The following is a 125,685-nucleotide window of genomic DNA, read 5'->3' on the forward strand; positions in this document are numbered from 1 at the left end:
GGCGGGGGGTGTTTGTGTAGGTTTGGGGAATAGTCTGTGTAAACTGAAGAAATATAAACTGCCTTTCAAAAAAAAAAATTGAATGTTATATAACATGATGGAAGAGTTGCAAAAAGCCTTTGTTACTGTTGTCAAATTTGGCATGGGCTGAAACAGCTAAAAGATTAGGGGAAGAATAATCTGTGTTCTCTGTTCAAATCTTGGAAGTTCTTGCTCTGCTTTAAAGAACAAGAAATGGGGAATCATAGACAACCCCTTATAGATGTGGTCAACACAGGCAGGCTAGCAAGAAATAGCCATGTTTGAGAACAGTGTTAGCCAGTGCCAAAGCTGGTAGACTAATACACATTAGTATCTTAAAATTAAGTAATTTCTGTATGTAGTCTTTCAGTTTATGCATTATTATAATTATATACTAATGGTAGATATTAACATAGTATTATATATGTAGCTTTTTCAGATGAATTCCCTGCTAGGTGAACTATTCCATCAGCTAACCAACTGCTGGTTTGTGTCAGTGAGTGGGTTTCTATTGCACTGGCAAACTGAGTGGCCCGTCGTATGTTTGTTGATTCCTACAAGACTGGTCTGTCAGCTTATTTCATAAGATTGGTACTATGACATACAACTATGTTAATAACACTGTTTCCAAAATGACTTGTATCTTTGGATTCTGTTTCCTAAATAATGTCTTCTTAGAGTCAAACTGATTTTTAATTGCATAACTTTCACTCTGTTTTCCTTTTTATTGTGGCAGAGGGAATGAAGTAAATGTCTCCGGTTTTGGAATCATTTTTTATTTTGGAAAGAGAGAGGGAGAAAGAAACAACAGAGAGACAGTGTAGACTGCTCTGTCACCCATGGAACTAACCTCGTTCCATGGGTGACATCATGGCTGTCCATGATGTTCCCATATGGGGTTGGGCTTGAACCCACCGCCTCATACTTAGGAAGGCACTCTCCTGGGTGAGTCATCCTCTGACCCCATCTCTCCCCTTCTCTCTCTCTTTTCTTTTTTTGTATATATTCTTTATTTTAGTGAGAGAGAGCAGAGCACTGCTTCGCTTTCTCTCTCTTACGTTGTTGGGGATTGAATCTGAGACCTCAGAGCCTCCAGCATGAAAGTCTTTTTGCAAAACCATTTGCTGTCTCCCCAGCCCTCCTGACTCTGCTTTCTGAATGTGATGTAGCATATCTGGTTGCTCTGGTTCAACAGGAATTCAAAGACAACCAGAATTGGTGTGAGCGAGAATCCTAACATGAGTTAGTGGCGAGCAGGAGACAGGGAAGTTAGCAGACCCGTTTGAACCCTGTGCCTTCTATTTGGTTGAAACTTTTAGAGTTCTAGGTATGAAGAACCCAAGTCTATGCAGATCCTTCTAAAACATGGTGACTTTTGAGATTTCCAGTTTATCATCACTTTCTTCTCAACTCCATACTGAGAATGTGTATTGCAGTAATGCAGTCTTGACCCACAATCTACAATGCCTGGCTCTCTTGTTTTCACAGGTGCTCGGGCGATGTTTCCTGACAGTGGTACAGGTCCATTTCCAGTTTTTGACCCAGGCATTACAGAAGGTCCAGCCAGTGGCTCACTCCTGCTTTGCTGAAGTGGTTGTGCCAGAGAAAAAGAGTAACAGCAGCGGTGGCTTATCTGGCATGAGCCACACGCCTGAACTGGAAGAAGCCATCCGATCATGGCGCGGGGCTGCAGAGGTAACACTGACTTTCAGGAGCTTGGTGGCCTGTGCTCATATAGAAGAGCCTCTAGGGGGCCCTTGCCTGTTGGTTCTCAAATGGATGCTTTTAATTAGGAATGTGTTTCCAAGTGTTACCATTAGCTCATTCATTCAATTAACAGAGACAGGACAATCTACTCATTCTCCTGGGAGGAAGGGTTTACAAAAGCTGTGTTAAGGGGCTATGATGGAGGAGTGTGGGAACCCAAAGGAAGAGACCGGTCTACTACTGGGGGGTGCAGCAAGGCCTCTAGGAAGAGGAACCAGGGAGAAAAGACTGGAGATACAGAGAGAGAGATACAGACAGAGATGGAGAGGTCAGGAGAGAGACTAGAGCTGGCTGCTCAGGCTAACTGTTCAGCCAAGTGGCCAGGTGGGAGGTGGTGGGTGACAGCCCACTTCTGGTAAGTGCTTTCTTACTGCCTCGTTTCCAGTAAGCCGGGGGGGGGGGTCCAGAACAAATCTTTAACTGGGGTTTGTTTCTTCCTTTTACTGGGTCAGAGATAGAATTTTAGTGAAGGAGAAGTATATTGATTTATTATGCTATGTCTGGTTTCAGTCATTCTATTAATTAAATTGTCAAAGCAGTTTTTTTTGTTTTGTTTTTTTAGCTTTTAAAAGTCCCCTTTGCCCCACCCCAAACAATTTTTTTGTCTGCAGGTGTCTATCTTTCTCTCCCCCTCTCTGTCTTCCCTTCCTCTCTCCATTTCTCTCTGTCCTATCCAACAATGACTACAACAATAAAATAAGGGCAACAAAAGGGAATAAATAAATATAAAATAAATAAATAAATAGAATAATAAATATCCGGGGCCAGGCGGTGGCACACCTGTCTAAGTGCACACATTACAGTGCACAAGAACTCAGGTTCAAGCCTCTGGTCCCCACCTGAAGGATGAAAGCGTCACAAGTGGTGAAGCAGGGCTGCAGCTGTCTCTCTGTCTCTCTCCCTCTCTACCTCCCCACCACCCCTCAATTTCTCTGTCTCTATCCAATAATAAATTTTAAAAAATATTTTAAAATAAATAAATATCAATAACAGAGACTGGGGGAGATAACTTAATGGTTATGTAAAAAATCTTACATGCTTGAGGCTTCAAAGTTCCAGGTTCAGTCCCAAGCACTGTCATAAACCAGAGCTGAGCAGTGGCTGTGGTAAAAAAAAAAAAAAAAAAAGAATAACAGAAGGGCTGGGGAGATAGCATAAAGGGTATGCAAAAGATCCTCTTGCCTGAGGCTCCAAAGTCCCAGTTTTAATCCCAAACACCATCATCAACCAGAGCTGACCAGTACTCTAGTCTCTCTCTGTGCCTTCCTCTCTATATCTTACCCCACCCTCATTAAAAATAAAATAAATATTTAAAAAGTAAGTAAATAACAGGCAAGCAAATCTTTTTTATTTTTATCCCAGAATTTTTTTCTTTAATTTTTTTTATATTTATTTTACTTATTTATTCTCTTTTGTTGCCCTTGTTGTTTTATTGTTGTAGTTATTATTGTTGTTGTCGTTGTTGGATAGGACAGAGAGAAATGGAGAGAGGGAGGGGAAGACAGAGAGGAGGAGAGAAAGATAGACACCTGCAGACCTGCTTCACCGACTGTGACGCGACTCCCCTGCAGGTGGGGAGCCGGGGTTCGAACCGGTATCCTTATGCCGGTCCTTGTGCTTTGCGCCACCTGCGCTTAGCCCGCTGCACTACAGCCCAACTCCCTATCCCAGAATTTCTAAAATAAAGTTGGTGCTATGTCAAGTTGGCTTTTTTTTTTTGCCTCCAGGGTTATTGCCGGGGCTCTGGGGCTTCGTACCTGCACCACAAATACTACTCCTGGAGACCGTTTTTTTCCCTTTTGTTGTCCTTATTTTATCATTGTTGTAGTTATTATTATTTTTGTTGTTATTGCTGTCATTGGGTAGGACAGAGAAAAATGGAGAGAGAGGAGGGAAAGACAGAGGGGGAGAGAAAGATAGACACCTGTAGACCTGCTTCACCACCTGTGAAGCAACTCCCCTGCAGGTGAGGAGCCGGGGCCTCGAACCGGAATCCTTATGCGGGTCCTTGTGCTTAATCCGCTGCGCTACCGCCAACTCCCGTTTGTTTTCTTTTCAAGGTGATTGATTTAAGCTTGCAAAACCTGGCAGCTCACTTTAGAATATTAGCGACCCAGAATTTCTGGTTGATATTTAATGTTTAGGTGACTTCTTGCTTTAGTTTTCTTTTTTGTCTTGATTCTTTTAGTACCTTGCATCCTTTTACTTATCAATCACTATGTTTATTATATTTACAGGCAACATCTAGACTAAGAGAAAGAGGCTGTGATGGCCGCCTGGCAGGAATTGAAGTTCAACAGCTCTTCTGTTCCCAGAGTGCAGTAATTCCGGAGCACCAACTAAAAGAACTAAACATAAAGATCGACAGTGCTTTACAAGTAAGTTTTTCAAAACTGGCACATTGATACCTGAGGACTAGAAACAAAGGAGTTGAAGGTGTACTGTTGAACTAATTAATCAGAAAGGTTCTGTGGTAACTACAGATATTTTCTAATTTTTTTTTCCATTGGACATTGTCATCTTATAATCCATTGTAGTATCTTGATCTTAGGCTTTGCAAGTGCCAGGTCCTGGGTTTAATCCCAGGGCACTGTATGTGCAAGAGCAGGTCTCAGACCTCTTTCTCTCACCAAATAAATATCTGAAAACATTTTTTTGCAGGCATATAAAATAGCTCTGGAAAGCTTAGGCCACTGTGAATATGCAATGAAAGCTGGTTTCCACCTGAATCCAAAGGCAATTGAAGCAAGTTTGCAGGTACACTTTTCTTCCTGGGAGTCTTTGGGAGCTGTGCTATGGCAGTGTCATCACAAGTGAACCAAATGTCTTGGCAGCTGCGCCATGGGTCACCTCTCTTCTCTTTCGTCCAAACCCTTTCCAGGGCTGCTGCAGTGAGGCTGAGGCGCAGCAGACAGGGCGGAGGCAGACACCCCCACAGCCCATGCAGTGTGAGCTTCCCACCGTCCCTGTGCAAATAGGATCCCACTTCCTGAAGGGCGTCTCTTTCAACGAGTCGGCCGCTGACAATCTGAAACTTAAGACGGTAGCTTGCTATGGGGTTCCAGTATCCCGGGTGTGAACCTAAAAATAGAGTTTTTGGGGCCGGGTGGTGGTGCACCTGGTTGAGCACACATGTTACAATGCACAAGGACCCAGGTTCGAGCCCCCAGTCTCTACCTGCAGGGGGAAAGCTTCACAGGTGGTGAAGCAGAGCTGCAGGTGTTTCTCTGCCTCTCATCCTCTCTACCCCTCCCTTCCCTCTAGATTTCTGACTGTCTCTATCCAATAAATAAAGATAATAAATTTTATTTAAAAAATAGAGTTTTTAAGAGAAACTTCAGGATGTAAATTAAAAACTGAAGTCAAGGCAAAGGCGTTGACTTACCTCAGCAAGTTGATATGAACAATGGGGCTTTTTTTTCTTCATTCAAATGTTTAGAATAAAGGGTTCTGAAAGTACACTATGAAGTATTGTTTATGATTAATGTCTCAGTTGACTTTTGTGATCTAAGAGGAAGAATCTTGTTATAATGCAGTAACTATGATCATGCCATGCATTGTTTCAAATGCTTCACTTGTATTTTTTTTTAATTTTTTTAAATATTTTATTTTATTTATTTATTCCCTTTTGTTGCCCTTGTTGTTTTATTGTTGTAGTTATTATTGTTGTTGTCGTCGTTGTTGGATAGGACAGAGAGAAACGGAGAGAGGAGGGGAAGACAGAGGGGGAGAGAAAGATAGACACCTGCAGACCTGCTTCACTACCTGTGAAGCGACTCCCCTGCAGGTGGGGAGCTGGGGTTCGAACCGGGATCCTTATGCCGGTCCTTGTGCTTTGTGCCACCTGCGCTTAACCCTCTGTGCTACAGCCCGACTCTCCGCTTCACTTGTATTTTATCTTTTTTTCTGTAAATCCACCAAGGTTTCGTGTTATTTAATACATGAAAATAATAAAGGGGGGAAGTCTGACAAGATCATCACAACTTGATACAGGGAAAAAAAAAACAACTTAAATAACACCAAAACTTTTCAGAATAAAAATAACAAACTAGTAATGGAAACCACCTCAGTATAATGGTCATATGTTAGAAACTCACAGATAACATCATACTCTGGTGAACCACTGGAAAAATTTACTCTAAAATCAGGAACAAGAAAGAGGATCTACATGCATCACATCTATTCAACATGCCTCGCATGTATTTAACCCTCACTGTGAAGGTGATACTGCTCTTTCCCCATATAGTGACATGTAGGAGACCTGAGATCCAGGAGTCATACTGCTAGAAAGTTGTCATTTGAGCTTATATAGTTGGTTTCCAGATTTACATGCCTAACTACTTGGTCATCCAAAGTAAAAGTTGAGGATTGATTGATATTTGCTCCCACCAGATGATTTTGCTTCCTTAGTTACAGGGATTCAGAACTTTAAAATTTCTCAACCAAATTGCTCCTATAGCTAGATAAATATTGCTGTATTTTGTGTTAGTATGGAAATCTGATATGTATATTAATTCGTATGAGTCCATAGCTAGCCACTTGCTCTCAGGATTGAGAAAAATCTCTGAGATTATCTGATGATAATTACATTACAATTTTTAAATAATATGATTTGAGAGTAGTTAAGCAGAATACTTTTGTATACCTGTATTAAACACATTTCTACAAATTTCAGAATCTTGCATGGCGTTACCTTTTTCATTTTTTTCCCCTCAGTTTGCAAAATACAATGTTGTATTTATCTGTAATCAAGCCAGGCAGTCAGTTAAACAAAAACAACCATGTGGTGAACCATATGCAGGTAGAAACATATTGTTTTGCCTACTTAAGATGAATACCAATATTCTATTATTAATTTTAACAGAGAAGTTATACAAAGCCAGGGGATGGGTGGTGTTACACCTGGTTGAATGCACATGTTAGATTGTGCAAGGGCCCAGGTTTAAGCCCCTGGTCCCCACCTACAGGGGGAAAGCTTCACAAGTGGTTAAGCAGGGCTGCAGGTGTCTGTCTCTATCTCCCCCTTCTCTCTAAATTTCTATATGTTTCTATCCAATAAATAAATAATAATTTTTTTAAGTTAGAGAAAACCATTAAAATAAATTTATAGTGTTAAATTAGTATTATATTCAAGTGTGGTCCGGGAGGTGGCGCAGTGGATAAAGCATTGGACTCTCAAGCATGAGGTCCTGAGTTCAATCCCTGGCAGCACATGTACCAGAGTGGTGTCTGGCTCTTGCTCTCTTCTATGTTTCTCATTAATAAATAAATAAAATCTTTAAAAAAGAAGAAGAATTATATTCAAGTTGATTTTTTAAAATATTTTGCCAAGTTGGGACCCTAGTAGGTGGCACACTTAGTAAAACATAAACATACCATGCACAAGAACCCAAGTTCAAGCCCCTATCCCCCACCTGCAGAGGGGAAGCTTCCCAAGCAGTGAAGGAGAGAGGAAAAGGAGGGACAAGAAGGAAAGAAAAAGAGAGAGAGAGGAAGGAAAGAAAGGGAGAGAGGAAGGGGGAGGAAGGGAGAGAGAAAGGGGAGGAAAAGAAAAAGGGGGGGAAAAAAGACCATTGGGGAGGGGTAGTCTCTGTGTAGACACCTAGCCCCCTGCCCTGGTAGCATAGCTTTATCTTGATGTGTGAACGCTCTTCTCTGTCTGTAGCATACGATGTTACAGCTGATCAAGGAGGCAGGCTGCTATAATGGAATCACGCCCAGGGACGATCTTCCTGTGACTGAAGTACTGAACCAGGTGTGCCCATCCACATGGCGGGGTGCCTGCAAGACAGCTGTGCAGCTGCTGTTTGGCCAAGCTGGGCTGGTGAGTGAATGTGTGGGGTTAATTGGTTGGAAAGAGAGTGAAGAGATATGTGATGATATAGTGCAGGTATATATGTGTGTGTGTGTGATTCTTTTTTTTTTTAACCAGAACATTGCACAGGTCTGGTTTATGGTGGTTCTGGGGATTAAACTTGGGACTTAGAGGCTTGAGAGTATGTTTGTATAACCACTATGCTATCTCCTCAACCCCCTGAATAATTTTTTTAACTTTTGTAGTGCTAGAGTGCTAGACCAGATAGAAGCTAATGGGAGGGGGCTGGGCAGTGGCACAGCAGGTTATGTGCACAAGGCGCGAAGCACAAGGACCAGCATGGCATAAGGATCCTAGTTTGAGCCCCCAGCTCCTCACCTACAGGGGGGCCACTTCACAAGTGGTAAAGCAGATCTGTGTCTTTCTTCCCCATCTCTCTCTATTTCTCTCTCCTAACAACAACAACAATAAACAACAAGGACAACAAAAGGGAAAAAGCAGCCTCTAGAAGCAGTGGATTCATAGTGCAGGTACTGAGTCCCAGCAATAACCCTGGAGGCAAATAAAATAAAATAAAATAAAATAAAAGTAATGGGAGAGCAACTTTTAAAAGTCTTTTGGGTGGTCTGGGAGGTGGCACAGTGGATAAGGCATTGGACTCTCAAGCATGAGGTCCTGAGTTCCATCCCTGGCAGTACATGTACCAGAGTGCTGTCTGGTTCTTTCTCTCTCCTATCATTTCTCATGAATAAATAAATAAAAGTCTTTTTGGATCAAACAAGATAGCTCACTAGGTAGAGTGCCTATGTTGTCATGGTTTGAGCTCCAGAACCATAATGGAGGAACTATGGCAGTGGAGGACGCAGAAGAAACTCTGGTGCTGTGATCTCTCTCCCTGTCCCTTTCTCTCTGAATGAAAAAGTTGGTTAGGAGTGGTAAAAATCACACACTTGCAAGATCCTAATTCCAGATAAATAAGGCATCTTTTTTCTTTTACTGATTGATCATATATGATTTCCAGGAGCCTAGTTGCAAATGCTTGGGATTTTCCTCATTTTAAGAGACTTTTTTTTTTTTTTTGTCACTGGGGCTCAGTGCCGGCACTATGGTGGCCATGTTTTCCTTTGTTTATTTATTTATTTATATAGAACAGAGAAATTCAGAGAGGATGGAGAAATAGGAAGAGGGAAAGATAACTGCAGACCCTCTTTTCCATTTGTGAAGTATTCCCTCTGCGGGAAGGGGGGGGGCCCAAACCCAGGTCCATGGGCATATCCTTTTGCATAGTACTATGTGCACTTAACCAGTTGTGCCACCACCTGGCCCCCTTAAAAGAAACTTTAACAAATGGGCCCCTTGACCTGACTTGACTACTCTCAAGCTGCAATGCCTGGCTTCCAGTGCTCCAGCCTGGTAAGCATCGTCCTATCCCAGTCCTTTGCACGTGATGCTCCGTTTAACTGAGACTATTCCTTTCTGATTTTCATGCTTACTGCTCATTTTTCTGACATCAGCTCATTGATCACCCCCTCAGAGACACCTCCCATGATGTTAAGTAGCACTGCATCTAGCCAGACTATATCCCAGCTTTCTACCTTCTTTCGCAATCAAACAGCAACATCAATTCAGAAATTAGTTTGGTCTTTTTACCTTTACAGAGAAGAAGAAACCTGCCAAAATTGAATGAGATTGATTAGAGATCAGCAACTCAAATCATCACTTAGTTTCTTATTTGGTACTACTAAGTCAAATAACTTCACTTGGTGACAGCTGAAAATAACTTTATGACTTTGCTGCCATTTTCTACAATTAAGTGATGACTTATTGAAAGATAAGAGCATTTTAGGTAGAGGTTAGAGAAAGCTAATTATAGATTAAGAGAATCAAAGAAGCATTTCTTAATCTCCTCCTGTATTTGTGAAAGGAGCTGTTAAAGGGATGTGTCTTTTTGCTTCATGGGAGTGAGGGCTCAGGTGACCCCATGCAGAGCTGCTTTCAAAGAGGACTAGATAGGGCAGGGGAGATAGCACAGTGGAGATATATATCTCATGTCTAAGGCTCCAAAGTCCTACGTACTACAAAGTCCCCGGTACCATCTCAAGCCAGAATTGAGCAGTACTCTAGTTTAAAAGAAAACCAAAAATGAGGACTTGTCCACGGGAAGTTAGACTTCCTTTAGCATCTGTTCATTAGCGAAGGAACCCTAAAAGAAGAAATAAGGACTCACAGGCTGTTTTCAAAACACAGTGCCCCATGTTGTTCAGAGAACAGAAATTTCTTAATTCCCTTCCTCTTGACCCAAGGGGCACCTTTGTGTGTAACTGACAAAGAACCTTTAGATTATGGTCTGGGGATGGGAGGAAAGAGGAAACACCTGCTTCATCCAACAATGGTTTGTCCTTGAACAGGAAGTCTGTTCCAGTGGACAAAGCAGAGCCGTTGTTGGGAACTCAGTTCATAGCAATAGAAATTGGCTCGATTAGAGACTAAATTTGTAATCATAATAAGCAACTATATGGCTTTACTTCTGAAATGTTAGAGATTTCATTTTAAAATATTTTTATAGATCCGTGTATAGTTCTGTGGTAGAACATACATTTCACATGTATAAGGCCATGAGTTTGATATCTCGCACTAAAAGAAGATGCTTTATGGTTTTGATTTATTTTCAGTCCCTTTAGTTTTATGAAAATATTTAAATCACTTTGTCAATTTTTTTTTCAATTATCCATGTGATAGTGAAAAATCTCTACAAAATAATTCTTTCCTGAAGTTGTACTGATACTTGAATTAGTTGAATATAAAATGCCTTCTTGGACCAGGCAGTTACATGCCTGGTTAAGTGCACAAGTTAACATGCACAGGGACCTGGGTTCAAGCCTTTGTTCCCCACCTGCAGGAAGAAAAACTTCACCAGCAGTGTAGCAGTGCTGGTACCTCTCTGTCTCTGTCTCTCTCTCTCTCTCTCCCTCTCCCTTCCCCTTCCCTCTTCCCTCTCAATTTATTTGTCCTATCAAATTAATAAATTAAGTTAAAAATTATTTTTAAAAATAAATAGAGGGCTGGGTGGTGGCACAGAGGGATAAGCACACATGGCACAAAGTGCACTGACAGCCCATGTCCCCGGCTCCCCACCTGCGGGAGGGGGGGTTGCTTCACAAGCAGTGAAGCAGGTCTGCAGGTGTCTATCTTTCTCTCCCCCACTCTTTCTTCCCCATCTCTCTCGATTTTTCTCTGTCCTATCCAACATCAACAGCAGTAATAACAATAATAATAACAACAAGAGCAACAAAAGGGAAAAAATAGCCTCCAGGAGCAGTGGATTCGTAGTATAGGCACTGAGCCCCAGTGATAACCCTGGAGGAAAAAAATTAAGTTAAATTTAAAATAAATAAATAGGGTGGGATATAACATAATGGTTATGCAAAGAGACTTTCATGCCAGAGGCTCTCAAGTCCCAGGTTGAACCCCCCACACCACCATAAGCCAGAGCTGAGCAGTACTCTGGTAAAAAATATAAATAAGGGAGTCGGGCGGTAGCGCAGCGGGCTAAGTGCAGGTGGCGCAAAGCACAAGGACCTGCATAAGGATCCCGGTTCGAACCCCGGCTCCCCACCTGCAGGGGAGTCCCTTCACAGGCGGTGAAGCAGGTCTGCAGGTGTCTGTCTTTCTCTCCTCCTCTGTCTTCCCCTCCCTCTCTCCATTTATCTCTGTCCTATCCAACAACGACAACAACAATAATAACTACAACAATAAAACAACAAGGGCAACAAAAGGGAATAAATAAATAAATAAATAAAATATTAAAATTTAAAAAATAAATAAATAAAATTAAGTAAATAAATAAATAAAATGCATTCTTAAGGGAGTCGGGCAGTAGTGTAGCGGGTTAAGCGCAGTTGGCGCAAGGACCGGCTTAAGGATCCCGGTTAGAGCCCCTGGCTCCCCCCCTAAGGGGAGTCACTTCACAGGTGGTGAAGCAGGTCTGCAGGTGTCTCTCTTTCTCTCCCCTCTCTGACTTCCCCTCCTCTCTCCATTTCTCTCTGTCCTATCCAACAACCACGACACTGATAACTATAACAATAAAACAAGAACAACAAAAGGGAATAAATAAATATTTTTTAAAAAAACTTTAAAAAAATGCATTCTTAAAGGCATCATTTGGGAGCATAAGAATTCACCTGATAATGGGAGTCGGGCGGTAGCACAGCGGATTAAGCGCACATGGCACGAAGCACAAGGACTGGTGTAAGGATCCCGGTTTGAGCCCCCAGCCCCCTACCTACAGGGGAGTCATTTCACAGGCGGTGAAGCAGGTCTGCAGGTGTCTATCTTTCTCTCCCCCTCTCTGTCTTCCCCTCCTCTCTCCTATCCAACAACAATGACAGCAGCAACAACAATAGTAACTACAACAATAAAAAAACAAGGGCAACAAAAGGGAAAATAAATAAATAAATAAATAAATAAATAAATATAAAAATTAAAAAAAAAGAAATACAGATGTATTTACACACACACACACACACACACACACCCCACCCAAGTATGAATATCCCTCCACAGACCCCTTTTACCTCTTGCTCCTGCTCTTTCTTCTCTGGTTACCTCAGTCTGCCATCAGAACCCAGAGGTTTGTTTGGTTTGGTTTTGTATGTTCCCTAGTTTTGTTTGTTTGTATCTCACATATCAGTGAAATCAACCATAGGTTTGGCTTTTAATGGACTTTTTACTTATTCAAATGATACATACAGTAGAAAATAGATAAAAAAAACAAAAGTAGGGGCCAGGAGGTGGCGGACCTGGTTGAGCATACATGTTACAGTATGCAAGGACCCAGGTTTGAGCCCTCAGTCCCCACCTGCAGGGGGAAAGCTTTACAGGTGGTGAAGCAGTGCTGCAGGTATCTCTCTCTGTCTCTCCCTCTCTCTTCCCTTGATTTCTGGCTGTCTGTATCCAATCAATCAATCAATAAATAAAAATAGATAATTTTAAAAAGTTTTTAAAAAGAAACAAAGTAATCCTAGTTAAAATATTTATAAAGTAGAGATACCAGAGTGGTTATACAAAAAGACTTTGATGCCTGAGGCTCCAATAGCTCACATTCAGTCCCTGGCACCACCATGGGCCAGAGCTGAGTAGTACTCTGGAAAGGAAAAAAAAATTTGGAGTTGGCATTTGGAGTCTGGGAGATGGCTTAGGGAGTGAAACATTGCGACTCTCAAGCATGAGGTTTCAAGTTTGATTCCTAGTGTCACATTCACCAGAATGATACTTTGGCTCTTTCTCTCTCTCTCGTATCTTTAACAACAAATAAATAATTTAGGGAAAGCACTAACAGTGTTTGCAAAGCTTAGTACATTCCACACCCAGATTCTGGTTTGTGTTTATTACAGTGTTTCTGTATTCCATCATCTTTATTGCTTGTTGTCTCCATGGGCATAGGAATTGATCTGTTTTAGGGACTTGGAGGTTCTTGCCAGAGCACACAACTACAATAGTGTATTGGCCTTGTTTGTGATCTATTTTTCTCACTGAAAGCTGATATTTGTTTTTCTTTCTCTCATAGGTGGTAGTTGACACAGCTCAGATTGAAAATAAAGAGGCCTACGCCCCACAAATCAGTCTAGAAGGCTCCAGAATCATAGTTCAAGTCCCATCCACATGGTAAAAAGACTCTTATATTAACACAAACGTAAGCTCTGACTAAAGTTTGTACATCCTTAAAAAAAAGATTGCTTCAGGATTGGGGAGATAGCATAATGCCTATGCAAAAAGATACTCATGCCTGAGGGCCCAAAGTCTCAGGTTCAATCCCCTGCACCGCAATAAGCCAGAGCAGAGCAGTGCTCTGATTAAAATATATATATATATATATATATATGTATATATATATATACATATATATATATATATATATATATATATATATATATATATATATATATATATTTGCACAAACCTCTTGCTTATTGTACAACAGGTTCTGCTGTTTGTGCGGGTTTCTGGGCAGTTGGTGGAGTTAGTGCCATGTATCTTGAATACTGGTCCGTGACAAGGAAACTACAACAACTGACAATTAATTTCACTGACTAACAGTGTAACCAAAATATTTATCTATTCTTATATTATAATAGGCAGTATTATATTTGTAACTGAGACCAAAGTTTGTAAACAATATACCATCTTTTTAAAGTTACCTACTTGTCTGCCTGAAGCTGAGAAGATACAGTTCCTTGTCCCCTTTTTCTGCTCCAGCAACCCTGATGATCATGAACTAACACCCACTGTCATCTGAAGTCTGGAACTAACTGAGCCATTTTTATTTTTGATTAGTTATATTTATAAGTATATAGTAGGAAATTTTTTCTTCATTTATTATTAGTGCTAGGAATGAACCCAGGGCCTTCCTTGTACAGTGTTGCTGAGATGCCTGCCTCCCTACCTAATTTTCACTCCTTATTTTTAGAGACAGAAAAGGGCAAGATACCAAAGCACTGTTCCACCATCACTCTTTTTTTGTCCTTGGTACATGATTCTTTTCTTTCTTTTTAATTCTTTTAATTTCTTCATTTATTTATTGGATAGAAACAGCCAGAAATTGAGAGGGAAGGGGGTGATAGAGAGGGAAAGAGACAGAGATACCTGCAGCCCTGCCTCACCACTCATGAAGCTTTCCCCCTGCAGGTGAGGACTGGGGGTTCAAACCTGGGTGCTTGCGCACTGTAACATGTGCATTCAACCAGGTGCGCCACCACCCAGCCCCTATCCATGATGCTTTCATGTGTTGCCAGGGATCAAACCTAGAGCGTCACAGTGGACGGCATGTGCCTCACTGCTGAGACACCTTGTGGGTCCTTTTTTTTTTTTAAATTCTCATTGGGAATTAATGTTTTACAGTCAATAGTAAATACAGTCGTTTGTACATGCATAAGATTTCCCAGTTTTCCACATAGCAATACAACCCCCACTAGGTCCTCTGTCGTCATGTCTGGGTCCATATTCTTTTTTTTTTTTTTTTTTTTTTTTCCTCCAGGGTTATTGCTGGGGCTCAGTGCCTGCACCATCAATCCACTGCTCCTAGAGGCCATTTTTTTCCCCTCCTTTGTTGCCCTTATTGTAACCTTGTTGTGGTTATTGTTGTCGTTTGTTGTTGGATAGGACAGAGAGAAATCGAGAGGAGGGGAAGACAGAGGGGGAGAGAAAGACAGACAACTGCAGATCTGCTTCACCGCTTATGAAGCGACTCCCCTGCAGATGGGGAGCAGGGGGCTCGAATCGGGGTCCTTACACCAGTCCTTAAGCTTTGCGCCACATGCGCTTAACCTGCTGCACTGCTCCTGACCCCCTGGGTCCATAGTCTTAATTTATTAAAACAAAAGTTCTTACAAGTCAGCAAGAAAATGGACAAGGTACATGAACAGATAAATCAGAGAAGGCATATATTTATCACTGGGTGAAGAAAGAAAGAGAGAAAGAGGAGAAAAGAAGGAAGGAAGTGAGCGAGCTCACGAGCATAGGAAAAGAAAGTGAAAGAGACCCAAGAACTGAAGCTTCCTCCAATAGCTTGAGGTCTGGGCCCAAACAGGTCACTGTATATGGCAGAGTAGCATACTATCAAATAAACTATTTTGCTGACCCATTAGTCATTTTTGGCAAAGAGAAAGAAAAATACTGGCAACATGACTCCAGTGTTAGTGGAGATTCCCCCCTTCAGGTAGGGGCCACAGATGTGAACATGAGTGGTTACACGTGTACAAGGTGAGCCATCACCTGGCCCCTAACTACTGTGCTTAATTCCAAAACTTCCTGTCTGGTTAATTTCCTTTGTAATTCATTGCATCTCCATTATAATACCTCTTATATTATAATTCCTTAGAGAGACTCCCTCTGCTGGCTGATTTTGGTAAAGAGGCAAAGTTGTTCTGTTTTGTCTTGTTTTTGTTTTTTTCTCAATTGCATGATATGTACTAGCTGAGAATTCAACACAAATTATTTCTTTAGCCATTCTGGATAAATGAAGTTATTCACAAAATCATTCAGGAATTCTTTCTGCTTGCTTAGTCTTAGACATGACTCAGATTTTGAGCCTGGCCCCTACCACACTGAGAGAAGCTTCAGTGCTAAAGTCTTTCTATCTATCTTTCTATCTGAAAAAGTCAGTCTACAGTGGGGAGCCCCCAGTGATGACCAAGAGAGACAGAGACAGAAAGAGAGAATTCTGTGAAATGAGCAAGATAACTCACCTGGATAGTGTTGTCTCCTTTGTCATATGTGCAACCCAGGTTCAAGCCTGGCCCCCACCATGCAAGAGAAAGTTCTGGTGCTGTGGTGTCTATTCCTCTCTCTCCTTCTATCTCAAAAAAAAAAAAAAAAAATCAACCCAGAGTGATGAAGCCCCACCAACAACAGAATAGTTCAGAATGAAACTCTCAATTCATTGAACAAATAATTTATTATGTATTTAGTAAAATAAATGTCCAACTGTCAGATATTTTATTTTCCAAGCAAAGTAGTGCTTAGATTTCTAAATGATCATTTTTAAGTCATTCATTCTTCCAGTAGATATGTACTGAATACATACATATAATGTGTTAAATACTGTCCACACTTTAGGGATTTGATCATAAGTGAGGCAGACAGAGGGATCCCTGGCCCTGCTTGAGTGGACTTTGTAATAGGGTAGGGAGGCATTCACTGTTAGAATTGCCAGTTAAATTCAAACACTGGCAAGTGTATGAGGGAGTAAGAGTAGAATGATGTCATGTGATCGAGAATAACGGGGGGTAGGCATGGGGAGGGGAGGCTATTTTGGACAAGGAGGTCAGTCATGAAAGGCTCCTTTGAGGATGTGACATTTGATTTGAGAGGAGCTGGCATGCAGAGAGCAGATGGGGAAAGTGTTGTGTGCAGAAGGAACAGTAAATGCAAGGCCTGAGAAGTGATCCTGCATGGTTGGGGATATGGTAGGAGAAGAAAAAAGGAAAGTGGTAGAAGCCAGGACTTACAATGAGAGACTTAGATTTTTTTTTTTATTGATTTAATAATGATCAACAAAACCATAGGATAAGAGGGGTACAATTCCACACAATTCCCACCACCAGAGCTCCGTATCCCATCCCCTCCACTCTTTCCTTTTGTCTATATCTCTAGGAGCATGGACCCAGGACCATTATGGGGTGCAGAAGGTGGAAGTCTGTCTTTTTTTTTTTTTTTTTTTTTTTTTTTTGCTGCACTTGACTGCATGTCCTTTATCTTCCTGTCCAGGAATGTATCAGCCAAGACTGGTGTTGAGTATGGTGTGAATGTATGAACTATAATGTTACAGTCTTGTAAACTATTAGTCACAGATTTTTTAAAACTGTATAAAAAATAAGATAAAGGGGCTAGTTATGCATGTACAAACTATTGTATTTACTGTTGAATGTAAAACAAGAAAAAAACAAAAAGAAATTTAAAACAAATGTAAAAAAAAAGAAATTTTAAAAAGATAAAGATAAAAAAAGATAAAACAAATGTAAAACAAAAAGAAATTAAAAAAAATAAAGGGGCTAGAAGATGAAATAATGGATTTGCAAAAATAATTTAATTCCTGGGACTCAGAGGCTCAAAGTTCAATCTCAACATCACCATTAGACAGAACTGAGCAGAGCTCTCAGCTCTCTCTATTTTTTTTTTAATTTCTTTATTGGGGGATTAATGTTTTTACATTCAACAGTAAATACAATAGATTGTACATGCATAACATTTCTCAGTTTTTCACATAATAATAAAACCCCTACTAGGCCCTCTGTCTTCCTTTTTGGACCTGTACTCTTCCCCCCACACACACACCTATCCCTGAGTCTTTCACTTTGGTGTAATACACCAACTCCAGTTCAGGTTCTACTTGTGTTTTTCTCTTCTGATCTTGTTTTTTAACTTCTGCTTGAGAGTGAGATCATCCCATATTCATCCTTCTATTTCTGGCTTATTTCACTTAACATGATTTCTTCAAGCTCCATCCAAGATGGACTGAAAATGGTGAAGTCACCATTTTTAATAGCTGAGTAGTATTCCATTGTGTATATAGACCACAACTTGTTCAGCCACTCATCTGTTGTTGGACACCTGGGTTGCTCCCAGGTTTTGGCTATTACAAATTGTGCTGCTATGAACATAGGTATACACAAATCTTTTTGGATGGGTGTGTTGTGTCCCTTAGGATATATCCCCAGGAGAGGAATTGCAGGATCATAGGGTAGGTCCATTTCTACCTTCTGAGAGTTCTCCAGACTGTTCTCCACAGAGGTTGGACCAATTTACATTCCCATCAGCAGTGCAGGAGGGTTCCTTTGACCCCCACAATCTCTCCAGCATTTGTTGCTGCTACCTTTTCTGATGTATGACATTCTCATAGTGAAGTGGTATCTCATTGTCTTTATTTGCATTTCTCTGACAATCAAAGACTTGGAGCATTTTTTCATATGTTTCTTAGCCCTTTAGATCTCTTCTGTGGTGAATATTCTGTCCATGTCCTCTCCCCATTTTTTGGATGGGTCATTTGTTTTCTTGTTGTTGAGTTTGGCAAGCTCTTTGTATATTTTGACTATTAAACTCTTTTCTGATGTATGGCATGATGTATGGCCATTCTGTGAGGGGTCTCTTGGTAGTGATTTCTTTGGCTGTGCAGAAGCTTTTTAATTTGATGTAGTCCCATAGGTTTATACTTGCCTTAGTCTTCTTTGTAATTGGATTCATTTCATTGAAGATGTCTTTAAAATTTATGCTGAGAAGAGTTCTGCCAATATTTTCCTCTAAGTATCTGATAGTTTGTGGTCTAATATCCAAGTCCTTGATCCACTTGGAATTTACTTTTTTATTTGGTGAAATATAGTGGTTCAGTGTCATTCTTCTGCATGTTTCAACCCATTTTTTTCCAACACCATTTGTTGAAGAAACTCATGTTTCCTCGTTTAATAGTCTGAGCACCTTTATCAAAGATTAGATGTCCATAGGTGTGGGGGCTTACTTCTGGGCTCTCAGTTCTATCCCACTGGTCAGTATGTCTATTCATGTTCCAGTACCAAGCAGTTTTGATTACAGTGGCCCTATAATATAATTTGAGATCTGGCAGTGTGATGCCTCCAGTTCTGTTCTTTCTTCTCAAGATTATTTTGGCAATTCTAGGTCTTTTGTGGTTCCAGATAAACATTTGTAGCATTTTTTCTGTTCTCCTAAAAAATGTGCTTGGGGTCTTGATGGGGATAGCATTAAATTTGTAGATGGCTCTGGGTAGTATATTCATTTTAATGATGTTAATTCTTCCAACCCATGAATATGGAATACCTTTCCACTTCTTTGTGTCTTTTCCTATTTCCTTGAGTAGTGACTCATAATTTTCAGTATATAAGTCTTCCACTTCGTTGGTTAGGTTTATTCCTAGATATTTTATTGTTTTTGTTGCTATAGTAAAAAGAATTGATTTCTGAATTTCATCTTTTTCTAAGTTAGTGTTTGCATAGAGGAATGCCACTGACTTTTGAATATAAATTTTGTAGCCTGACACCTTACTGTATTGCCTGATGATTTCCAAAAGCTTCTTGCTGGATTCTTTAGGTTTTTCTATGTATACTATCATGTTGTCTGCAAGTAGGGAGAGTTTGACTTCTTCTCTTCCAATCTGTAACCCTTTAATTCCTTGCTCCTGCCTGATTGCTATGTCAAGAACTTCCAACACTATGTTGAATAATAATGGTGATAGTGGGCAGCCCTGTCTAGTACCTGATCTGAGGGGAAATGCTTCCAGTTTTTCACCATTGAGTATGATGTTGGATGTAGGTTTTCTGTATATAGACTCCACTATCTTTTTTTAAAGAATTTATTTATTTATTTATGAAAAAGACAGGTGGAGAGAGAGAAAGAACCAGACTTCACTCTGGTACATGTGCTGCCGGACATTGAACTCAGGACCTCATGGTTGAGAATCCAATGCTTTATCCACTGAGCCAACTCTGGACTACTAGACTCCACTATCTTGAGAAAATTTCCATCTACTCCCATTTTTATAGCATCTTGATCATAAAGGGATGTTGGATTTTGTTAAAGGCTTTCTCTGCATCTATTGATATAACCATGTGGTTTTTAGTCTTGCTTTTATTGATGTATTGGATCACGTTGATTGATTTATGTATATTAAACCAACCTTGCATCCCTGGGATAAACCCCACTTGGTCATGATGAACAATCTTTTTGATATACTGCTGTATCCGGTTGGCTAGAATCTTGTTCAATATTTTAGCATCTATGTTCATCATAGATATTGGTCTGTAGTTTTCTTTTTTGGTTGTGTCCCTGTCTGCTTTTGGTATCAGAGTGATGTTGGCTTCATAGAAGCTGGAAGGGAGTATTACTGTGTCTTCAATCTTCTGGAAGACTTTTAAAAGTAGAAGTATTAACTCTTCCTTGAAGGTTTTGTAGAATTCATTTGTAATACCATCTGGTCCAGGACTTTTATTCTTGGAAAGATTTTTGATAACTGTTTCAATCTTCATAGCTGTGATGGGCCTGTTCATATCTAGTTCCTCTTTCTTTAATTTTGGAAGTTCATAGGTATCTAGGAAATCATCCATTTCTTCCAGGTTCTCTAGCTTGGTGGCATATAGTAGTTCATAGGAGCCTCACATGATATGTTAAATTTCCTTCTTTTTTTTTTTTTTTTTTTTTGATAAATTTCTGTGGTCTCTGTTGTGCTGTCTCCTCTTTCATTTACAATCCAATTTATTTGGGTCTTCTCCCTTTTTTGTTCTGAGAGTCTTGACTAAAGGTTTGTTCACTCTTTTGAAGAACCAACATTTACTTTCATCTTTTGTATGGTTTTCTTATTTTCAGTGTTATTTATTTCTGCTCTAACTTAAGTTATTTCTGTCCTTCTGGTTGCTTTAGGGTTCCTTTGTTCTTCTTCTGGATCTTTTTTTTTTTTTTTTAAGAATTTATTTATTTATGAGAAAGACAGGAGGAGAGACAGAAAGAACCAGACATCACTCTGGTACATGTGCTTCTGGGGATTGAACTCAGAACCTCATGCTTGAGAATCCAATGCTCTATCCACTGTGCCATCTCCTGGACCACTTCTTGGTCTTTAATATGTGCAATCAGGTTGTTTATTTGTGCTTTTTCTTGTTTCCTAATGTGTGCTTGTATGGCTATGAACTTCCCTCTCAGTACTGCCTTAGCTGTGTCCAAATATTTTGATAGCTTGTGTCTTAATTTTCATTGAACTCTAGAAACATTTTGATTTCTTCCTTTATTTCCTCTTTGACCCAGTAGTTGTTAAGTAGTATACTGTTGAGCTTCCACATTTTGGGACTATTACTAATCTTTTGTTTATTGTTAAGTGTTAGTTTAATTTCACTGTGATCTGAGAAGATTGGGGTGATTTCAATGCTCTTGAATTTGCTGATGCTGTGTTTGTGGCCTAACATATGGTCTGTACTTGAGAATGACCCATGTGGACTTGAGTAGAATGTGTATTCCAGTTTCTTGGGATGAATGACTCTGAAAATGTCCTAGTTCTAGTTTATCTATCTCCTCATTTAGCTCCTTCATGTCTTTATTGATTTTCTGCCTGAATGATCTGTCAAGTTGAAAGAGTGGGGTGTTGAAGTCCCCTACTATGACTGTGTTGCTGTTAATATATTGCTGTAGCTCTTTCAGTAGAAATTTGATATATTTACATGGCTTCTCATTGGGTGCATAGATGTTAATAATTGTTAAGTCCTCTTTGTTGACTGATCCTCTGAGCATTAAGTAATGTCCATCCCTATCTTTTTAAATTTTATTTATTTTAAAGTCTGTCGTGTCAGATAATGAGAATAGCTGTTCCTGCCCCTTTTTGTGGGCCATTGACTTGTATGATAGTTTTCCATCCTTTCACTTTGAGTCTACGTTTGTCTTGTTGAATTAGGTGGGTTTCGTGTTTCAGAAAAAACAACCCAACAATATGCTATCTACAGGAAACCCACCTAAGTCTGGCTTTTGTAATTGCTTCTCCACTGTACATAGACGTTGGCAGGTCAATCCATACTCCCAGCCTGTTTCTACCTTTCCATAGTAGGGCAGGGCTCTGGGGAAGTGGGCTAACAGGACATTGGTGAGGTTGACTGCCCAGGGAAGTCAGGTTGGCGTTATGGTAGCATCTGCAACGTGGTGGCTGAGAAGCTTTAAGATATAAAGAAGAATAAATTCTTTAATAATCAGGAACCTATAGGTAAGAATATAGCAGATGAGATTTGGAAGACTTAGATTTTTATCTTAAGAAATGGCAGAGGGGTGGGAGTCGGGCGGTAGCACAGCAGGTTAAGCACACGTGGCGCAAAGCGCAAGGACCGGTGTAAGGATCCCGGTTTGAGCCCCCGGCTCACCACCTGCAGGGGATTCGCTTCACAGGTGGTGAAGCATGTCTCCAAATGTCTGTCTTTCTCTCCCCCTCTCTGTCTTCCCCTCCTCTCTCCATTTCTCTCTGTCCTATCCAACAACAACAACATCAACAACAATTATAACTACAACAACAATAAAAACAAGGGCAACAAAAAGGAAATAAATAAATTAAAAAAAAAAGAAAGAAAGAAATGGCAGAGGGTTTAAGCAAATCTGGGTGATTTGTCAAAAGAAGAGATTTAATGGTTTTTGTTTTGTTTTAAATTAAAGGAATGCTCAGCTCTAGTTTATGGTGTTAATGTCAGGGATTGAACCTGGGACCTTGAAGCCTCAGTCATGAAAGACTTTTTTTTTTTTTAAGATTTTATTTATTTATTCATGAGAAGATAGTTGGAGAGAGAAAGCACCAGACGTCACTCTGGCACATGTGCTGCCGGGGATTGAACTCAGGACCTCATGCTTGAGAGTCCAAAGCCTTATCACTGCACCACCTCCCAGACCACATGAAAGACTTCTATAAGCACTATGCTGTCTCCCAGGCCCTGGATTTAATCTCCTAAGGGTACTTTATTGATAAGTTTTCAAGATTGATGAATTAGGCCAAAGTGGTGCTCTGACTCCTCTCTGTTTTCTCTCATGAAACTTTCTCTTATGTGGATTAAAATACTAAGATAAGTTTCTTTAAGACTGATGGATTAAAAAAAAAAATGCATTTGTTGATTTTCAAAAAGCTCCACCAGTGTAGAGTTCCACCAGGAGGTATAGTAGTCTTTAATGCATGACCAACAAATGTTCTCCTCATGGACAAACATAGTGGCCAGCCAAATCACAGCCAGACTTTGGCTTGGGGACACTAAGCAAGTGTGTTCTGGTAGTCAGAAATTCTAGTCTGAGAAAACCAGGTGCATGAACCTTGACTGGTTCCATGGAGCAGATTCCCTCCCACAAGTCCAGGTCTGGTTGGGCCCTGGTGCAGTTTGCATTCTTACTTCTCTTTCCTCCATGTTTCTGAAGCTAACCAATGCTCCTCCTCACATATATGTTTCTTCTCAAGGCAAAGCCATTTCAGGAAGTGCTGCTGCCTCCTTAAGATAGTCTTACAGGGGATTGGCAGTAACGCAGTAGGTTAAGCACACATGGCGCAAAGCGCAAGGACCGGCATAAGGATCCTGGTTTGAGCCCTGGCTCCCCACCTGCAGGGGAGTCGCTTCACAAGCGGTGAAGCAAGTCTGCAGGTGTCTGTCTTTCTCTCCCCCTCTCTGTCTTCCCCTCCTCTCTCCATTTCTCTCTGTCCTAGTCAACAGCGACATCAGCAACAACAACAACAATAACCACAACAACAATAAAACAACAAGGGCAACAAAAGGGGAAATAAATAATAAAAAAAAAATTTTAAAGATAGTTTTAGAAGTGTTGAATTCACTCCCTAACTCTCAGAAAGCCTAGGAGCCAGACAGCTTCTTGGTTCTCCCTCTCAGAAAAGGACTCTTGGCAAAGTCAGTGGGCAGTGAGGGGTCTGATGGTGGTGAGAAGTGGCTATAAGGAGATAACAGGCAGCCACAGAGACAAAGGTATTGAGATTTGGACAAGCAGAACACATTCAGGAACAAGAAAAGGCCATGTGGTTGGGAGAAGATGGATAGAGATGACAGTAAAGAGAGGTGTGGCCAGAGAGGAAGGAAGGGTCCAGTCACAAAGGGCTTTGAGGGCTATAAATGAGCAGGGCGTCACTACAGCTGCAGCTGCAAAAGACAATGAAGGAAAACATTGCACAGTGTTGAGATTAAGTAAAGAGAGATGATTGGTTCTTGACTTGGGCAGGATCCTAGTTGTGTGGACAAAGCTATTTTATTTTATCTTTTAAGTTTTATTCAATGGACTGGGGAGATAGCACACCAAGATTTTATGCTTGAGGCTCCTGAGAGCCCATATTCAGTTCCTGGCATCATTCATGCCAGAATTGAGCAGTGGTCTGGTGTGTGTGTGTGTGTGTGTGTTTAATTCAGTCCTCATTTTTTAAAACAAAATGAGAAAAATGGGGGGTCGGGCGGTGGCGCAGTGGGTTAAGCGCACGTGGCGCAATGCGCAGGGACCGGCGTAAGGATCCCGGTTCGAGCCCCCGGCTCCCCACCTGCAGGGGAGTCGCTTCACAGGCGGTGAAGCAGGTCTGCAGGTGTCTATCTTTCTCTTCCCCTCTCTGTCTTCCCCTCTTCTCTCCATTTCTCTCTGTCCTATCCAACAACAAAGCAACATCAACAATGGCAATAATAACCACAACGAGGCTGCAACAACTAGGGCAACAAAAAGGGGGAAAAATGGCCTCCAGGAGCAGTGGATTCATGGTGCAGGCACCGAGCCCAGCAATAACCCTGGAGGGGAAAAAAAAAATGAGAAAAATGTTTGAGAGAAAGATTTATTAATTTATGTTGTAAAAGAGAGAAGGACCAGAGCACAGCTTTGTCATATGCAGAGCCGGGGATTAAACCTGACTCACATGTGAGAAATGCACCCTACCTACTGAACCACATCCCTGACTGCTGGACCAATCTACTTGTGTGGAGTTAGAATACTGAAATCTCCATCAGAGTAGGGTGAGAGGTAAGGAAGAAGAGAAGCTGTTTCACTTTAAAAATAAAGAAAAAAAAAAGGGAGAAGAGACGAAAGGAAAAGGTGGGGAGCAGACCCATAGGACCTTATCTGCAGGGAAGTGTTGAGGTGGTTGGTGAGAGTGATTGTTTTCCAAAGAGGATATCAGGGGAGTGGGGAGGCTAGGTGTATCTTCTGCTATGACAGAAGAAGAAAGAGGTTATGTAGACACAGATACAGGTGAATGGTGAGACTGGTGAGAAGCATTGAGGGCAGTTATCTACATAGGTGTTTTCTACGTTGTGTGAAAGTTTTGATATAGTAAGAGGTGAGAGAATAATGGAGCTCTGTGGAAATAGCCATCTCAGTAGGAAGGGAAGTAATGTTTAGCCAGTGTTGGTTGCTTGCCTGAAATGTGTGGTCAGTCCAGGTGGTGGGCTTGAGTCTTTTCCTGCACTGCCTCTCCATGTCCCAGATGCAGGTGGAAAGTGTGGTTGAGGAAGGGAGGGGTAGAAGCATCATAGAAAGATTTTGGCAAGGAGTAGATATTGGGACAGACCACTGAACCTCAGTAGGGGAGAGAGGAGATCCAGGGATAGAGCTGGTGTTAGATGCTGAGAAGGCATTAGGGCCTCTAAAAGATAATCCCTTTACCAAATCCTTGTCTCCCTATCAACCAGGACTTTGTTTGTTTGTTTGTTTGTTTTTACCAGAGCACTTCCCAGCTCTGGTTGTTGGTACTGCTGGGGATTGAACCTGGGACCTCAGAGCCTCAGGCATGTACCTCTCTTTGCAGAACCATTATGCTGTCTCCCCAGCCACCTGCCCCCCAACAGGACATTTCTACATGAAGACTTGGACCCTACTGCTTCCTCTTCCGTTTACAGACCAAGAAGTTCCAATGTTATATCTCTCCTTTTCTAAATATTCTTATTATGATTTTTTTTTTACTCCGGTATCACTTTAATGAGGAAATATTGATTTACAGGGTTTTTATTATCACAAGGGTACATTTGTCTTTTTTAATTTTTTAATATATTTATTATCTTTATTTATTTATTGGATAGAGACAGCCAGAAATCAAGAGAGAAGGGGGAGAGGTAGAATGGGAAAGAGACAGAGAGACTCCTGCAGCTCTGCTTCATCACTTGCTGAACTTTCCCCCGCAGGTGGGGACCAGGGGCTCAAACCCTTGGTACCTACAGCCCCTCTTCCTTTCTTCTTTTTTTCTTTTCTTTTCTTTTCTTTTCTTCCTTTCTCTCTTTTGAATAGAGACAGAAAATAAGAAAGAAGGAGATAGAGAGGGAGAGAGAAGGGGTCAGATCATGGCTCAGCTGGTTGAGCACACATGTTACAGTGCAAAAGGACTCAGGTTCAAGCCCCTGGTGCCTACCTGCCGGGGAAAGCTTTGCACGTGTGAAGCAGTGTTACAGGTGTGTGTGTCTCTCTCTTTCCCTATCACTCCCTCCCCTTTCAATTTCTGGCTGTCTCTATCCAATAAATAAATAGGGGGTGGGGGAGAAACAACTGCCGTACTGCATCACTACTTGTAAAGCTTGCCCCCTGCAGGTGGAGATAGCGGCAGAGGCAGACTTGAGTCAGGGTCTTTACTGGATATGCCACTGCCCAGCCCGTGGGTATATTTCTAATTACTGAATTTTCATTTGGTGCCAGATGAATGTTAAGAATGGTAGCATTTTTGTATAGCACCTGCTTAAAAGTCCTTTCCAGAGAAGTGCATCCCAGACTAACAAAGCCCGGCTCTTGCCTAGGTGCCTGAAAGAAGATCCTGCTACCATGTCCCTGCTACAGAGAAGCCTGGATCCTGAGAAGACTCTGGGTCTGGTGGACGTGCTCTACACAGCTGTGCTGGACCTCAACCGCTGGAGAGCTGGGAGGTTGGTTATCCCTACTGGCTACTACAGTTGACTCTGCCAAAAGTTTGCATTCAGGTCCATGCTTAGGGACAGTGTGGCCATGTGGTTACCACACATGGTTTCACATGTTCTCCTCCCACTGAGCATATGGGAATAAACAAGGCAAGGTGGCTGGGGAGACAGCATAGTGGTTCTGCTAAAGATTTCCATACACGAGCCTCTGAAGTCCCAGGCTTAATCCTTAGCACCACCATAAGCCAGAACTGAGCAATGTTCTGGTCTTTCTCTCTGTCTCTCTCATTAAAAGGGTAAGTACAGGGTCGCTGGTAGCACAGCAGGTTAAGCGCACGTGGCACCAAGCACAAGGACCAGCGTAAGGATCCCAGTTCAAGCCCCCAGCCCCCCACCTGCAGGGGAGTTGCTTCAAAAGTGGTGAAACATGTCTGCAGGTGTCTTTCTCTCCCCTTCTCTGTCTTCCCCTCCTCTCTCCATTTCTCTCTGTCCTAACATTGATGACATCAATAACAACAATAGTAACTACAACAATAAAAAACAATGACAACAAAAGGGAAATAAATATTTAAAAAAATTTTAAAGGGCAAGAACAAAGAAAGTGGGTGACTTTCTATTTTAAATTAATTTTTAATTTATAGAGAAGTTATAGGAATATTACAGAGAATTAATTGCACCATAGCCATTTCTCATTTTTCCCAGTCTGCTGATATTTTTGCCTTCATTATGTTTGTCACTTGATGATAAGTCTGTCAGAAGGACTTTCACCTGGAGGGCAGGAAATAGTTCACTTGGTAGAGCACATACCTAATTATGCATGAGGACCTGGGTTCAAACTCCCAACCCCACTGCATGGGAGTATGCAAGCGATAATCTTCACAAATGGTGGAAGAGTGTTATGATGTCTCTTCTATCTCTTTCACCCTCTAAAAAAAAAAAAAGCCTATTTAAGGATAGAATAGAAAGAATTGGACAGACATGAAACCTTAGTATAAACCCTGATGATATAAAAACACACACACAAATATACTAAATTAAAATAATGATCAGTGAGCCTGATGTTAACCAGAAAGGTCTTTTGTTTGTTTTCCTTAAATATAGAGATCTGTTTCACAGTCCAATTTTTTTATCTTAAAAAGAAATCATTTCTGTTGAAATAGGGAACAAGCTTTACCCTGCATACAGATCCTGCTTCAAAAGGAGATTTGTGATTTTGGGAATCAGACTGACCTACCTTCTGGCAATGGAAACAAATCTTCAGGTGGCTTGCAGAAGACATTCTCCAAGCTGACTTCCCGGTTCACCAAGAAAACATCATGTACCAGCTCTAGCAGCAGCACAAATTATTCCATCCCAAATACCCCTTCCAAAAACATTTTCATAGCTGGGTGTTCAGAAGAAAAGGCCAAAATACCCAGTAATATTGATACAAGGTTACAAAGCATTTTGAACATTGGGAATTTCCCTAGGACTGCAGATCTATCACAGTCAGCTCAGAATTCCAGTAATAAAATGGCCAATGGTTTTCTCATGGAGAGGCGTGAGAACTTCCTGCAGGGCGATGATGGCAAGGATGAGAAAGGCATGAACTTACCCACTGATCAGGAAATGCAGGAGGTGATAGATTTTCTCTCCGGCTTTAATATGGGCCAGTCACATCAGGGCTCCCCATCGGTGACAAGGCGTAATTCTGCTGCCACAGCCATGGTGACAGAACAGAAGGCCGGAGCCATGCAGCCACAGCAGCCACCACTGCCAGTGCCCCCTCCACCGCGGCCACCTCAGGCTGGGGCACACACACCTCTGACATCCCAGCCAAAACTGGCACCTCAGCAGCACTCCCCAAAGCAGCAGCAACCCCAGGTCCAGTACTATCAACACCTGCTTCAGCCCATTGGACCACAGCAGCCCCCACCCCAGCCTCGGGCCCCTGGGAAGTGGGTACATGGCTCATCTCAACAGCCAGCGCAGCCTGTCGGAGCAGGTCTGTCTCCTCTTGGTCAGTGGCCTGGCATATCTGATCTCAGTTCTGACTTGTACAGTTTGGGTCTGGTGAGCAGCTATATGGATAATGTGATGTCTGAGGTTTTGGGGCAGAAGCCTCAGGGACCTAGAAATAACACCTGGCCAAACCGCGACCAAAGTGATGGAGTCTTTGGGATGCTGGGAGAGATCCTGCCATTTGATCCTGCAGGTATGTAAAACACACACACACACACACACACACACACACACACACACACACACATGCTTCTCTACCTCAGGGTGTTGATATAAAGGTAATCATCGAGGATATCATAGGGCCTGAATTCCACAACCCAACTGTGGAGGGGAGTTTCCTCTCTATTAAAGAACTTTTTCACTACCTGGCAGCAAGTGGGGTCCTTGGACAGATCAGGCAAAGGTAGGAAACAGGTGAGAATAAGGCTGAGAAGGTAAATGATACCGTTTTTCTTTTTCTCCTCCATCCCCACCTTGCTGCACACATCCTCCCACCCCACTTTTATTGACACCAGGGCTATCCTTGGAGCTTAGTACCTGCTCAAGAAATCTACCACTCCTTGTAGCCATTTCCACTATTTTGTTTTGATTTGATGTTTGATAGTGCAGGTAGAAATTGAGAGGGAACAGTACTATAGAGAGGGAGAGAGAAAGACCTGCAGACTTACTTCACCCCTGTAGGTGGGGGACAGAGGCTTGAACCTGGGTCCACATGCATGGTAATGTGTGCACTTAACCGGACCCCAGTGCTATTTTTTCTTGACTTGTAGTGGACATGACTGAGCCTAAGCCAAGTTACTTGGGTGATTCAAAGTCCTGTAGTTTGTGGTCCTACAAAGTAGGCCTTCTCATTCTAGTAGCTGGTCTTTATGGTTCAGTTTTCTGGATTACGTGACCAGCTTTTCTGTGATTCTATTTTGCCTAAAAACTAGAACCTATGGAAATGGATAGGCCACCCTCCTTCCTTCATAGAATACCTAATTCACTTGAGTGAAAATATTACCAGACTACCTTAAGAAACTGGGAGATAACACAATAGTTATGCAAAAAGACTTTCATGCCTGCAGTTTTGAGGTCTCAGGTTCAACACCATGGACCACCATAAGCCAGGACTGAGCAGTGCTCTGATGAAGGGAATGGAAGGGGAGGGGGGGGGGAGGGGAAGGGAAGGGCAGAAAGGAAGGAAAAAAACTTAGAAAAAATATATAGTAAAAATTGTAAATAAGAAATGTAGTGTCTTTAGAAGGCCAATAAAACAGATGAACCAATTCACTTGTAAAGCCGATTAAGAGATCAAAGAGGAACGATATTAAGTTAAAGATTATAACATAGGGGCTGAACAGCAGGTTAAACGTACATGGAGCAAAGTGCAAGGGCCAGCGTAAGGATTCCAGTTTGAGCCCCCAGCTCCCCACCTGCAGGAGGGTCTCTTCATAGGCAGTGAAGCAAGTCTGCATGCCTATCTTTTTTTTTTTTAAATTTCTTTATTGGGGAATTAATGTTTTACATTCGACAGTAAATACAATAGTTTGTACATGCATAACATAACAATACAACCCCCACTAGGCCCTCTGTCATTCTTCTTTTTTTTTTTTTTAGAAAAAAATAATGGTTTTTTTAATTATTATTAATTTTTTTTATTTAAGAAAGGATTAATTAACAAAACCATAGGGTAGGAGGGGTACAACTCCACACAATTCCCACCACCCAATCTCCATATCCCACTCCCTCCCCTGATAGCTTTCCCATTCTCCATCCCTCTGGAAGCATGGACCCAGGGTCATTGTGGGTTGCAGAAGGTGGAAGGTCTGGCTTCTGTAATTGCTTCCCCGCTGAACATGGGCGTTGACTGGTCGGTCCATACTCCTAGTCTGTCTCTCTCTTTCCCTAGTAGGGTGTGTCTCTGGGGAAACGGAGCTCCAGGACACATTGGTGGGGTCTTCAGTCCAGGGAAGCCTGGCCAGCATCCTGATGGCATCTGGAACCTGGTGACTGAAAAGAGAGTTAACATACGAAGCCAAACAATTTGTTGAGCAATCTGTCATTCTTCTTGGACCTGTATCCCCCACCCCCTCCACCCACCTACCCCAGAGTCTTACTTTGGTGCAATGCATGCCTATCTTTCTCTCTCCCTCTTTGTCTTCCCCTCTTCTCTCCATTTCTCTATTTCCTACCCAACAACAAAAGCTATAATGGCTACAACAAGAGCAACAAAATGGGAAAAATGGGCTCCAGGAGCAGTAGATTCATAGTGCAGGCACTGAGTCCCAGCAGTAACCCTGGAGGCAAAAAAAAAAAAAAGTTATAAAAGGGTCAAGCAGTGGCTAACCAGGCTGAGCGCACGTTACCATGCACAAAGACCCAGGTTTAAGTCTCCTGTCCCCACCTGTAAGGAGCAAGCTTCACAAGCAGTGATGGTCTGCAGATTTCTTTTCCCCTCTCAATTTCTCTGTCCTGTCAAATAAAAGAAAAAAAATGTAATGTGTGGGTTGGGGGTTGAGGCCACCAGCAGCAATGGATTTATAGTGCAGGCACCAAGATCCAGTGATATCCCTGGTGGCAATAAAAAACTAAAAAATAATCAAAAATTTATAACTATAGAAGTGAGAGTGTGGTGGTCCAGGAGGTGGTGCAGTGGCTAACACACTGGATCTCAAGCATGAGGTCCTGAGTTCAATCCCCGGCAGCACATGTACCAGAGTGATGTCTGGTTCTTCCTCTCTCTCTCTCTCTTTCTCCTGTCTTTCTCATTAACAAATAAATGAAATCTTTAAAAAAAAAAAAGTGAGAGTGTGGTCTGGGAGGTGGTGCAGTGGATAAGGCATTGGACTCTGAAGCATGAGGTCCTGAGTTCGATCCCTGGCAGCACATGTACCAGAGTGATGTCTGGTTCTTTCTCTCTCTCCTCTTATCTTTCTCATTAATAAATAAATAAAATCTTTAAAAATAATAAAAAGAGAGATTGAAAGAACTTTAAGAGGACCTGGCAGTGGGGCCAGGATGTGGTTCGCCTGATAAAGCGTACATATTACAGTGCACAAGAACACAGGTTCAAGCCCCTAGTCTCCACCTGCAGGGGGAAAGCTTCAAGAGTGGTAAAGCAGGACTCCCAAGAGTCTCTCTGTCTCTTTCCTGCTTTATCTCCCCCGTCCTCTCAATATCTCCCTGTCCCTATCCAATAATAAATAAATAAAATATTTAATTAAAAGAGAAGAGGACCTGGCAGCTGGGAAATAGTTCAACTGGTGGGACACCTCTCTGTCTGTCTCTCATATGAAACTGCCTACCTTATATGAAATTTTTTAAAAGTAGATCTAAAAAAAAAAAAAAAAAGCAGCAATAGCTCACCAGATAAATTGAGACCCCAGGTTCAGGTTCAAACCCCAGCCCCACATGGAAGTGCCATGGATGACACCAAAGGACCTCCACTGACAGTGTGGCAGTGCTATAATAGCTCTTCTCTCTCCCCTCCAGCTCTCCCCCTCCCTTCTTCCCTCCCTTCCCCTCGTGAAGCTTTCCCCCTGCAGGTGGGGACCAAGGGCTTGAACCTAGGTCCTTGCACCCTATAATGTGTGCACTTAACCAGGTGTGCCACTGCCTGGCCCCAGTCGTTTTTTAAAATACCTTTTAATTTACATTTTATTATCTTTATTTATTGGATAGAAACGGCCAGAAATTGAGAGGGAAAGGGGAAGTAGACAGCTGCAGCACTGCTTCGCCACTCATGAAGCTTTCCTCCTGCAGGTGGGGGCTGGAGACTTGAACCTGGGTCTTGTACATTGTAGCATGTGTGCTCAACCAGGTGTGCCACCACCCAGCCCCGTAATCATAATCATTTTCTACATTACCAGATTCCAGCATAAATTAGAACACTGGACCTGGGAGGTAGCTCACCAGAGGAGCTTTTCACATATAGACTCTGGATTTGATGCCTAAGCACCACATGAGAGTACCAAGAACATGAATGGTGGAGTGGTATCTCTTTCTCCACTCCCTTCTCCCTCCCCCATTCCTTCCTCATATTTGTCTTTCTCTCCCACTCCTCTTTATCTCTCTATTATCTAAAACTATAGAATAAAAATTGGATCAAGGTGACTTATTACATATGACTGAAGCTCTGGGTTCATTTCCCAGCATAGCATTATAAAAAAAAAGAAAGAAAAGGGAGTAGGGCGGTAGCGCAGCGGGTTAAGCGCACGTGGCGCAAAGCGCAAGGACCTGGCCCCCCACCTGCAGGGGGGTCGCTTCACAGGCGGTGAAGCAGGTCTGCAGGTGTCTCTCTTTCTCTCCCCCTCTCTGTCTTCCCCTCCTCTTTCCATTTCTCTCTGTCCTATCCATCAATAACAACAACAACAATAATAGCTACAACAATAGCAAGGGCAACAAAAGAGAATAAATAAATAATTTTTTTTTAATCTTTAAAAAAAAAAAAGGAAACAAAGAAAAGTAGGTGAAGCCAGGGGAGCTCACTCAGTGTAGCACAAGGCCTTAGAGTCAAGTCCCATGGAACCAGGGAAAACTCCAGGGAAAGAAAAAGAATCAGCTTGGGACTGGTGCAAACTCATATGCACAAGACAGTAGAGTGGCAAAGGAAAGAAAGAAAAAGAAAGAAATGGAGAAAGAAAGGAAGAGAAAGAAAAAGGTAGACAGAAGAAACATCTCAGTACCATTCTGCCATACATGGAGCTTCCCCTGGTGTTGTCCTTGTGGTGCAGGGGCTCAGGACCTACCCCCAGATTGTTTTCTCCCACTCCCTCTTCCCTTCCCCCTCGCCCTCCCTTCCCTCTCTGTGCAAACCTGGGGTCTGATACATGCATGGTTTCTTTTAAGATTTACTTTATATAAATATAGAGAGTTTTAGATGAAAGAGAGAGGGCAGAGGAGATAGCATAATGGTTGTGCAAAGAGACCCTCATGCCTGAGGTTTCAAAGTCCCGGGTTCAATCCTTTGCACCACCATAAGCCAGAGCTGAGCAGTGCTCTGGGGGAAAAAAAAAAAAAAAGCATGTCTATAATACATGCAGTACCTGGAATGGAACAAGGAGACTCAAGCAAGTCAGGTCACTGCTAGCTAGCTGAGCTATTTTCTCAGCCACATGCATGTGCAATCTCACCATTCCTAGGCCACCTTTCCACCCCACCCCACTTTTTTTTTTCTTTTAGATAAAGGGAAAGATGCCACAGCACAGCAGCCCAATGCCATGGCACTACCATGTAGTGCTGAGACTCAAACCTTTCCTTGCTAATGGCAAGACCCAGCAACACATATCTTTAGCCTACAAATCTTACTGGATTTTCTCTCTGAGTATCCTTTCTGACTTTCAGGGCCCTAGTGCAGCATTTTGCAGACCCCAGAAGTGCACTTCTTCCTCTGGACAAGTGAATCAGAAGAGGCACCTCCCTCAGGCAGAGCATGTGGTCCTATGGCAGTGGCCGGGAGAGTGTGACCTTGTTTGTTTGTTTGTTTGTTTGTTTACCAGAGCACTGCTCAGTTCTGGCTTATAAGTGCTGGGGACCTTTGGTGTCTTGGGCCTGAAAGTCTTTTTGCATAACCATTATAGTGTCTGCCCAACCCAATGCCATAGTAAATCAAAGCCAAAAAGTATACACTTGCGAGTTAGGTGGTAGCGCAGTGGGTTAAGTGCACATGGCACGAAGTGCAAGGACCAGCGTAAGGGTCCCTGTTCAAGCCCCCAGCTCCCCACCTGCAGGGGAGTCACTTCACAGGCAGTGAAGCAGGTCTCCAGATGTCTCTCCCCCTCTCTGTCTTCCCCTCCTCTCTCCATTACTCTTGGTCCTATCTAACAATGACGACATCAATAATAACTACAACAACAATAAAATGCAACAAGGGCAACAAAAGGGAAAATAAATAAATATTTTTTAAAAGTATTACACTGCTAAGTACCATGCATCCTGTGATCCAAAATATTTTTCTGCTATGTCATTTTGTTTGACTCTTTATCAAATGTCATCTCTTCTATTTTTTTTCCCTACTTATGCTGCCATGCACATCCTTACTGGGCTTTACTCTGTGTGCCGCCTTTCAATACATAACTGACACTTCATTCTACTTTTTGAAGATGTTATAATTTTTATTTAGTTTTTTAATTTCTCTATTGGGGGATTAATGTTTTACATTCCACAGTAAATACAATAGTTTGTGCATGCATAACATTTCTCAGTTTTCCACATAACAATACAACCCCCACTAGGTCCTCTGTCATTCTTGTCCAGATGTTATCACTTTTAGAGTAAACACACAAGTTTATCATCTAATATCCAGCAAAATACTGGATCAGAGATGGGTCCAAGTGGGAATAACATGTATTCTCTATGTGACTAACCCTGAGTGATCGATAACTTCCAAGTTATCAGTTAGCTGATGTTATGATCTTTCTTTTTCTCTTTAAATTGATTTAACATTTGTCAGCAATACCATGAATCTAGTAGTAACGTATCACACCCATGTGTATACAACTCACCACACCTACCATTGAACTTTCAGTGTCGTTGTACCTCTCTACCTTGATTTTCTTTATTTTCTTCCTTAATTTTTTCATGTGAAAAACTATCTGGATTTCCTCAGATAGCCACAGAATAGCCATATTATTTAAGAGGGGAAAAAATGGTTATTAGAAAGAAAGGGGAGAGAGAAAGCCAGAGCATTACCCCCCAAGAATCCAGTGCCTTAACCTATGGCGCCACCTCCTGGCCTGCTCTACTTTGACTTTCTAAGTTACTAAGTCCCTAGCACCACAACAGACATGGGAATTTTTTTTTTTTTATTATTCCCTTTTGTTGCCCTTGTTGTTTTATTGTTGTAATAGTTGTTGGATAGGACAGAGAGAATTGAAGAGAGGTGGGAAGACAGAGAGGGGGAGAGAAAGATAGACACTTGCAGACCTGCTTCACCGCCTGTGAAGTGACTCCCCTGCAGGTGGGGAGCCAGGGCTCGAACCGGGATCCTTATGCCGGTCCTTGTGCTTTGTGCCACCTGCGCTTAACCTTCTGTGCTACAGCCCGACTCCCCCTAGACATGGGAATTTTTAAGTAACTAGTGTTGTATTTGTCTTAACAAAGAAGTCATCCACTAATCATCTCCAAGGTCCCACATTCAATCCCCAGCAATGTAAAACTAAGCAGTGTTTTAATATTAAATAATAACTAAATTAAAGCATGCAAAAAGCAAACCTCTCTTTCCATCTTAGGTTTCTATCAGTCTACCTCTGTGCTAGACCTAATCTTTCCTAGCTGTCACTGCACACACCACCACCCCGACCTCATGCCTGTGTGCTGAAAGCCTCATCTTCCAGTAGCAGGATGCTAGGCCATAGGGTGGATTTCCATATGCAATCATGGTGGCTTCTTCCATACTTTTCATTGTGTGAGATCAATCCCTCATCTTCACAAGGGGAGAGGAAATAGGCCAGTGGAATCCCAGATCTTCATTGCCCATTTGTCTTTACACAGTGGGCTCCGACCCAGAGTTTGCACGCTACGTTGCAGGGGTGAGCCAAGCCATGCAGCAGAAGCGGCAAGTCCAACATGGTCGCCGACCAGGCAACCCCAGGGGCAACTGGCCACCCATGGATGATACCCACCGGACCTGGCCTTTCCCAGAGTTCTTCACAGAAGGGTGAGTGCTCATAGGTGTGGTGAGGAAGCTGGATTTGTGATCTGGGTGTTTTTTTCTACAGTCTCTCTGTATGTGTGCATCTCAGTTGACTCAGTTCCAAGTCCCACACTAGAGAGTGCACAGTTAGAAGTTCAGGGAGGGGGCCAGACGGTAATACAGTGTTAAGAGCACCTGGCATGAAGCAAAAGGACCATCATAAGGATCCTGTTTCAAGCCCCCAACTCCCCACCTGCAGGGGGTCACTTCATAAGCAGTGAAGCAGGTCTGCAGGTGTCTTATCTTTCTCTCCCCCTCCTTCTCTCTTCCTTTCCTCTCTTGATTTCTCTCTGTCCTATCCAACAACAATGACAGCAATAACAATAATAATAATAATGAAAAGGGCAACAAAAGGGAAAAAATAGCCTCCAGGAGCAGTGGATTTATAGTGAGGCACCAAGCCCCAGCGGTAACCCTAGAGGTGAAAGGAAAAAAAAGAAAGAAAGAAGTTCAAGGATCAGTTATGTGACTGTAGAAAGCCACCTGATGTGATTCATTTCTCTGAATACACCAATCAGTGTAAGTAGATGACTTTTAGGGCACTTTGTGATCTTAATTTGGTCAAGGTGATGAAGTAACCGCATGCTCAATAGTCTTTAGGCTAAAATGAGTACCACAGTGAACTCCATATAGTTAATGGAATGCCATCCTTGTTGCCTACAAAAGCCCAAGGTGGGTGGTTCAGATTTCACTGTTTTCTAAGCATTGTGGATTTTCATCAGTACTACTAGGATTGATATTTTACATCTCTTATTGCTACCTGGTTAATAAACCTGAACAGCTAAAGGCCACCTCAACTTTTTGTTTGTACTAAAATTTAACATATATGCCACAGGTTTCTGAGAGGAATAATGTATATTCCTTCTGAGAATGTACAAGTTCTCTCTCTCTCTCTCTCTCTGAAATAAAGAAAAAGACAAAAGCTCAAGGTTTAGAAGAGATGAACTGTCACTGTAAACTAAGATAAGTGCAGGGTGAAGACTTGCTCTTTCAGGACTTGGGTGAAGGGATACATCTGGCCTCAGCACTACCTAGTCATTGTCTGGGGAGACTGAAACCAGCTTTTCTCTCTTGACTTTCAGGGATGGCCTGCACAGTGGCTGGTCGGGGGCTCAGGCAGACTCAGCCAGCTCAAGTGACGAGACCTCCTCTGCCAATGGGGACAGCTTGTTCTCCATGTTTTCAGGGCCAGATCTCGTGGCTGCTGTCAAGCAGAGAAGGTATGAAGAGTTCTGAACCAAAAAAGACAAGAGCACATGACTGTGCTCCACAGTTTATTCCTCTGGGAAGCTCAGGAACCCCTTCACTCCCAGTTGGCCTATGTGGGGGAGGCAGAGGGCCCCTTCCAGCATGTCTTGCTGGCTTCTGAGGAAAATCCACTCAGCCTTGTGTCCAGTTGACTTAACATTGGGTGATGCTGCTGCTGGCAGGGGTTGTAAACCAGGGTAGAATTTAATATTTTTATTGTAGACATTTAAAAACCACCTGAGGAGCTGGGTGGTGGTGGACCCCAGAGAGCATACTTATTACCACTGCAGTGGAACAGTGTAAGGAAGCTGTCTCTTTTCTGTTTCTCATCCTGTGCTGGGGACGGGGGAGCATGGTCACCAGAAAAGGTGGATTTGTGCAGGCACCAAGCCCCCTGGGGGGGAGTCACCAGAGGTGGCCCAGGAAGTGGCACAATGGTAGAGCCTCTCATGCATGAGGTTCCAAGTTCAATACCCACCCAACATCATATATGCCAGAGTGACATTCTGTTTCTCCCTATCTCCCTCATGTTGATAAATGAATACATCCTTTAAAAAGAAGAAAAGGGGGAGTCAGTCAGAAGTGCAGCGGGTTAAGGACCATCTTAAGGATCCCGGTTCGAGCCCCCCGGCTCCCCACCTGCAGGGGAGTCGCTTCACAAGCGGTGAAGCAGGTCTGCAGGTGTCTGTCTTTCTCTCCCCCTCTCATTCTTCCCCATCTCTCTCTATTTCTCACTGTCCTATCCAACGGCAACGACATCAGTAACCACAACAATGTTAAACAACAAGGGCAACAAAAGGGAAAATAAATATTTTTTAAAAAAATTTTTAAAAGAAGATAAAAAGCCCAAACTTGTGGACTTAGGGAGCAGCTGAAGCAGCCAGTCCCTGTCCTCATGTCTGCACCCCCAGCCCAGTCCTGTTATGGCTTGAGGGATGCGCCTTCAGGACTGGACCCCCCCCACCTTAATGCTATTTCCACATGGACCCCATGCCTCTCCACTTAGAACCAGTGCAGAGAGACCCTAGAGTCAAGCAGCTAGAGTGTTCCCAGAGGGAGGCAGGAAGTCGGGCTTCCTAGCACTGAGCTCTGAATTCCTCCAGGAAACACAGCAGCGGCGAACAGGAGACCAGCACACTGCCCTCTCCGCCTCTCCTCACCACAGTGGAGGACATGAACCAGGTACTATGATCCCTGCTCCAGCTAAGGAAGGTTAGCTTTGTGGAGTATAGGCCAGGAATAGGACACCTAAGCTTAAGCTTGAAAAAGGCCTCAAAGCAATGAGTTCATTTGGTGAGCTACTGTGCCCATGATTCTAAGTAATTAACGGACTCAGAGCTGCATGGAGAGAAAGCACTGGGGCCAAATTATCCAATGGGATAGCCACCAGTCACTTGTTCTCTGTTGGACTGAAATTAATTCAGTGTAAATAAAAATTCTGTTCCTCAGTTACTCGTGTGGCAAATGGCTGCTGTATTGGACAGTGCAGCTGATGAGTATAAACCGTTCTGCATAGTGCTGTTCCTGGGCTGTGAGGAGGAATAGGGTGCTTGCCCTCAATGCTAGGTGGAGATAGGAACCAGAGGTCTGGGCAGGTGGGGAAAAGTGTATACCAGAAACAAAAGTTTTGCCAGAAATGCCATTATAAACCCTCTTCTGTCTCCTAGGATAACAAAACCAAAACGTGGCCACCCAAAGCACCCTGGCAGCACCCCTCCCCACTGCCCAGCATGCTGCCCGGCCCCAGCGCACCACTCTACACCGTCACCAACCCTGGCAACCAGTGGAACGACACCATGCAGATGCTGCAGTCCCCAGTGTGGGCTGCGACCAGCGACTGCAGCACCGCCTCCTTCTCCTACGTGCAGACCCCACCGCAGCCCCTACCGCCACCAGCACACAAGGCAGCGCCCAAGGGCTTCAAGGCCTTCCCTGGGAAGGCTGAGCGCAGGCCGGCCTACTTGCCCCAATACTGAACCAGCACTGGCTCTCCTGCTTAGAGTTGTTGGGGCCACCAGCCCCCCAGAGGACCAGTGCACCCCTGTCCAGGCAGGGATCCTTGGGTATGGGAGTGACTGGCAGCTCCCAGTCTTTAAAGGCCTGGCTTCTCAAACTTTGGAGGCATCAGACCTCTGGAGAGCCCACTGCAGACAGAGGTTTCTGACCTGCTTGAGGGAGGTGCTAGGCATCATTAAGCTTCATAAGCACCTCCAGTGATTTTCGTGCAGGTAGGCCAGAGGTCACACTCAGACACACAGCTCTCAAGTTTGTAGTCCCTTTGTGTGTGTGTGTGTGTGTGTGTGTGTGTGTGTGTGTGTGTGTGTGTGTGTGTGTTAGGAAGCCATCAGGCCTAAAGGCTGAGAGCAGAAGTGACCATTCTTCTAAAACCTCCTACCCTTCCTTAACACACTGAGTGGTGGACCATACCAATCACTGTACTTTCATAGCTATTTTATCATAGAGATCTTGAGTTAAAACATCTCCTACCTAAAATGCAGTGAATATTTGAAGATAACAGATGTGGTGGCTGGAGACCTGTTCAACACTATCTTTATTTAAGCTTATACAAATGGGCAAAGATGGAGAATATGTGGTCAGAAGCGGTCACTTGGGATTCCTGTGAGTGGGCAACTGCTCGCCAGCCCAGCATTACCCAGGGATACAACCCTTACCAGCTTTACAGAAGCAGAATTGAAAAACTGGTGTCAAGACATTTTCCTGGTGGTGCGTGGAGATGACCCAGCTGGCTCCTGTCAGTGTTTGGAACAGAGCTACTACACCTGCTGCCCTAAGCCCCTTCTGCACGTGGCCAGGGGCAGCCACAAAATCTGTTCAAGGGGTTTCACAGAGGCACCTGAATTTGAAATTGTAGTGACATCTGTGAGCTGGCTCTAGACAAACCAATTAAGATATAGATAAGAATTCATTTAAGGTTTCTACAGAAACAAATAAAACCACCTCGTTTTCAGTTAACTTGTGCCATTAAATAGATAACATCCTGTGGATTTAGGAATATTCCCAGCCAGAATGGATCCAGAAGAATTGAATGGTGCTTAAATTGAGAAATAATAAAATATAACTATATAGAATAGACATACCCCACTGTATATTAATTGAGGTTTCGGAAATTCTTTATATGAGACTTATTTAAATTTTTCATACTTCATCTTTGAAAAAGTCTAATTAAGAAAAAAATCCATAATATTTTCTAGTATGAAAGTTTGACAGTATTAATATTTTTTTTATATTTTCTTAAATCATTAAACCATTTTAATATATGTTACCTACTAATAAATGGTTTATTCTTTCTAATTCCACATAAGCTTTTCCAGCAGATTGTAATAACACATTTACGTTCTCATTTTTCTACAGATAGATTTATATTTAAAAATACCAAAAAGAAAAAGATCTATACATCTGTATGTATAGACAATAATTATAGAGGACACTTAGGGTGTCTGAGCCCAGCCATCTTGATTGCTGTGTTGCCAGGCCATTTCTAAGTCGTTGGGTGTTGTCTTTTGTGCTGTGTGGGGATGTCATTGCTGCCTGTACTTATGATCCTTTCACCGTGGGTTCTGAACATTCACCTCACCATGTTTACAGAGAACTGTTTTGTACATAGATTTTTTTTTCAGGCACGTGCTTTGCACCAGCCCTTTGTGGCTTTTGTCTGTGTTGGCTGTCACAGTTGTGTGCACTAATCTCTCTGTTGACGTTGTTTGTGGCTGTTTGACTTATAAGATACTTTTCTATATCCCTCAGTAATGTGTCCACTGTACCCTGTATCTCTCTCAAGTTCTATTATACTGAAGTACTTTTGTTTTTAATAGTGCTGCCCCCTACCCCCCTAAGACCTCACCCTGGACAGAGGTCGGCCCTTAATCCCCCAAACACAGGTGACATCAACATTATCATTGGTCACTTTCCAGCCTGTCTTTCTCAATTAAGAAGATATTTTGTAATTACATATCTATGAACTGTGAGACCGTGTGAAGCTGTTTGTGTGGTCTCCTTGTAAGTGCTGTGCTCTCATCACCACCTCCCTCTGAACACTGGTGATTCCAGGTGCTGCGCTCGGCAAAGGGGTCTTGCCAAAGCGCATGCTCATGCGTGGTGTGTGTGTGTGTGTGTGTGTGTGTGTGTGTGTGTGAGAGAAAGAGAGAGAGAGTGTGTGTGTGTGTGTGTGTGTGTGTGTGTGTGTCCTTTTCATGGTCGGGCATGGCTGCCTTGCTCGGGCATTAGTAGGACATCATGTGAATAGTTATAATGCTTCCAAACTGGAACTCTACATTTTGTATCTTACTTTTAAAGCTCCTATAAGTAAAATAACTATTGGCTTTATTAAAAATATACGTTTAATAGTAGTTTTGTATCTCTGTTTAAAATGAACTATATAGCAGACACTATATCAGAAGCCCTGCCTGATACATTACTTAGAAAAACTGCACCCAAGTTATTTTTTTAATCCATTTATTATTTTTGTTGATAGACACAAATTAAGAGAGAAGGGGTAAGGTAGGGAGAGAAACTGCAGCACTGTTTCACTGCTTGTGAAGCTTCCTCTGCAGATGGGGCCCAGGAGTTTGAACGCCAGTCCTTGAGCACTGTAACAAACACTCTACAGGGTGTGCCCCTGCCCAGCTGCCAAGCTTGTTTTTATGTCGCCTTGTCCTCTGATCCTCAGAACCCTGTAAGAAGATAGCCCACTTTGGGCTATTCAAATGAGCTGAGGGTGGTGTGGAGCAGGAATCAGGTAACACACCTCCCTCCTCTCTCATAGTGGCTGCCCTAAAGCCAAAGCTGGGAGGAGCTTCTGCAAGCAAAGCAGATCCATTTGGAAGGGCAAAAGCTCTTGTCTTGGGTGGTGAACTGCTAGCACCCCCTCCCCCAAATTTAGACACTGAGCAGCACTCCCAGCCTCTCTGAGAATCAGAACCAGGGTGGCATCTCCCCTACCACACAGGGTCTCACTGGACAGTGCCATCCAGCTAAACAGGAGAGATAGTACAATGGATACACAAAGGCAACAGCACTTCATTGAAACTTTTTTTCATAAACTTAGTATATGACCAATAATATATAACCTCCCAGTGTTTGTTTCTGCCAAGATGCCCATAAGTTAGGGATGGGAACCAAGTTCCAGAATCTTGCAGATACACCTCTGGGCAAAGCTATTTAGGAAAAGCCACATTACATGAGTGTGTTAAGGATACATTGACAGCTCATACAAAATACTAACTAGAAAAGCACATTCAAGTATGCAGTGGCTTCCACTTTCCAGCAGTGGTAGAAAAGGAGTCCTGGGAACTGGGGGGTGGCACAGAGGGTTAAGCGCACATGGCGTGAAGGTAAAGATCCCGGTTGGAGCCCAACTCCGCTCCCCACCTGCAGGGGTGTCGCTTCACAGGCGGTGAAGCAAGTCTGCAGGTATCTTTCTCTCCCCTCTCTTCCCCTCCTCTCTTGATTTCTCTCAGTCCTATCCAACAACAACCACAGCAATAACAACAACGATAAACAACAAAGATAACAAAAGGGGGAAATTGTTTCTTAAAAAAGTGAGAAAAAGGAGTCCTTTACCCCCAGATATATGCCAACCTGGAGCGATGAAAGTAGAACAGAAATCTGAGCCCTGGGAGCTCTTCCAACTGAGAAACACAGGGACATGCCAGTTGGTGACTCTTCTCTTCCTGAGGGATCCTGGGAGAATGGGTTGTGTAGCTGTGTGTACCCAGAGCTAAAAGATCACAGGTAAAACATGGTGTGACAATATGACCTGTGTGCATGTATGTGGCCCCTGTGACATGCTTCCTGATCTAGAAAAAAAAAATGGGGGCGAGGGAGATATGCCCAGTGTTCAGCTCAACTTCCAAAAGGCCCTGTGTGTGGGTACAAGGCTGTCTGCCTCCAAGCTTGGGATGTGAAAAACCCTCAAGGTAGGCTCCTGCTAGTAACACAGCTCACACAGCTCACTTTTCCATTCCATAAACATAAGCTGTTTGGGCCCTGACCTCTGTGTCTGAGATGACTGACCCATGTGACTTTACACGGAGACTCCGTTGAGATGTGGGCCCAGCTGAAGAGGATGTTTTCTTTTTATTAAATATTTATTTTCCCTTTTGTTGCCCTTGTTTTTTATTGTTGTAGTTATTATTGTTGTTATTGTTGTCATTGTTAGATAGGACAGAGAGAAATGGAGAGAGGAGGAGAAAACAGAGAGCGCAAGAGAAAGACATCTCAGACCTGCTTCACCGCCTGTGAAGCGACTCCCCTACAGGTGGGGAGCCGGGGGCTCGAACCGGGGTACTTGTGCTTTGCGCCACCTGCGTTTAACCCATTGCGCTACCGCCCCACTCCCAGAAAGGATGTTTTCAAAAGCATCATGTTCATCTTGCTAAGAGAAATGGCAAAGAAGATACAGCTACACACTGAAAATACGGATGATTTTTTTTTTTTTCCCCTCCTCCAGGGTTATTGCTGGGCTCGGTGCCTGCACCATGAATCCACCGCTCCTGGAGGCCATTTTTTCCCCCTTTTGTTGCCCTTGTTGTAGCTTCGTTGTGGTTATTATTATTATTATTGCCCTTGTTGACGCAATTCGTTGTTGGATAGGACAGAGAGAAATGGAGAGAGATGGGGAAGACAGAGAAGGGGAGAGAAAGATAGACACCTGCAGACCTGCTTCACCGCCTGTGGAGCGACTCCCCTGCAGGTGGGGAGCCGGGGCTCGAACCGGGATCCGTACGCCGGTCCCTGCGCTTTGCGCCACATGCGCTTAACCCACTGCGCCACCGCCCGACCCCCCAAAAATACGGATGATTTTACCGAAGTACTGCTTAGTTCTGGTTTATGGTGGCGCTGGGGACTGAACCTGGGACTTAACAGTCTTGGGCATGGGGGGGGAATACATACACACACGTGTATGTGTGTATGTGTTAACTAAACTCATTTCCAAGGCCTCTGGCATGAAAGTCTACTGTGCAAGGTGTAGAATCTCATTCTGGTGAAACCCACGCCTAGATGCGATGAGTAAGGATATTGGTAACCGATTCACGGGAAATCTGACCAGAGACACCCAACGGAGACCCCGTCCGTGCGACTTCACGCGTGCGCAGGCGCATGTCCGCGCCACACCGAGCATGCGTGCAGGCACGCACGCCTCCATCCCAGACGTGCCGACTGAGCCATTCCCAGGGTCTCAGCATCTGCGCACGCGCGCACGCCCCGCCCCGGGAACGCGCACCCAGTGTCGGGCGCGCGCATCCCCGTCCTCCACCGCCCAGGCATTGCCTCAGCAGCCACGTGCGCGCCGCTCCTTCCCGAGAAGGGACCACGGATGCGGGCGCCAGGAGGCGCGTTCCCCCGGCCGGCGCCGCATCACTGTGACTCAGCATCCCCGGTGGGCGCGCCTTCCCGGAACAGATCTCGAAAATCTGTCGACAAACAGGCCACCCCACGCCTAACTCCCCGCGGGCTCTTTCCACCTGGCGGGGGAAGCCACCTGCCCGCTCCTGTGCCCTACTCCCTGCAGCCTGATGGCTGGACCCTGCCTGACCCCCCACCCGCAGGAATGCAGGCTTGACTTAAAATGCCTCTGCCTCAGTTTCCCCCTCTGTAGGAACTGTGCCAACCTCAAGCTCAGTGAATGACAATGTCACAAATGTTCACTCGGAACCATTTGGTTGTCTTTTTTCTTTCTTTCTTTCTTTTTTTTTAATAATGAGTACAAATATCTATTACCAACAAAAAAATTTCTATACATGCAAAATTTTTTTAATATTTAATTTATTAATAAAAAAGGGAAAGAGAAAGAACCATGTTCTTCTGGGTACTGCTTGAGAGTCCAATGCTTTATTCACTGCATCATCTCCAGGACCACAAACAAACAAAAAATTTGTGTTATCTCAGCTGTATCTTTTACTTATAGTTTTTATGTTTCAGAAATCACTACAAAAATACAATTAATACTGTAGTGGAGTGGAGAGAGGATTGGACTCTCAACCTTGAGGTCCTGAGTTCAATGCCCCGTTGCACCTGTACCAGGGTGATGGCCTAGTTCTCTGCCTATCTTCTTCACGAATAAATAATTTTTAAAGCTTTTTTGTTTTTATTTGATAGAGATAGCCAGATATCAAGAGGGGAGGGAGAAAGAGAGAGAGGCCCCTGCAGACTTGTTTCACTATTCCTGAAGCTTTCTCCCTGCAGGTAGGGACTGGGGACTTGAACCTTGGTCCCTACACATCGCAACATGTGCGCTGAACCAGGTGCGCCACCACCCAGCCCCCTGAATAAATAAATTAATAAAAATACGATTAATACTGGAGAATATTGTGCATAATCTTTCTCTTCCTCCTTCTACTTCTGACACTCCCATCACCTAAGGAGCCTTTTGGCTTTACCAAGACGGTGGCTGACTCCAAAATCCATCCCTGATCCATTCAGGACAGAGCCTGGTCTCTGGACTGCCTGCCTGCACTATCTAGTCTGCCTCCTCAATGTAAACACTACTTTCTCCAGAGCCAAACCACCTGGCTCAGGGCACTTGAAGCTGTCCTGGCTCTGGGGCAGAGTTTCTCCAACTTGCTGAGCCAGTTTGGTTTTAGTCAGTTCTGGTTCTCCCTGGTCTCTACACACCTTCAAGCTTCTCTGAAGCCCCCACCCCACCCCCAGGCCCTGCCTGGATAGGGATTCTTGGTCCTGTGTTCAGATTTGCAGACAGCGTGGCACGATGATTGTGATTGTGGTGAGGGTAGTAGAAAACAGGCTTTAAGTTATTTCAGAAAATAAGGTTAACTTACATTGATTAAAAAAAAAAAAAAAAAAGGCTGACACTGGCCTCTCTCTTTCCCTAGTAGGGTGGGGCTCTGGGGAAGCGGAGCTCCAGGATGCACTGGTGGGGTTGTCTGTCCACGGAAGTCTGGTCGGCATCCTGCTGGCATCTGGAACCTGGCTTTTGAGAGAGTCAACATATCAAAGACTCAGCCTATGTATTAAAAAGACTCAAGGATTTGACTTCCGGAGGCAGAGCTACGAGCAGCAGATCGCTTTCTCTCCTCTCCTCTCCTCTCCCGGATCAACTAGGAATACCAAAGGAGATCACCTGGGACCGAAACAAGACAGGACTAGAATGACCACAAGAACCCAGTAAATCATTGGTGAGTACAAACACGTGTGGCTGGTGAAAGAGAGGAGAGAGGGGCCTAAGGAGAGATTAAGTGACTGCTAATAGTTCAGCAGTTTATCAGTAGAGACACCACCTCCAGTCTGCTCCACCAACAAGGGGACAGCTGAAGGGAGGAGAGGACTCCCCAGAGACTCACCAACTGCAACTCTGAGTCTCCATTGCTACTACCCTCAGAATCTGGAACAGCAACAGGAAGGGACACCAGGGGACAGAGATCTAACCAGGAAACTCAGGAGAAGACCTATACCTAGGTGGCATAGCTGAGGGGCTGTGAAAGTCTCTTTGCATAACCACTGGATTATCTCTGCCACACCCTGCTTTATCTCTTGGTCAGGAGTCAGTGATTAAGCTAAGAAGCCTATTGATAGTTTAAAAGCCCTCAGGCTCCCATAGCCTACAGGGAAGAAAAAAAAAGAGGCTTTTACACCACTGAGCTCCAACTCAGGGATTGAAAAAACTGTTAACTTCCACCACGGTAAACCCTTTAATTAAATTACTTAGACACAAGTCAATCCAGGCAATAGTAATCAATAATTTGAAAAGTACTGATAAAGGGAACTCATAACATAATATATAAAATGGTTAAAACAATAAGAAAAAATATTGGAGAATCCAACCAGGACAAGAGTCCAGCTAAAAGTCCTCCAGAGGGTGAAGCACAAAACAACGAGTTCAACATCCAAACATTAGCTAAGGAAATAATAACAGGAGTGAGTAAAGAATTTGAAAAAATTGTAATCAGAAATGCAGGAACAACAAATGAGAATATGGAAGAAAATTCTAATTATCTCATGGTTATTAGAGAGCTGAAAGCTGAAATCGCTGAGCTAAGAAGGCAACTAGCTGAACAAGCTAAAACAGTATCAGAGCAGGGCAACAAAATAGATGAACTCCAGAAAGCAGTAGAGGGCAGAGAGAATAGAATCAATGAGGCTGAAGACAGAATTAGCAAGATTGAGGATGAATTAGAGACAACTAAAAAAGAAGTAAGAGATCTCAAAAAGAGATTAAGAGATACTGAAAACAACAACAGAGTCCTATGGGGTGACTTAAAAAGAAACAATATACGCATTATTGGCTTACCAGAGGAAGAAAGAGAAGGGGAGGAAGAAAGTGTTCTCCAGGCCATAATAGCTGAAAATTTCTCTATGCAAACACTTGTTGGATAGTATGCCAGCTCCCCCTGGCTTCTGCTTAACCATATGCCTATATAGGGATAGATTTAATCCCATTCAAAGCTTTGGTCTATTTACATAAATCACTTTTACATTTACATAAAGCACTCCCTCCAGGGCATTGGTGGTTCAGTGATAGGATTCTCATCTGCTCCATCCCCTCCTTGTCACACTCTGATTTTCACCAGTCACTTTTCTCTCCACCCTCTCTATGTCACATCCTGTTTCCACCCTACTTGGCAAGTATATATAAAGACAGCATTGTGAGTTTTACAGTACTTGAGTTTAGCTTAGCTCGGCTACATCCTGCATGAATAAAGAGATACTGCCTACAGCTCAACCATGAGTCCCTGGTCGTCTGTTACCTGCCCGTGAAGCCAGCCCAGCAAAAACAACATAACCCGTCAAAAACAACAAACACTAAGTTAGAAGAAATTGAAATCCAGAAAACAATTCCTTTTACTATAGCAACAAAAACAATAAAATATCTAGGAGTAAACTTAACCAAAGAAGTGAAAGACTTGTATACTGAAAATTATGAGTCACTACTCAAAGAAATTGAAAAAGACACAAAGAAGTGAAAAGATATTCCATGTTCATGGATTGGAAGAATTAACATCATCAAAATGAATATATTTACCCAGAGCCATCTACAAATTTAATGCTATCCCCATCAAGACCCCAAGCACATTTTTTAGGAGAATAGAAAAAATGCTACAAATGTTTATCTGGAACTACAAAAGACCTAGAATTGCCAAAACAATCTTCAGAAAAAAGAACAGAACCAGAGGCATCACACTCCCAGATCTCAAGCTGTATTATAGGGCCATTGTCATCAAAACTGCTTGGTACTGGAACATCAATAGACACACTGACCAGTGGAATAGAATTGAGAGCCCAGAAATGAGGCCCCACACCTATGGACATCTAATCTTTGACAAAGGGGCCCAGACTATTACATGGGGAAAGCAGAGTCTCTTCAACAAGTGGTGTTGGAAACAATGGGTTGAAACATGCAGAAGAATGAAACTGAACCACTGTATTTCACCAAATACAAAAGTAAATTCCAAGTGGATCAAGGACTTGGATGTTAGACCACAAACTATCAAATACTTAGAGGAAAATATTGGCAGAACTCTTTTCCGCATAAATTTTAAAGACATTTTCAATGAAACGAATCCAATTACAAAGAAGACTAAGGCAAGTATAAACCTATGGGACTACATCAAATTAAAAAGCTTCTTCACAGCAAAAGAAACCACTACCCAAACGAAGAGACCCCTCACAGAATGGGAGAAGATCTTTACATGTCATACATCAGATAAGAGTTTAATAACCAACATATATAAAGAGCTTGCCAGACTCAATAACAAGACAACAAATAATCCCATCCAAAAATGGGGGGAGGACTTGGACAGAATATTCACCACAGAAGAGATCCAAAAGGCTGAGAAACACATGAAAAAATGCTCCAAGTCTCTGATTGTCAGAGAAGTGCAAATAAAGACAACAATGAGATATCACTTCACTTCTGTGAGAATGTCATACATCAGAAAAGGTAACAGCAGCAAATGCTGGAGAGGGTGTGGGGTCAAAGGAACCCTCCTGCACTGCTGGTGGGAATGTCAATTGGTCCAACCTCTGTGGAGAACAGTCTGGAGAACTCTCAGAAGGCTAGAAATGGACCTACCCTATGACCCTGCAATTCCTCTCCTGGGGATATATCCTAAGGAACTCAACACATCCATCCAAAAAAATCTGTGTACACATATGTTCTTGGCAGCACAATTTGTAATAGCCAAAACCTGGAAGCAACCCAGGTGTCCAACAACAGATGAGTGGCTGAGCAAGCTGTGGTATATATACACAATGGAATACTACTCAGCTGTAAAAAATCGTGACTTCACCGTTTTCAGCCGATCTTGGATGGACCTTGAAAAAATCATGTTGAGTGAAATAAGTCAGAAACAGAAGGATGAATATGGGATGATCTCACTCTCAGGCAGAAGTTGAAAAAGAAGATCAGAAAAGAAAGCACAAGTCGAACCTGAAATGGAATTGGCATATTGCACCCAAGTAAAAGACTCTGGGGTGGGTGGGTGGGGAGAATACAGGTCCATGAAGGATGATAAATGACATAGTGGGTGTTGTATTGTTAAATGGGAAACTGAGGAATGTTGCCGGGATAGCCTGAGGGTACTTCTTCCCGAGCTAGTGCTCTCTGGGTTGGAGAGAACTCAACTGGAGCTGATCTAGGCTGCTGTGTGGGAGAGGGATCAGGAACTCGTGCTGCACCAACTTCCGCAGGAGATACACTCTGGAACTCTCAGAGCTGGAAAGCAATTTCCAAGTGTCTTTAATCAGAAGAGCAGCTGTTTTTATACTCTCCAAGTAGGGTGGAAACAGGATGTGATATAGAGAGGGTGGAGAGAAAAGTGACTGGTGAAAATCAGAGTGTGACAAGGAGGGGGCGGAACAGGCGAGAATCCTATCACTGAACCACCAATGCCCTGGAGTGCTTTATGTAAAAGTGATTTATGGGAGTCGGGCTGTAGTACAGCGGGCTAAGCGCAGGTGGCGCAAAGCACAAAGACCGGCATAAGGATCCCGGTTCGAACCCCGGCTCCCCACCTGCAGGGGAGTCGCTTCACAGGCGGTGAAGCAGGTCTGCAGGTGTCTATCTTTCTCTCCTCCTCTCTGTCTTCCCCTCCCTCTCTCCATTTCTCTCTGTCCTATCCAACAACGACAACAACAATAACTACAACAATAAAACAACAAGGGCAACAAAAGGGAATAAATAAATAAAAAATAAAAAAAATAAGTGATTTATGTAAATAGACCAAAGCTTTGGATCAGTAAATCCCTATATAGGCATGTGGTTAAGCAGAAGCCAGGGGGAGGTGGCATACTACCCAACAGAATGTTATGCATGTACAAACTATTGTATTTACTGTTGAATGTAAAACATTAATTCCCCAATAAAGAAATAATTAAAAAAAAAAGAAAAGAAAACACAAGTAGAACCTGAAATGGAATTGGCATATTGCACCCAAGTAAAAGACTCTGGGGTGGGTGTGTGGGGAGAATACACGTCCATGAAAGATGATGAATGACATAGTGGGTGTTGTATTGTTAAACGGGAAACTGGGGAATGTTATGCATGTACTAACTATTGCATTTACTGTTGAATGTAAAACATTAATTCCCCAATAAAGAAATAAATTTTTTAAAAAAAGGCTGACATTCACTGAGAAGAGAGAGCCAGAGCATCATTCTGGCACATAGATGCCAGGGGTTGAATTTAGAGCCTTGTGTCTTAGAATCCCAACACTTTAGCCACCACACCACTTCCCAGGCCCCTTTCTTTCTTTTCTCTTTCCTTCCATCTTTCTTTCTATTTTCCTTTTTGCTGGAGACAGAAATTAAGGGGGATGGAGGCAATAGGAAGACAGACCTTCAGCACTGTTTCACCACTGGTGAAGCCCAGCCACTCCCCCAACCATTACCACCCAAAGGTGGGGTTCCCAGAAACCTGATTCCTTGTGCATAGTGGTAAGTGTGCAACATTGATATTTTTCTTTTCTTTTTTTTTAAATGTTTATTTATTTATTCCTATTTGTTGCCCTTATTGTTATTATTATTGTAGTTGTTGATGTCGTCACTGTTGGATAGGACAGAGAAAAATGAAGAGAGATGGGGAAGAGGGGGGGAGAGAAAGACAGACACCTGCAGACCTGCTTCACTGCTTGTGAAGTGACTCCCCTGCAGATGGGGAGCCAGGGGCTCAAACCGGGATCCTTATGCTGTATGCCGGTCCTTGCGCTTGGCACCACGTGCGCTTAACCCGCTGTGCTGCCACCCGACTCCTGACATTGGTATTTTTCAAGCCACAGATCCCACTCCATGCTCCAAAGACTTGACCAGAAATGCTTCTTCTTCTTCTAGCGTTTGCCATTCTTCCGTAGCCAGTCAGCAGCGTCAGGTTGAAAGCTGTCAGGAGCTGCTTGTTGCTGGCTTTGAAAGTGACTGGGATCCATGTGGAGTCAGTCGGCTAGGAAGGATCATCAGTTTCCCCAATGAATGGGTACTCACGGGATGCACCACGAGAAGGTCAATCCAATGCAACCCACCAGAAATGCTACCCCTCCCTTCCATTGACAGATCACATCCTGACACTCTCCTGCACTGCACCTACTTTTCCCAGTGAGTTTCTGCCTGCTGCCCCACATAGATCCTTAGATTTAGGGCAAGAGGCTCACTCTAAATGCAGTGGTTGGATTTGCCTACCTTCTGGATTCATGTTCCTTTGTGGTGCTGAGGTCCGTTAGGTCTTAGATCCCATACTGGGTCATTTCCACTTGTAAACTTCTACCCTGTCAATAAAAATTAATGCCATAGGGGACTATTTGGTGTTAAAAACAAACAAACAAGAACAACATGGGATGGGCCAGGAGCTAACTGACCCACCAGAGCAGGTGCCTTGTTGGGTATGAGGCTTTGGATTCAAACCCAGGCACCACATGGGAGCACTATGGATGCAATCAGGAGAGCTCCATGGATGGTGTCACTGCTCTCTGTCTCCCTCCCCTACTCTCACTTAGACCCTGAGTCCATCCCCTGGTACTGCATGGAAGAAATAAAGTGGTGGTGCCACGAGGCGGCACACCTGGTTAAGTGCTCACATTACAGTGCATATTACCTGGTTCTACCTGGTCCACACCTGCAGAGGAAAAGCTTCATGAGTGGTGAAGCAGAGCTGAAGGTGTCTGTCTCTTTTCCTATCTCCTCCAGCCCTCTCAATTTCTCTATCTCTATCCAATAATAAATGAATAAATAAATGATTTAATTTTTTAAAATATTTATTTATTCCCTTTTGTTGCCCTTGTTGTTTTTGTATTGTTGTAGTCGTTGTTGGATAGGACAGAGAGAAATGGAGAGAGGAAGGTAAGACAGAGGGTGAGAGAAAGACACCTGCAGACCTGCTTCACCGCCTGTGAAGTGACTCCCCTGCAGGTGGGGAGCCGAGGGCTCTAACCAGGATCCTTACTCCGGTACTTGCGCTTTGTGCCACGTGCGCTTAACGCACTGCGCTACCGCCCAACTCCCATAAAGGATTTAATTTTTTTTTAAAAAAGTGGTTAGGGGAGATGATGTAATGGTGTCCCAGTGTGACCCTTGATACTGCATATGCCAGGATGATGCTCTGGTTCTCTTTTTCTTTCATTAATAAATAAAATCCTTCAGAAGTGGCCTGCATGGTGGTGCAAAGGATAAATCAAGTTCTCAAAAATGAGGTTTGGAGTTTGATCCCCACCAGCACAATGTACCAGAGTGATGATCTGGGTCTCTTCTCTCTCTCTCCTTATATGTCTTTTATTTTTTATATATTTATTTTTTAATTTTATTTTCCTTTTTGTTGCACTTGTTGTTGTAGTTATTGTTGTCATTGTTAGGACAGAGAGAAATGGAGAGAGGAGGGGTAGACAGAAGGGGGAGAGAAAGATAGACACCTGCAGACCTGCTTCACCGCTTGTGAAGCGACTCCCCTGCAGGTGGGGAGCTGGGGACTTGAACCGGGATCCTTTTGCCAGTCCTTGTGCTTTGCGATAAGTGCGCTTAACCCACTGTGCTACCACCTGACTCCCTATATGTCTTTTATTAATAAATTATATATATGTATTAAATCCTTCAAAAATAATATTTCGAGGTTGACAGAACAGTAGTTATGCAAACAATTTTCCTACCTGAGGCTCCAAGATCCCAGGTTCAATCTCTGGTACCACCATAAGTCAGAGATGAGCAATGCTCTGTTAAATATAAAAAAATAACAGAAAAATCAGGGTTGTTGGTGTTTCTGTCTCTATCCATCTCTTCTTCCCCCTTTCCTCTTGATTTCTCGCTGCCTCTATCCAATAAGTAAATAAAGATTTTATTTTTTTGCCTCCAAGTTTATCACTGGGGCTCCCTGCCAGCACTACGAATCCACTGCCCCCTGGAGGCTATTTTTCCCATTTTGTTGCCCTTGTTGTCACCCTTGTTGTGGTGGTTGTTATTGTGTTATAGCTGTTGTTGGATTGGACAGAGAGAAATCCAGAGAGGAGGGGAAGACAGAGAGGGGGAGAGAAAGATAGACACCTACAGACCTGCCTCACCATTTGTGAAGCGACCCTCCTGCAGGTGTGGAGCTGGGGGTGCAAACCAGGATCCTTAAGCTGGTCCTTGTGCTTTGCACCATGTGCGTTTAACCTGCTGTGCTACTGCCCAGCCCCTAAATATAATTAAAAAAAATTTTTTTTTGAATCAGAAATGGGATGATAAGAGGAGTACTGTGTCTGCCTGTTCCCCCACCTCAGGAATCAAGCAACTTTGAGTTGATTCTCTCCTTAGTATTAGGATGGCTAATATTTTCAGATAACCTGTGAAAAGGGGAGGACAACAGGCTGTCCCTGTTAGTGCTGCCTGAAGGTTATAGAGAAAACACAAGCACAGAGCTCTGTCCAGACTAAACCACAGGAGTAGTAACCTCCCTAACAGTTGACTGATGAGTGGCTTTCAGTTAATAATAATCTTTTGTCCTACTACTTTTTGTGTTTTCTCGCTGAGCTACCAGTGACAGAGACCTTCAGATAGGGACATGACTTTCTACTAGTGTAGAAAATCCTCCTCACATTGACATGTCACAGTGACAATATCAACATTTAAAAAAAAAATTTTAATATTTTTTATTTATTCCCTTTTGTTGTACTTGTTTTATGGTTGTCGTTATTATTGATGTTGTTGTTGTTGGACAGGACAGAGAGAAATAGAGAGAGGAGGGGAAGACAGAGAGGGGGAGAGAAGGTAGACACCTGCAGACCTGCTTCACTGCCTGTGAAGCAACTTCCTTGCAGGTGGGGAGCCAGGGGCTTGAACAGGGATCCTTATGCCAGTCCTTGCACTTTGCGCCACCTGTGCTCAACCCTCTGCGCTACCGGCCGACTCCCAATATCAATAATTTTTATGGGGAAATGTAGAATACTTGAAGCTGATCAGAATCACAGAGGCCAAACTACAGGACATGTTGCTTGCAGAATGTCAGAAAGAAGAGGAAACCTTCAAAAAGGCAATCATCAGAGGAGAGTCTGTACTGTCTGATTCTCCAGTATCCAAAACTGTTCTCATTGGTTTGGGGTGGACAGGAGAGGACAGTTCTTCTTCTAGCGTTTGCCCTTCTTCCGTAGCCAGTCAACAGCGTCAGGTTGAGCCTGATGTAAAGTTTCGAGACCTCCTTTGAATCTGGAGAGGTGGCAGTCATTGACTATGTGAAGTACATCAGTAGACAGGTAAATACCAGAAGTATCTCTGAAGTGCTGGAAATTGAGAATGATAGTACAGTTCAAAACAACACCAGTATTATGGGAAATCATATTGATGTTTCAGCTGCAGACAGAGATGACCTAGTTCTAGGAATGTGGGTCCCATGGGATTCACTTTGGCATCTCTGTTGGGTCATTCTCTCTGGCTTCTTCCATAAAACCAAGGACTGAGCCTCAGGGCTGTTAATCCAGGCAGATTACCAAAAGCAGCATAAATACATAACCCACAAAGTCAGTGAAAGGAGAGACAGTGGTCTGGGAGGTAACACAGTGGATAAGGCATTGGACTCTCCAGCATGAGGTCCTGAATTTAATACCTGGCAAAGTGATATTTGGTTCTTCCTCTCTCCTATCATTCTTTTTGTAAAGTTTATTATCTTTATTTACTTATTTAATATTTACTTATTCCCTTTTGTAGCCCTGGTTGTTTTATTGTTGTAGTTATTATTGTAGTTGTTATTGATGTCATTGTTGTTGGATAGGACAGAGAGAAATGGAGAGAGGAGGGGAAGACAGAGAGGGGAGAGAAAGACAGACACCTGCAGACCTGCTTCACCGCCTGTGATGCGACGCCCCTGCAGGTGGGGAGCCGGGGCTCGAACTGGGATCCTTACGCTGCTCTTGCGCTTTGTGCCACCTGCGTTTAACCCACTGTGCTACCACTCAACTCCCTATTTTCTTTATTTAGTGGATAAAGATAGCCAGAAATTGAGAGGGAAGAGGGTGATAGAGAGGGAGAGAGACAGAGACACTCTTGCAACACTGCCTCACCCCTGCAGGTGGGGACCGGGAGCTTGAACCTGGATCCTTGCATAGTGTAACTTGTGCTCAACCAGGTGTGCCATCACCAGGCCCCCCTTTTTATTTATTTATTTATTACTGGATAGAGATAGAGAGAAGTTGAGAGGGGTGGGGGAACTAGAGAGGGAGAGAGAAACAGAGACATCTGCAGCCCTGATTCACCACTCATGAAGCTTTCCCCCTGCAGGTGGGATCAGGGGCTTGAACCTGAGTCTTTGTGCACTATAGTGTGAGCACTTAATCAGGTGCACCACTGCCTGCACCCTAAAATATTTTTAAAAAGCAAAATAAATAAATAAATCCAATAGAACGATACTGTAAGGGTGGCACTGGAATGTATGAGAAGCTTAGTTAAATTTCTGTGCTGACTGCTGCCCAGTTAATTCCCTGGATAAACAGAGCCTGGTGGGGGCCAGGCGGTAGCACAGCAGGTTAAGCGCACATGGCGCAAAGCGCAAGGACAGGCCCAAGGATCTTGGTTCAAGCCCCCCAGCTCCCCACCTACAGGGGGGGTCACTTCACAAGCGGTGAAACAGGTCTGCAGGTGCCTATCTTTCTCTCCTCCTGTCTTCCCCTCCTCTCTCCATTTCTCCCTGCCCTATCTAACAATAGTGACAGCAATAAGAATAATAACAACAATGATAAACAACAAGGGCAACAAAAAGGAAAAAATAATCTCCAGGAGCAGTAGATTCATGGTACAGGCACTGAACCTCAGCAGTAACCCCTGAAGGCAAAAAAACAAAAACAAAAACAAAAAAGCCAAGAACCTGGTGGATAGTACAATTTCCTACAATGTCCTGTGACTCTTACTTAATGTCTTCAGTCTTTAGAAGGTTCCTAGTTTCCTTTATCTTCAGCACCTCAAATCATTCTAGACCAAGAGGGGAAAAAAATTATTCGCAGGGAGCAGAGGTGGCAGTGATTGCCTGGAGCTGGGAGGTGTGCAGGAGAAAGACCTAGATCTGGGACAGCAGTGAGACACACACACATACACACCCCTGTGGGAGACCAGCAGCAAAGAAGTCCAGTTTGATTATCTACCTCATTTCTGACTATTTCACTCCCTCATTCCTCTACCAGATGGATTTTCACTTAGTTTCACCCAAATATTGACCTCTAGATTTTTCCTTCAACTCTTTCTTCCCCCACACTCCAGACATGAATACTCAACTAAGCACTCCCACTTAGCTATCTAATAAGATCTGAAAATGCACCATGCCCCCAGAATGATAATGATCTCCATTCCCCGCCCCCAAATCATACATCTCTCCAAGATACAGCGAGTTCCATTTCTCCAGTAACTCATGTAGAAAATGGAATGTTGGGGGGTTGGGCGGTAGTGCAGCGTGAAGAGCAAGGACCGGCGTAATCCCCATCTGCAGGGGAGTCGCTTCACAGGCGGTGAAGTAGGTCTCAGGTGTCTATCTTTCTCTACCACTCTCTGTCTTCCCCTCCTCTCTTCATTTCTCTTTGTCCTATCCAACAACGAAGACAGACAACAATAATAAGTACAACAATAAAAAAATTTTTAAAAAAAGGATTGGAGTCAGGCGATCGTGCAGCGGGGTTAAGCGCACAAGGTGCAAAGCTCAAGGACCAGCATAAGAATCCCAGCTCCAGCCTCTGGCTCCCCACCTTCAGGGGATTCTGTCTTTCTCTCCCCGTCTTCTCCTCCTCTCTCCATTTCTCTCTGTACTATCCAACAATGGCAGCAATAAAAACAACAATAATAACTACAACAATGATAAAACAACCAGGGCAACAAAAAGGGAATAAATAAGTAAATATTAAAAAAAAGAACCTACTTGCCAGGCTCACTTCATACTACCTTGACCCAAGCCACCTTAATCCCTGCTTTGCATGATTGCATTAGTGTATCTATTATCCTTGTGTCCACTCCTGCTGTATCATCAGTGTGGTCCTTTCTAAAACACATCAGATGGTGGCTTTCCATAGCTCTTAAAACCCAAATTCCCTCGCAACTAATGCATTATTTATTTATTATTAGTGATTTAATAATGACTTACAAAATTATAAACAAACAGGGTTATAATTCCACACAGTTCCCACCACCAGAGTTCTGTGTCCACAATCCCCACATTGGAAATTGCAGTTCTCCCAAGGTCACAGATGTGGGTTGTCTCTTATTTCTATAACTATCTGTCTATATTTTTATTTGTCCATTTTTTTCTATGGTCCCGCCTTCTCTTCAATTCTAAGTCACACCTACACCTATTACTGCTTCCAAATGTCCTTCTTTATTCCTCTTCTCTCTGTAGGTCCTGATGGAATTGGAGTTCAGAGTCCTCTGGTCATCTTCCCCTAACATTTCTCCCCCTCTGGGAGTATGGACCATAGTTCTTTATGAATTGCAGAAGGTGGGAGTTCTGACTTTTGTACCCCCAGCCTGTTTCTGTCTTTCCATAGTGGGGTAGGGCTCTGGAGAGTGGGGTTCCAGGACACATTGGTGAGGTTGTCTTCCCAGAAAAGTCAGGATGGAATCATAGTAGCATTTGCAACGAAATGGCTAAAAGGTGATGATATAAAGCAGGACAAAATGTTTAGTAAACAAGAACAACAACAACAACAAAAAGTAGGAATAGAGCAGATGAGATTAGGGATCCTGAGTGGAAAGAAGCTAGGAAGACTATTTTAGGTATGTTTCTAGGGACATATGACTTTAGTAATTTTTACGTATGCTTGATAGCTAATATGTAGGTATCTGGGAAGATGGTGTCAGAACTAGAAAGCTGGATTAGGGCAGAGATTAGCTCCCAATCTTGAAGAAAAAATATAAATACAAAATATAAATACCCCATTCATCTGACCCAGGCTTCATCTATACTCATATTTAGCACAGGAACCTGTGTAACTTCTGAGTCCTTGTGAGTCTGGGTTCACAGTCCATGGTCAAACCTGGGAATATTCTGGGCTGCTCTCATTTTAGGACCAGTGGCACAGTAGGCTGCAATTAATACACTGTTTTCCTCTTTCATCTCATTTGTCACTCTCCTCCATCCTTCAGTGCACTCCAGTCACGTTTGTCTTGTTCTGCTTTTGAAACACCTAAGCAGGCTTATCTCAGGAATTTTTCAGCTGATCATCTCATTGCAGGGACAATTATTTTACCCTTAGTCAACTGGCTCACTTCCTCACCTTTATTTATTTATTGCCTCCTAGGTTATTGCTGGGGCTCAGTGCAGGCACTACAAATCCACTGCTCCTAGCAGCCATTTTTTCCATTTTATTGGATAAGACAGATATTGAGAGAGGATAAGGAGGTAGACAGAAAAAAAGACAACTGCAGACTTGTTTTGGCACTTGTGAAGAGTCCCCCCTGCAGGTGGGGCCCAAACCCTGATCCTGGCCTGGGTCCTTGTGCACCACTGCCTGGCCCCTTCATGTCCTCACCTCCACTCTGCTCAAAATTGCATCCCCTATTCCCAGTATCTTTTCCAGCTTTCCTTCTCTCAAAAACAAGAGCATCTGGTACACCATACATTTTACTTTTTTTGCCATTTACGCTGTTTTCGCACTACCTGGCATATTCCTTGCAACATGGCAGATGCTGGAAGAAGAAATTATGTTAAATAAATGAATGCTTGAACCAATGGATGAAGCAGAGAACAGACATGAGGACCTCTGGGCCCCAATCGCCTCCATGCAGAGGCCTGCAGAACAGTCACACAAGTGGTCGTTCGGCTTCAGAGAGAAATGAGCCAGAGCAGCGGGCACTCACAAGGTCGCTTCTGGGCGCTGCCTGTGGGCCGGGGGGCGTGGTCAGAGGTGGGCGTGGCATAGGTGGGGCGGAGTCTGGCGGGCTCCTGCGCCATAAAAGCCGCTGCGCGCCCCCGACCTGGCTTGCTCGCAGCGCGCCGCCTGCCCCTTCCTCCTTTCACGATCCAGTCCGTGCGCCCAACCAGTCTCGCCATGGCCGCGCTCACCCGGAGCCCGCAGTTCCAGAACCTGCAGGAATGGCACCGTGGGCACGTCTCTGAGCTCAACCTGCGCAGCCTTTTCGACGGGGACAAGGAACGTTTCAACCGCTTCAGGTGCGGAGGCGACTCCCGGACGTGCCCGGCTGGGGCGGGGGCGCGCGGGGTGCTGGGGTGCGGGGCCGCGCGGGGCCGCGCGGGGTGCGGGGGTGCGGGGCCGGGCCCAGGAGGAAGTCCCGGATGCGGGTCAGGGCCCGCGCCCGGGCCGCACTTTGCCCTTGACGCCTCCTTGAGGTGGTTTTCGGGGTTCGCGGGTGGAGGTTGCTTAGTCACAGGTGTGGGGGGACGCCCCTGGCTTCTCCCGCTTAGAGACCTCGCTTCCCACTCCTCCTCCCCCCTCCCCCCATCTCCTACCCCCTGATCTGGGGGTCCCCTCGGGCTTGGGCCATGGTAGGGGGCCGGGAGGTGCGGTGGAAGCTCAGTCCGGAGACCTGTGAATGAGCAGAAAACAGAAAGGAGTCTATCTTGTCTGTCTAAGGAAATCCTAAGGGGCGGAAACAGGGTGAACCTGCCCTGGGCACTGGTTCAGGTCAGGGGTGTTGGGAAGGGGAGGTCTGGGGCTCCCCACCGGAAGTGCCCTGTGGAGGCACCCCTGCCCTCTGGGGCCTTCCTCGAAGAATCGAATCAAGTGAATGGCCAAATGGAAGCCCTGGGGGTTGAGGGCACGCCCTGGGGGTAGTGTGCCCATCCTTCTGTCTCCCCGACTTCCCCATCTCCTCCAGTTCAGGTTTTGCAGAGAAAAAAAAAAGCCTCCCCATCAGGGTCTGCAAAGATGGCCCCTTTTTTCTCTGCTGCTGTGGTCGCTGTTGCTGTCGGCCTGGTGGGCGGGCAGGTGACAGGCGCCACCACTGCTGGGCAGCAGAGGCCCACTAGGGGTGTGGCTCAGGGAGGATGGTTTTTCTGGAAGCATCCTTCCCCCCTTCTCCCCTTTCCTCCCCCCTTCCCCGCCCTCCCAAAGCCCTGCTTAGTTCTGGCTAATGGTGTTATTAGGGGTTGAGCCTAGGACCTCAAAGCCTCAGGCACAAGTCTTTTGCATGGTGGTTATGCTACTTCCCCAACCCATGGAAGGAACTTTTTAAATTTTATTTTACAGTATTTATTTATTGGATAGAGACAGAAGTCGAGAAGGGAGTGGGGGGTAGGAAGAGAAACAGACACCTGCAGCACTACCTCATCGCTGGGGAAGCCATCGCTGGGGAAGCTTCCCCACTGCAAGTGGGACTGAAGATGTGAAGCTGGGTCCTTGCACATTGTAGCATGTTCATTCAGTTAGACTGCTGTGCTCAGGGAGCAGGTGTAGGAGACTATGGGTGTGGTCAACAGCCTCTGCCCTCTCTCTGCAGCTTGAATCTCAACACCAACCATGGGCACATTCTGGTGGATTACTCCAAGAACCTTGTGACAGACAATGTGATGCAGATGCTGGTGGAGCTGGTAAAGTCCTGCTTTGGGAAGCTTGGGTGACTCACAATGCAAGTGAGCTGGGCTCCAGAGAAGCCCCCTAGGCAGCCTTACTAGCTTTTCTCAGTTTTCAGTAACTGCCCCTGCGCTGATACAAGGCTCTGGGCAGCACCTCAGGGGTGGGGTGGTGGTGGTGGTAGTGCCTGATCTCCCAGTGGGGAAGGGTAACAGGCAACAGCTCTCTGCCAACCCCACTGGGAGCCTCACCAAGCTTTCAGCTTGAGGATCTGAACTCTTTCTTGGTGGCCAGTGTGATTTGGGTTTTCTCTTCCCAGGCCAAGGCCAGGGGAGTGGAGGCTGCCCGGGATCGCATGTTCAGTGGCCAGAAGATCAACTTCACTGAGGTAAGTGGGACTAGAGCATGACATTAGACTCCACAGACCCTCGGGGGCCTCTTCCTTCTCTTTGGGGTTCATCAGACAGTTAGCAGCACCGGGTGGTGTCTTCACCCTTTCTGTGAGGCAATGCTTTTGCTTAATGAGGGGTGTGTCTTCCCCTGAACTGGTAGTCTACATCTGGCTTGCCTGGAACAGTTTCCATGTACATCCAGAGAGCTCATGTCAAGCATACAGGGAGAGAGGGCTTCTTGTGGCATGTTCAGAAAAGCCTGGTAGATCCCAGTTGTAAGCCTTATTGGTGCAAAGGAGACTTTTTTTTTTATTAGGACAGAGAAATTGAGAGATGGGGAGCTAGAGAGAAAGATAGAAACCTGCAGATCTGCTTCACTGCTTATGAGGTAGACCCCCATGTAGGTAGAGAGCAGGGCCTCAAACCCAGGTCCTTGTGCTTGGTAATTTATTATTTTTTTATTTCATTATTTTTTATTTATTTATTTTCCCTTTTGTTGCCATTGTTTTTGTTGTAGTTATTATTGATGTTGTTGTTGGGTAGGACAGAGAGAAATTGAGAGAGAAGGGGAAGACAGAGAAGGGGAGAGAAAGACACCTGCAAACCTACTTCACCCATACAGGTGGGGAGCCGGGGCTTTGAACTGGGATCCTTACCCGGGTCCCTGTGCTTCGCGCCACGTGTGCTTAACCTGCTGCGCTACTGCCCAACTTCTGGTACTTGGTAATAATTATATGTGCCATTGCCCGCCCTCTCCTTTTCTTCTATTTTCTTTCTTCTTATTATTATTTTAAAGATTTTATTTATATGAGAAAGATAGGAGGAGAAAGAACCAGACATCACTCTGGCACATGTGCTGCCAGGGATCAAACTCGAGACCTCATGATTGAGAGTCCAAAGCTTTACCACTGTGCCACCTCCCAGACCACTTATTTATTTTTTTTAAGTTTTTAAAATATTATTTATTTATTGGATAGAAGCAGCCAGAAATCGAGAGGGAAGAGGGAAGTAGAGAGACAGACACACACCTGCAACACTGCTTCACCACTTGCAAAGCTTTCATCTCTGTAGGTAGGGACCAGGGGCTCAAACCCAGGTCCTTGCACATTGTAATATGTGTGCTCAACCAAGTGCACCACCACCCGCCACCCACCCTCTCTCTCAATTTTTTTTTCCCTTCAGGGTTATTGCTGGGGCTCAGTGCTAACACTATGAAGCCACAATTCTGAGTAGCCTTCCACTCACCCTCATTTTATTGGATAGGACAGAGAGAAGTTGAGGGAAGAGGAGGAGATAAAGAAAGAGAAAGATAAGATAACCTGCAGACTAGCTTCACCGCCTGTAAAGCGTCCCCCGCTGCAGGAGGGAGGACTTGAACCTGGTACCTTTTGCGCATAGTACGATGTGTGCAAAACCGGGTGCACAACCACCTGGCCGTCAACTTTTTCTTTCAGTGAGTGAAAGATAGAACCAGAGCATCATACTGACACATTCAATCCTAGGGATTGAATTTAGGACCTCACGTCTGAGAGATTAATACTTTAGTCACTGTACCATTTCCTAGGCTACTAAAAAATTTCTCTTAAGTCAGAAGATACCTCCTTGGTAGTCTGAGTCAGTAAGAACCAGAGCTTGGGGCCCCCATTCCTGCATTACTGTGGAAACCTGGAGTCATAGTTAAGCACTGAGTGCTAAAGCTTGTCCTCACAGATGTTCTCATTCTCCTTTTACACAATAGGAACATGAGGCACAGTGGTCAAGCCACTTACCCAAGGTATCATATGTGAGAGACAGAGTTGAGATTCAAACTTACACCTGTTTTGCTCTGCTGGCTGGAGAAGCTGATGGAGGTTGCAGTCGAGGAGGGCTTCCTGGAGGGTGCATTTGCTAGGGAAGATGTGGGTAGGGCTGGGCCCCGTAGAGCAAGAGCAGGATGACATGAAGTCTTCCATTTACTAAGCTTCTTCCTGGATTGGAGCAAGAGGGTCTTCAGGAAGATGTTTTTTGTTTGTTTTTGCCTACAGGGTTATTGCTGGGGCTGCTCCTGGTGGCCATTTTTCCCATTTTTATTGGATAGAACAGCAATTGAGAAGGGAGGAGGAGAGATAGAGAAAGAGGGAGAGGGGGCCAGACAGACGGTAGCGCACCTGGTTAAGCTCACACATTACAGTGTTCAAGGACCCAGGTTCAACCTCTGTGCCCCATCTGCAGGGGGCAGTCTTCATGAGTAGTAAAAAGCAGGGCTGTAGGTGTCTGTCTTTTTCCCTCTCTCCCTCTCAATTTTTCTGTCTCTATCCAATAAAAAATAAAATAAAAAATTAAGAACATTAAAAAAAAAAGTGGTCCAGGAGGTGGTGCAGTGATAAAGCTTTGGACTCTTCAAGCATGAGGTCCTGAGTTCGATCCCCAGCAGCACATGTGCCAGAGTGATGTCTGGTTCTTTCTGTTTCCTCCTATCTTCCTCATTAATAAATAAATAAAATCTTTAAGAGAGAGAGAGAGAGACATCTTCAGGCCTGCATTGCAGCTTGTGAAGTGTTCCCCCCTCCCCAGGTGGGGAGCTGGGAGCGCAAACCTGGAACCTCGCTGGGTCCTTGCAGTTAGTACTATATGTGCTTAACCAGGTGCACCACTGCAGGCCTTGCAGGATGATTCTCCTCTAGGCTTAGTGAGCCCTGGTCCTATGAAGCCATTGATGGCACATCTGACCTGAACTTGGCTCTCACACTCGGGTCTTCAGGCCTGTCCCAGGCTTGTTCCAGCCCACTGTACTGTACTGTGGAAGGGAACAGCAGGTGCCTTTCTCCCCAATCCTAGAGTCACACCCGGTTTCCGTAGCACACAGTAGGGTCACAGTATGACTTCCAACAGCAATCACTGGGCCTGTGTGTCCTGTGGCTAGAGGTTCTCCCCTCTGGGTGTGTGGTTGCCCTGGGGTAGGGGTCCTCACACTTTTGCTTCATCCTTAGGACCGGGCAGTGCTGCACGTGGCCCTTCGGAACCGGTCAAACAGCCCCATTCTAGTGGACGGCAAGGATGTGATGCCGGAAGTTAACCGGGTCCTGGAGAAAATGAAGACTTTCTGCCAGGTGAGCAACTGGACTTTCCCTTGGCTGTGGGTTTGTATTTGAGTATCTGGGGAACCTTATCCTCATCAGCTCCCAAGTAGAACTCAAGCCTGCTGCAGCCTGAGGTGAGTAGAGGTCTGTGTAATCACTGGCCCTGGGGTCTTTTGCTAAGACAGGACTGTCCCTTGCCCCTGCCCCAAGGGACCTAAGGGACCACTTTCTTCCTGAGCATGGGCTCAAGTTGAAAGTCTAAAAAGAGAAGTGAGGGAGAGAAATTTCACCTTTTTCTCTCTCTCTAAGATACATACAAAATGGGAGAATAACTCACTTGGATAGTGTACTACGTTGCCATATTCAGGACGCAGGTTCAAGCCTGACCCCCACCACATTGAAGGAAGCTTTGGTGTTGTGGTCTCTCTTTCGCTTTCTCTGCCGCTCTGTCTCTAGCTTTAATAAAAGAAAGGAAGGGAGTCTGGCTATAGTGCAGCGGGCTAAGCGCAGGTGGCGCAAAGCACAAAGACTGGCATAAGGATCCCGGTTCGAACCCCGGCTCCCCACCTGCAGGTGAGTCGCTTCACAGGCCGTGAAGCAGGTCTGCAGGTGTCTATCATTCTCTCCTCCTCTCTGTCTTCCCCTCCCTCTCTCCATTTCTCTCTGTCCTATCCAACAACGACAACAACAATAATAACTACAACAAGGACAATAAAAGGAAATAAATAAATAAAATAAATATTAAAAAAAATTTAAAAAAAAAAAGAAAGGAAAAGAAAAGAAAAAAAGATTTATTGATGCATTTACGAAAAAGAGAACCAGAGCATCAGCCTAGCACATGGTGGGGATAGGGCTCAGACCTGCATGTTTGAGTTCAGTACTGTATCCAGTACACCACCTCCTGACCCCTGACTTCATTTTATCTAACTCCTTTAATCACAAGTCCTTATTGCCTAATCTCGAACCAGATAAATATTTAAAAATCTACTTAACTACATTCCCTAAACAACTCTCTAGAGACAAAGTTTTCTACAAAATAGCAAAGTAGAGCCAACAGAATTGCTCACTTGAGTAGCGCCCAGCCCAGGTTTGCCAGCCACCCAACCCCCCCTGCACTGAAGGGAGCTTTAGTGCTGTGGTGTCTTTCTCCTTCTTTCTCTGTTATGTGAAAAAGTCAGCCTGGGGTTGGGGAGACAGCATAGTGGTTATGCAAAATGACTTCCATGCCTAAGGCTCTGAGCTCCCTCAGGTTCAGTCCCCAGTATCACAATTAACTAAAGCTGAGCAGTACTATGGTTAACAATAAATACATAAGGTTTTTTATTATTATTATTATATTTATTTATTTTCCCTTTTGTTGCCCTTGTTAATACATAAAGTTTTAAAAGTCAGGATGGACCAGTAAAGTCCTAGTGATGATCAAAAAAAGAAAAAGAAAAAAATTCTCAAAGTTTCATTTTTTTGACAAAAAATTTTTTTTTTGTTTTTGTTTTTATTCTTTTTTACCAGAGCACTACTCAGCTCTGGTTTATGGTGGGTGGGGGACTGAACGTGGGACCTTGAAGCCCCAGGCATGAGCATCTCTTTGCATAACCATTATGCTATCTACCCCCCACTGTTTTTTTTTTTTTTTAATTTACTCTTCTGTACTTGTACTTCAGAATATGTAAGAGTTGTGGCCCTGTGGTATGCAAACAGCCCCTCCTTTTCCTGTTTGAGGAAAGTAGTGGTTCCTTCATAGTCCAGTTGAAGGTTACACCACATCTGTCTCAGGGTAGTCTGTAAAGCCTGGCAGACATCCTTGAGCCTGGAGTCCAAAGGTGATGTCTGAGCATGCGCGTGTCTGTAGGCGTGTGCACATCTGTAAAGTCATCCTGCGTGTTCCAAGAGATAATCTGGGTCCTGATCAGCTTGTCCCAGGAAAGCAAGGAGACTTCCTCTGCAGTTGGTCAAAGTCTGGCTGCTCTAGCTCAGAGCCAATTTTAGATCTGAAAGAGAAAAGGGTGATCTGGATAGCCATGTGAGAGGGACTGCTGGCACGAGAAAGGCTTCGGATTCCAGAATGTTCCTTTTTTATTTTTAATTTTAATTTACTTACCTGTTTTAGTTTTGCCAGAGCAGTATTTGGCTCTGGCTTATGGTGGTCCTGGGATTAAACTTGGGACTTTTGGTGCTACAGGCATGAAGTGCTGTTGATCCGGGCCAAGCCAGGCCATCTTCACCCACCATCCTCTTTTTTTTTTTTTAAAAAACCAGAGCACTGTTTAGCTATAGCTTATGGTGGTGTATGGTGGTGTTGGAGTTTGAACTGGGAGCAGAGCGGTCCAGGAGGTGGCACAGTAGATAAAGCACTGCACTCTTTTTTTAAAAAAAAAAAATTTATATTTATTTATTTACTTATTCCCTTTTGTTGCCCTGGTTGTTTTATTGTAGTTATTATTGTCATTGTTATTGATGTTGTTGGATAGGACAGAGAGAAATGGAGAGATGAGGGGAAGACAGAGGGGGAGAGAAAGACAGACACCTGCAGATCTGCTTCACCGCTTGTGAAGTAACTTCCCTGCCAGTGGGGAGCCAGGGGCTTGAACCGGGATCCTTGTGCTTTGCGCCACCTGTGCTCTACCCACTGCGCTACCGCCCAAATCCCAAGCACTGCACTCTTAAGAATGAGGTCCCAAGTTCAGTCCAATCCCCTGCAGCACATGTACCAGAATGATGTCTGGTTCTTTCTGTCTCCTCCTGTCTTTCTCATAAATAAATTAAATCTTTAAAAAAAAAAGATTTTATTTATTAATGAGGAAGGAGAGAGAAAGAACCAGACATCACTCTGGCACATGTGCTGCTGGGGATTGAACTTGGGACCTCATGCTTGAGAGTCCAAAGCTTTATCACTGCCTCCTGGACCACAATAAATAAATCTTTAAAGAAGAAAGTGACTGGGAGGTGGTGTAGTAGACAAAGCACTGGACTTTCAGGCATGAGGTCCTGAGTTTAATCCCTGGCAGCACATGTACCAGAGTGATCTGTGGTTCTTTCTCTCCTATCTTTCTCATTAATATATAAATAAAACCTTTTTTAAAAAAAAAGGAAAAAAGAAACTGGGAGCTCAGAATCTTGAGACTAAAAGTCATTTGTATAACCATTATTATTAATTGTTATTTATTTTTATATTATATTTAGTTACTGGATAGAGAAAGAAATTAAGAGCAAAGGGGAGATAGAGAGAGGGAGATACCTGCAGCACTGCTTTCCCATTTGTGAAGTTTCCCCCTTTCATGTGGGGACCAGGGGCTTAAACCTGGGTCCTTGTGCACTGTAATGTGTGCACTTAACTAGCTAGGTATGTCACTACCTCATTCTCATTTTGATTTAATTTATTTTATTTATTTTAATTTGTTTGGTACAGAGAAATAGAGAGGGGAAGGAGATACAGAGACACCTGCAGCCCTGCTTCACTACTCGTGCTTCCCCCCTGCAGGTGGGGACCAGAGACTTGAACCCGGGACCTTGTGCATTGTACTGTGTGTGCTTAACCAGGAGCACCACCACCTGGCCCCCTTTATTTATTTATTTATTTATTTATTTATTTATTTATTCTCCAGGGTTATTGCTGGGCTCGATGCCTGCACCATGAATCCACCGCTCCTGGAGGCCTTTTTTCCCCCTTTTTGTTGCCCTAGTTGTTGCAGCCTCATTGCGGTTATTATTGCCATTGTTGACGTTGCTTTGTTGTTGGATAGAACAGAGAGAAATGGAGAGAGGAGGGGAAGACAGAGAGAGAGGGGAGAGAAGGATAGACACCTGTAGACCTGCTTCACTGCGACTCCCCTGCAGGTGGGGAGCCGGGGGCTCGAACCGGGATCCTTATGCCAGTCCTTGCGCTTTGAGCCACGTGCGCTTAACCCACTGCGCCACCGCCCGACTCCCTTATTTATTCATTTATTTTTTATTGTCACTGGCATTTCACTGCTCCAGGATGACATTTTTTCCCTCCCGAGATTGAAAGAAAGACAAATACAGACTGAGAAAAACTCCTCAGCAAAGCTTTCCTCAGTGCAGTGGGCGCTGACTCAAACCTGGGTCACGCCCATAAAAACCAAGCACACTATCCAGCTGAGCTATCTTGCTGCTTCTTGGGAACAACCCTAATAGTGGTTTGCATGTATGGGGAAGGACCCTTCCAGCCACATGTTGTGATGTATTGCTGAGTGCCCCAGGAGTGTAGTGATTTGTCAGATGAATCCTTGGGTGAACTCCCCCCCCCCACACACACACACCTATTCTTGGGAGCTGCTTGCAGCAAAGCTCTCTCTACCATTTGGCTGTTGGAGTATACCTGACCCAGACTCAAGGCTTATTTATAGCTCAAGAAAACCTAGCAAATGGCACCAGATTGATGGTGAGCATCGCTTCCGTTGGTGATGCTCTTTGCCAAGACTGAATGAGGATGTGCGTCAGGACCTGGGTTGCAGTGGCAAAAGCCTAAAACAGCTTGAGCTTGATTAACCAGTGCATGCTGATGTACTGTCAGTAGTCCCTGCTACCTGATGTCGGGGAACCCGGGAGCTAAGGTTGTAGTGACCTGCTGTATGATTCAGTGTATACTGTGCATTTGAAAGGGGAGGTGACGAAATTGGCATGCATCCTGAAGCCCTATCAGATCAAATAAAGGCGTGCAGGCAGCTTTGTTTCTGGAATGCTTTGTCATGCTGATATATATATATATATGTATTACTTATTTAATTCCCTTTTGTTGCCCTTGTTGGCTGATATATATTTTTTTAATTGGGATTGCTGGTTTACAGTAAACAGTAAATACAATAGTTGGTACATATGGAAAATTTCTGTTTTCTGCAAATTACTCAAACACCCCCCCCCAATTTAGGTCCTCGTTTATAATCATGCACCAAGACTTGAAAGCCCACCTTCACCCCCTGATTTTTATGTATTTATTTTTTTAAAGATATATTTTTAAAATATTTATTTATTTGTTCCCTTTTGTGGCCCTTGTTGTTTTTTATTGTTGTAGTTATTATTACTGTTGTCATCGTTGTTAGATAGGACAGAGAGAAATGGAGAGAGATGGGGGAAGACAGAGAGGGGGAGAGAAAGACACCTGCAGATCTGCTTTACCACCTGTGAAGCGACTCCCCTGCAGGTGGGGAGCCAGGGCTCGAACTGGGATCCTTACGCTGGTTCTTACACTTTGCGCCATCTGCGCTTAACCCACTGTGTTACAGCCCGACTCCCCCAATTTTTATTTTTATTGTTTGTTTATTTGTTTTTTTAATACCAAGGCACTGCTCAGCTCTGGTTTATGATGGTATTGGGGATTGAACCTGAGACCTTGGAACATTAGGTTTGAGAGACTTTTTGCATAACCACTACACTATCTCCCCAGCCCTAGGCATAACATAGCCTGAAAACCTAGCAGCTCATCCAGACCCTAAGAGGTGCATCTTTTCCTTTCTCCCATTAGTGAAAGCAGCAGTGTTAAGTGTTCTGTTACTACCTAACATAACAAGGATTCTCTTTTCCTCTCCTTTTTTTTTTTTTTTTTTTTTTTTGCCTCCAGGGTTATTGCTGGGGCTTGGTACCTGTACTACAGATCCACTACTCCTGGAGGCTATTTTTCCCATTTTGTTACCCTTGTTGTAGTTGTTGTTATAGTTGTTGTAGTTAATGTTATTGTTGCCATTGCTGTTGTTGGATAGGACAGAGCGAAATGGAGAGGGAAAGATGGAGAGAAAGATAGACACGTGCAGACCAGCTTTACCGCCTCTGAAGCGACCCTCCTGCAGTTGGGGAGCCAAACTGGGATCCTTATGCCAGTCCTTGAGCTTTGCGCCATGTGCACTTAACCTGCTGTGCTACCACCCAGCCCCCGTTTTCAATGCTTTTAATCCTTCTTTGAAGCTACCCCAGCAGCCCCTTCTAGGACTAACAAAGTTCTGCTCACCATGTGCTTCCTCAAAGTCAGTGACATGAAAGAACAAGGCAGAGGCTGAATGCCTCTTTCTGATCTAGCTTCTTCTTTTTTAAAGACATAAATATTTTAAAACAATTATTTAAGTAAAAAAAATTTTTTTTTTCCTCCACCGTTATTGCTGGGCTTGGTGCCTGCACCATGAATCCACCGCTCCTGGAGGCCATTTTTCCCCCCTTTTGTTGCCCTTGTTGTTGTAGCCTCGTTGTGGTTATTATTATTGCCATTGTTGATGTCGTTCGTTGCTGGATAGGACAGAGAGAAATGGAGAGAGGAGGGGAAGACAGGGGGGAGAGAAAGATAGACACCTGCAGACCTGCTCCACCGCCTGTGAAGTGACTCCCCTGCAGGTGGGGGGCCGGGGGCTTGAACCGGGATCCCCATGCCAGTCCCTGCGCTTTGCGCCACATGCGCTCAACCCACCGCCACCGCCCGACCCCCAAATAAAATGTTTTTTATAACATTTCATTTTTTTCCAAATGTTTGTATTATCTTTATTTATTTATTGGATATAGACAGCCAGAAATTGAGAGGGAAGGGGGTGATAGAGAGGGAGAGAGAAAAATAGACACCTGCAACCTTGCTTCACCACTCATGAAGCTTTCCCCCTACAAGTGGTGTCCAGGGGCTTGAACCCAGGTCCTTGAGCACTGTAATGTGTGCACTTAACCAGGTGTACCACTGCCTGGCCTAAAAGACATTAATGAAAGAGAGAGGAGAAAAGAGATAGAGAACCAGGGGGCCAGGTGGTGGTGTACCTGGTTAAGTGCATACACTACAGTGCACAAGAACACATGTTCAAGCCCCTGGTCTCCACCTGCAGGGGAAAAGCTTCACGAGTGGTGAAGCAGGGCTGCAGGTGTCTCTGTCTCCCTCACTATCTCCCCTCCTCTCTCAATTTCTCTCTGTCTCTATCCAATAATAAATAAAAATATTTAAAAAAAGAACCAATGAATCACTCTGGCACGTGTTTTAGCCATTGTGCTATCTCCTGGATCACAGAAGATAAATAAATACATACATACATATGTATGTATATATTTAATTTTTTTTCCCTCTAGAGCTATTGCTGGGGCTCTGTGCCTGCACTGTGAATCCACTGCTCCTGGCTGTCATTAAAAAAAAATTTTTTTTTGGATAGGAGAGAGAGAAATTGAGATGAGGGGAAGATAGAGTGGGAGAGAGGAAAATTAAGATACCTGCAGGCCTGCCTCACTGTTTGTGAAGCAGCCTCCCTGCAAGTGGGGAGCTGGGGACTTGAGCCAGGATCCTTAGTCAGTTTCTAGCGCTTCTCAAGAGTATGTGCTTAATCTGGTACGCCACTTCCTGGCCCCCCAGAAGACATATATATATATATATATATATATATATATATATATATATATATATATATATATATGTATGTATTCATATTAGATAGGACTTCTCTTTTTTGTTTGTTTATTTTCCCTTTTGTTGCCCTTTTTTATTGTTGTAGTTATTGTTATTATTGATGTAGTTGTTGATAGATAGGACAGAGAAATGGAGAGAGGAGGGAGAGACAGAGGGAGAGAGAAAGACACCTGCAGACCTGCTTCACCGTTTGTGAAGCGACTCCCCTGCAGGTGAGGAGCTGGGGGCTCGAACCGGGATCCTTATGCCGGTCTTTGAGCCTCACGCCATGTACGCTTAACCGCTGTGCTACCACCCGACTCCCTAGATAGGATTTCATACTTAGAGAGAGGGAAGGTAAATCACCACTCTGGTATATGTGTTGCTGGGGATCAGGCATGGGAGTCTTCTGCTCTAAAGGTTGAGCTATTTCCATAGCCACAGCAACAATATGCCTCAGGAAAGCACCTACTTACCTGTCTCCCCTCTCTGCCAGCATGTCCGAAGTGGCAACTGGAAGGGATATTCGGGCAAGGCCATCACGGACGTCATCAACATTGGCATTGGCGGCTCCGACCTGGTGAGGAGAACACTGTCCAGGCTGGGCAAGGGGTCCCTCCACAGCTTTGGCTTCTGTCTTGGGGACCCTGGAGTTTTGTTTCCTGATGTCATGCCTTCCCACAGGGACCCCTCATGGTAACAGAAGCCCTTAAGCCATACTCCTCAGGAGGCCCCCGGGTCTGGTTTGTCTCCAACATCGACGGGACCCACATTTCCAAAACACTGAGTGCACTGAACCCTGAGACTTCCCTGTTCATTATCGCCTCCAAGGTATCAGCCCTGGGACTTATCATGTGGGAATGGGAGCAGGGTGGTGCTAGGACATCCTGGCTCTCTCAGGCCCTCCCAGCTGCTCTGAAGGAACTGTGCTTTGTCCTGGGCTGACCCTGAGTGGGAGTCTCACTGCTTTACTCTTCTGGCTGCAGACCTTCACGACCCAGGAGACCATCACAAATGCAGAGACGGCCAAGGAATGGTTTCTCCAGTCAGCCAAGGATGTGAGTCCCATGCTGGGCAGTGGGTGATGTGTGTGGGCTGGGAAGCAGAGGTGAGTCTGCCCAGGGGTCTGAGTGGCCATGCCTAGCTAAGTAGTTCTGTTTCTCCCACAGTTGCTAACAGGAGGCAGCATCTCTGCTGCCTGTCTTTTCTGCTTAGAAAGCTTTTTGGCCCTGGGAGCTCAGTGAGTAGAGCCTACACCTTACCAGGTCTCGGGCCCAATGTTCCTTCCCTTAACACTTCATGACAGCACCCACGAGAGCACTATGGGAGGTGGAGTGATACTTTGATTTTTCTTCCCTCCTTTCTTTCGGGGGGGAAGAAAAAAGTAAAAATTGGGCCAGGAGACATTTTAATAGGGCCGACCATGTGCAAGGCCTGGCAGTGCAGTCAACGAAAAAAGATACTTGACTTTCCTAGCCTCAGACATGCCAAATGTGGCACAGCCTGCTGTAGCTTGCTAAGGATAGTTCTCTTCCTCCTCTCCTTTTCTCTTTTTCAGACTAACTTATTTATGAGAGAGAGAAGAGGAGGAAGAGGGTAGAGAGAAACCAGAGCATCCCTCTAGCATGTGTGGTTTGGGGGATTGAGCTCTGGACCTCATGCTGGAGAATCAATCCAACATGTTACCCACCATGCTACCTTCTGAATCTGAACTGAATTGGCTTTTTTTTTTTTTTTTCTTTCCCCTTCAGCTACAGCACTGCTCAGCACTGGTTTATGGTGGTTGCTGATGCTTGAACCTGGGACCTCAGAGTCTCAGGCAGGAAAGCCTTTTGCATAACCATGATGCTATTTTTCCAACCCTTCATTTTCTTTTCTTTCTTTCTTTTTTTCTTTAAAGAATTCATTATTGGATAGAGACAGAAATGGAGAAGGGAGCTAGAGAGGGAGGGAGACAACTGTAGCCCTGCTTCACCAATTGTGAAGCTTCCCCCTGGCAGGTGGGGACCAGGGGCTTGAATCTGGGTCCTTGTGCACTATAATATGAGCACTCAGCCAGGTGCGTCACCACTTGGCCCCTCAACCCTTCTTAACATTTATTAGTTCAACTGTCAAGGAGAGGAGAGCAAACCAGAGTATCATTCGGGTACATGCCATGCCATGCCAGAGATCAAACTCAAGACCTCACACTTGAGAAGCCTTGGTCTTTCTGGAGATAGAGGATCCCTGTCCTTGCCCCTGGGCAGCCCCCAGGATGGGCATGCTGTAACTCACACAGCTCTCTGTGTCTTTCTCTCGCTCATAGCCCTCTGCAGTTGCGAAGCACTTTGTTGCCCTATCTACCAACACGGTGAGTACAGTGTGGCCTCCCAGGGGGTGCCGGGGGTGGAGGGGCTGACCGCATCACGTTTCATGGTCTTTCAGAACACAGGAGCCAAGATACGGAGCATGGCTTCTAGGCGGTAACCCTGCCAGTGAGTTGGGAGGGTTGGCTGCCTGCAAGGGGTGTAAGTAGTGAGTGGTGTTTGCCTTTCCTGTATCCTCACATTGAATCTCTGCTGCATCAGCCTCACCCTGTCAATTTCCCAGGCCTGCCTGATATCCAGAGCACTCCACACACAAGGCCTCCCTTGGCCACTGCCACCTGGCTTCTCCCCAAGTGGGATGTACTGGGTGGGAGTGGGGCACACATTCTGCTTCTCACACCAGGCTGTTCTGCTCTAGCAAAGGGTGATGTTTTTGTTCGGTGACTGCTGAGTCAGAGATTAGTACCCGGCCCACCCGCTTGCCAATTCTCACAGTCAGACTACAGACTTGGGTCAGGGTGGGTCTATGGCACAAGCCAGGGCTATGCTCCAGGAGAAATAACAGCAACAGACATGTAGCACTTGGCATTTACTTTGTGGTGGGCTTTTTGCGGGACTGGTCAGAGCTGGAACCACAGCCGGGTCCTCTCACTCTTCCCCACCCACACCCTTCTCCTAGTGCTGACCCTTTCCAGGCTGGCCAGTCACAGCCCCCATCTGCTTCCTGAAAGCAGAGTTCAGACTGGTTAGGAGGAGGTCCCCTGCTGTGGGGTGTAGTTAAGGGGCTTCTGACCCTGCCTGCCCTGGTGACTGCAACACCTGAGGGTCCTGTACTGGTCCTGTACTGGTGTCCCTAACAGCTATCTAGGGTGGAGTTGCCATCTGGGATATTTGAGGGGCTAGACAGGGTAGCTTCTGGCTTGGGCTAGAAGGTGGCCTCCCAGCCAGGGCAAACAAATGTTCTAAGATGCCTTCAGGGATCACTCCCTGGTGTCCCCAAAAGACTCATAGAGCAGTGTTTGGGCCAGGTTCTCCACTGGGTGCAGCCCCCTCAGTGTGAGGCCTGTGGTGTGCTTGGTGTAAGCTGGCCTGGTCCAGCTCTGGGGGTGGGCTACTACAGCCCCATCTCCTCTGGGGCTCTTTGAAAAGTGGGGAATGCTCCCACAGCTCGGACAGCCTCTGTTCATTTCCAACTAACACAGGCTTCCGCTTTCTCTCCCCACGCCCCTTGCAGACCAAAGTGAAGGAGTTTGGAATTGACCCACAAAACATGTTCGAGTTCTGGGATGTAAGTAAAGGCACTGCCCTGCACAGGGTGACTTTTGCATCCTTTGCCAAGTCATGACCATTGAGCCAAGGATGAGGTCAGATCAGCACTTCCTGAGCTCCTGCCGTTGCATGCCTGGCTTTGAGAAAGGCAAAAGGGAGGCTCTTTTTATTGTTGTAGCTCGTGGGACAAAAGTAGCCCAGTCACGATGAGGGCTCCACTTTCATGGAGGGTGGTGACACTCCCCTGGCTGCCTGCCTGCAGCACCCGCTGTGGGGTAATGGGAACCACCCATCACTAAGCTGGGGTTGTGAGTTATTTTCAGTGATGACCTTTCTGTCAACTGCAGCCACACAATCTGTTAAAGGCCAGGGGGCAGGGTGAGGCAGAAGGGGTGATGAGGCAGCTTGGAGTGGACCTGGAGTTGCTGCTAGAGAGGAGGTGCCAGGCCAGGGTTGGGCAGGGCCCTGTGGGAGGTTGCAGAGCAAACAAACCTTGCCTTAGTGGCAGAGCTGATGGCTATTCTGGTGACAGGTGGTCACAGGATCTTCTCTCTGCTATTGCTTCAGCTGCTGCCAGGCTGATTTGAGCAGGGGCCTTTTTTGCAGCCTGGCTGAGGGAGGCAGTGGTGTGAGAAGGACTATGTCCTTGGACATGGGGACATTGTAGCTGTGTTATGACTGACATATTACAGTGGAAGGCACCCTGAAGGGGGTTCTTCTGCTGGGGCTATTTCCAGGCCTTCATACTGGAAGTCCCTAGCTTGGTGGCATCCCTAGATGTCTCTCTTTTGAAAGTTCTGGAGGCATTGAACTCTGGAAGAGACATCTGTTGTGTGTAAAGAGTTAACTGCCTACCAAAATGAGACTAGCTAGACTCGATCTTGGAAAAGTTGATTAGAATAGAGTCACTCAGATTACTTTTTGTATCCTGTGGTTCAGATGAGGAACCCCAGTGGGGGATGGGGGCAGACAGGGGGAGACTGTGGAGCTTCTGTCATATGTTGTGTACTTAAAAGTCAGAGAGGCACCTCCCACCTCCTCTCCAGTATCTGGGACCCAGGCAGGTGGCAGTCAGAGTTGTGTGGGTGCTTCTGTTAGCTGGGGCAGGGAACCCACAGAGCAGAGCTGTGTCCCATAATACTCCCCATGCAGACATGAGTGGGGTGTAGCTTAGGAAGGGCCTGTAGGTAAGGCCCTTCCTTACACAGGTAGGTAAGGCCTGTAGAGGAGAGTTGGCCACAGGCACCTGAGCTGGGACTGACTAGCGAGGCCTCAGTGGCCTGGTGGGCACAAGGGAATCCTCCTGATCCAGACCAGATGTAGCACATTCCTGCGTGACTGGAGGAGAGGCCTGCTTGAGTTTCAAAGGGTGGGTATTGTGAGTCAAGAAAGTGACATCTCAGGAGCCAGGGACAGGGAAAGCTTCTAGAGCCAGGACCAATCAGGTGAGCTAGAAGAGTCAGGATAGACATAGGGATACTGCTGTGGCTCAGAAGAGTCCAGTCTGACAGTGGTAAGTATAAGTGGTGAGGCCTGGTCTGCTGCGGACCACACGTTGGGGTGAGGCAGAGGTATGGTGCTAAACCGTGGGGTTTCGGAGGCAGCACACCTTGAAGAGCTTGTTTTGGCAGGTGAGGTTTTCCGAGAGGAGTCAGGGCAGGTACAGGTAAGCTGTGAGAAGCCAGGAAAGGTAAAGGCACAGGTGAGGAGACACGCAAAACCCTGTGCATTCCAGGAGAGAGAGAGAAGGTATTTAGAAATGGATCTTATCCAGTGAGACCCAAAGGAGCCATTCGTGTGTAGGTCCTTAAGCCTGGTTCTGTTTGGTGAGCTGTGTATCTGTCGTATGGGACAGGTGCACCAGGATCTCTCTGGCCACTTCCAACCAGCGTATCATTTGGCAGATCGCTTGGATGAGGTGATTTGAATTTGGCATTAGAGGCTGGTGAGACAGCATAATGGTTTTGCAAAAGACTCATGCCTGAGGCTCTGAGGTTTGAGGTTCAATTCCCAGAACTATCAGTGCTCTGGTTAAAATAAATAAATAAATAAAAGACTGAATTCAAGATCAGGCAGATATAGGTAAGTCCCCTGAGCCAGGTGTGATCGGTGGAGCTCAGGGTGTTCCAGAGGTTTCTGAGGACGCATGTCAAGGTATGGCTTGTGCCTTTGGGATCTGTTTGGTTAGAGAGAGGTAGGAACACACATAATTACAAAAGGTAAGGAGTAGGAATTGAGCCAGAGAGAGACCAGATCTGTGAGTTGACTGAGGAGCTCTGTCATGAAGGTGTAGTCAAGAGGCCTGTGGTAGGTAAAAGGCAAGAGAATTGGTCCCTGAGACACTGCTTGGAACTACGGAGTTCTCTCCAGACTTTACCTGGGTCAGTGTGAGCAGAAAGTTCTCAGGAAGTGGAACTAACCCAGGAAGTATTTGTGTTAACTTAGGACTGTGACAGTGGGATCAGCCAGAGTGGTCTGTAGAACTCCTTATGTCTATGGCCTTAGCAGCAGGGGAGACAGTGTTTGCATGCCTGAGGAGCCAAGATGAGGGGCAGGTAAAAACCAGGTTGGTCTGGTAAGGGCATTGGAGCCAAAGATGGGCAGAGAAAGGTGAGCCCTAGGAACGTTTGATGAGGTTCAGGTCACAGCTATGTCCTCAGGTGAGGTGTTAGCAGGTGTGATAGAGCTGAGTCCCCTAGAAAAAGAATAAAAAGCTAGATTGGGGGGGGGCAGGGGATAGCATAATGGTTATGCAAACAGAATCTCTTGGCTGTGGCTCTGAAGTTTCAGATCCAATTCCGTGCACCATCATAAACCAGAGCTGATCATGTACTCTGGTTAAGAAAGAAAGAAAGAAAGAAAGAAAGAAAGAAAGAAAGAAAGAAAGAAAGAAAGAAAGAATCTATCTGGAAGGATTGTGAATTCTGGCCTACTTCAGGTACTTAAGCAGATTTTGTTCTATACAGTGAGGATTGTGGAGGTGAGATTTAACTTTGGGATCTCAAAACAGTTAAAGGCTGAGTTGCAGAGGTCAGGCTTGGTTTTTAGTCTGACTAAATCTGGCTGGGGTCAAGCCAGGTGGATAGAGCTTATTTTTTCTTGTATTGTCTCTGAAACTAAAGACAGGCAGAGGTGGTTGGGCTGAAAAGACCCGATTACATTCTTCAACTCTGTCCCGTTGTTTAGCTCAGGCACAGTGAAGGAGAGAAAGTCTGTCTCCTAAGGTCCAGTCTCTCTCTCTCTCTCTCTCTCTCTCTCACACACACACACACACACACACACACACACACACACACACACACAAATAAATATTTTTTAAATTAAAAAAAAAAGAAAAAAAGAAATTTTGTTCTTAGATAATCTCTGGGGATATGAATTGAAAACAGGCCAGGAAGGGATTCAGCAATGGAACATGTGCCTTGCATGAGATCCTGGGTTCAATTCTCAATATTGCATAAGATGATGGGCTCTTTCTTAATTAAAAAAAAAAAAAACAACTTTTTCCCTCAGTATCAGGGCTACTCTTCTCTAGCCCACTCTTCTGTTCCAGATAGAGAAGGGGAGAGGTAATAAAGATGATCTCTTAGGTGAGGTCTAAGGGGACAGGGTCATGTACAGGTAAGTAGACATGGCTTACTGGGTATAGTTTGAGGAGCCAAGATTGAGCAGAACACACCTGCTGGGTGAAGTCTAAGGAGTGAGGTTGAGCACAGGTCAGCAGAGCTGGTTTGCCAGGTGTCATCTGAGGAGCCAGAATCTAGCACTGGTAGGTAGCACTGGCCCTGCATGTGTGGCTGAGGAGCCAGGTCAGAGAGACACAGACAGAGCTGGCTTGCCAGGCATGACCTGAGAAACCAAGGTCAAATCACAGGTAGGCAAAGTGGGCTCATCTGTGTTGTCTGAGGAGCCAAGGTCATGTATAAGTAGATAGTCAGTCTACCAGGTAAGATCTGAGGAGGCAGGGTCAAAACACAGGTAGGTAGATTTGGCCACCAGATAGGGTCCAAGGAACCAAGGTCAGTCACAGTATGACAGAATTAACCCACCAGGTATGGTCTGAGAAGCCAAGGTCAAGAACAGGTAGGTAGAAGGAGCCACAGAGCTTGCATGCCAGGCCAGGTCTGAGGAATCAGGGGTAAGCACAGGTATGTAGAACAGGCCCACCAGGTCTGGTCTGAAGACTCAATATCAAGACCAGATAGGCAGAGCTGGTCTGCCAGATATGTTCTGGGAGCCAGGGCTAAGCACAGGTAGGTAGAACTGTGGCCTAGGAGCTAAACCAAGCACAGGTATGTAGAGCTTGAACCCCCTAGTGTAAGGGGCTGGGGCATATATGTGCAGACACAGCTGGCTGACCAGGTGAAGACTGAATTGAGGCCAAGCTTAGGTAGGCAGAGATGGTTTGCCAGGGGAGATTGAACAGCCAAGATCAAGTTAAGTATACAGGTAGGTAGGACTGGCATGCTAGGTGTGGTCTGATGGTCCAGTATCAAGTACACACAAGTAGAGCTGACCTGCAAGGCGGTTCAGATAGCCATGTCAGAGACAGGTAGGCAGAGCTGGACCTCCAGGTATGGTGAGAGAAGCCATATTGAAAACAAATAGGTAGGCAGAGCTGGCCTGCCAGATGTGCTCTGAGGACCCAGGCTCAACCACACATAGGTAGAACTGGCATACCAGGTATGATCTAAGGAGCCAAGGTCAAGTACAGGTAGGCAGGACTGCCCTCCAGCTCCAATGTCAGACTCGTAAGGGCATGTGTAGGTAAGGAACCAGGTGCATGTATATTGTCTGCCAGGTGAGGTTTGAGGAGCTAAAGTCAAGCACCGGTAGGCAGAGCTGGCCCATTGAAAGTGTTCTGGGAACCAACATCAAGCACAGGTAGGCAGGGCCAGTATAGTCTCAAGACCCAGGTGATGTATAGGTATGTATTACTGCCCACCTGCTGCAGTCTGAGGAGCCAGGGGCAAGCGGCAGGTAGGTAGAGTTGGCCAACTGGTTGTGGTTGAAGGAACCAGTGTCAGAGATAGGTAAATGGAACTTGTCCACCACAGGCAGTGTCTTGAGGAGTCCTGAGAAAGTAGGGCTGAACACAGGTAGAGTTGCTTGTTCCAGTGTTGGTGTCAGGCAAAAGTATGAATCCCCAGGTCTCAGTGGTGAGGCCTGAATGACCAGGGGTAAGCCTAGATGGGTCAGCAGCCTCTCAGGCCAGGCCTGAAGCATGGGGGTCTTCTGCAGCTGGACAGAGTACCACACCTGTGGGTAGTGGAGTTCAGCAGGTCCTAAGGTAGGCTTGAGTGGACAGACATGACTCCCAAAAGCTATTAACTTTGGAACCAGAGGTATGTGCATCTGGGTCTTGCAGGTGATGTCTGTGGACCACAGCTTGTGGCACAGGTATGTCAGCCCAGGTCTTAGAAGCCAGACCTGCAGAGGATGGGTTAGTCTCAGGAAGTGGAGCCAAGTCTCTCAGCTGGAGTTGGGGCACAGATGTGCAGAGATGTTTGCACCAAGTAAGGCAGATTTGATGTTCCTTGGTGAGGTGTTGGCTGTCAGCACCAGCAAGGGTTGGTAGCATGGAATCTTGTCTGTGAAATATGAAGTGTCATGTGGGACAGGATACAGGATACAGATCTGGGTACCTCATATGAGGTCTGGGAACTGAGGGAAGCCCATAGAACTGGGTCCCTTAGGAAGGAATGAGGAGTTTTGAGTTAGACTGAGGGAGGTGGATCTGAGTCTGTTGGCTGAGATGTGAGTGGTCGGGCACAGACAGGTATGTGGAGCCTCACCCCATTCGCTGAACTGTCTGGACAGGTCTGGACCCTGCAATAGAAGGTACTGGAGTAGGACACTGGACCTTTGCCTATGCTTCCCTGGCTGCTGGAATGTTTTTCCTCCCTCTGTACTTCCCTGAGCAATATCTACTCCATTATATCAGGCTCAAGTTCCCTCAAATTCCTTCTATTACTGGTTCCATTGCTGGGTTTCCTTTTAATTTTTTTCTTTATATTTTATTTGATAGGACAAAGAAATTGAAAGGAGGAGAGGGAGAGAGACCTGAAGACCTACTTCACCACACACACACACACACACACACACACACACACACACACACACGGAGAGCAGAGGCTTGTTGTGAGGGAGATAAGGCTCTGAGGTCCCAGGTTCAATCCCCTGCACTATCATAAGCTAGAGGCTTGAACCCAGGTTTTTGCACGTGGCAACATGTATGCTCAACCAAGTACTCCCCACCCCTTTTTTTTTTTTAATCTTCATGGACTATATTAGAAACTTTGCGTTGCCTATGCTAGCAACTCATCGCTCCATAAATAGTTGTTTAGGAGGATGCAAATGATGCAAATGGGAGTTTAGAAGATTTTGATGGTGCAAAGTGTCATCCATGAGATAGGCAGAACCTATGAAGGTGCTATGCATGGCTGGTCTAAGTATGTCTTAAGATTGAGGCTGAAAAGACTGGGTATTCCCCAGGTGTAAGGCACTGGGGCTGATACAACCTGAGGAGCCAAGAATGGATGCAGGTATGAGGTGCTGCATCTGTCAGTAGCAGAAGAAGCAAGGCCAGGCTCAGGTATGAGGCATTGGGTCTTCTGTTCAAGGAAGTGTGCCTGGCACAGGTGTGAGGCACTGGAACTGTTAGTCTGTAGGTGCAAGACCTGGAACAGGTATGAGGCAGGGGACCTGCTTATGTCCACGGAGACAGGGTTAGGCACAGGTATGTCATTCCTGTCTGTAGGAGTCCAAGGAGGATGACCAGGCACAGGTATGAGGCACTGGACCTCCTGGTGTTTGAGGAGACCTGACTTGTCACAGGTATGAGGCTCCAGTGTCCCAGCAGAGGCATGGCCAGACCTAGGTATGAATTTCTGCTCTAGTCAGGATCCAAAGAGGAGGGTTAGGCATGGGTGTGAGGCTCTTGGGCTGTCAGTGTTCAGCAAGTGGACACAGGTAAGAGGCACTGGACCTGTGAGAGATTGTGGAGGCCTAGTCTAGCACAGGTATGAGGCACCAGGTCTGGAAGTGCTAGAAGAAAGGTAACCCAGGTATGAGGCTCTGAGATCTAGTGCAGGTATGAGGCACTGGGGCTGGCAGCATCTGAGGAGGCCAGGTCTATCACAGGTATGAGGCGGATCTGACAATATTAGGCTAACCCAGGTATGAGGTTTTGGGGCTGGCAGTGTCTGAGGAGGCCCAGTCTAGATAAGAGGTGCTGGGTCTTGGTAGTGTCTGAGGCATGAGGTTCTGGGGCTGGAAACATCTAAGGAACAGGTATGAGGTTCTGGAACTAACTGGCAGCATCTGAGGCACAGGTAGGAGACTCTGGAACTAACTGGCAGCATGTAAAGCACAGGTAGGAGGCTCTGGGATGGACAGTATCTGAATAGACTGGGTCTAGAACAGGTAAAAAATTCTGGGGCTGGCAGCATCTGAGGAACAGGTATGAGATTCTGGAACTAGCTGGCAGCATTTGAGACACAGGTATGAGGTTCTGGAACTGGCAGCATGTAAAGCACTGGTAGGCTCTGGGACTGGCAGCATCTGAAAAGGTCCAGTCTAGTACAGGTTTGAGGTGCTGATTTGGCAGTGTCTGAGGAGGCCGAGTCTAGAACAAGTACAAGGTTCTGTGACTTGATAATGCTTGAAGAGGCTGGGGTTAGCAAAGGTAAGCTTCTGGGGCTGGCAGTATCTGAGGAGGCGCTTTCTGGCACAGGTATGAGGCTCTGGAGCTGGCAGAAACTGAAGAGACTAGATCTAGCACAGGTTTGAGGTTCTGGGGTTGGTAGTGTCTGGGGAAGTCCAGTCTAGCACAGGTATGAGGTGCTGGGTCTTGGTAGTGTCTGAGGAGACTGGATTTGGTACAGGTATGAGGTTCTGGAGCCAGCAACATCTGAGGCCCAGGTAGGGGGCTCTGGGACTAGCAATATCTGAAGAGACTGGCAATAATATAGGTATGAGGTTCTGAGGCTGGCAGCATCTGAGGCACAGGTGACAAGGTTCTGGGGTTGTCAGTGTCTGAGGAAGTCTAGCACAGGTCTGAGGTACTTAGGTGTCATTGTGTAAGGAGCCTGAGTCTAGAACAAGTATAAGGTTCTGGAACTTGATAATGATTGAGGAGGCTGGGTCTAGCACAGGTGAGCTGGGGCTGGCTGTGTCTGAAGAGGTCCAGTCTAGCACAGGTAGGAGGTTCTGGAGCTGGCAGCATCTGAGACACAGGTAGGAGGCTGTGGGGCTGGTAGTATCTGAAGAGACTGGATCTAGCATAGGTATGAGGTTTTGGGACTGGCATTGTGTGGGGAGGTCCAGTCTAGCACAGGTACTGGGTCTTGGTAGTGTCAGAGGAAACCTGGGTCTAGCACAGGTAAGCTTCTGGAGCTGGCAGTGTCTGAGGAGGTCCAGTCTAGCACAGGTAGGAGGCTCTGGGGCTAGCAGCATCTGAGGTACAGGAAGTTTCTGGACCTTGGTTGCATCTGAAGCACAGGTACTGGTTCTGGGGCTTGGCAGCATCTGAGGAGACTGGGTCCAGCACAGGTACAAAGCTCTGGGACTGCCAGCATCTGTGTAGGTCCAGCCTAGCACAGGTATGATATTCTGGGGCTTTGCAGTATCTGAGGCACAGGTATAAGGATCTGGGACATGGCAGCATCTGGTGTACAGCATCTGTGCAGGTCTAGTCTAGCACAGGTATGAGGTTCTGGGACTGGCAGCATCTAAGGCACAGGTAGGAGGCTCTGGGGCTGGCAGTATCTGAAAAGGCTGGGTCAAACACAGGTACAAGATTCTGGGACTAATAGCATCTGAATAGGTCCAGTCTAGTTGAGGTATGTATGAGGCACTGGATTGGCAACGTCTGAGGAGGCTGGGTCTAGCACAGGTGAGCTTCTGCAGCTGGCAGTATCTGAGGAGGCCCAGTCTAGCACAGGTAGGAGGTGTTCTGGAGCTAGCAGCATCTGAGACACAGGTAGGAGGCTCTGGGGCTGGCAGCATCTGAGGTACAAATAGGAGTTTCTGGACCATGGCTGCATCTGAGGCACAGGTACTGGCTCTGGGGCTTGGCAGCATCTGAGGAGACTGGGTACAGTACAGGAACAAGATTCTGGGATCTGGCAGCATCTGAGGCACAGGTACGAAGCTCTGGGACTGCCAGCATCTGTGTAGGCCCAGTCCAGCACAGGTATGAGGTTTTTGAGCATGGTAATGTCTGAGGAAGCTGGATCTAGTACAGGTATGAGGCTCTGGGGTTTTGCAGCATCTTCGGCACAGGTACAATCATCTGTGACTTGGCAGCATCTGATGTACAGCATCTGTGCAGGTCTAGTCTAGCACAGGTATGAGGTTCTGGGGCATAGTAATATTTGAGGAGGTTGAGTCTAGCACAAGTATGTGGCTCTGGGACTGGGAGCTTCTAAACACAGGTAGGAGGCTCTGGGGCTGGCAGTATCTGAGGAGGTCCAATCTAGCACAGATGGGAGGTTCTGGGGCTTGTAGTATCTGAGGCACAAGTAGGAGGTTCTGGGACTGGCAGCATCTGAATAGGTTTAGTTTAACACAAGTATGACGCACTGGGTTGGCAGCATCTGAGGAGGTCGGGCCTAGAAGAAGTACAATGTTCTGCGACTTAATGCTTGAGGAGGTTTAGCACAGGTAAGCTTCTGGGGCTGGCAGTATCTGAGGAGGTCCAGTCTATCACAGGTAAGCTTCTGGAGCTGGCAGTGTCTGAGGAAGTCCAGTCTAGCACAGGTAAGAGGTTCTGGGGCTAGCAGCATCTGAGGTACAGGTAGGAGGCTCTGGGGCTAGCAGCATCTGAGGTACAGGTAGGAGGCTCTGGGGCTAGCAGTATCTGAAGAGACTTGGTCTAGTATAGGTATATGAGCTGCTGGGGCTGGCAGTATCTGAGGAAGTCCAGTCTAACACAGGTATGAGGTTCTGGAGCTGGCAGCATCTGAGATACAGGTATGAGTTTCTGGATCTTGGCTGCATCTGAGACACAGGTACTGGTTCTGTATCTTGGCATCATCTGAGGAGATTGGGTCCAGTACAGGTCCAAGGTTCTGGGATCTGGAAGCATCTGAGGCACAGGTACAAAGCTCTGAGACTGCCAGCATCTGTGTAGGTCCAGTCTAGCACAGGTATGAGACCGTGGGGCTGGTAATGTGTGAGGAGGCCCAGTCTAGCACAGCTCTGAGGCTCTGAGGCTGGTAGTAGCTGAGGAGTCAGGCCAGCCATGGTAAGGTCTTGGTTGGGTCTTGTGACATTGATCAGTCAAGTAGTCTGCCTTGATCGTCAGCTCACTGAGTTGCCAGCGCTTGGCCTGCTGTCTTGCTTCCCAGAGGTGGGTCGGACCCAGGCCCTCTGAGCTGCAGCTGAGAGAGAGTGTTGCTCTCGGTGCCAGTTTCGTAACAGGAGGGGGGGGGGGGCGGGGTGTGCCAACGCTTCCCCAGCACCTCTTCCTGTCTTTCCTAGTGGGTAGGAGGCCGCTACTCGCTGTGGTCAGCCATCGGACTCTCCATTGCCCTGCATGTGGGTGAGTGTATTTTTTAATCATAGGGCTAAATTGGAAGACGGGGGAGGCTTTTTTTCATGTTCCTAAACAATTTCCTGTCCCCATAGGCCACTAACCTTTCTGCTCTTGACTGGAACACGTATTCCAGGTCGGGAGGGAGGTCTGAGTTTTCTTCTGGTTCTAGAGTGTCCTTTCTGCTTCCAACACCAGGTGACATTAGGCTGGCTTTTGTACCCAGGGCCAGCTATGATTAAACATGCTTTCTGCAGCCCAAGTCCTTTGGATCTTGTCTTCTGGCTTCACATTCAGCCAGCCTCTGGTTCCAGAAGCCATGCCCATTGCCAAGAGGCCACCATGCACGGCCATTTCTGTTGACACTGCTTTTATGTTGCAGGATTTGACAACTTCGAGCAGCTTCTCTCAGGGGCTCACTGGATGGTAAGTGAAGAGACTGTGTTCTCTGCCACATGTTGGCCAGAGATAAGTATCTGGGCCAGCTCCCACCTCTATTCTCTCCTTCCCACTGTCCCTTTCCCCCGCCCCCTTCCTCACAGCTGCTCAGTTCTCACCACCTCCCTCCCACCCCTCCGTCTTGTTTCAGGACAATCACTTCCGAACAGCACCCCTGGAGAAGAACGCCCCCGTCCTCCTGGCTCTGCTGGGCATCTGGTACATCAACTGCTTTGGCTGTGAGACGCATGCCATGCTGCCCTACGACCAGTACATGCACCGCTTTGCAGCCTACTTCCAGCAGGTACCAGATGCCAAGCCAGGCCCTTTGTCATTGGGGCCTTGCGGGGGGAGAGGGGAGGCTCTGAGGCTGTTGAGCCCAAATGCCCAGGTCCTTGCGTCTCCAGGGGCCTTTCCCCCGTTAACCTAGAGCATGGACAAAACTGTCCTCTGCTCCCCACACCATGGTAACTCTCTGAGTGTGAGCTGACTACCATGGGAGCAGCATGGCTGGTCATCGTGGGGCCCTGACTTGATTTGAGGGTGTGGGTCTTGGCTGGGTCATTTCTGTTCTGGACATCAGTTTGTACCTATGATAGGGTGGACCCCAGGTGGGAACCCTGTGGCTTACACTTGTGTCTCTCCATAAAAGCAAGTCCAGACCAATTGTTAGTGCTTCTCTGGGCTCTTCATAGATCTTAGTCCAGATTTGACTTTCGTCAGCCCTTCCCATCTGCCCCTGCTGTTTGTTTGGCACAGACTCTTCAGTCCGTGGTGCGTCTCACTGATGGGGAAACATTTAAAAAAAAAATGGCCATGCCAACTAGTTCCCACAATGCTAGAGGGAAGAATTTTCAGTACTATAGTTGGTTTCTTCCTTTCCTTCTTCCATCCTTTTCAAGATTTATCTGTTGATTTTATTTAATTATCTTGATAAAACAGAGAAATTTGAGGAGGAAGGGGGCTAGAGGAAGAGAAATCAGAGACACCAGCATCACCGTTTGTGAAGCTTCCTTCCTGCAGTTGGGGATGTGGTATCTTTCTGCTTCTCTCTCTCTGTCTGAAAAACTCAAAAGAGGATGGTCCAGGAGATGGTGCAGTGGATAAAGCAGTGGACTCTCAAGCAGGAGGTCCCAAGTTTATTCCCCTGCAGCACATGTACCAGCGTGATATCTGGTTCATTCTCTGTTCTTATATTTCTCAATAAATAAAATATTTTTTTTAAAAAAAAGCTCAAAAAAGGTGAAGCCCTGGCAATGGAGGGGAGAAGTCACACTGGACAATTCACTGGGTGAGAGCAGGGCAGGTATTGTTGTGCCTCCCAGACACAGGATTGGGGCATGGAGGAGCAAGACTTGCAGAAGGAGGCTAGTTAGTGATGCACCAGCTGAGTACACCTGTGACCTTGAGCAAGGATCCAGGTTCAAGCCTCTGGTCACCAACTACAGGGGGGAAACCTTCATGAGCAATAAAACAGTGCTGTAGGTCAGTTGATTGGTCTCCCTCTCAGTGCCTGTCACTAACCAATAAATTGATTAATGAAATTCAAAACTATAAAACTTTAAAGGAACCAAACACACCCATCCAAAAAGATGTGTGTATACATATGTTCATAGCAGCACTATTTGTGATAGCCAATCCTGGAAGCAACCCAGGTGCCCAGTAACAGATGAGTGGCTGAGTAAGTTGTGGTCTATATACATCATAGAGTGCTACTTAGCTATTAAAAATGGTGAATTCACCTTTACCGCATCTTGGATGGAGCTTGAAGGAATCATATGAAGTGAGATAAGCCAGAAAGAGAAGAATGGGGGGGCAGTAGCGACGCAAGTTAAGTGCACATGGCACGGAGTGCAAGGACCAGAGCAAGGATCCTGGTTTGAGCCCCTGGCTCCCCACCTGCAAGGGGGTTGTTTCACGGGTGGTGAAGCAGGTCTGCAGGTGTCTGTCTTTCTCTCTCCCTGTCTTCCCCATCTCTCCTGATTACTCTCTGTCTTATCTAACTACAACAGCAATAGCAACAAAATGGGAAAAATGGCTACCAGGAGCAGCGGATTTGTAGTGCAGGCACTGAGCCCCAGCGATAATCCTGGAGGCAAAAAAAAAAAGGAAAGAAAAAAGAAAAAGAAAACGAAAAAGGGACCAGGTGGTGGCGCACCTGGTTAAGTGCAAAAGGAAGGACCCAGGTTCAAGCCCCTGGTCCCCACCTGCAGGGGAAAGCATCACAAATGGTGAAGCAGGACTACAGGTGTCCCTCTGTCTCTGTTCCTCTCTATCTCCCCTTCCACTCTCAATTTCTCTCTGTTTAATAAGTAAAATAAAGAAAAACTTTAAAAAAAAAAAGAGAATAAATATGTGATGACTCACAGGCAAAAGTTGAGAAATAAGAACAGAACGGGGGATGTGAGGGCGATCTGGCTGCGACATCTGTCACCCCATTGATTGCCAGGGTTGATTCGGCTGATCTGGCTGGCTAGGCGGGTGTCCCCTTCCTCCCTCACCGCTCCATGTGCGTCCCTCCCGAAGCTGCGCGCTCGGTCGAAGAGGACGGCCTTCCCCGAATAGAGACGGACCGGTCTTCGGTCGAGGGTATACGAGTAGCTGCGCTCCCCTGCTAGAACCTCTAAACAAGCTCTCAAGAACAGAACGGGGGGAGGGGCGCACAAGTGTAGACAGCATAATGGTTATGCAAACAGACTCACATGCTTGAGGCTCCAGGGTCCCAGGTTCAATCCCTTGTAACACCATAAGCCAGAGCTGATTAGTGCTCTGGTTTAAAAAAAAGTTCAAAGAACAGAAGGGAGTTGGGCAGCAGGTTAAGTGCAGGTGGCACAAAGTGCAAGGACTGCCATAAGAATCCCAGTTTGAACCCCCAGATCCCCACCTGCAGGGAAGTCAGGTGCAGCAGGTTTGCAAGTGTCTTTCTCTTCTCTTCCCCTTCTTTATTTCTCTCTGTCCTGTCCAATAATGACGATATCAATAGCAACAACAATTATAACTATAACAATAAAAAAAAGCAAGGGCGACAAAGAATGAAAAAACAATAAAAAAACAGAAGGGGAGAAACACAAAGACTTGGACTAGTTTTGGTGTATTGAACCAAAGTAAAGGACTCTGGGGGTGGCTTTCATGTCGTGGTGCACAGTGGTGGAGGAGGACCAAGGTGGAGGATTAAGAGTGTTTTGCAGTTGGTGCAAAGCGCAAGGACCCGCATAAGGACCCCGGTTCAAGCCCCAGCTCCCTACCTGCAGGGGGTCACTTTGCAAGTGGTGAAGCAGGTCTGCAGGTATCTATCTTTCTCTACTCTCTGTCTTCCCTTCCTCTCTCCATTTCTCTGTCCTATCCAACAACAACAGCTATGACAACAATAACAACTACAACAAGTGCAATAACAAGGGCAACAAAATGGGGAAAATGGTCTCCAGGAGCTGTGGATTTGTAGTGCAGGCACTGAGCACCAGCAATAACCTTGCAGGCAAAAAAAAAAAAAAAAGAAGAAGAAGAAAAGAAAAAGAAAAAAGAAAAAAAAGTGTTTTGCAGAAAACAGATTTTTTATTTATTTTTCCTTTTGTTGCCCTTGTTTTACTATTGTTATTGATGTTGTCATTGTTGGATAGGACAGAGAAATGGAGAGAGGAGGGAAAGACAGAAACGAGGAGAGAAAGATACCTGTAGACCTGCTTCACCACTTGTGAAGTGGCTCCCCTGCAGTTTGGGAGCCCGGGGCTTGAACTGGGATCCTTACACCAGTCCTTGCACTTCGTGCCACGTGCGCTCAACCTGCTGCGCTACTGCCAGACTCCCTATGGAGATATTTTATATATGTACCAACAGCTGTATTTATTGTTGATTGTAAAACATTAGTCCTCCCAATTAAAAAAATAAAACAACAGACTTGCAGATAGAGGCTGGGTTTGTTCCACCATTCCAGGGTGACATGGAGTCCAATGGGAAGTATATCACCAAGTCCGGCAGCCGTGTGGATCACCAGACAGGCCCCATCGTGTGGGGGGAGCCAGGGACCAATGGCCAGCATGCCTTCTACCAACTCATCCACCAGGGTAAGGCTCATCTGGCTGAAGAAGGTGTGGGGCTGGGGAGGGAAGGCCTTTCACCAGAGACTTCCTCGTGAAGTCAGTGCTCTCCCATCGGCAATATGGCGGCTTCCATGGGCAGGGGGAGGCACTTGGCAAACCGCTGTGTCCTTCACAGGCACCAAGATCATCCCCTGTGACTTCCTCATCCCAGTCCAGACTCAACACCCCATAAGGAAGGGTTTGCATCATAAGGTAAGTGCCCTGTCCCAACCGTCCTCATGCTTTCTTTTGTAGCCATTAAAATGGAACTTCTGGGGACCAGGCTGTGGCGCACCTGGTTAAGTGCTCACATTACAGTGCAAAGGACCCAGGTTCAAGCCCCTAATCCCCACCTGCAGGGGGAAAGCTTCATGAGTGGTGAAGCAGGGCTGCAGGTGTCTCTCTGTCTCTCTCCCTTTCTATCTCCCCTGCCCTCTCAGTTTCTCTCTGTCTCTATCTAATAAATAAATAAATTAAATAAATAAATAAATAAAATAAAATGGAACTCCTAAAGCCTGATGCATTGGAAGATTAACTTCTTATTCCTGCAGTACAAATCACCACAAATTTGGGGGCCTGGCTAAGTACACACATTACAGTGTGCAAGGTTGTAGGTTTAAACCCCCATTCCCCACCTGCAGTGGTGAAACAGGCATGCAGGTGTCTTTCTGCCTCTCCCTCTCTCCCTCCCCTCCCCCTCTTAAGTTCTCTTTGTCTCTATCCAATAATAAATAAATATATAAATTACCACAAATTTGGTGACTTCAAACAACACCCATTTAGGTGCAGGGAGTTAGCAGTAGTGCAACAGACTCTCGTGTCTGAGGTCTCAGAAAAAAAAAAAAAAAAAAAGAAACCATTGGATTCTCCCTGGCACCACTGCAAACTAAATCAGCAACAATCCCCATTCTGGCCAACGTTGAACAACGTTACATTATTCAAGGGTCTAATATTCCTTTTGTCTCTTTCTTTTAAGATTCATTTTTGTGGGAGGTAGACCTCCACCCTTCCAATTTCACTTAGAGGAGGAGATACAGGGAAAAACTCAACCTTCGCACGGCTCCACTGTTCATGGAGATTCCCCTGGTGCTATGCATGGTGCTCTCATGTGGGTCTAGGGACTTAATCCCAGATCTTAGCACATAGCAAAGTATGACCCTTACTGGGTGAACTATCTCTTGACCCTCTCCTCAAAATCTTAAAAGATAGATGTTGGGGCTGGGTGGTGGTATACCCAGTAGAACACACATGTTACCATGCATAAGGAACCCAGTTCAAGCCCTCTCTACAGGGGGTGAGCTCCATAGCGGTGAGAAGTAGTTCTGTAGGTGTCTCTCCTCTCTGTCTCTTTCTCAGTCGCTATCAAAAAAGAAAGAAGCAATAAAAGAAAAGAAAGGGAGAGAAGTGAGTCCCTAGATTAATGGGGTTGTCCAGGCACTGAGCCCCAGTGATAACCCTGGTAGTAAAAAACAAAAGAGAGAGAGAGGAGACAGAGATGTTGATAAGTTAGCTAGACCATTAGTAAGATGTTCAGTGTATTTCTTTTTTTCTTTTAAGATTTTGTTTGTTTGTTTGTTTGTTTATTTTTGCTCCAGGGGCTGGGACTCGGTACCTGCACCATGAATCCATTGCTCCTAGAGAATTTTTTTTCCCCATTTGTTGCCCTTGTTTTTATCACTGTGGTTATTATTATCATTGTTATTGATGTCATTGTTGTTGGATAGGACAGAGAGAAATGGAGAGAGGAGGGGAAGACAGAGACAGGGAGAAAAAGATAGACACCTGCAGACCTGCTTCACCGCTTTCGAAGCAACCCTCCTGCAGGTGGGAAGTCGGGGCTTGAACCGGGTTCCGAACCAGGTTCCTTAAGCCGGTCCTTGTGCTTAGCACCATTGTACTTAACCCGACCCCCTTTGTTTGTTTATTTATGAGAACAATAGGAAAAGAGAGAAAGAACCAGACATTATTCTGGTACAGTGCTGCCGGGGAGAATCCAATGTTTTTTTTTTTCCTTCAGGGTTATTGCTCCTGGAGGCCTTTTTTTCCCCCCTTTTGTTGCCCTTGTTGTTTTATCGTTGCTGTGGTTATTATTGTTGTTATTGATGTCATTGTTATTGGATAGGAGAGAGAGAAATGGAGAGAGGAAAGGAAGACGGGGAGAAAAAGACATCTGCAGACCTGCTTCACCGCCTGTGAAGCGACCCCTCCTGCAGGTGGGGACCTGGGGTCTCAATCCGGGATCCTTGTGCCAGTTCTTGCACTTCACGTCATGTGCACTTAACTGCCCGATGCCCCAATGTTTTATTTTCTGTGCCATCTCCTGGACCACCTTTTTTGTTTTCTTAAACCAAAGCACTGCTCAGTTCTGGCTTATGGTGGTGCTGGGGATGGGACTTGGGAGCCTCAGACATGGGTCTGTTTGCATAATCATTATGCTATCTACCCCTACCCTTCACTGTATTTCTTAAAGGGTGGTTATTATTAGCCAATCTCTGGCATCATCAGACATGCCCCCACAGTCTCCCCCTCTTGCTTGATTACTTTCTAGTCTAAACTGGTGCCCCCACTGGCCATTGCCAAGCAATCTTATTCCTGTGCTCACAGCTCAGTGCTTCCAAGCATAACTGGATATCTTTCTTGTAGATCCTCCTGGCTAACTTCCTGGCTCAGACCGAGGCCCTGATGAAGGGAAAGACACCAGAAGAGGCCCGGAAAGAGCTGCAGGCTGCAGGCAAGACCGGCGAGGAGCTGGAGAAGCTGTTGCCGCACAAGGTCAGCATTTCACCTGAAGGGGCCTTTGGGTGGCGTACCAGAACTGGATGAAGCTATGGGGCTAGGGGCCAGAGGCCAGTGGTCAGGGTGGCCTGGCTTCCTCCTACACAGTTGGAGGTGCTGTATTTACAGACCTGCATGCCAGCCCCTGGGTAGTGTAAGCTTTCCTGGTGGAGACGGGGATGATGGCTAACTGGAATGTAAAACTTCTGGGTGTTTTCTGAAGGTGTTTGAAGGAAATCGCCCAACCAACTCTATTGTGTTCACCAAGCTCACACCATTCATCCTCGGAGCCTTGATTGGTGAGTGAGTGGGGGAAGGCCCCCAGCAGGGTCAACTGGGCTCAAGTGGTAGAACTCTAACGTGTGCCCTCTGCCACCTCTGCAGCAATGTATGAGCACAAGATCTTCGTTCAGGGCGTCCTCTGGGATATCAACAGCTTCGACCAGTGGGGGTGAGTTGCTGCCTCACGGGAAACATGGTGACTGTCAGTGGGTTGACTTGGATTTTTGCAAACAGCTCGAGAACCTTCCCTCCTCATATCGTTCTTCTCTTCCTGGCAGAGTGGAGTTGGGAAAGCAACTGGCTAAGAAAATCGAACCTGAGCTGGATGGGAACAGTCCAGTGACCTCTCATGATTCTTCCACCAATGGACTAATCAACTTCATTAAGAAGGAACGTGAGGCCAAAAGCTAATAAACTCATGCTCAGCGGCAACCCCTATTGTGACTGGTTCTCTTGTTCCTTCTCGCCAGTGTCTGCACAGAATGGTCCTGTCCAGAGCACCCTCTCTCTGGTTGCTGGCTTGGACCACAGCCCTTTGGGGGATGCTAGTCTAGAGATGTCCCACATTAACACGATCCTCACCCCCCACTGCCATGCCCAGACTGCCTCTATTTTACAATTGACTGGATTGTTGGTACAACTGATTTTTCTGACCCCTGTTCACATACCAGGTAGAAAAATAAAGACTCACAAAAAATGTTGTAGCCACCGATTCTTGTTTCCTGAGATGGTGCTCTAGGCAGAAGAGCACCCAGTAGGAGGAGTGGTGTGCCTTAAAATGCAGGGAGCACGTCTAGAATGGAGGGCAGGTGTGAGGGACACAATCTAAGTCACAAGGACCAAAAAAAAAAAAAAAAAAAAAGCAGTGCACCTGGTGTGCACTTTTATCAGCCACAAGAACCAAATTTGAGCTCCCAGCCACCACATGGAAGCATCACACAAAGGGGTAGTTTTGAGCAATGATGCAGTTCTGTCTGTGGTGTCTCTCCTCCTTTTTTCTCCGTCTCTCTTTTCCTATCTGCCTTTCACCCTCTACCTGAAAAACAAAAACAAACAAAAAATAGTCCTTTGGAAGTGGTGAAATTGTGCAGACATGAAGCCCCAGTGTAAGCCTAGCAGCAAGGAAAAAGACTTATAAATTATGAGCATCACTCTAGCATTTGCATTGTCAGGAAATCAAACTCAGGACTTTATACTTCCATCCTGTTCTCTACTTGCTATGCCAGCTCCCCAGTTGTTTAAATCCATTCATCTTTCACTCCTCACCGCTGTGAGTTTGGAGGAATTATATATTTACATTTATCTTTTTTAAAAAAAATTTAGCATTTTTTAATTATCTTTATTTATTGGATAGAGATAGTCAGAAATTCAGAGGGGAGGTAGAGGGAAAGAGACAGACCCCTATAGACCTGCTTCATCGCTCATGAAGCTTTCCCCCTGCAGGTGGAGACTGGGGTTTATTTATTTATTTATTTATTTGCCTCCAGGGTGATTGCTGGGGCTCAGTGCCTGCACCATGAATCCACTGCTCCTGCAGGCCTTTTTTTTTTTTTTTTTTCCCTTTTGTTGCCCCTGCTGTAGCCTTGTGGATATTATTGTTATTGTTGATGTCATTCATTGTTGGATAGGACATAGAGAAATGGAGAGAGAAGGGGAAAACAGAAAGGGAGAGAAAGATAGACACCTGCAGACCTGCTTCACTTTCTGCGAAGCGACTCCCCTGCAGGTGGGGACCCGGGGGCTTGAACCGGGAACCTTCCGCTGGTCCTTGCGCTTTGCACTTAACCCACTGTGCTACTGCCCAACCCATCTGGGGGTTATTTATTTTTAGCTAGAGACTACAACAGTCAAACTTCCTTCAATGCAGTGGTGGCCATACTTGAACCTGTGTTTGAAGCATGGCAAAGCATTAAAGCATTGCACTATCCAAACGAACTATTTTGCCAGCCCTAGTTTTATTTTTATTTTGTTTTCTGAGTTTTTTTAAAATACATTTATTTTTCCTTTTGTTGCCCTTGTTTTTTTTATTGTTGTAGTTGTTGTTGTTAGTGATGTTGTCACTGTTGGATAGGACAGAGAGAAATGGAGAGAGGAGGGGAAGACCAGGGGGAGAAAAACATAGACCTCCTTCACCACCTGTGAAGCGACCCCCCTGCAGGTGGGGAGCTGGGGGCTCGAACTGGGATCCTTAACGTCGGTCCTTGCGCTTTGCACCACATGCGCTTAACCTGCTGCGCTACCACCCACTCCCTCTACTTTTATTTTTTGCCACCAGTATCTACACAACTCTACTGTTTGTGGAGGCCTTTTTTTTTTTTTTGGGTAGATGGAAAGAAGAGTGAAGTTTCTTCCCTACAGGTGGGGACCAAGGTCTTGAACCCAGTACAGTATGGTAACCTGTACTCTACTGAGTGAGTTGCTACATTTTTTTTTTTTTTTAACCAGGGCACTGCTCAGCTCTTACTTATGGTGGTGCTAGGGATTGAACCAGGGACCTTGTAGCCTCAAATATAAAAAGTCTCTTGCAATAACCATTATGCTATCACTTCAGTTCTTCCCATTCCTTTTTTTTTTCCCCCCTTAAGATAGACAGGCAGAGAGTGAAAGATCATCTCTGAAGTTGAATTGCTTTTGTTTTTGGTATTCCAGGATGTAGAATAAGCTTCCAGACTTCAATTATGGGTTTGTTTGTTTGTTTGTTTTTGTTGCCCCACAACTTCATATGGGAATGATTCTACCACCCCTGCTTGGCTTCTCTGAGATAGGTATCAAATCTGGAGCCTCAGGCATGCCAAGTCCTGTGCTCTAGCCAGCCATAGATACTGTTTCTATCCTTAAGGTTTTCTGTGGCCAGGGAGATGACACAGTGGCTGGAGTGTTGGACCTAAAAGGTTCTGAGTTCAGTACCTGGCATCATGTGCCAGAATGATGCTTTGGTTTTTCTCTCATTTTAAGAACATTTTCTTTTTTTAGTCACCTTTCCCAGGATATGGGCTTTTGGGTCTGGCTCCCTTCATTTACCATGGTTCTGACACAGACATGGGGGAGGGGATGGATATAATCTATATATATATATATATATATATATAGAGAGAGAGAGAGAGAGAGAGAGAGATTCATTTACTAGGATTATTGCTGGGGCCTGGTGCTGAATGATGAAGCCACAGCTCCCAGCAACCATTTATCCCCTTTTTTATGTGATAGAACAGAGAGAAACAGAGGGAAGAAGAGAGAAAAAGACACCAGTTGCACTGCTTGACCTCTTGTGAATTTCCCCCCTGAAGAGGCCTGAACCCAGGTCAGATGCACCATCACTGACCCCCAACTGTTTTTAAATATATTTTTATTTATTTTATTTTTGGATTGAGGTAGAAATTGAGAGGGAAAGAGACAAGGCATCTGCAGCCCTGCTTTACTAGTTGTGAAGCTTTCCCCCTGCAGGTGGGAGCCAGGGACTTGAACCTGGGTCCTTTTGCACAGTAATGTGTGTGCTTAATCAGATGCTATACCACCTGCCCCCCCACCTTTTTTTTAAATGTTTCTTTTTAATATTTATTTTTATTTATTCCCTTTTGTTGCCCTTGTTATTTTATTGTTGTAGTTATTATTGTTGTTGTCGTCGTTGGATAGGACAGAGAGAAATGGAGAGAGGAGGAGAGAAAGACAGACACCTGCAGACCTGCTTCACCGCCTGTGAAGCGACTCCCCTGCAGGTGGGGAGCCGGGGTTCGAACCGGGATCCTTATGCCAGTCTTTGTGCTTTGCGCCACCTGTGCTTAACCCTCTGCGCTACAGCCCGACTCCCCCCGCCCCCCACCTTTTTAAAAGTTTTATTTACTAGAGAGAGAACCAGAGCATCACTCTGGCGCATGTCATGCTGGGCACGAAATTCTGGACCTCATGCTTACACCCCAGTCACAAAAAAAAAGAAAAAAAAAATTCAAACATAAGTAGTGCATTTTGCATAATGGTTATGCAAAAAAAAACTTTCAAGTGGCAGTGGATACAGCATTGGACTCTAATATGAGGATTAAGTTCAATCCCAGGCAGCACATGTTTGGTTCTTTCTCTTTTTTCTATTAATAAATCTTCCAGTTTTAATCCCCAGTACCTCCATAAGCCAGAGCTGAGGAGTGCTCTGGTAAAAATAAAAAGTATGGAGGTCAGGCCGTAGTGCAGTGGGTTAAGTGCACATGGCGTGAAGCGCAAGGACCTGCTTAAGGATCCAGGTTGGAGCCCCAGGTTCCCCACCTGCAGATGAAGCAGGTCTGCAGGTGTCTTTTTCTCCCCCTTGGTTTCTCTGTCCTATCCAACAACAACAATGACGACAATAACAAGGGCAAAAAAAAAAGAAAAGAAAAAATAACCTCCAGGAGCAGTGGACTCGTGCAGGCACCGAGCCCCAGCGATAACCCTACCCTAGAGACAAAAAAAAAAAAAAAAAATGTATATAACCGTTCTGTACCTGACACCAAGTTTCAACAGTAACTCGCCTCCAATTTCATTTAACCACCCTACCTTGTATCTTGTTGAAGTAAAAACATATATCACCTCATCTATAAGTATTTTTAAAATATTTTGCCTCTAGGGTTATTGCTGGGGCTCGGTGCCTGAACTTCAAATACACTGCACCTGGAGGCCATTTTTTTCCCTTTTGTTGCCCTTGCTGTTTATCATTATTATTATTGTTATTGCTGTCGTCGTGGATAGGACAGAGAGAAATCGAGAGAGGACGGGAAGACAGAGGGGGAGAGAGACACCTGCAGACCAGCTTCACTGTCTGTGAAGTGACCCCCCCCCCCCTGCAGGTGGGGAGCTAAGGGCTTGAACCCGGATCCTTATGCTGGGCCTTGCACTACGCGCTGTGTGAGCTTAACCCGCTGCGCTACCACCCGGCCCCCCATCTATAAGTATTTTTTAAAATGTACTACTTTTTTTTTTTTCTTAATGGTTATCCCAACTGCAAAATGTACCAAGAAGCACATAATTCAGGCTCCAGATTTGGCAGCTCAGACAGCAGTCTGCCCTGAGTCTCTGGAGTCCTTTGCTCCTGACATAGTAAGGGGCGGGTTCATCTCACTGGCGCAGCAGTGCGCACGCGCGAATCCTCAGCACCTTCTCGGCCGCCGTAGTTCGCCTTTCACGTGGGAGGTCCGGCGTCATGGCCGCCAAGCGGAAACCTGTCCTGCTGGGGCTGCGAGATGCTGCAGTGCAGGGCCGCCCCGCTGGACCAAGCGCCTGGACTGCCAGCAAGCTAGGCGGCCTCCCGGTGAGATGGGGCGTAGGAGTGCGAGTCGGCGGGCGCTGCCGCGGGCCATAAGGTGGGGGAGTGGGCGAGGTCCAGAAGCCGAGATGCGGGTCTGAGCGCCCGCCTGCCCCCAGGACGCCCCGCCCGGGGTTGCAGCGCCCAGGCCGGTGTGTGAAGGCTGTGGACAGCCGCTCGCCATGGTCGTGCAGGTGTACTGCCCGCTCGAAGGCTCCCCGTTTCATCGGCTACTGCACGTGTTCGCTTGCCCTCGTCCGGGGTGTGACAGCGGGAAGAGCAGGTAGACTGGGAAGTTCCGGAGCCGTCGGGGGAGATAGGGGCGGTCCGACCTGCGGACGGGGGGCGGGGGAGGGGGGCGCCAGGGGGGGGAGGGGGGGGCCCCTCAGGCTCTTTCTCTTGACCTTGAAGCTGGAAGGTGTTACGCTGCCAGTTCCTGCAGATGCCAGAGAATGAGGCGCAGGACACTAAGGTAAGGTGGCTGTGACTAACTTGCATGTTTCGCTGCAGTTTTGAGGTGTTTTGCAGAATATTATTGAAGATAAAGTCATCTGTATCTTTTTGAAATATGGTTGAGATGGTTTTGCTTTTTTTAAAAAACCACAAAATTCAATTTCCGTAAAGGTTTTTGTGGGCGTCTTTTAGGACACACTGAAAGTCTTGAGACACGTTATCAATTTTTAAAAAAATTTTTACTTATTTATTTTCCGTTTTGTTGCCCTTGTCTTTTTATTGTTGTTGTAGTTATTGTTGTTGTTACTGATGTTGTCGTTGTTAGATAGGAAAGAGAGAAATGGAGAGAGGAGGGGAAGACAGAGGGGGGGAGAGAAAGACAGACACCTGCAGACCTGCTTCGCCGCCCGTGAAACGACTCCCCTGCAGGTGGGGAGCTGGGGCCTCGAACCGGGATCCTTAAGCTGATCTTTGCGCTTTGTGCCACGTGCGCTTAACCCGCTGCGTTACTGCCCGACCCCCACGTTATCAATTTTTTTAATTTGTTTTTGATAGAGACAGAAATTGAGAGGAAAGAGGGAGAGAGAGACCTGTAGCAGTGCCTCACCACTTGAGAAGCTTCCCCTCTGCTAGTGGGGGTCCGAGCTTGAACCTGGGGCCTTGTGTACAGTAATGTGTGCGCTCAACCAGGTGCACCACCACCCGCCCCCCTCAAATTTTTATTGGGAAAAAGTGTATAGACATATGTGTATGTGATTATTGCAAATATGTTACTGCAACAGACAAAATGCTAACGTACAAAAATGTGTTTGAAACAAACAAATCTGCTGGGAAGGTGATTCAGAGGTAGAGCATAGGATTCTCAAATGTGACTGAATTTGAACAGTGGCACCACACACAGGCAAGAATTGTGTGTGGTGCCCCTCCCCCACCAGAGCCATACTTAGCTCTGGCTATGATAGTGCAGGGGATTGAACCTAGGACCTGGCAGCCTCAGGCATTACAGTTTCTTAGCATAACCCTTATGCTATCTTCTCCACCCTCTGTTTCTTTCTCTACCACCTTATTATTTTCTAAAATTTCCTTATTGGGGGATTGTTTTACAGTCAACAGTAAATACAATAGTTTGTACATGCATAACATTTCTCAGTTTTCCACATAACAATACAACCCCCACTAGGTCCTCTGTCATCCTTTTCTAGGACCTGTACTCTCCCCCCAACGCACCCACTCTAGTTTTTTACTTTGGTGCAATACACCAGCTCCAGTCCAAGGTCTGCTTAGTTTTTTCTCTTCTGATCTTGTTTTTCATCTTCTGCCTGTGAGTGAGATCATCCTATATTCATCCTTCTGTTTCTGACCTATTTCACTTAACATGATTTCTTCAAGCTCCATCCGAGATGGGCTGAAAACAGTGAAGTCACCATTTTTAGTAGCTGAGTAATATTCCATTTTGTATATATACCACAACTTGCTCAGCCACTCATCTGTTGTTGAACGTCTGGGTTGCTTCCAGGTTCTACCACCTTATTAATTAATAAATCTTCTTTAAAACTTGATTAATACAATGAATTCTGAATCTATTGAATCAAAAGGGCAGGCAAATTGACACCTACAGAATAAAGTTCAGTCTGCCTGTAAACTGTAATTTGTATACAGAGGTCTTTTCTTTAATATTCCACTTATTTATGTACTTGTTTATTTATTTTATGGGACAGATAAAAAGGCCAGAGCAGCACTATGATATATGCAGTACTGATTATCAAAATTGACACCTGATGCTTGCAAGTCCAAAGATCTGCCCATATGCTTCTCTACAGATGATGACGATGATGATGATGATTGCCATCAGGGTTATTGCTGGGGCATGGTGCTGGCACTATGAATCCACTGCTCCCAGCAGCCATTTTTTCCTTATTATTTTTATTTCCAATTTATATGATAAGACAAAGAGAAATTGAAGTGGGGGGTGATAGAGAGGGAGAAAGACAGCTGCAGGCCTGCCATGCCCGCTTGTGAAGTATCCCCCCGCAAGTGGAGAGCAAGGGCTTGGACCCAGGTTCTTGTGCTTGGTAACATGTGCACCCAACCGATGTGCCACCACCTGGCCCCTCTGCTCTACTTTTTTTTTTTTTTTTAAGACTATATATATATATATATATTTTTTTGCTCTACAGTTTTTAATAGGTGCTCTATAGTTTTTAACAGGCACAATACTAGGAATACCATGAAACTAGAAAAGAAAAATGGAAGTGATAATGTTTGCCTATGTTTGTCAGAGTTCAATGGCAAATTATAGTAAAGCACTTTGAAGTTTTTGCAATGAGCCATACTTAGAAATAGTTTTTTTTTTTTTTTTTTAAAGAATTCTGCCATGTTCTATTGAAATAATTCTCAAAGTCTGATCCCTGAGATCAAGGAGACTACCTGGTTTTAAAAAAAAGTTTTATTGGGGATTAATGGTTTACAGTATTATTATTATTATTACCAGAGCACTGATCAGCTCTGGTTTATGGTTGTTTATGGGACTTTGGAACCTCAGGCTTGGCAGTCTGTTTGCATAACCATTATGCTATCTACCCCTGCCCAGAAATAGATTTTTACTAATAAATTGGCTAGGCTGGAAGAGACCTCACTAAGGCTGATGGTCTTAAACACAGTACAACTGGCCTATCAAGGAGCTGCTGTGCTGCCTCTCCTTAGGTGTTAGTTGGCAAATGGGAAACTGTCTGAGTCTTTCTCTGTCTCCATCTACAGTGGACTTACGTTCATGACCTCTCTCAAGTTGTATCTCTAGAGGACTTAACGGATTCCAGATGATATTTGGAATCCTGGCTGCTAAGTACCCTGGAAAATGTAGTTCATTCTTGCCAGTGTCTGTAGTCTTACAGAAGCACAACTAGAAGAGTTTGGAGTAGATGGTTAAAGAAACAGCCACACATCTGCCATATTGCCTCTGAAAAGGAGAGAGAATATTTTTGTCACCCTCATTACACTTTTGAAATGAACTGAGTCCAGGAAGTTGAATCACTGTGAAAGAGCTGGTATGGAAACCCCTCGGGAAGGTGGAAGGTTAGATGTACTCACCCAGGTGTGCTTGTGCCTCCCTCATTCACTGGTTATTCTTCCAGAAACAGGAAAATGGCCTGGCAGCTAAAGATTGGTGTGAAGGTGCAGATGACTGGGGAAGTGACAGTGAGGAGACACCATCACCACAGCTCACTTTGAATTTAGGAAGCGATTCAAATAGTGCCAGAGACAGAGACTGGACTGCCCAACTCCAGAACCTTCGTCTTCAGGATACTGTCCAGGTTGCTGCTGCCCCTGTGCCTCCGGGGCAGAGGGTGGCCTTACCTTCTGTGGTGCCACAGTTCTTGCCCTACTACATCGGTGTGGTAGAGGAGGATGACTACCAGGACTTTGTCAGTTTAGATCATGCCCATAGTCTTCTTCGGGAATATCAGCAAAAAGAAGGAGTTGATATGGACGAGTTGCTTTCCCAAAGGTGAGACTCTTCTTACTGCTAATTAGATTAGGAATAGGAAACTGCCACAGTCGGTGCCCTTCCCTTTTTATCTTTGTACCTAGGCTGATGTTTTCTCTTGTAGAACTTGTGTGTATAGGGCCTTTTTTCCCCCTTTTGTTGCCCTTGTTTTTTTTATCGTTGTTGTGGTTATTAATATTGTTGTTATCAATGTCGTTGTTGATAGGACAGAGAGAAATGGAGAGAGGAATGGAAGACAGAGACGAGGAGAGAAAGACAGACACCTGCAGACCTTCATTGCCTGTGAAGTGACCCCCTGCAGGTGGAGAGCCGGGATCCTTACACCAGTCCTTGCACTTCACGCCATGTGTGCTTAACCCACTGACACAGGAGTTAGAGATATCTGTTAACGAGGAAGGTGTGTTCACAATTTCTAGCTTTCTGTCCTATTTTTATTTATTAATTTTTGCCACATCAGAAAATGAACCCAGGACTCTCATGTGGGTGGCACCACTGCTGAATGGCCTCCAGGGATTTTTTTTTTTAATTTTAGAGAGGTGATGCAAGAGTTAGCAAGGAGAGACATTACAGCATGTGGTACTGGGACTGGAACCCAAGACCGCAAACATGGAAAGGCACAGGCTCTATAGAGTGAGCTACCTTTGTGCCCACTTTTCTGTTTTGTTTGTTTGTTTTTTTGTTTGGTTGGTTGGTTTGATTTTTGTTTTTTGCTAGGGCTTTACCTCTTCAGGCCAACTTTTTCAGAGAGAAATAGAAAGACACCATAGCACTGAAGCTTCTTCCAGTTCAAGGGCTGGACTTATTTCATTGCCCCCACTGTTATTGTTTTATTTTACTTATTTTTCCCACAGAGCACTTACTGCTAAGCTTTGGATTATGGTGCTGTTGGGAATTGAGTCTGGGACCTCCAACCATTAGGGAAAAGTCTATTGTGTAAACTACTGTCCTATTTCCCCAGCCTCCACTTCTTAGGTTGGGGTAATTTGTTTATTATTATTATTACTATTATTACTGATTTAACAGAGTTTTACAAAATTGTAATTGTTGAGTGGTATAATGTTACACCCATACATGATATTTGTGAGCTGTGATACCCTCTACCAAAATTCTGGTGGAGGGTGATTTTTTTTTTTTCATTTTTATTTATTCCCTTTTGTTGCCCTTGTTTTTTTTTTACTGTTATAGTTATTATTGTTGTCGTTTTTGTTGGATAGGACAGAGAGAAATGGAGAGAGATGGGGAAGACACAGAGGGGGAGAGAAAGACAGACACCTGCAGACCTGCTTCACAGACTGTGAAGCGACTCCCCTGCAGGTGGGGAGCCGGGGTTCGAACCGAGATCCTTATGTCGGTCCTTGTGCTTTGCGCCACCTGCGCTTAACCCGCTGTGCTACAGCCCGACTCCCCCCCCCCTTTTTTAAAGTGGGTGGGGAAAATAGAGGGAGAAAGACAGACACCTGCAGCTCTGCTTCACCACTCTCAAAGCTTTACCCCCTGCAGGTGGGGACCAGGGCCTTGTACCTGGGTCTTTTTAACTCTTTGTTTATTGTGCCAAGAAAATACTACACCTGGATAGTGTACCTGCTCTGCCAGGTTCAAGCCCAGCCCCTACTGTACTGGGGAAATTTTGGTGTTGTGCTATAGTGTCTCCCCTCACTCACCCCACTTACCCCACCAGAAAAAATTATCCTGTAGTGGTAGAAAACTGGTGATGACAAAAAATATGTATATATATTGACTTTAAAAAAAAATTATTGCACAAAGCACAAGAACCTGTGTAAGGATCCTGGTTCGAGCCCCCAGCTCCCCACCTGCAGGGCAGTCGCTTCACAGACGGTGAAGCAGGTCTGCAGGTGTCTGTCTTTCTCTCCCCCTCTCTGTCTTTCCTCCTCTCTCCATTTCTCTCTGTCCTATCCAACAATGATGACAACAATAACGACAATAACTACAACAATAAAACAACAAGGGCAACAAAAGGAAATAGATAAATAAATATTTTTTAAAATTATTAATGGGGGGGGAGAGAGAAAATCAGCAGAGCATCACTCTGGAACATGTGTTGCCATAGACTGAACTCAGAACTTCATGTTTGAAGGATTGTCACCTCATCCACTATGCCACCTCCCAGACCACCTGGCACCTTGTGTGTGCAAGGCTTTTTTTTTTTTTTTTTTTTTTTTTTAACTAGGGCACTGTTCAGCTCTGGCTTAATAGTGGCATTGAGAATTGAACCTGGGATATTGGAGCCCCAGGCATGAGAGCCTTTTTGTATAACCATTAGGCTATTTTCCCCAGCACACATACAGAGTCTCATTAATTTTTTTACTGGTGTTTTTTTTTTACTATCTTTTTAAATTTAATTAATTTTTGTAATTAAAATTTTATTATCTTTATTTATTGCATAGAAACAGCCAGAAATCTAGAGGGAAGGAGGAGGTAAACAGAGAGACACCTGCAGCCCTGCTTCACCACTCACAAAGCTTTCCCCCTTCAGGTGGAGGCCCAGGGACTTGAACCTGGATCCTTTCGCACTGTAACATTCGCTCAACCAGGTGTGCTAACCACCCGGCCCCTATTTATTTTTACCAGAGCACTGTTCAGCTCTGGCTTATGGTGGTGTGGGTGACTGAACCGGGACTTTGGAGCCTCAAGCATGAGCGTCTCTTTGCATAATGCTACTGGTATTTTATTGCATTTACTTCATAAGCTAGAGAAACCCATAGGCCAGATCAGCATCCTGGCATATGCAGTTCCAGGGATTGAATTCAGGCTTTTATGCTTGTTAGCCCACAGTTCTACCACTGCATGTCCTCCCAGGGTGCTCGAGTCTTTTTGTTTGAGAGAGAAAGAGGAAGAATTCAAGACCAGTTCTTCAACTTGTGTGGTTCTAGGGACTGAACTCATACTTCACACGTGCATGTCCTGGGCATTACCTTCTTTCTGAGTCACCTCCCTAGCTATTGCATAATGACTACATTACTATTACTACTACCACTACTACTACCACTACTACTGCTACTGCTACTACTACTACTACTACTATTACCACTACCACTACTACTACCACTGCTACTGCTACTACTACTACTACTACTACCACTACCACTACTACTACCACAGCTGCTACTACTACTACTATTACCACTACTACTACTACTACCACTGCTGCTACTACTACTACTAATACTACTACTACTATTACCACTACTACTACCACTACTACTGCTGCTGCTGCTACTACTACTACTACCACTACTACTACCACTGCTGCTACTACTACTACTACTATTACCACTACTACTACCACTGCTACTGCTACTACTACCACTACCACTACCACTACTACTGCTACTGCTACTACTACTACTGCCACTGCCACTGCCACTGCCACTACCACTACTACTACCACTGCCACTGCCACTGCCACTGCCACTACTACTACTACTACCACTACCACTGCTACTGCTACTACTACTACTGCCACTGCCACTACCACTACTACTACTACTACCACTACCACTGCCACTACCACTACCACTACCACTACTACTACTACCACTACTATCATCTGATAGAGATAGCCAGAAATTGAGAGGAAAGGGGAGATAGAGAGGAAGAGATAACAGACACCTGCAGGTCTGCTTCACTACTTGTGGAGCTTTGCACCTGCAGGTGGGCACTGGGGGCCTTGAATCCAGATCCTTGAGCATTATAACGTGAACGTGTGCGCTTAACGAGGCATACCACCACTTAGTCCTATATATATATACGTTTTAATTTATATTATTTATTATTGGATAGAGACAAAAATTGAGGGGGAGAGGAAGGTAGAGAGGGAAAGAGAGAGCTGTCTGCAGCCCTGCTTCACCACTTGTGAAGCTTTCCCCTGCAGGTGGAGCACAGGGGCTGGAACCCCAGTCATTGTGCACTTTAATGTGTGCACTTAACCAGGTGTACCCAACACCTAACCCCTTGAATATGATTATTCTCTGGATATAGATAATCAAAGGTGTTTTCTGCTTCTCTTTTTAGTCTTTCTAGTGATGGAGGTGAAAAATATGAGAAGACTAAAATTAAAAGTGGAGATAAGACATTTTATAAATTCATGAAGAGAATTGCTGCTTGCCAGGAGCAGATTTTGAGGTAATGAATTAATTTTAAAATTTCATCTTATTTTATTTATTTTGTTTTTATTTATCCCCTTTTGTTGCCCTTGTTGCTTTATTGTTGTAGTTATTATTGATGTCGTTGTTGTTGGATAGGACAGAGAGAAATGGAGAAAGGAGGGGAAGACGGGGAGAGAAAGACAGACACCTGCAGACCTGCTTCACTGCCTGTGAAGTGACTCCCCTGCAGGTGGGGAGTGTGGGGCTGGAACCAGGATCCTTAAGTTGGTCCTTGCACTTGCCACCATGTGTGCTTAACCAGCTGCGCTACCGCTACTGCCCGACTCCCTTTTGTATTTATTTTACTGAAAGAGATAACAGAGAGAAAGCAGAGCACTGCTGAGCTCTGGCTTAATGGTGTTGGGGATTTAACCTAGGACCTCAGAGCCTCAGGCATGAAAATCTTATTGAAGGTGTTGGGCTCAGTGGGTTAAGCGCATGTGGCGCAAAGTGCAAAGACCGGTTTAAGGATCCCGGTTTGAGTCCCCGGCTCCCTACCTGCAGGGAAGTCGCTTCACAAGCAGTAAAGCAGGTCTGCAGGTGGCCATCTTTCTCTCCTCCTCTCTGTCTTCCCCTCCTCTCTCCATTTCTCTCTGTCCTAGCCAACAACGATGACATCAATAACTACAACAATAAAATAACAAGGGCAACAGAAGGGAATAAATAAATAAATAAATAGGATGGGGGGGACAGCATAATGGTTATGCAAACAGACTCATGCCTGAGGCTCCTAAATCCCAGGTTCAATCTCCCGCACCACCATAAACCAGAGCTGAGCAGTGTTCTGGTGTTTCTCTCAGTGTGTGTGTCTCTCTCTCTGCATCTCTCTCAAAAAAATAAATAAATAAAATAAATAAGTAAATATTTAAAAAAGAAAAGGAAATCTTTTTGCATAACCATTATGCTATCTCCCCAACCCCATCATTGTTTAGTTTATTCTGTTCTTTTGTTTTGACTGGATAGGACAGAGAAATTGAGAAAGGAGGGGAGGGAGAGAGAAGGAAAGATAAACACCTGTAGATCCGATTCACCACTTGTGAAGCACCCACCCACCTCCCCCCCCCCCCAGGGGTTTAAATCCTGGATTTTCACATATGATATGTGTGCTTTACCAGGTGCACTACTGCCCAGCCCCCAGTGTCTCTTCTCTATCTCGCACTTCCTTCTTAATTTTTCTGTCTTTATTCCCTCCCCTATATATATATACAAATTTTAAAAGGAGAAAGAAAGCTTATAAACCATGCTCTGAGTTATTGCAGTGTGATGACTCTATACTTTGTTGCCTTGCCCTAGGTATTCCTGGAGTGGAGAACCACTTTTTCTGACCTGTCCTACATCAAATGCCACTGATCTTCCAGCCTGTAGCTACTGTGGAGGCCATAGAACGTTTGAGTTTCAGCTTATGCCAGCACTGGTCAGCATGTTAAGAAGTGGTAACTTAGGTAATTTAGCCAAATTTATTAATTCGGCTTTGTGGATGTATACTATAGTTGTGATATATGACTTGATGCTTTTGGTACCTGAGGAGGCGGTATTTATCAGGTTTTTCATGGCAAAAACTGTTTTTTAGTTCCTCTCTTCACAATGTAGTTGGTTGTCTTTGATTCTCTAGAAAATGTCCTTTCCTAAAGCAGAAGTTAAAAACATATTTTATAGTTTTCTTTTTTTTAATTTTCCCTTTTGTTGCCCTTGTTGTTTTTTATTGTTCTTGTAGTTATTATTGTTGTTATTGATGTCGTCGTTGTTAGGACAGTGAGAAATGGAGAGGAGGGGAAGACAAAGAGTGGGAGAGAAAGATAGACACCTGCAGACCTGCTTCACTGCCTGTGAATTGACTCCCCTGCAGGTGGGGAGCTGGGGGCTTGAACTGGGATCCTTAAGCCAGTCCTTCCACTGCGCTATCACCTGATTCCCCTTTTTTCTTTCTTTCTTTCTTTTTTTTTTTTTGTTCTTTTCTTTTTTGGCTACTTGTTTCCTTTTCTTAATAGAGCAGGCAGAGATTGAGAGGGAGAGACACCTGCAGCACTGCTTCACCATTAGTGAGGCTTACCCTCTGCAGGTGGGGTCTGTGGACTTCAACTCAGCTCTGTGTAGATGGTAACATTGATGCCACCATCCAGCCCCACCTCACTACCACTTTTTTTTTTTTTTAGATTTATTTATTTGAAGGGTCAGACAGTGGTGTACCCAGTTGAGTACACATGTTACAGGGGGCCGGGGCCGGGTGTTGGCACACCTGGTTGAGTGCATATATTACAATGCTTAATGACCCGGGTTTGAGCCCAGCCCCCACCTGCTGGTGTGAGTGTTGAAGCAGGACTGCAGGTATCTCTCTGTCTCTCTCCCTGTCACTTCCCTCTTGATTTCTGGCTGTCTCTATCCAATAAATAATAAAAAGCATTTAAAGGGGGGGGGGTCGGGTGGTAGCACATTGGGTTCAGTGCAGGTGGCGCAAAGCTGAAGGACTGGCTGCAGGATCCCGGTTTGAGCCCCTGGCTCCCCGCCTGCAGGGGAGTCGCTTCACAGGCAGCGAAGCAGGTCTGCAGGTGTCTCTCTTTCTCTCCTCTCTTTCTTCCCCTCCTCTCTCCATTTATCTCTATCCTATCCAACAACAACAATAACTACAACGGCAATAAAAAACCAGGGCAACAAAAGGGGAAATAAATAATAATAATAAAAAAAAGAGCGAGAAGGAACACGCTACCATGCACAAAAACCCAAGTTTGAGCCTCTTCTCCCCACCATAGAAGGAAAGCTTCACAAGTGGTGAAGCTGGTGTCTCTCTTTGATTTTCTTCACTATCTCACACTGCCCTCTTAATTTCTTTTTTTCTATATTTTATATTGTATATTTATTTCCTTTTGTTGCCCTTGTTTTTTTATTGTTGTAGTTCTTATTGTTGTTGTTATTGATGTCATTGTTGGATAGGACAGAGAGAAATGGTGAGAGATGGGGAAGATGGGGAGAGAAAGATGAGACACCTGCAGACCTGCATCACCACCTGTGAAGTGACCCCCCCCTGCAGGTGGGGAGCCGGGAGTTCAAACTGGGATTCTTAAGCTGGTCCTTGTGCTCTGTGACACGTGTGCTTAACCCACTGCACTACCACCCGACTCCCGCCCTCTTAATTTCTATCTCTGTCCTTGTCATATATTATAAAAAGAGAAGGGGGGGCGGTGACCAGCAGGAGCTCCATAGTGTAGGCACTGAGCTCCAGCAACAACCCTGTTGGCAATTAAAAAAAAAAAATGAGGGAGTTGGGCGGTAGCGCAGCAGGTTAAGTGCATGTGGAGCGAATCACAAGGACTGGCATAAGCATCCCGGTTCGAGTCCCCAGCTCCCCACCTGCAGGGGAGTTGCTTTACATGTTGTGAAGTAGGTCTACAGGTGTCTTGTCTGTCTCTCCCCTTCTCTGTCTTCCCCTCCTCTCTCCACTCTCTCTGTCCTTTCTAACAATGACAACAACAATAATGAAAAACAACAAGGGCAACAAAAGGGAAAATAAATAAATTTTTTAAAAAATGTTTTAAAAAATGAATAGAAATAAAAGGTTTAATTAATCTGGAGACCTAAAAGTTGTATAGTAGATAAAGCATGGATTTTATTTTATTATTTTATTTTATTTTATTTTATTTTTCCTCCAGGGTTATTGCTGGGGCTCAGTGCCTGCACCATGAATCCACTGCTTCTGGAGGCCATTTTTTTCCCCTTTTGTTGCCCTTGATGTTGTAGCCTTGTTGTGGTTATTATTGTTGTCGTTGATGTCATTCATTGTTAGGTAGGACAGAGAGAAATGGAGAGAGGAGGGGAAGACAGAGAGGAAGAGAGAAAGATAGACACCTGCAGACCTGCTTCACCGCCTGTGAAGCGACTCCCCTGCAGGTGGGGAGCTGTGGGCTCGAACCGGGATCTTTACACTGCTCTTGTGCTTTGCGCTTAAACTGCGCTACCGCCTGACCCCCATTTTATTTATTTTTTTTTCCCCAGAGCACTGCTCAGCTCTAGTTTATGATGGTGTGGGGCATTGAACCTCATTGAACAAGGATTTTGGAGCCTTAGTCATGAGAGTCTCTTTGCATAACCGTTAGGCTTACCCCTGCCCCAGCAGGGACTTTCAAGTTTATCCCCCCAGTACTCCATGTACCACTTCCCAGACTATAGTTCTGTAGTTTTCATTATAAAAGTCCTTCACTTCCGGGGGTCAGGCGGTAGCACAGCAGGTTAAGTGCACGTGGCGCAAAGCGCAAGGACGGCTTCGAGCCCCAGCTCCCCACCTGCAGGGGAGTCACTTCACAGGCAGTGAAGCAGGTCTGCAGCTGTCTGTCTTTCTCTCCCCCTCTGTCTTCCCCTCCTCTCTTCATTTCTCTCTGTCCTATCCAAAAACAACGACATCAATAGCCACGATGATAATAACCACAGCAACGATAAAAACAACCAGGGTAACAAAAGGGAAAGAATGGCTTCCAGGACCAGTAGATTCGTGGTGCAGGCACAGAGCCCCAGCAGTAACCCTGGAGGGAAAAAAAAAAAAAAGTCCTTCACTTCCTCTGTTATATTCACTGAGAAAGATTATTTTTGTCTTGGGGGTTAAGTCATAAATGGGATTGCTGCCTTCATTTCCCTTTCCCCCGACTCATTTATTGGTATAGAAATACTAGAAATACTAACACTTTATCTACTGTTCCATCTCCTCGGCTGCCAGTTGTCACTTATTGTAAGGAAGTGTGTCTGTGTTATGTTTTAATTAACATTTTAAAACATTTATATTTAATTTTGATAGAGACAATGAGAAATTGAGCGTGAAGAAGTTTGAGTGTGTGTAGGGATACCTGCAGCACTGTTTCATTGTTCATGACGCTTCCCCTCTGCAGGGGAGGATGAGGTACTTGAACCCGGATCCTTGCACACTGTAATATGTGCACTAAACCAGGTGCACCATCACTCAGTCCTCATTCCTCCCCTCCCACTCCTACCCCATGTTCTTTTGCCCCCAAGTTTATCACTGGGCTTGGTGCCTACACTACGAATCCACTGCTCCTGGCAGCCATTTTTTTTCAATTTTATTGGCTAGGACAGAGAAATTGAGAGGGGAGGAAGGTAGATAGAGAGGGTAGGGGTAATTAGTATATCGGTTATGCAAAGAGGCTCCAAAGTCCTCGGTTTAATCTCCCATACCACAAGCCAGAGCTGAGTAGTACTCTGGTTAAATTAAAAAAATATTACAGAGAGGAAGAAAGATAGACATCTGCAGACCTGCTTCACTGCTGTAGAATCTATCCCCTTCCACCAAGGTGGAGAGCCAGGGGCTCAAACTGGGATCATTGTGCAGGTCCTTGCGCTTCACACTATGTGCACTTAACCCCATGCGCTATCACCTAGCTTCCCAGGTTGTGTTTTAAAGTTAGTAAGCACTACTTTAATTTTACCTAATTATTTCTTCAGCTTACTATGTGTAACTGGAAAGCGATCCTGATTTTGAACCACATTTTCTCTATCTCTTCTGATTGCCTTACCCTCTTTGTTTTATTTTTAAAGATTTTATTTATTTCTTATAAACATGAGAGAGAAAGAGCCAAACATCACTCTGGTACATGTGCTGCTGGGGATTGAACTGAGGACCTCATGCTTGAGAGTCCGATGCTTTATTCACTGCACCGCCTCTCGGACCACAGGGAATTCTTAAGTGTCTGGCATGTATTAGTTTATTTCCTCCCCCACAGTGATTTATCTCACATAATTGCTATCATTTTCACAGAGAGGTGATAAATCACTCCAAGTGGTAGAGCTGGAATTGCTATCCAAGCAATACTGCTCCAGAGTTTGGAATCTGTCCACTAAGGAAATTTTCAAATAATGACTGTTTCTCATAGCACTTTCTTTTTATGGGATTCCTGTGTTGCGTTTTTCAGGTCTTTCGGTGGAATTTGGAACAGTTCTAATTTACACATGTGAGAAGAGTTGCTGGCCTCAAAACCATCAAACTCCCATAGAAGAATTTTGTATTCTCCAAGAAGACCCAGATGAATCATTATTTAAGTAGTGCTTTTCCTTCTATTTATACAAATTATAGCAAATTTTAATGTCCACGTTTTTGTGTTTTAACTTCATTTTGACTCACAACTTATTGACTCGTTTTAAAAAGCAATTGTTTCTTTACTTATTTTATGAGACTAAAACCAGAGCATCACTGTGGCATATACAATGGGCCTCATGCAGGCCCGTCCTTGTTCTGCCTTCTGAGACACTTCTTCAACAACTTGTTAATTCTTTCTTCCCTCCCTCCCTTTTTTTCTTTCTCTGTCAAGATTTTCCTTGGTATTTTCATTGCTGGCATAGTTCCACCACTCATAGCAGACTTTTTTGGTTTTTTTTTGCCTCCAGGATTATTGCTGGGGCTCCTTGCTTGCACCACAAGTCCACTGCTCCTGGAGGCTATTTTTCCCTTTTGTCGCCCTTGTTGTTTTATCGTTGTTGTGGTTATTTTTATTGTTGTTACTGATGTCCTATCTAACAACAATAACAGAGACAAATAGAAGAGGGGAAGACAGAGGAGGGAGAAAAAGACACCTGCAGGCCTGCTTCACCACCTGTGAAGCGACTCCCCTGCAGGTGGGGAGCTGGGGGCTCGAACCGGGGTCCTTAAGTCAGTCCTTGTGCTTTGCACCATGTGCGCTTAGCCTTTTGCACTACCGTCCAACTCCTTCTTTATCTCTTCTTTCCCTCTTGATTTCTGGCTGTCTCTAGGTAATAAATAAAAAAAAAACAATATTTTAATAAAATTAAATAAAAAGAAAAAAGGTTTGGTGGACATGAGAGAAGGTTTTACTGAGGAACAAAGAATGTATAGTAACTGACTAACAGTGGGGCAGAATGGCCGTCACTTTCTGGAGAAAGGGAGGGGACTAAGTACTCACAACAGATACCCCCTTCTTTTTTTTTAAATTAATTTATTTATTCATGAGAAAGGTAGGAGGAGAGAGAGAAAGAACCAGACATCACTCTAGTACATGTGCTACCGGGAACTGAACTTGAGACCTCATGCTTTAGATTCCAGTACTTTATCCACTGTGCCACCTCCCGGACCACCAGATACCCCCTTCTGTGCACCCATGAAGTGGTCTGACCAAGAAGTGCCATGGTATGGCTGGGTTAGATTTTTAACTATTGAAATAAGTGTTCTGCAGGAGCTGGCTGGTGAAACAGCGGGTTAAGTGCACATGGAGCAAAGCACAAGGACTTGCATAAGGATCCGGGTTCAAGACCCAGGCTCCCCACCTGCAGGGGAGTCACTTCACAGGTGGTGAAACAGGTCTGCAGGTGTCTGTCTTTCTCTCCCCCTCTCTGTCTTCCCCTCCTCTCTCCGTTTCTCTCTGTCCTATCCAACAACAATGACAATAACAACAACAATAATAATGACAATAAACAAGGGCAACAAAAAGGAAAAAAATACATATTTTAAAATTTAAAAATATGGGATAATTAAGACATACAAAAAGTCACTTCAATAATAGTAAATGCTTTGACAAAAAGAATAGGCATGTATACACTCTGATAAATATATATATATATATATATATATATATATATATGTGTGGAGTCGGGCTGTAGCGCAGCGGGTTAAGCGCATGTGGCGCAAAGCACAAGGTCCGGCATAAGGATCCCGGTTCGAGCCCCGGCTCCCCACCTGCAGGGGAGTCGCTTAACCAGCGGTGAAGCAGGTCTGCAGGTGTCTATCTTTCTGTCCCCCATGTCTGTCTTCCCTTCCTCTCTCCATTTCTCTCTGTCCTATCTAACAATGACAGCATCAATAACAACAACAATAATAACTACAACAATAAAAAACAAGGGCAACAAAAGAGAAAATAAATATAGAAAAAGAAAAAAAAAGGGGCAGGGGTAGGTAGCATAATGGTTATGCAAAGAGACTCTCATGCCTGAGGTTCCAAAATTCCAGGTTCAATCCCCTGCACCACCATAAACCAGAATTGAGCAGTGCTCTGGTAAAAAAAAAAAAAAAAAAAAGTACATAATAAAGAAAAAAAAGAAAAATATATATACATACATATTTATATCATATGTAAATTATATTATTTAATATATATATAAGAAATAAGTGCCCTGCTGTTGGTATGCATGAGACCCCTTCTGTTTCATTTGGTTTAAATCCCCCCTGCTTAACACTATTCTATTTACATAACCACTTCATTCTATTTACATAACCGCTGTTAACAAGTACCTCCCTCCAGGGCATTGGTTCAATCTCCACTGTTTCATGCTATGTTTTTGCTCCACCCCCTCTTTGTCACACCCTGATCCCTTCTTTATCACACCCTGATTTTCACCAGTCACTTTTCTCTCCACCCTCTCTATGTCACATCCTGTTTCCACCCTACTTGGGAAGTATATATAAAGACAGCATTGTGAGTTTTAGAGTACTGTACTTTGAGTTTAACTTAGCTAGTCTTAGATTGTGCTGCGTCCTGCATGAATAAAGAGACACTGCCTACAACCCAGCCATGAGTCCCTGGTCATCTGTTACCCGCCCGTGAAGCCAGCCCGGTGAAAACAACATAACCCATCGAAAACAACATATGGCGCCCAACGTGGGGCCAGACCTGCGCAACTCCCAGATAAGTGAAGACTTTGCCTACCTATGCACTATGGTCTTCTCTTTTACTTACGAAGAGGTTTGCCAAAGCCTCTACTGTTTCATCATGAGACAGTTAGTCTGTCTCTGGAACATTTTACTCTGGGCCACATTTCGGTTCCCTGACTGAGAACTTTGGTTTCTTATGACCGGGATCATAGAGCTTGGGAGATGCACGGAGATTTCTCCTTGGACTTTCTGGATTCCCTCTCCCATGTTTTCTGAGGAAAAGGACTACATTTTGCTCCGGGCCACAATTTGGTTCTTTATGACCGTAATCATAGACCTTGGGATATGCATGGGGATTTCCACTGGGACTTTCTGGACTTCTCGAATGTTCCCCATGGAGAAGGACTACTCTAATTTGAAGAGCATTCTCCAGTACCCTGGCAGTTCCCAAGTATGGAGACACGTGGTTAGTTCTACTCTCCTGATTGGATTCTTTCTTCGATGGGAAGACACTTTTAAAAATGGGTGCCTGAAGCAATCCAGCAGGAACAGTCCGAAGCACCCTAAATGGAATTTCGAGGAGCTTTTTAAACTAGGTCGCCCTCCGGGGATTCTTAATCCTACATGGTGAGATCTTGATAATCTGGTTCAAGTTGCGTTTCATAAGAGAATGATTTGAATGACTGAATTTTTGTTTGACATTGACTTAAAAAAAATGCTGGATTCAGCCATGATTTCTAGAGACATCCAGAAACAATTCAAAAATTGTTTTTTCCCTCCTATGATTTCTCTTTTACGTCTTGACATGAATCTGAAACGTTTAATCCTGAAAACTGTATGAGTTATGGGTGGGGCAGATAGGGCAATGATTATGTTAATTATTCTCATGCCTAAGGCTTTTAACCGTGGTTCTTCTGTTTACCTTTCCACATTTTATTGAGTTTAAACTGTTTTAACAACCTTGAAATGATACTAGAAAGGACTTCCAATTATAATGGAGTTATCAATTATAGTAAACTTCTAATCTGCTACAAGTTTTGTTTGACAAGTAAGTGAATTTCAGCTGTCAAGTCTTCACATGAAAAAGCATCTACTCAAATGGAATTCCCGGAAATCCATTTGGACCCCTGTTCTCTGACATCGCCCCCGGAAACCAATGATGTGACCTGGCACGACCTGAAGAAACAGATTCACAGACTCGAAAGCTCACTCTCTACAGAAAAGCAGAATTCTGGTGGCCAACATTCCCCATCAAGACAGACGTGCAGCGTTTCATCCTCCGGCATTTTCTTCTGTGGTCAGCTACTTTGGACTGACACCTCCATCGGACTTACTGGTACACACAGCTGTGTTTCTCAAAGACTAACTTCAGCCAATTGCCTTGAGACTTTATAGACCATGTTCCCTCGCCTGCAGGCTCTGTCCCAGAGGCAGAAAACTCCCCCTCCTTATTAGGTTATGCCCACAGAGGCATGAAGCGCCCCAAGAGGCAAGAGATGCCCACAGAGGCAGGAATCGCCCTTTGAGGCAAGAGATGCCCACAGAGGCATGAAGCACTCCCAGAGGCAAGAAATGCTAGGCCTTGCCCTTTGAGGCAAGAAAAGCTCCACTTGGCATCACACTGGTTATTGCTGCTCGCCTATTTTGTTTTCCATGTCATATGCCAGTTCTTTTGAAAACGCCTGTACAATATACATTTCTGTTCACCCCGCAATGGCCATTAGTTAAAAAGAAAGGGGGAATTGTTGGTATGCATGAGACCCCTTCTGTTTCATTTGGTTTAAATCCCCCCTGCTTAACACTATTCTATTTACATAACCACTTCATTCTATTTACATAACCGCTGTTAACAAGCACCTCCCTCCAGGGCATTGGTTCAATCCCCACTGTTTCATGCTATGTTTTTGCTCCACCCCCTCCTTGTCACACCCTGATCCCTTCTTTATCACACCCTGATTTTCACCAGTCACTTTTCTCTCCACCCTCTCTATGTCACATCCTGTTTCCACCCTACTTGGGAAGTATATATAAAGACAGCATTGTGAGTTTTAGAGTACTGTACTTTGAGTTTAACTTAGCTAGTCTTAGATTGTGCTGCGTCCTGCATGAATAAAGAGACACTGCCTACAACCCAGCCATGAGTCCCTGGTCATCTGTTACCCGCCCGTGAAGCCAGCCCGGTGAAAACAACATAACCCATCGAAAACAACATATGGCGCCCAACGTGGGGCCAGACCTGCGCAACTCCCAGATAAGTGAAGACTTTGCCTACCTATGCACTATGGTCTTCTCTTTTACTTACGAAGAGGTTTGCCAAAGCCTCTACTGTTTCATCATGAGACAGTTAGTCTGTCTCTGGAACATTTTACTCTGGGCCACATTTCGGTTCCCTGACTGAGAACTTTGGTTTCTTATGACCGGGATCATAGAGCTTGGGAGATGCACGGAGATTTCTCCTTGGACTTTCTGGATTCCCTCTCCCATGTTTTCTGAGGAAAAGGACTACATTTTGCTCCGGGCCACAATTTGGTTCTTTATGACCGTAATCATAGACCTTGGGATATGCATGGGGATTTCCACTGGGACTTTCTGGACTTCTCGAATGTTCCCCATGGAGAAGGACTACTCTAATTTGAAGAGCATTCTCCAGTACCCTGGCAGTTCCCAAGTATGGAGACACGTGGTTAGTTCTACTCTCCTGATTGGATTCTTTCTTCGATGGGAAGACACTTTTAAAAATGGGTGCCTGAAGCAATCCAGCAGGAACAGTCCGAAGCACCCTAAATGGAATTTCGAGGAGCTTTTTAAACTAGGTCGCCCTCCGGGGATTCTTAATCCTACATGGTGAGATCTTGATAATCTGGTTCAAGTTGCGTTTCATAAGAGAATGATTTGAATGACTGAATTTTTGTTTGACATTGACTTAAAAAAAATGCTGGATTCAGCCATGATTTCTAGAGACATCCAGAAACAATTCAAAAATTGTTTTTTCCCTCCTATGATTTCTCTTTTACGTCTTGACATGAATCTGAAACGTTTAATCCTGAAAACTGTATGAGTTATGGGTGGGGCAGATAGGGCAATGATTATGTTAATTATTCTCATGCCTAAGGCTTTTAACCGTGGTTCTTCTGTTTACCTTTCCACATTTTATTGAGTTTAAACTGTTTTAACAACCTTGAAATGATACTAGAAAGGACTTCCAATTATAATGGAGTTATCAATTATAGTAAACTTCTAATCTGCTACAAGTTTTGTTTGACAAGTAAGTGAATTTCAGCTGTCAAGTCTTCACATGAAAAAGCATCTACTCAAATGGAATTCCCGGAAATCCATTTGGACCCCTGTTCTCTGACATCGCCCCCGGAAACCAATGATGTGACCTGGCACGACCTGAAGAAACAGATTCACAGACTCGAAAGCTCACTCTCTACAGAAAAGCAGAATTCTGGTGGCCAACATTCCCCATCAAGACAGACGTGCAGCGTTTCATCCTCCGGCATTTTCTTCTGTGGTCAGCTACTTTGGACTGACACCTCCATCGGACTTACTGGTACACACAGCTGTGTTTCTCAAAGACTAACTTCAGCCAATTGCCTTGAGACTTTATAGACCATGTTCCCTCGCCTGCAGGCTCTGTCCCAGAGGCAGAAAACTCCCCCTCCTTATTAGGTTATGCCCACAGAGGCATGAAGCGCCCCAAGAGGCAAGAGATGCCCACAGAGGCAGGAATCGCCCTTTGAGGCAAGAGATGCCCACAGAGGCATGAAGCACTCCCAGAGGCAAGAAATGCTAGGCCTTGCCCTTTGAGGCAAGAAAAGCTCCACTTGGCATCACACTGGTTATTGCTGCTCGCCTATTTTGTTTTCCATGTCATATGCCAGTTCTTTTGAAAACGCCTGTACAATATACATTTCTGTTCACCCCGCAATGGCCATTAGTTAAAAAGAAAGGGGGAATTGTTGGTATGCATGAGACCCCTTCTGTTTCATTTGGTTTAAATCCCCCCTGCTTAACACTATTCTATTTACATAACCACTTCATTCTATTTACATAACCGCTGTTAACAAGCACCTCCCTCCAGGGCATTGGTTCAATCCCCACTGTTTCATGCTATGTTTTTGCTCCACCCCCTCCTTGTCACACCCTGATCCCTTCTTTATCACACCCTGATTTTCACCAGTCACTTTTCTCTCCACCCTCTCTATGTCACATCCTGTTTCCACCCTACTTGGGAAGTATATATAAAGACAGCATTGTGAGTTTTAGAGTACTGTACTTTGAGTTTAACTTAGCTAGTCTTAGATTGTGCTGCGTCCTGCATGAATAAAGAGACACTGCCTACAACCCAGCCATGAGTCCCTGGTCATCTGTTACCCGCCCGTGAAGCCAGCCCGGTGAAAACAACATAACCCATCGAAAACAACACCCTGCCACTCCTTATTACTTCCCAGTCCCTGGTTAGTGCTCCAGTTTGGTGATGTTTCTGTTACCCTCTGTCAATCTCTTTTACAGAGTGGACCTCATCCATGTGTGATTTCAACATTTCTGGGCTGCTTTTTCACTTGAAGAAAGATGGGAGAGAGAGATACCACAGCAGCAGAACTTCTTCCTGTGACACAGCACTTCTCTGGTGGGGCTGGGGTTTGAACCTGAGCCACACACATGGCAAAACATGGCCCCACAGTTTGTCACTGTGAAGCAATAGGGAGCTGCGTGTGATGTACAAAAACCCCTTTAGCAACTTTATTTTGGTTAAACAGTAAGGGAGAAGGGATGTAATGTATATGCTGCTCTTCTAAACTTAAAGGAAAAAAAGGTAGGAATACACCTGTGTGTGTACTGTGTCCTTCTGTGCTTTAGCCAGGAGTGTTTCAAAGGATCCAGAAAGATTAAAAAAAAAATCTGAGACCTGGGTGACAAAATTTTAAGAAGTGGTTTGGGGGTGGGGGAGAGAGGCTGCGTGGTGGTGCACCTGGTTGAGCGCACAAGAGCCCTGGCTCAGGTCCCTGGTCCCCACATGAAGCAGGAAAACTTCACCATGGTGACTAGTACTGCTGGTGTCTCCCTCTCCCTATATCTTCTTTCCCTCTCAATTTCTTTCGGTTACTACTCAAAATAAATGAGATGTTAAAAATATATGTATTTGTGAGTCAGGCGGTAGCACAGCAGGTTAAGTGCACATGGTACAAAGCGCAAGGGCCGGCATAAGAATCCTGTTTCAAGCCCCCGGCTCCCCACCTGCGGGGGAGTCGCTTTACAAGCAGTGAAGCAGGTCTGCAGGTGTCTGTCTTTCTCTCCCCCTCTCTGTCTCCCCTCCTCTCTCCATTTCTCTCTGTCCTCTCCAATGATGATGACATCAAAAACAACAGTAATAACTACAACAATAAAAAACAGCAAGGGCAACAAAAGGGAAAATAAATATAAAAAAATAAAATTTTAAAAAAAAGTACATAAGGCTGTGGTCTGGGAGGTGGCACAGTAGATAAGGCACTGGATTCTCAAGCAGGTCCTGAGTTCCATCCCCATGTACCAGAGTGATATCTGGTTCTCTCTTTCCTATCTTTCTCATTAATAAATAAAGTACACAAGGCAAGAAAGACAAACCAAAATGCAACGCAGTGGTGCTTTTATCTTTCATTAAAAAGTATTTATCTGACTCCCATACAATAGACTTTTATGCTGGAGGCTCTGAGATCCCAGGTTCAGTCACCACCACCACCAACATAAACAAGCCAAACAGTGCTATAGATACATACTTTTTTTAAAAAAAGAATTTATTTATTCATGAGAAAGATAGGATGAGAGAAAGAACCAGCCATCACTCTGGTACATGTGCTGCCGGGGATCGGACGCTGGACCTCATGCTTGAGAGTCTAGTGCCTTAGCCACTGCGCCACCTCCTGGACCACAGATAAATACTTTTTAATGAAAGATAAAAGCACCACTGTGTTGCATTTTGGTTTGTCTTTCTTGCCTTGTGTACATTATTTATTTAATATTTTATTTATTAATGAGAAAGATAGGAAAGAGAGAACCAGATATCACTCTGGTACATGAGGATGGAACTCAGGACCTGCTTGAGAATCCAGTGCCTTATCTACTGTGCCACCTCCCAGACCACAGCCTTATGTACTTTTTTTTTAATTTTATTTTTTTATATTTATTTTCCCTTTTGTTGCCCTTGCTGTTTTTTATTGTTGTAGTTATTACTGTTGTTTTTGATGTCATCATCATTGGAGAGGACAGAGAGAAATGCAGAGAGGAGGGGAGACAGAGAGGCGGAGAGAAAGACAGACACCTGTAGACCTGCTTCACCGCCTGTGAAGTGACTCCCCTGCAGGTGGGGAGCCGGGGGCTCAAACAGGGATCCTTAAGCCGGTCCCTGTGCTTTGTGCCACCTGCGCTTAACCTGCTGCACTACAGCCCCGACTCCCAGCCTTATGTACTTTATCAACTCCCTATGACACTTCTGTTGTGACCATGGAGGCTTCAAACTGTCAGGACATGCATTCTAACTAGAGTGGGTCATCAAATGCTCACATTCAGAGGTACTTCACATTTTTTTCTTTCTTTTTAATATTTATTTCCTTTCGTTGCCTTTGTTTTATTGTTGTAGTTGTTGTTGATGATGTCGTTGGATAGGACAGAGAGAAATGGAGAGAGGAGGGGGAGAGAAAGATAGACACCTGCATACCTGCTTCACCACTTGTGTAGCGACTCCCCTGCAGGTGGGGAACTGGGCGCTTGAACCAGGATCCTTATTCCAGTCCTTGCGCTTTGTACCACCTGCGCTTAACCCACTGCACTACTGCCTGACTCCCGCACATTTATTTCAATACCTAATGAGTATCCACCTTTGGTGAGATGATGGGGTAAATTGTTGCATTAGAGCTTAACTTTTCTGATCAGAAGTTGATAGATTTTTTTTAGCTAGGTCTTATGTTTCTGACTTTAAGATGGAAATATACAAGTATTTCCTATCAGACACTTTTTTGAATACACACTTGGTCTTATCTATATAAAATACAGATAAGCCAGGGCATTCTCTTCATCTACTGAAAATGTCTTGTAAAAAATTTCTTTTTGGCGGAGGTCGATAGCATAATGGTTATGCAAACAGACTCTCATGCCTGAGGTTCCAAAGTCTCACGTTCAACCCCTGCACCACCATAAGCCAGAGCTAATCAGTGCTTTGGTTAAAAAAAAAAGAACGAAAAATTTCTTTTTTGTTGAGGAAGCAAGAAAAGCATAGAGCCATTATGAACCCATTTACTGTAAAATTGCACATTGCAATGGATAGCATCTAGATTTAGGAAGACAAAGCACGAAATATCATGATGGGTAGAATTTAGGTCAAACCCAGCCTTATGTATGGGACTTTTAATTCTTTTGTTTGCTTACTTATAAAATGGAAATATTGACAAGACCATAGGAAAAAAAGGGGTCTAATTCCACAAATTCTCAACACCAGAGCTCCCTAGCTTAAAAGCCTCGTATTCTTTACCCCTCTGGGAGCATGGACCCAGGATCGATATGGGGTGCAGAAGGTGGGAGGTCTGGCTTGTGTAATTGCATCTCCACTGAACATGAGCGTTTGGCAGGTCAATCTATATTCCCAGCCTGTCTCACTTTCCCTGGTGGAACAGGGCTCTGGGGAAGTTAATTTTTTTTTAATTCCCTTTTGTTGCCCTTGTTGTTTTATTGTTGTAGTTATTGTCGTCATTGTTGGATAGGACAGAGAGAAATGGAGAGAGGAGGAGAAGACAGAGGGGGAGAGAAAGATAGACACCTGCAAACCTGCTTCACTTCATGTGAAGCGACTCCCCTGCAGGTGGAGCGCCAGGGGTTCGAACCCGGATCGTTATGCCGGTCTTTGCGCTTTGCGCCACGTGTGCCGCTGCGATATCACCCGACTCCCCGGAAGTTAATTTTTTTTAATTATCTTTATTTATTGGGTAGAGACAGCCAGAAATCAAGAGCAAAGGGGAGATAGACACCTGCAACACTGCTTCACTTGCAAAGTTTTCCCCTGCAGGTGGGGACCAGGAGCTCAAACCGGGTCCTTGCGCACTATAACGTGTGCTTAACCAGGTGCGGCACCACTTAGCCTCATGGACTTTTTTTTTAAATCATTTTCCCCCTTTTGTTGCCCTTGTTTTATGGTTGTTGTGGTTATTATTATTGTTGTTGTTACTGATCTCGTTGTTGTTGGATAGGACAGAGAGAAATAGAGATGGGGAAGACAGAGAGGGGGCGAGAAAGACAGACACCTACGACCTGCTTCACCGCCTGTGAAGCGACTCCCCTGCAGGTGTGGAGCCGGGGGCCTGAACCGGAATCCTTAACTCCGGTCCTCGCACTTTGCGCCATGTGCGCTTAACCCGCTGTACTACCGCCCAACCCCCCCTGCCCCGTAACTTTTAATTCTTACTGAAAATAGGATTCATCTGCATCCTTTTTGAACTTTAATTTTTTTTTTTTTAATTTTAATGAAAGAGAGGTAGAGAGCAGAGCACTGTCCAGCTCTGGCTTATTGTGGTGCTGGGGATTGAACCTTGGACCTCAGAGCCTCAGACATGAAAGTCGTTTTGCATAATCTTTATGCTATTTTCCTAGCTCTAATTTGAATTTAACTTTTTTCTAATTATGTTAATAAGATAGATACAGAAAGATACAGGTGAAGTAGGTCTGCAGGTGTCTTTCTCCCTATCTAACCCTCTCTTCTCAATTTTTCTCTTATCAACTAAAATTGAAAGAAAAGGTGGGGGGATGAGGGTAGAGAGCAGAATGGTTATGCAAAGAGATTCTCATGCCTGAGACTTGGAAGTCCCAGGTTCGGTTCCGTACTCCCTGCACCACCATAAGCTAGAGCTGATCAATGCTGTGCTAAAACACACACACAGTGGAAATGGTAGATTCCGAGTGCTGCAGCGATAACCCTGGTGGCAATAAAATAAAATGTAAATAAGTAAATGAGGCAAGCATTTTATACTTTATACACTTAAAGACTATTAAGGGAGCTGGGCGGCAGCGCAGCGGGTTAAGTACATATGGCGCAAAGCGCAAGGACCAGCTTATGGATCCCAGTTCAAGCCCCCGGCTCCCCACCTGCAAGGGGGTCGTGTTCACACGTGGTGAAGCAGGTCTGCAGGTGTCTTATCTTTCTATCCCCTCTCTGTCTCCCCTCGTCTCTCCATTTCTCTGTCCTATCCAACAATGACGACATCAAGAACAACAACAGTAACTACAACAATAGAACAAGGGCAACAAAAGGGAATAAATATTAAAAAATAAACCAGGTGCATCGGGTAAAGTGCACATGGATCAAAGCGCAAGGGCCACATAAAGATCTGGGTTTGAGACCCCCAGCTCTCCACCTGCAGGGGGGTAGCTTTGCAAGCTGTGAAGCAGGTCTGCAGGTGTCTTTCTCTCTCTCTGTTTTATCCTCCTCTATCGATTATGCTCTGTTCTAACTACAACAGCACTGGGAACAAAATGAGTAAAATTGCCTCCAGGAGCAGTGGATTTGTAATGCAGGCACTGAATCCCAGCAATAACCCTAGAGGCAAAAAAAAAAAAAAAAATTTAAACCGAGCCCAAGCATATATTTGAGCAAAGAATCTGAATCAGGCAGCATCCAATCTAGCAAACAGGGACTCTGAGGAGTACAAAATGGAAGATTACAGGGGCCAGGTGGTGGCACACCTGGTTAAATGCACACATTACAGTGTGCAAGGACCCAAGGACCAGGGTTCAAACCTCTAGTCACCTGCAGGAGGAAAGCTTCACAAGTTGTGAAATACGGCTGCTGGTATCTCTCCTCTTTCCCTCTCAATTTCTGGCTATCTCTATTCAATAAGTAAA

General features: G+C 44.9%; 3 protein-coding genes across 8 annotated transcripts in view; all 3 read left to right on the forward strand.

Annotated features, from left to right (window-relative positions):
* The window catches only part of GARRE1 (granule associated Rac and RHOG effector 1), a 93,019-nt gene extending 51,235 nt beyond the window's left edge, over window positions 1-41,784 (forward strand). For all 6 annotated transcript variants that reach the window (XM_060185686.1, XM_060185687.1, XM_060185690.1 and 3 more), the window contains 12 exons: window positions 1,510-1,716; window positions 4,026-4,166; window positions 4,450-4,545; window positions 4,670-4,831; window positions 7,454-7,612; window positions 13,170-13,267; window positions 26,377-26,502; window positions 27,654-28,687; window positions 35,968-36,133; window positions 37,252-37,389; window positions 38,521-38,599; window positions 39,085-41,784. In XM_060185686.1, the coding sequence (XP_060041669.1) occupies window positions 1,510-1,716; window positions 4,026-4,166; window positions 4,450-4,545; window positions 4,670-4,831; window positions 7,454-7,612; window positions 13,170-13,267; window positions 26,377-26,502; window positions 27,654-28,687; window positions 35,968-36,133; window positions 37,252-37,389; window positions 38,521-38,599; window positions 39,085-39,393 (2,715 nt within the window). In that variant the 3' untranslated portion in view covers window positions 39,394-41,784. The remainder of the gene's footprint in view (window positions 1-1,509; window positions 1,717-4,025; window positions 4,167-4,449; window positions 4,546-4,669; window positions 4,832-7,453; window positions 7,613-13,169; window positions 13,268-26,376; window positions 26,503-27,653; window positions 28,688-35,967; window positions 36,134-37,251; window positions 37,390-38,520; window positions 38,600-39,084) is intronic.
* Window positions 41,785-59,740: 17,956 nt separating this feature from the next.
* Window positions 59,741-94,267, forward strand: GPI (glucose-6-phosphate isomerase). The gene is made up of 18 exons (XM_007539482.3): window positions 59,741-59,987; window positions 61,274-61,364; window positions 61,667-61,735; window positions 64,709-64,828; window positions 72,652-72,735; window positions 72,840-72,986; window positions 73,142-73,213; window positions 74,461-74,505; window positions 75,696-75,749; window positions 86,213-86,273; window positions 86,647-86,690; window positions 86,854-87,006; window positions 90,634-90,763; window positions 90,915-90,991; window positions 93,422-93,550; window positions 93,777-93,852; window positions 93,938-94,004; window positions 94,114-94,267. The coding sequence occupies exons 1-18, from the start codon at window positions 59,866-59,868 to the stop codon at window positions 94,244-94,246; spliced, it is 1,674 nt and encodes a 557-aa protein (XP_007539544.1). The 5' UTR covers window positions 59,741-59,865; the 3' UTR covers window positions 94,247-94,267.
* A 4,682-nt stretch (window positions 94,268-98,949) lies between these two features.
* Window positions 98,950-113,306, forward strand: PDCD2L (programmed cell death 2 like). Its single transcript, XM_060185691.1, has 7 exons — window positions 98,950-99,104; window positions 99,218-99,381; window positions 99,510-99,570; window positions 102,683-103,056; window positions 107,089-107,199; window positions 108,516-108,664; window positions 113,132-113,306. The coding sequence occupies exons 1-7, from the start codon at window positions 98,997-98,999 to the stop codon at window positions 113,260-113,262; spliced, it is 1,098 nt and encodes a 365-aa protein (XP_060041674.1). The 5' UTR covers window positions 98,950-98,996; the 3' UTR covers window positions 113,263-113,306.
* The last annotated feature ends 12,379 nt before the right edge of the window (window positions 113,307-125,685 follow it).

This window comes from Erinaceus europaeus, chromosome 2 (genome assembly GCF_950295315.1).
Source record: "Erinaceus europaeus chromosome 2, mEriEur2.1, whole genome shotgun sequence".
In the NCBI taxonomy this organism is placed as follows: Eukaryota; Metazoa; Chordata; class Mammalia; order Eulipotyphla; family Erinaceidae; genus Erinaceus; species Erinaceus europaeus.

Bases quoted from the DNA above. Each gene is read 5' to 3' on its own strand.
- GPI (XM_007539482.3), top strand. From the start codon at position 59,866: ATGGCCGCGCTCACCCGGAGCCCGCAGTTCCAGAACCTGCAGGAATGG. The intron at 61,365-61,666 runs GTAAAGTCCTGC...TTCTCTTCCCAG, and splicing joins TGCAGATGCTGGTGGAGCTG to GCCAAGGCCAGGGGAGTGGA. The intron at 86,691-86,853 runs GTAAGTGAAGAG...GTCTTGTTTCAG, and splicing joins TCTCAGGGGCTCACTGGATG to GACAATCACTTCCGAACAGC.
- PDCD2L (XM_060185691.1), top strand. From the start codon at position 98,997: ATGGCCGCCAAGCGGAAACCTGTCCTGCTGGGGCTGCGAGATGCTGCA. The intron at 99,571-102,682 runs GTAAGGTGGCTG...TTATTCTTCCAG, and splicing joins ATGAGGCGCAGGACACTAAG to AAACAGGAAAATGGCCTGGC. The intron at 107,200-108,515 runs GTAATGAATTAA...GCCTTGCCCTAG, and splicing joins TGCCAGGAGCAGATTTTGAG to GTATTCCTGGAGTGGAGAAC.